This window comes from Acipenser ruthenus, chromosome 29, assembly GCF_902713425.1.
Source record: "Acipenser ruthenus chromosome 29, fAciRut3.2 maternal haplotype, whole genome shotgun sequence".
Classification (NCBI taxonomy): Eukaryota; Metazoa; Chordata; class Actinopteri; order Acipenseriformes; family Acipenseridae; genus Acipenser; species Acipenser ruthenus.
The window spans coordinates 20,452,958-20,574,853 of record NC_081217.1 but is presented as its reverse complement, the minus strand read 5'-3'; the positions used below and the strand labels follow the sequence as shown (position 1 = coordinate 20,574,853).

Sequence of the window (121,896 nt, the reverse complement as noted above, 5' to 3'; positions counted from 1 at the left end):
CTAAGAGCCAGCTGCACTTTATGTATATAAATGGAGGTACTTCAGCTAGACTGAAGACGAGAGAGTGTGTTTCGCGGCCTCATGAATAAGTGTTGAGAAACGTATTCCCCTGGTAATGACCAACGACGTGTGAATTAAAATCCTAAAGCAATCAGGATTATGTTAAATGATCTACGGCTGAGATAAGGACACCAAGGGAAACAGCAGCATAGCGTAAAGGGATGAGTTTCACGCAATCAGGGGGTTCTGTAAGCTTGACAAGGTGCAACTCAAACAAAGCAAGGGGGTTTTTGGGGCGATATTAAATTTATATAAGAAAAAGGAAAAAAAAGGAATCTGACCATTTTGCTTTTGTTCATTTATTATTAGTTTCACAATTATGAAAAATAACATTAAAAAAAAACACACGATACAGGTATTCCAGGAATATTTACAACCTTTTTTTCTTTTGTAGTGAGGTCAGTCTAAGTTTTCTTTTTTGTTCTCGATTGATTTTCTTGCACAAAACAGAAACTGGTACCATATGTTGTTTTTTTTTAGTCCAGACAATGTAACAATAAAGATTAACATTACATACATACACATTTCTATATAGAAAACCGGAATCATTCAAGTATCAAAATACAGAAACTAAGGATCAATTACAATCCATTATCATTATTATTAGCATCATCGTAGTAAATAACATCATTATAGATTAGTCCCAATCGCTACCCATCTCAATCAGCAAATGTGCAAATGGCAAACTGGACAAGGCTGATAGAATCAATAGGACTAATGGAAGAACGCAATATAAAGAGAAAACTGCCTCAAGTATCCTCAAGCTGTTGCACAAATTGTGTATAGAATAAACCATTTTTATAATCGTTTCTCAGATTTCAAATGAGCTTAAATGTTTCTCCTAACGGATTTTGATGTGAGGGATGCATACCCCCTTTTCCTTAAAGAGACAGCGTACCTTGTCTTGAAATTGCATTGTAGTGTTCCTGCACACCGGGGCTACGTGCCCCTTTAAAAAAGGTGACATTGTTAAAAGTTCACATCAGCCTGGCCCAGTTTTAACACAACTTGAAATAGCACAAAAAGATAACGTACAATAAATTATCGCTATACATTTTGTTAAAACCACCACGTAGTGTCTATGTGGCATCCTAGCTCCCAGTTATAACAATGAAACATCCTCACAACCACATCAACACAGAGCAGGCTGCAGCAAGTCATCACAGACTAGGGTAACTAGCTGACTAAAGACTCTTAAAAGGGGAGGACTATTCATTATTGATTGGCTCACTTTTAAAAGGTGTACAGTGTAGACAATGGGCTCTCACAGCCAATGCTTTACAGTACCTTTAGAAATATATACATATATTGCTGTTAAGTATTTTGTTCCCAGTTTCCTCTCTGCCTCCTCTGTTAATAGTACTTACACACTGTGTTAAAGCTTAGTGTCCACGTTCCAGCCATGACAGCTAGATGGAAATGACAGCATTATTGCAGGAGAATGGATAATAACCTTTGATAACCTTTTTTTGGTTCTACTTTTAAAATGGGATTTTCAGCTCCTTGCTCTGAGACCCAGTGCTGCTCAAAGTGCTGTTGAACACCGTGTGTGTTAAAATAGACTGACTTACAGTCCGTCGCATCCTCTAGAGTCTAACTAACCCATCGTTTTAGACATTTGTTAGTAGTGGAACTGAAAAAAAAAACACTGGCCTTTTATTAAATCTCAGAATATACTATATAAAAAAACACACACAGCTGTTTCTCTGCTTCGGAATAGCCCTGCAAACCTAACTATGCAGACAAAATAAATGCCACTCAGTAATACAACTGCCCTTAACTGACCATTACACATTCCAGGTGGAAGGGCTGCCTCAATCCGATTCCAGTAGCAATAGAGGGGGCCTTTTGTTTTTGTTTCATCAAACCTTATAACGCTATTTTTTTTAATGCCAATAGATTCAAGGACTGCTTTAATTTGTTTTATTCATAAAAAATGATTATTAAAAAAAGAATCCTTTAAAGCAGGGGTGTCCAAGCCAATTATTACCAATTATTGTTCCAATTAAGTAATTTAGGGCACAGATGGAACAAAAACCAGGAGTGACACCAGCCCTCCAGGACCAGGATTTGACACCCCTGCTTTAAAGAACTCGGGAGTTCACACTTTGTGAATGCGGCACTGTAATACGCATTGCAACCTAAATTAAAAAACAACAACAGGTCCTGGTTAAAAATCAGGCCCGTTCCTAGCCACCCAAAAAATGAACCCCAAAAAACGAATTCCAAGTTTCAGAATAAATAGCTTGCCAATTGAAAAATGCATACAGCTGTGTCGTTTTTTTTGGGTTTTTTTGGAAAAAAACCCCAAAAAAACACACACACACAAAATATCGCACACCGCTTAAATTCACATTAACATCAAGGAGTTGCTGAGTAGCTGTGTGCAACTGCAGCACTGTGAAGTCCAGCCGTGTCTAGAATGGCTTGTCTAGAAGAGCTACCTACTGAACCAGCAGCTACTGGCTTCTCACACTCAGCCCAACACGGCTGGGCTGTGCACCTGTATGGGGATAACAACTCCGTCTCCAAAAGGACAAAAGCCAGGAGAAGTCACTTTCTCACGCAGAGGGTCTTCCTGGTGTCCAAGGGGGCTGGCAGGGGGTGTGTAGAGGGGAGGGGACAGGGTCCCCCGTCCCGTCCCCCTATCGCTGCTCCGTCCCAGCTCTCTGGTTCAGCTACATGAAGGGAAACACACACAGTATAATGGGTGAACCACGGCACAACACAAGCACTTGTTTTAATATACATTCTCAATACAGTAGGTTAAAGCAACTTTAGCAGCATATGACTAGTAATTAAAACACTGACTGTATTTCATATTGTTTATCTTACTGCACTAGTTCTAGTAGATATGGAAGGTGTATAGAAAAGTCTGTATCTACCAACACAGGCTTTGATGTGGATTTAAAAGCTACCAGCCCACAGTGGGAAAGGTGGTGTACAGTAGTGATTGAATGTACAGGCAGAAAATAAGATTAGGACAGATGAATGATGCTCCCTGTTTCAACAAGCCGCAGCTCATGTGGTCTGATCCCGATCCACTTGTGTTTACACTAACACAGTACAACAGATATCATCCAGCCAGGTGCCTACAGTACTGTACTGAATGCACTGTGCTGTACTGAATGCATTGTGCACTGCGCTGTACTGAATGCATTGTGCACTGCACTGTACTGAATGCATTGTGCACTGCGCTGTACTGAATGCATTGTGCACTGCGCTGTACTGAATGCATTGTGCACTGCACTGTACTGAATGCATTGTGCACTGCACTGTACTGAATGCATTGTGCACTGCACTGTACTGAATGCATTGTGCACTGCACTGTACTGAATGCATTGTGCACTGCACTGTACTGAATGCATTGTGCACTGCACTGTACTGAATGCATTGTGCACTGCACTGTACTGAATGCATTGTGCACTGCGCTGTACTGAACGCATTGTGCACTGTACTGAATGCATTGTGCACTGCACTGTACTGAATGCATTGTGCACTGCACTGTACTGAATGCATTGTGCACTATGCTGTACGCATTGTGCACTGTACTGAATGCATTGTGCACTGCACTGTACTGAGTGCACTGTGCTGTACTGTACACATTGTGCACTGTGCTGTATGCATTGTGCCTTGTACTGTATGCATTGTGCTGTACTGTAATGAGAAATTGCAATGGGTCAAAATGAATGGGGTGCGATGAAGAGAACTGGAGCTTTGACAAGAGGCTATCTAGCTATATAAAACTTACAGGTAAAAGTTTAACAGCATTTTTTAGCTTTATATTTATATTGGTAACCTTGAGATCCAAGGACATACAGGTAGAGTCCATTAAAATAGGTTGTTTTTTTTAAACCCTCCATTAACTCTCTATATATTCGCAAAGAGAAGCAACAATGAATGACGGGTTATTGGTCGGCGTGGTTTTTACTTTGCGAGCCTCACACAGCTTGCTGGCTGTGATGAAATCTCTTCCTGCTGTATGTGTGCTGTGATGAACGGGCAGGATCTAATGTTTTCGGTTGTAATTTGTGAAGAGTCTCTACATATATATTTTGACATGCATTGATTATTGTTGATTATTACCTGCTCAATATTTGATTAGGGGACTGGTTTCTAATTGCACCTCGAATCTGCCATACTGCTTGCAAGCCTGCGTGGCTTTGTAAACTACTTGCCATTTTCACCTGTTTTAATTGTAGAACAACTATCCACTTCTCCGGTTTGAGAAGGAAAGGAAGAGGATGTAGGTCATGATGGTGGCTGCTGTTCAAACTAGGACACCACCTGCCAGACAGTAAACTAGACGAATTGTATTGCTAATAAAAAGGTTCCCGAAGAAGCTGGTTGATCAGACACATTTCTAGATGAGCGCTTTAAAAAGAAAGCCATTCCGATGACATATCACTCTCTCTCTAGGGCACAGACACGTTTATTGGTGTGCAACTGCGGAGATACAAACCGCAATATTGGCCTGCCAAGCTGGCCAGCCTCCATACGCTACGGTGATGTCACAGTGGGCTTGGAATGCAGCTGTCATTCATATTCATGTGAGGATTCTACTGCTCATATGTATTCAAAACACACACACATCAAATCATGACAATTACTTCATTTCACACTACGTGTGCGTGTTGTGAGATCCCTATAGAAACCAAAGCCCAGGAGCTCTGAGGCAGCTTTTAACGCCTTCAGGACCAATGACAAGACGTCTTTGCCTTGTGATGTCTCTGGGGACTGCTGCTGGATCACCTGTGGCTTGTTTTGGGGTGTCGTGGTGTGAATTAATTGAACTAATCATTTGCTTAATTAGACCTTTTTAATTGTTCTCAGCTCCTAAAAAGTTGCAAAGTTATAAAGTGTTATAGCTCACTTGAAATCTGCAACTGTTTAAGAGCGGAAAACAAGAAAAAAGGTAACACAGTCATGATTTAGAAGGTTTTTTATTCGTATTAATATTGTTCATGTACTATATATAAATTGTTCATACCATTGTCAGTAAGCTCCTAAGTTTGATCATCAGGACATCCATCCATGTGCAGTATTTCTAATTGGACAATATGGACAATTAAATGACACCATGTCAACACGGCAATCTTATTTTGAAATTGAAATAAAGTAAATGAAAAGCAGCATTAGAGCTACATTCTGCAAGTAAATGACAGCGTCAGAGACGGATCCTGTTTGGGGCTTTTTCGACCTGCGAAACATGCACAGAAAAGGGTGAAAACAGAAGAGAAGAAAACTGAAGAGAAAAGAAAAAAAAAATACCTAAAATCCAAGACTGTTTATAATAATAAAAACAATAATAAGCAGTTGAAATAAAAGTCTCTTTTTGTTGTGAATCAGACGCTCAGCGCAGACAGCATGAGGGTAAAGGGATCCGTTAGAGCGCCTCACAGTGGTCAGGGCCAGGTTAGACAGCAAAAAGCACCAGACAGAAACAAACTGCTTCGCCGCAGAAGAAAGATCAAAATAGAAAAAGCTATTTTTGGAACGGTGCACAGGGAGCCTGCCTTGGGCTAACAAAGGGTTCAAACATTCATTAGAAAGCTCACAGGTGTGCGCTCTAACAAAGGGATTCACCGTTTGAGTGTGTCTTTCTCGATATACATTTGCAATGCTTAGGAAGTGTGCCCAAAATCTGAATAAAACTAAAACTACAGGACTAAAAAGTTTCTTAAGATTTATTCAGATTGTTTAAAAAGAATAAGATGATGTACTCTGCTTCCACAGCTAGAAAAATAATAATAATAATAATAATAATAATAATAATAATAATAATAATAATAATAATAATAGATTCAAAATCGTCCAGTTGCATTTCCACATATCTGAACCTGTGCGATTCAAAAACGGATTATTTCAAACCCATATACTGTGTTCCAGATCCGTATCTTGGTCTGTTTGGGTCCTGTGGCGTTCGGGTAGGTGGGAACTTTGGACAGCTCTGGCCTGAGATGAAGCAAAGGTTAAACAGCAGACGTAAAAGAGAAGCCGTTAGGAAAGTTCTGGAAGCCTGTTGAAGCAGCAGCAGAAATGTACCCTCGAGGCCAGGCTGGTCAGCAGGGGGAGTAGAGTTGTTTTTTGGAGCAGTTCTGCATTGTTTAGGAAGCACGCTAGCCCAGGGTCTGTACAGTTAAAAGGGTCAAGGTTAATGACTTGTTCTGGCAGAGTAGTGGGTGGTGCAGGAGGAGGGAGGAGGGTTGGTTAGTTTCGTGGGTAGGGTTTGTGGCACACACAGGTCAGTACGTAGACACAGAAGGGTGGGGGGCTACCCTGGTGGTCCCCAGTGTGGCACACAGTCACAGTAAGAAGGCACGGAGAGGCAGGCTGCTCAGAATATGGTGGTCTCGTACTTGGTGCTGATGATCCGCTTGGGGTCCGCTTTCTGGTCCACGATCCACGAGGCGCTGCCATGGGACTGAGAGTCCGGCTCCAGCTCCAACGGCTCCATCTGGAGGAGGGAGGGTGAACAGACACGAGTCAAAACGCTGGTTTGGGAAGGTGCGAGGATATCTCTGGTTTACTGACACCTGAGGACTTCAATTATCCAGAAAGGTTCCTTTACAGCATTCTCCGACAAATCACGGTTTTACAACTTTCTACCCACTTCCATCACTCCTCCCATCCCCTTCATGTTTCAATTAATTTTTTAAACTGGAAAATAGTTAGGGATGGATAAATTGGTTCAAGGGGTTACAAGGAGTCTCAAACAACCAGCCATTGACGTACTGAATAAATGAAATATAAATTAGATTTTTTTTTTTTTCCCCAGTCGCAGTCATTTACAAGGACAGAAAAAACATGCTGTACATTCGTAATATCTTTAACAGACATTAAGGGGGGAAAAAAGAAATCCAGACATTTAAAAAACTAAAACGGGGGATGAATAAGACAGTTTTCATGGAGGAGTATGTTGGAAACGGGATAAGGAAAGGGGAGCTTTACAGTACAACCAATAAGGTAAGAGAGAGAAGCTGCAGCTCTTGTGAAAACCATCAGCCTTGTCTTCCACACCAGCAGAGGGATTTAGGAAAGGGATCGAGATTAGAACTCCCCAGGTGTTTTAAAAAAAACATTTCCCTTCTATTGAATAGGTTTAGTACTGCTTTCACACGTCCCCCAATCATCGTGGAGCTGGCCTTTAAGGTCGGTTTACCATTCTTTTTTTTAATAGTTCTACTAAATATATTATAATTGAGCATTTGGAATACACTGCAGCTCCACAAGAATTGGCAGAAACAGCGAGAGAAGCTGAACGAAACGCAGGGAAATGGCTTTTTAAAGCTGCTGGGAGGAGATCTGAAGAGTGCAGGAGGAGAGAGCAGGCAGGACCTGGACTCGAGGGCTGACAGAGTGCAGCGGGAGGTAGGAAGGCCGGTGAGTGGTACACGTTTGACAGTAACAGCAGCAACTTTCAGGAAGAGGAGCACCCTGGGAAGCAGGAGGACCGAGAAGACAAACACAGAGAGATGTTAAAACGACAGGAGACACACACAAAACCGGACAGTTAAATTAATCCAAATCGCCAGCCTGCTTGATTGTCGTTCTGCCAAACGTATTGGACATCCCCTTTAAAAAAAAAAACCTTTTATTTACAAAAATTAAAACAGGAGTTTCTACTTTAATAGCGTAATTATAAGCTTTGACCAGTTGGCCCTATGCTCCTTAAAGGGGAGGCACTTTATTTGCATTGGCACAAGCGATCAATCAAACAGGGCAAGGGTGAGTGATTAACGAAGCGCTAATCAATGGATCACTTTGCAAGACAAGCGATCACAAGAATGACAACATTTAATACATACAGGATTTCTCAGTTTATTAAGAAAGTTGAAGCTTCTGCTGGACAGCTGAGTGGCTTGCGTGATAACAGCCTGGTCTGTCTCCCCCCGATTAACTAGTCTGATTAACGGCGTTTGGAATTAGGCAATTAACTGGTGCGATCATCAACTTTCTTGTAGTGAAATCAACAGCTTGATAATCTATACGGACAGCCACCCCAACTGAAAACTATAAACACTATTGATCATGTAACCTCCTCGTCAATAACTGAAGGAGGCAATGGGGCTTGGCGGTCAGGGGACCTATTTTTCAATTGCAGGATTACAAACTAATTTAGAGACCTGTATCTTCAATGCGTGCTAGATTTATGGTGGGTTATACAAGAAAAACATCAAGGTAACAGCTCCCTATGGGAGAGGGGGGGGGAACTGTTTTCAGCTTATCCTAAGCTTTGCATGCACGATTTCCTGGCTGCTGGTATCTATAGATCATGTGACCCATAAAGGATGCACAGTGATGGATGGAGGAAGCTTGTCTTACCCAAGATAATGCAAACTGGTAAACAATTTTGTGATGAAGCACAATGCACAGAAGGCTAATCTCTGAAAGGACGCTGTAAACGCAGAGAGCCAGGGATCACATATTACTGTAAAACTGCAGTTTTAAGCATGTATGGGTTTGTCGGTGCCGGGCCTTGGTTCCGGTCTGGGACTCACCGTTGATTTCCTCATGCTACTCTCGCGGGGCTTCGGAACCGGCCGTGCTGATTTCATCTCAGTGACCTCTGACCCTGCGGCATGGGGCTTGGGCCTCTGGGCCTGCAGTGCCAGCTGATAGGCTACCTCGAACGCCTGTCCCAAGGTCATGATGATCTCATAGGTCAGATTCTGTGGGGAGGGGGATAGAGAGAGAATCGAATGATTGGAAACACACTGTGCTTTCATTGTAAGCAAAGAACAGGATAAATGAAACTGACCTAATCCTTGGGAGGCTGAGGGAGTGAAGATATTAGACGTTGCTATACATAGACAGAGCGAGCATTATTTTGGATTTGACAATCACATCAGAGTGGCGTTGATTAAATCAAAATTCGTGTTGATCCAGAACGGCTACTTCTTGAATTACAAGGCGCGATTAACCAAGGCTTTCAAATCACTTTCTATTCGTATTAGAAATATTATCTTTGTATATCAGCTTGCTTTTTAAAAAAAGAACAAAAATAAAATGCCAAAAAATGATATGATACAAGGTGTAGGCTTTCTTTGCTACAGTGTGGTGCTGTAATCTCCAATTAGAGCAAAAGCACCAAAGATTCTGAGCCCAACAATATCAGAAACACACAGCACACACATATACAGAACGCAGCGGGCTGACAAAGTGTGATTGACACAGCACCTTCTTTCTAATCAAAACGTATTGATCCCATACAGACTATAAAGATCACAGATAACAAGAGGACGCGAAAGCGCGCACACACACACACACACACATATACACACGTGATGGATGAGCTGGAGAAAGTGGGTAGGGGCGAGGGCTCCTGGTTTAATGACCACAAGCCTCAGCTGCAGTTTTTATTAATCCAATCTATCTGGGCCAAAGGAGCTGGACTGCAGGAAAATATTGACCTTTTCATAACATTCATAATAGTGACCGATAACAGTCCGAGGATGCTCAGTTTGAGAGTCAGATAACATTGTCCACGCAGCTTCTCGAAGGGCAGACTGTAGCGAACAAACAAAGGTCATTCTCAAAACCAAATTCTTATCTCGCTTCTCAAAACGACGTGTTGCCAGATACCGCAGTTCATCACGTTGGGATTCAATGTCTTTATATAAAAACACGGCATAAACTAAAACATTTTAAAAGGCCCAAGGGTTTCTTACAGCATGTAACCTGAACCCCAAAATCAGATCTAAATATGACAGCAAATCGTCTGGATCGAATTAATCCTAATGAGAAGTAACTGAATAACACACTTGCTTGTGTGATTTGTTTTCGGTTTGCAATTGCTGTGTGTTCGGTCTGCAAGCCTGCTCACAGAAACATTGCCATGGGCACGCTGCTCTGTGTTCAGGGTACGGAAGGAAGGGCTCACCACATCGACGGTGCTGAAGACATGGCAGTAGTGGTGGGAGGTGAGCAGGTCCTTGGTGATGTAGGCGAAGGTACACAGGTCCTCGGGGTCCTGAGCTGCGCAGGAGATGTTCCGGATCTCGTGCTCTGCAATGACGTTCTGGAGGAGACAGAGATCAAGTGCCAGCGGTGGGTGATCATTATCTCCACGCAAAGGGATTCTTTTCAATACAGGCGACATCCCTTCACAGCACCTTAACCTTCATCTGAACCCCACCCCCCCCACTGCAATTCAACCCTCTCTGAAACAGGATGTGTTTTCTCCGTTGGCTTTTTTTTATTTTTTATTTTTTTTTAACTAAAGCTGCATCACTGTCTCAAAACAACAGAGTAGGATCTAAAACGTCGGGGGCATTTTAAAAAAGACTGGATTCGGTGCTTTTAAAATGAGTTCCCACTACAGGGGAAATCCCTGGCTCTCTGTGCTGAGAGTGAAGTCCAATGCTTCATATAACCCCAGCGCCAACCCACTGAGCCCAGAGGACCCGATCTGTCTCTGGATTCAATTGCCAATCACTCCCTGAGCCTGCTACTCAAGCGAGTGCTAGGAGCTAGCTGTGATTTAAGCTGCATTAAATGATTCCACGATAAAAAGGCAACTTCAGGGAGACGCTGGATTTTAGTTCTGAGCCGCCAATCCTTGAGACATTAAAAAGGACAGATGTTTTATCTAGAATTTTCTTATGAACAGTCTATATAACGATTTTGTGAACCCTGGCAGGTTCATTTATAAAGACTATTAATTCTCTCCTTCCAGAAGGCTCTCCCTTGATGTATTTAAAAAATGTGAAAAATATGGAGGGCAGTGAATTCAACAATGGTCCTTATACAGTGAAATGATTTTCATGTGAACAAACTAAATGAATGTATTATCACATTGTTAAGTAAGGAGGAAACTCTGTGTTTAAAAAAACAACTTCATATTCAAGTCCATCTAGCTAAAGAAAAAACAACTTCACATTGTGAGCATCATTCGGGGGTTCATTAGTTTGAAACAGCAGCTTTGTCTGTTTCTTTATTGTAGTTCAGATCAATCAAACCTTTCTTGAGGTGCTTCTCACAATGGAAAGAGAATAGGAAAGACATCTTACACAGTCTTCAATTCGGGAAAGATGGCTGGCCACGATTGGAAAGCATGGAACAAAAGCCTGCCTCTTATCAGCACAGCGCAAGCCCTACCTTGGTGGAAGCATCAATGAACTTCACCCCTTTGTAGGTGATGGAGAGGACGATAGTGGGGATCTTTCTCATCTGCTCCGTCGACCGCTGGGGGAAAGACAAACAGAGGATTGGACTGAGGCGATTTTCAGAGAAGCAGCAGGCTGAATTTGAACGAGATTGTGACGCGCACAGAGGGAGGCTTGCTCCTAAACGATCTTCAAATGGCACTGCAGTGGCATGCTTGTTGGGGAATCTTTCAGGATAATACGCAGGCATTACAATGCTATGAGATTTGCCTTTCTGTGAGGGAGCGCACTCACAAAACACAGCTTTCACATACGTATCATTTGAGAAGGCAAGCGATCATTTACCAAAATGAGTTATGTCAAAATTCAGTCTTTTTGAAAGGGATTCTCTTGTAAATACACACCCTCATTTTCGCACAGGCGTCCTGTGTAGAGTCAGTCCCTCGGAGGTCCTTAATGAGCATTGATCCCATGTACTGGAAAAAACAAACAAAAAAAAACAAGAAACTGAACCGTGTCATCACTGCAGCTTGGAATCAGAATAACTGCCTTGCAGTCAGGACAGCTGGCCCTTACGTTTGCCTCGTAGCCACAGGACTCAAAGATGAGCTTCTCCGGCTGATGATGCCAGTTCTGGACTGGTGCATAGGGCGCTGCGAGGCTCGGCGGTCGAAGGGTTAACTTGGGCTCTCGACGTTCCTCGTGTCTGTCCTGAAGGAGACACAAACAGCAAGCGCTAGAGCGAGGGACGGACGGACAGACGTGACCTCCAGAGACACGTAGCTATAGCACAGTCAATTTCTACAACCCTAAAAACAGAGTACTGCAGCGCCAATGTGCTTTTTTACGTTAATAATAAAAAGTGTAACGCGCCAACGGCTGGTAATGCTAATTAGCACATCAACTTCTGTTAGAATTTTAAATACACTGAATTTGTCTCACAGCCTGGCTAGTTGTTGGATAGTGGAGAGTTCTGGCTACTTTATAATTCCACACTTTTTTTTTTTTTTTTTAATGGAGATACTGAGTTCTCTGCAAGGCTTTTTGGAATTCCTCAATCTACACACAAAGCAAATGAGCGACCCCCTCCCCCCTCCCCCCACCCCCCACCCCCCACCTGTGTGTGGTGCCGCTCCGACCGAGAGCGGCGTGGGGCCTCTTGCTCGTGCTCGGCTCGCCTCCTCCCAGAATCCCCCTGGGGCAGCAGCATGTCCATGGAGCGGCCGGTGTGCGAGTCGTGACTGAGTGGAGAGGAGGTCTGGGAGACGAGGTCCTGGCACTGCGACACACACGAGAGAAAACCAGCCTAGTCAAGTTTAATCCAACTAAGAGCGACAAAAAGCGGGTAGCGGGTAGCTGCTGCGTGCTAATTAAATACGTGCCGCGATTTAAAACAGCCTCACGTTACAGGGATGCTAATGCTTCCACCTGCCGTTTGAAATCCTGTTTCCATTAACAGCAAACCGGTTTGAATTGGGACACAGGCAGAGGAAAAAGTAAATGGGTTTTAATGTTAACATTAAGAACTGGAGTACTGCAGCTCTGTGAAAGAACCCCTCAGTTAGAAATGGTACACAATGACTCACTCTGATCTGGGAGAGCCGCGGGGGTTTCACGGGCGCTTCCTCGTAGGGCCGCTCAGCGAGGGAGGCGATGATGCGTTTCCTGTGACCGAGCAGGTTAATCTTCAACACCTGAGCGAAAGGAACCTGAGATAGTAAACAGGTCGCACTAGGACCCCCCAGCCTGGTGGTGGCGCTCTGCTGTACTCACGTTGACGATCTCCAGCTCCCACAGGTTCTTGACGCAGTCAATGGTGCGGTAGCCGCTGGCAAGGAAGTTCTGGAGGTAATCCTGCAGTCCCAGCAAATCCAACCAGGTGGCGAGAGAGGAGCTGCCATCACAGCCTAGAGCCTTGACCTGGGACCGGAGAGACACAATCAGCAAGCAGGCCCTTGATTACTAACCAGGTAACCCATTGCTGGATCTCGTCATCGCCTTTACAGAGGGCAACTGAGCAACAGGGTGCTCCAAAGAGAGCTCTGCTTTTGCTGTTGTTGCACAGTGGGTATATGATTCATACTCCCAGTCTGTTGCACCCAGTACCTTCTACACTGAGGATGTAGTGGCTTCAGTGATCTCCTGCCCTGCCCAGCTGCATCAGTAAGAGAGCACAAGGCTGCTCAATGGGAACGGATCAGTACAGTACCTTGGGCAGGGAGCGGGCAGCCTGTAGGATCTTCTTCCGGTGCTGAGGGTCCGAGATCCCGATCTCTCGCAGGTCTAGGTCTTCCATTACATTGCTTCCCTGAAACCAGCAGAAAAAAAGGGCTTAATGATGGATTGGGGGTGTGGTTACGGGCAGTGCGCTCTAGTGGTTAGAGCTTGAGGACTTGGAAGAGGACAAACATGCACGCACACCAAAAAAAAAAAAAAAAAAAAAAAAAAGATTTGTTAGATCAGATGCACATTATATGAAGATGAATTAAAAATCAAACTGGATTGTTCTGAATTTAAAAAAAAAAACACTTTGATTATCACTCCAAATGAAAAACTATTACAAAAATACAAATGTACACTAGCAAGCTCACAGCACAAAGCAGTGAATTGGTTCGTATTGAAATTGGTTTGGAGGAAGGGAAGGCAGATTGCCACTTCAATTAAATTAGCCTTCAGAGCATCCCCAATTACAACAAAAAAGTTCAATATAAACTGGACAGGCTGATCACACAGCAGAGAGTTACATTCGGGGGTTCACTGCTGGGGTTTGAGTTGTGCGCAAAACTCCCTTAACCAAAAACAGTGGAACCCCCTCCCCACTACGACCACTGTGACAAGGGAGCTGGTCCTAAATAAAGCAGATCTTTAAACTGTCTCTTGAAGCAGGGAGAATGGGTTAATGAAAATGCCCTTTCAGCTCGTAATTCCTATTAAAGCATCACAGGGGGCAGTCACCAGCAGTTCCTTTGTCTGGTGCAGCATCTGTATTCCTGGGTCGTCCGTTGCCTTTTTAACACACAGAACAGGTGGTTTAATTTTTAGCTGACGTTTCTGAAAGAAATCTCCATTCTTAATAAAGGTGCAGAGTGTATCGTTCGTGGTGCTGACAGAAAATCTTTTAAAAGGACACAGATACACAGAATGCCCTATTACTCTGCCCCCGGCTGACAAAGCTCTCTTGAAGGTCACCTTTCTCTTCTGGGAAACGTCCTCTGTCATTTTAGACATCTCCAAAAGACCAGACACCAGGGCAGCCCCTGAACTGAAGTCTTTGTAAAATCTTGAAAGGTCGGTGCTGGTGTACTGAATTAAAACTGGTTCCTTCATCCCAGGTACTTGGATGGATCCTGACTATTACATTGCGTTCTGAGGTCTAGCCTTTCTTTACATGGGCACCAAAATAACATTAAAAAAAATCCTAAGAACAGCTGCGGAATAACAATGCCTAACCGTGAGCTTACAACTATAAATTAACATTACTTTAGAAATTAAGGAATCTTGTTCTGTTGAAATATACAGCACTATAGTCTGCCAACACGGGTTAAATGAAAAACCATACCTTTAATGCCACCCGACCCATATAAAATCCTCCAGCTGTTTTTAACATTAATACATTTCTCACGGACGTGTTACTGTACGTGATTATTACGACTTTGAAAGAACACGATTTCGACCTTTCAAATGTGCAACGCAAACAGTTTGTGCAGAAATAAATGCATTCCGCTTGTGCCAACACAACAGACCTGCCATCTATCCCTGCGGGAGGAGCATATAAAGGGGCACTGCGTGTCACAGGAGCGGTCGAATGACAGCCTCCCTGGCACGGGCTCGTCTACCGGAGTTGGCAGGCTCTCACTGGCTCCGGCGGTCGGGAATAACCTGATGACAGTGACAACGGCAGCAACACTAATTGGAGCCCTGTGTGCAGCTCCCATCAAAGCGATAATCGCTGGTTTATGAAGGGTATGACCACACTTTATGAAGAAGCTGGGACAGACACTAACAAGCTGGGCAGATCCGAGGATATCCACAGCTTCCCTGGCAGTGCTCACTAACACAGTGTCATTAATACAGTTAATAATGTTACCCTGCAGTGACCTGCAGAATATTAACAACAGAGACCTGCCAGAGCACGCGCACACACACACACACACGTACAGACACACACAAAACACACATACAGACACAAACAAAACACACTTACTGTAGTCTAAGTCAGCTCTACACTGGGGTTTCCAAGTTCAAAGAACTTGAATTGATGGATGAAGGCAAAGCATGGTACAAGCTGAACAGCTCCTCCTAGGAAGACGTTTTCCTGGATTTCTCAGAACATTTCCGGTTACTATAAACTCTCATGAAATGTGGCGTTTCATAAACAGAAAGACGAGCACGCTTGTAGCCAATCCGCTTTCAAGACTTCCTGAACTTCTTCACCTTTCAACTTAACCAGACTGAACTTGGAAAAACAGCAGACGTCCTTATATCTCAGGGACGTTAAACAGCAAAACCGAACTTTACCTCAGTGCTTTTAAAAAGAGAAACGCCTTTAGTTTTAGTATCTGATATGGAGCAGTAAAGTGAGTGTTAAGTAATTCCTCGGTACTATGAGGTTAGTGTCCAGGGACTCCTGGTAATGCATTCCTAGAAGCCCATGTGGGCGGCACGCTCCCAATGCACTGTGCTGGGATTCTATTGCAAGGATGTTTTCCAGCAGATCAAATATTTACATTTGCACAGGGAGAAGACTAGGAAAGTAATAGCGTTAACAAGTTTTCTGGATGCATGTAAAAATGACACTCAATGAATGGAGTGGACATGCAATGGTATGTTAATAATGACAAACTTCAGTTTTTTACATTATCTTACATAGGCGTTTTACTTTGTGGGTTGTACATATGCAGGTTTTAATGTCAATTTGCGCGTGGCTTGTGTGGTCTGCATACTGTACAGGACATACAGCAAGAACAAACAGACTCCTCCATTATTGCCTCCCCCCTTGCTGTGGATATGCAATATATGAGATAAAAGGCATGTCCTTTGCGATTGCATTTTTTCCCTTCTGGTATAGAACAAGAAGTTCAAAACGAATCGTTCTGCCAGCAAAAGTACTAGACTCCCCCAGCACACTCGCTACACCCATCACTCATCAGAATGCAGAGAGCTTGACACATCTCACAAGCTTCTTCGACTGAAACAAAGCAGGCTCCTTTGCCTTAAACCCATTGGAAAGGTGCCAGGCTGCCTGTCCGCTCGAGGGCCCTTAAAGAGAAACCCTCTGCAGATTTTTAAACTTCTGGCTTGAACTCCAAGGTCCTCGCAAAACAGTGAAGACAAATCGGCACGCCAGTCAAACAACTTGAGTTTAATAAGAACGAACGCTGCATTTCATAGGGCTGACAGGAGACACATTTACTGAAAAAAGAAAAACGAACTCACAGCTCCAGTACAGACGTCTCTTCATTAGGTGTGAAATTGAATCATGTTCAAATCCATCTCCATTTGACAAGGCTTCAGGCTCAAAGGTGGGTTTTTTTTTTCTTTCAATGTCGTCGTTTAGTATAATTGAAACGTTAACTCTCTTAATTTGTTCGCTGCGAGGAAATGCCGGTCAAGCCCTGAGCACTACTGCAGATCTCAACCAAGCAAATGCCACACACAATCAATCACTTTAACATGTCAATGACGTGCATTACTTAGGTATGTGAATAGGGTACTTTTTTTACAATCTTGGCACACAGACGGTTGGTTTCACAAAATGGATTCGATCCAATTCTGGGCTTCTTAATGTTACCTACCTAAGATAGTCCACAGATAATCAGGCTCTGTGGTACCAGACGAGAGGGCCCTAGTTTTATTTACCTGAACCAGTAGTTGACATTTCTGGCTCTTTTAATCCACTCCAGGTTATAACCTTGCTCACCCCAGGTATTTGATTATAGAACTGAACAGTTTCAATCAGGTTTTTAACCATTTAATGGAACCTACAGCTGTGGCCAAATGTTTTGCATCACCTAGAATTGCAGGATTGAGAGACAATTTAAAAAACAACAACTACATGCACATCATTTTGATCTTTTATTTAACATCATGCAATCAAAGAAACTACAAAATGACACCGCAAAGATCTACCGGAAGCCAGAATAGTAGCACAGTATTTCACGTCACATTTTTCAATTTGTGTCAGTTTTCCGTTAAGTATATGGGAAAAACTACAAAGCAGTATGCAATTCAATATGTTAACGTAACATTAATTCAGCAGGTTTCAGTCGACTTTATGAAGCAACGTTTGTTCATTCAGTAGGGTGATGCAAAGCTTTTGGTCAGAGCTGTATAGGTGTTCAATTGAGTAATTAAAAGAGCTGGCTGGAGCACGAACGGTTTGATTAAACCGCCATCCAGGTCCAGATCCCAAAGCAGTTAATTATTTTACTTACTACACATGCCCGACCCTCATCTGAAACAGTGCTGAAAGTGTTCTTCTGCACCAATCGCATGGAATCAAATGTTATTCACTGTGTATAGCTGAAAATTCATTTGAGCCGAAAGGCTGCAATTAGAGAAGGATATGTACCATTTCACACTTAGTACAGATAGGGGAATACTTGTAAAGCTATAGCATTTGACTCAGTGATCTAAAAACGGATTGAAAGAGGACCCCACTGGGGACCAAGATGTTGCTGCTCAGTTGCGACATCTCCGGGAAATTGAATGCAGACTCCTTGAATTTTAAAATGACTATAATACAATCTGTGCAAGACTCTGAGGCAGGAAGATAAAGCAATGTTCTGGATGTTTCTTTTTGTTTTAGGTGCAACGTACTGGATAAATCTCTGCTCAGTGCTTTCCACTCCAAACCTCATGTCATGCCTTCTGTCCACCTCAATTTTAAGCCATAGGTACAAGATCTTTCATGGCTTACTGAAATACACCAGCTAAACCCAGCTCTTGTTTCCTTCATTCCTCAGGTATGGACTTTGTATTAACATTGCACAGTAGTCATGCATTAAAATCATTACTAATACAAGTTACAGACTTTTGAATTCCCCCCCGGTCTGAGATGTTTTTAAGTCTTTGCATTCCACACACACACAACGTTCTGCTGAGCTGTTCAGATCCTTGCAGTGCCAGGAGTCAATACTGTGCATCTAATTTATTTTAACAAGAGTCTTGCTTCTTCCAACACCAGTGCATGTTCTGTACGCATGAAGCCTGTTGAAACGTTATTGATTCAGAACAGCATGGAGGCTGAGCTGCACAGATCAGGCCCACACAAGGAGAACTAGACTATTACTACATTTCAACTGCTTCCCCTCCCTAACTTGGATTTTTAGAAAGCCTTCTTTATCAATGCTAGTCCGTATCTAATAGAGTCCCCTGTCCTTTCTTTGCTGGATAGTTTCCTGCTAGAAGACGGGCCCCGCTTCTTCAATCGTTGATAGATATGTAAACGACACCTTGTTTTCTGAATTTTTAAGCCGCTTGGATCTTAAAAGAAAGGCATCTTACACAAATCAATATTGAAAAAGAGAACATCGGTAATTGAAGCCGTTTCTAACTCCTGTACGCAGGATACAATGGGAAGAATCTTTACCAAGAGACATGGATCAGTGCTGGCTGCTCAGATGCCTTTAATGACTGATCCCTGTTTCCCCAGCGACTATGAGATCTGCAGCACGCACACACATCTGCTTTATTTGGTTATGCTACAGAATCACACCGCATGCAGCTTCGTCTCCACTTGATGGATTATCAATCAGTTCAGAGTCCTCAGGGAAAGCTTTTTATTTGGGCAGTTAAGACAGAGGACACTGCTGTCAGCCTGTTAGATATTAATCTTATCTTGCACTCTCACACATACAGCTACTCGGACGCTGTGTGCTCACGTATTATATACAGAGCATACACAACAGGGCAGCAGGGATAACAATAATCATAACACAAAAATCCCCAGATTTAAACCCGGTGCACTGTTTAATATTCTTTCGGTAACGTCTGAATACCAGGGAACCGCACTTACTAGCGCTATTTTTTTTTAACCTTCGACCTTTCTACATTTTAAATATGTGCTATTTTCCAGTTCACAAAGACCACTCGCAGGCATTCTCCGAGACTGCTGTGCTAATTACAATACAGGAGCATCATCAGTCCAGTACTCACTGCATGCATGTGATGGTTTTTCTATATATTTTAGACTAAGAATCAAAACAAAATAGATGCACATATCATTATGAGGTTTACTGTTTCTTAAGCCAGCTGCAAAAAAAAAAAAAAAACACCAGCCAGGCACGCTGTGCTATCAATCCTCATTACTCCGAGTGCACAGAAGCACAGTGCTGGTGATTTAGCAGAAAACACCACCCTAAGGGGGCTGGGATCTGCACAGCAGATATAAAATGAGATCAGGCTTACTGCTGACCAAAGCAGCAGAGAGCGTGTGGCACAAACACCCCCTTTGCTATGTGATCTTCAAATGCATTGTTTACAGCCAAGGGGAGGGCAGAGAGGCAACAGGCTGGTTTGTAATGCATTCATATAATCCGAGCAATACACAGCATCAATGATACTTGTTTCTTTGACACACTACTGGAAGGCAATCCCCATCTCCAAGTCAGTTTATACCAAGCCCTGCTGGCTGTCTTTAAAACTGCTGACCTGACGGATTTATACAATGATGGAGTCCCTCCCTCTCTTAGCTCCGTCGGACTGCAACACAATCCTCATCGCAGGGGATCGGCTGTTCCACGAGAGATCGCAGCTAAAGCAGTTTGAAGATTTACTGGTACCTCCACGGAGGTGATAATCTGCCTCTAACATGCCTGCTACCGCTGTACAGATTGTTACATTTCTGCTTGCTTTTTTAATAAGTGCACGGGCACGTTTTCATTAGACAAAAGGTTACACGGATTTCTGGGTAGCAAGCAGAGAAGCGAGAGTAGAGCAAGGTTACAGAGCCTGTAAATATCCTTGAGAAAAGCAACGAGGGGTATCAGCTATGATTCATGCAATACTTCCGGCTTGTTTTCAGAGACATAATAGCAGGTGTCTTTCCAGTCTCAAATATCTATTACTGCACATTTTACATTATAAACGGGATCAAACCTGCTTAAAATAACCAGTCTAGGGACTGTCTGAAAGTTACGACTACTAAAAAGGAATGAAAAAAGGCTTACTGGAATAGATAGATGGTTCTTAAAGAGTGAACATTTTCAGATGGCAAAACAAGACAGCAAGTTATAAAACAATGCACACATACACACACACACAGAGGAGCTGGGCTGGTAGTGTTGCAACATCACATTTTAATCACATTGTCACATGATTTCAATGGAATGCGGACGTCTGTTCAGTGCCTGGCGTTCAGGGCTCTCCAGACAAGTTCAAAACCTGGTAAAAAGCACGTTTAGAGAAGAAAAACCACGACTGATGGAGCAACAGAACCCAGACCCACTCTGAATGACTTCTAACACCATAACAGGGCAAAAAAAAAAAAGAGTTACAACTCAAAGCTACATACTCCTAGGTTTCACATTTCATCGTAGGTGTCAGGCGGCGAGAGAGAGAGAGAGAGCGAGAGAGCGCTCAGGTACTCACCATGAAGTGCAGGTCATCGAAGCCGTTCAGAAGGAGCTTGCTCTCGTACTGGGGCAGGCCGACGTGCTCCAGCCAGTCTCCGACAGGCTGCTCCAGGGCGCGGGAGCTCCCCCCTCCTCCTCCTCCGCTGCCTGCCGAGAGAGGGAAGCGCTTGAGCAGAGAGAAGCCTTTGAGGCGGTAGCAGCGGCACTCGGAGGACGACATGTGGCATTGCCACATCATTCTCGGCCAGCTGAGCCGCGCACAGAAACACCAGGCCGGCAGTGGAGACAGTGTACAGGCCGCTGGGCTCCCGCAGACAGGGGAGCAGAGCACTGGACTGGACTGGACTGGACTGGGGGTGGTGGGGCGGTATCTACAAACCCTCAGAGGTGGAGAGTGTGAGCGCCCCAGGGCTGCAGAGCAAGGGAATTGCAGTCATACAGATGTGGGTTTGGAGAAACGCGGCCGGACAGAAAGTTACACTCATGTTTACCGGAGAGGAATTAATAACGAAACAGCAGGTGTTCATTTCCATTTGAATTCAAGAGGTAACCTTAGGGGTTTTTACATGATCTTCTTATAAAAACACAAATCAATGAATCACTCTAAAAGATAAACCGATATTCCTAAAGGGTCTTACGCCAGATATTCCAGGATGCTGCAGTTCAGATACCAATATTGATCTATATATTTTTTCAACTGCTCTTCAGGCTTGCTTTTATTTTTACATCCAGAGGTTTCCTCGAAGTATAAGTTCTTTAAGACACAAGTTCTGTTTTTCGCATCAGGGTTTGGAGGGCTGCCTCTGGAAAGGACGAGGTCTCTTTTAACCTTTTGTTTGAGGAGTTATCTTATTGAAGACTGTGGCTGGCTTTCAGCCGTTGCACATCTCGGCATGAGAGCGAGCTAGTTAAGATAACGATGTCTGAACAGTCGAGCCCTCTTTCTCTCCCCCTCTGAGTTCTGACGTGTCTCTCAAGCAGAACGCAGCGACAGTTTGTGTAGATTTCCTATTTAGAGTTTCTGATCGGCAAGTTGAATAAGCATGAACCAGAAAAAACTCACAGCTCACAGTCTATCACTGGAGGCTTAAAATCTGTGACAGACCCAATGCACGCTTTCTTTTACAATGTTGTCTGAAGCATCATCTCCATAGAAGCTCCACAGAATAGCTATCACTGTTTAAGGAGATTGATTGTTTTCAGGGAGTACAAGGTACTCCTGTATGTACTGAACGTGAGCACTGGGTCTCAATTCAAAACATTTTAACTCTTTGTGTTCCTAGTTTTGTTTCTCTGCTCGGTTGAACCCCTACTGTGGTAAGCCCACGCCAAATGACTTCCCTAATCCTAAAAACAATAAAAGATTTCTTAGCCATGCCAAGAATAAGTCATTCGATTCTAGAGGTTCGTGTTTTTTTTTTTCTCAAAATTGCCAAAAAAGGGATCCTCTATGAAGAATCAATTTTCAGTGTCTGAGGCATTAGTTCTTTGTTCCTTTCTTTCAAAATTACCAGCCAAGTAGATTTCTATAGAAAACTCTCATGAAAGGAACTCTGCAAAAAAAAAAAAAAAAATCTGACTGTGGTAAATTTTCCATGAATCCTTTCTGTTTAAAAAGCAATCAAGCCAACTCCAGGATGTCAATTCAATATTTTCAACACAGGTCTTTTAAATCCTTTTGGTACCAGAAAGTCACAGGTTTTGACCTGTTAACCGATTCTTAAATAATGTTGTTCTTCAAGGTACACATTTACTAGCCCATAACAAGCAACCCACCTCTTCTATTCCTTCAAGTCAATTAAAAAAAAGGTTTAAAAGCTGCTCTCTTCAGACAAGTGTTTTGTGCGATCCCAGCTCTGGTGGTACCTTTGAAATAATCAGCGTCCAATCCTCATTTCATCGCACCCAGAAAAGTAAATATCCTACCCTGAAACGCATCCATGCTTGTGGTCCCCTCAATGGTCAGTTCTGTCCCTTCTCACTCTCTCACACCCAGACACTGCAGAGCTGCTACTGCTTGTCTGAAGGAGCTTGCCGAATCTCCACGCTCTGTGTGCTTGGTGTGCAGACCTCTCTGTCCCTCCTCCCCCCCCACACCCCTCCTCTCTCTCTTTCCTCAGCACTGACTTGAATAACAGAGCAGGCTGGAGGCAGGGCCACCACAGAAAGATCTTTCACTTAGGATGGCACAATAGATCAATGGAGGGGGGGGGGGCATGAATACACCTTGGGGGTAGAAGGATCCCTCAATATTTAACAGCACACAAGGGGATCCCTGCCTTACCTTATCTGTCAAGCTGCAATATCACTACCCCAAGACCTGCTAGCATTATCAATATGCACTGGACCTAAAACTCAAACTCAATCCAGAATTAAGCTGAGCAGAAAAAGGTTTTTTTTTATATAAAATGCACTGATTTTAGGTAAATGCACAAGTGTGTGGTTCAAGCATTAAGCATAAAGCAGTGGTGCAATGTGCAATGTTAAATGTACTGGCCTGTGCATACGAAGTTCTCCTGGCTTTTGTGGTCATGAAGGACACATCTACGCACACAAACAGCAGGATTTAATTGGGATTTAAACATGACATTATTCAGCCATCAATGGTCGCAATGCTCTTTATTAAAACCCTATTAGAAAGACCCCCATCCCCCCGTCATGATCTCACGTCTTTCTAACGCTGCCTCAGCTCAATAGCTTCCCCATGTGACCGTCCCATCCCAGTGCAATTCTGTACAAATCAATCTCCTTCCCAATCGTGCTGTTTTTTTCTTGTTTTTTTCCACCTCTGCTTTGACAGGGACTCTAATTCACACGAAGCACGTAGCGATCAGATTTTCAGGACGACAGACCTATGATTTGCTCTGAAGGCAGTCTGGCCGACAGGCCAGTGAAATTACTATGGAAGAACTGCTACAGTTGACCAGCTGGAGACTGTGGATCAAAACATCAAAGCAACTTGGTCTAAAAAAATAAAATAAAAGACATCTGCAACAATTGATAGAACACAAAGAGGCAGGTGCACCCCTAAGAAGATGAGCGGAGAACGTGAAGGCGCTGGATTTCTGTGAACTGCATGCGAGCGAGACCGTGCAAACGCACTGGAGATGATGCGTTGCTATCCTAACCCCTCTGCCAGCGACTCCCCCTTCCCTTTCATTCGCTCGCCTTCTCTCAGGGGGAAGGGGTCAGTGCCAGATAAACAAGGCAAATGAACTGGAACCCGGGACAGAAGCCAAGGTTCCTGGTATGTTTGGTGTGAATGTATTTCAATGGGTTTGTAATTATTATCTCCCACAAGGTCAGTCTATTTCAAATCCCTGGGTCCTTATTGATTTTTTTTTTTCACTATTGACTATTACTGAAAAAAACTTGACACATTACTGGGGTACTTTGCCCTCTTTGGAACAAAGAAACAGCAGACAGCATCTCTTTACGCATGCTTTCATTCTAGAATCCATTTTTCTCCACAGCATCACTTGGCCGAGTGACTTCATAACCCCCCTGTACTTTCTACACTGACCCATTTAAAAAAAATATACCAACCCAGTCAATTATAGCAATGCAAGTGGGACGGCTTGATCACAAAGGAAATCAGCTCTTAATAATTGAGTTACACTGGAAGTAGATCACTGAAAGATGGGTCACATTCAGAGCCTCTGAAAGTGGGTCAAGGAGCCTGGTCCTAAAATCTCAAAAGAATTTCCAAATTACAGGAGCTGCTTATTCAAGACTTGAGCTGCAAGGAGATATAGGACAGACCACTGGGTTTTTATTTAAAGGTGACAAGTGCTACTTTTGCACGTAGGCTGTGCTTTGATTTCAATCATACTGCAATATTTTGCTGGGCAAATTACTTATTAGTTTTAACACAGACAGTAAATCTCGCCACAGATTTACTGTCGTCTCCCCAATTCATTTTCATGTGAGAAGTAAATGATTTTTGCTTTTCATGCGGTTTCATTTTCAGTGCGTTAAAGATTTATTAACGCTGTAAAAGTTTAAAAACAGCAAAACGGAAAGCCCTGAATGCCAAGTCATGCAATAAACGGTTGTTCTGTTCAATAGCCGAGAGAGAACTTGTAGATATCTGAAATCCCTGCACTGCACTCAGCTGACTTAAGAGGTAACGAGATCTTCTGAAGTGAGGAGAGAGAGAGAGAGAGAGAGAGAGAGAGAGAGAGAGAGAGAGAGAGAGAGAGAGAGAGAGAGAGAGAGAGAGAGAGAGAGAGAAGCCACGTCACTCACAGACATCTGAAAACAGCAGGATTAGGGGAGGCTGTAGGCGATTACCTGATGCGCAGGGGAGAGAGAGATGGGGTTGTAAGAGTTACAATTCAGCCGTGGGCTCCGTCCTCCTCAGCTAAAATCTAAAATCTAAAATCTAGAGGCCATTTGGGGTTTTTTTTAAAGACACTGTTTGGCAGAAATTGCTTTTTTTGAAAAGAGAAACCATTTACTGGACGAACCTATCTGATGCGGGGTACAAAAAATAAATGAAACTGTTTAAAGACAACAGTTCACTGTATTACTATCATCATCATCATCATCATCATCATCATCATCATCATGAATTACGATTATGCTTTATCATTACAATCATCAGCAATAGTACCATCATCATTATCTTCATTACACTCACAATTATCATTTGCACTACTGTTATTATCATTATTCTAGCTATACAGTAGTAATTTGAATGTATCCTTATTATAGTCCTACAGTAGTTATCATAGCGTATCATTATTATTATTACACTGAAGTACATTGTGTCTGGATTGTGTTAATGTGGGGCAGTCATCCCCCCTGAGATTCTGTGCACACCAAGGTTGACAGCCAAGGATGAAATTAGATCAATGTTCGGCTGCGGGCTGTTTTAGGAAAAAGAAATCCACTGAAAAACAACGCAATAAAGCAAAAGATGACTTGCAGCATGTTCTACCAGGAATTTGTTGTGTCCAGCACACCCGCTGCCTAGTTAATTAAATCTATTTTTTTTTTTAAATCAGAAAAGGTGGAACACACTAGAATTTGCCTCCCTAACCGGCAGGAGCTCCAAGGCCATTTCTTCCTATGCACCTGTACAACCATTCCTTATGCGTTAGGAACGGCAGGATATTGAAATGACAGAACGGTTTTTAAATCACGCTGAAGTCGTTGCTGTACAGAACTAGTGTTATAGCGACTGCACGTTGAGTGTCGCACTACGGAGAAATGTACAAGGGTGACGAAAGTCACGCTGCACCCCAGTCCTTTTCAGTGTCACTTTTAGTTAAAAAGCCTTTGTTTCACCAGTGAAACAGACCGTGTCTCTATCAATACGATGGATGAATATCATAACAGTGCTGCTCTTTCTTGACCTCCCAGCACATTTCACAGCATCTGTGTTTCTCAGAAAACGGCCCATGCGACACAAGGAGGTTATTAACCCTTCCTGGCCGGCAGAATCCTACCTGAGGCTGCGCTCGTCTGGTCTCCGGAGAAGTCGATCCCAGCGCCGATCAACTTCATAATCTTATCAATCTGAAATAAAGACAATGGGGTGAGAATGTTATCATTAATACTGAACTGTGATAATCCCTCTCTCTCTGGGGTCCAGGAATTACCGGGTGGATTAGAAATAGCTATTCCCAAGTATTCAGAGCAATCCGGATTTATAGAATTGGTTCGAGTGGGCCCTAAATTAGTGAACAATCAAGTCCTAAATTAGTGAACTGGTCAGGGGTCATTTAATGAATGTGATTGGAACAGAGTCGTGTACTGGGATGAACCTTGAGATCCAGAGCAGGGCTAGTCTTGATGTTGCGTCTGTTTTCAATGTTGCTTGTTCCAACACCCACCCCCTCTGTCTAAAAGCAAAGAAATGTAAAATCTTACCTTGAAATTCAGTGCTTTTGGCCACTTATTTATTTTATTTTGAGACACAGTTTAAGACCGAGCAGAAACCTAAAATCGACTGTGTCAAGCAGACAAACTTTTCGGTCCTGGAGACGCTTCCCAAAACAGTTTGTATCCTTGTCTAACAGTTTCATCGTGTTCTCGATGAGCTTGAAAAGCTCCAGAGAGAGTTCTCAGACTTTTGAATGCTCAAAATCTTATATTAAAATGCAAATCACAGTTAACTCATGCAATCCCAAGCTCTGAAAAAAAAAAAACAAAGCACAACAACGCAATGCATTCTACACCAAACCCAGACCACTGCGCCCTGGCCAGCCCCCTTTCAGCATGCACACAGGGCGACTCTTCACAAAGAAACCGCAGGAAGCAGCAGCAGCAGCAGCAGAAGAACAGACCTACAAACCGTCACCAACTCACTGGATTCCAGTCATGGGGCTGTGGTGAGGTGAACAGGGATGGGATTTACACACAGTCCTCTTTGCCTTTGAATCAGACTGCATGGCTTTGTGAGACGGTATTCAAAAGGACAAGGACTTGCCAGTCAGGTCATCTAAAAGGGCACTGTCTAAACGTTTTCTAATCCCTTTGTCTATACATTAGCTTACGTGACTTTGTCACTTCCACCCCCTTTTACCATTGTACAGTACTTCAGAGCATTGAGCTCCCCCTGCAGATCTGCATACAGGTCCAGGAAAGACAACGCTTGAGATACAAGAAAGAAAACTCTTGCAAAACAGCAGCCCTAACCCGAAGGGTCTGTAAAGTTTCTCAGTGCTGAAAGAGTTTATCATTTTTGGTTTACGGACAGCAAGTATTGGGGAGTAATGGGAACAGCACAGCTAGCAGAACCACTTCAGCATGGTTGCTGAACAGATCTTTAGCGTAGCATTACTTCTCAAGAGCATACAAGCAAGGCGCTTCAACACAGCCCGTTCAACAAAACACAGAATCCAGTGACTGGCGACAGCTGGCTGCACCAATAAAGATCCGGGCTCGTCTGACCCCCTAAAAGAAGAAACACGTTAGCAGCAGCCCCTCTCCCTTCACCCCCAAAACCACCCCCACATCCAAAGCCCCAGGACACCAAAACAATTTGGGAAATGGTCTTACTCTGTGAACTGACTTAGCTCTGCGGGGCACTGGGGCCGGGGGCCGGCGCGTCTGCTGGGAGAAATTCAATAACAATCATTCTCATTCCCTGCTGGGTTACACTGCAGGTCCAATAGTGGACGCCGGTATTAAGACGCAAAGGCAACCCTACTGCACTGTAGAAAACAGATTGCGTTTTTATTTTACTTGAAAAATAAGTTTTAAAACACATCATTATTAAATTAGAAGAAAAATACTTAATGAATTAATTTGTAGCGTACATTTTAAATACAAAATGGGCCCAATTCCTGAAGTCCACCTTCCATGAGTCCATAGACCTTTTAATATAATTATCCGCTTTGGTCATAGAATGGTACAAACTGTGACATTGGGAAACAATGATTAGGTACGTACAATAGAGCTGATGACAACGCAGTAAGTGTAACAAACGAGGGAAACAAACAAAAAACATGCAGTGAACGGCAAAGTTGAAGTAAACAGGCAACGCTGCAATGTCAGGTGTGTTTCTGGAAGTGTTGCTGAATGGGAAGACAGACAGGGGCTGAAGCATTGCATGGGTCTTCACTGAAGGCTTCAGCTTGGGAGCATGCTCATCACATTGTTGAGTTTAATTGTTAGTGTTAATGAGATGCTTTTACAAGCCTGAGGCCGCATGTGTGTGCGTGCGTGCGTGTGTGTGTGGCAGCGGGGTCTTTGAAAAAGAACGCTGTAAAAAACGCACATAACCTGCTGAACACTGAAAGCTGTCCACAGAGGGCATTAAAACGTGGTGTTTTAGTGGGCAGGGCGTCTCAATAAAGAGGAGGTCATTAAAAGGACGGGTTTTAATTAAATCTCCAAGCAAACCTAAGGGACTTCATCATTGCTGGGGAGGTGCCAGTTTCATCTGGTATTGAGCCATTTAATTTTAATGTAAATCGATTTTTTTTTTTTTTTTTCGGGGCTTTCGCTTTTTATATACTGTATGAAATTATTGTTTTCGGTTACTTTCCAAAATTCTTGGACGTTTTTTTTTTCTGACACAATATGTATAGTAACTCAACAGTACTTAAGTTGCACCTTCTTGAACTTATCTGAAGCAGCAGAGAGGAGCAGCAACTGGCTGTGGTTGAGACGGAAAGATTCTGGCTGGGGACAGGTAAGTAAGCTGGGCTGAGTTGAGTGGGGGACGGAGGGGGGTGATGCTGGGACGCCAGAATCACCGTCGAGCCCTCTTGAGGTGTCGTGGGCTAGTCGACGAAACACTGAGGATGGAAGGTGCCCACTTGAAAACCCCAGAGATGTACCCTACTTAGCTCAATCCAGACGGTTGTCATGCTGATGCGCTGGGGAGGCCGCACTTTGGTTGATCCCCGGAGCCAGCATCGCAGCCGTTGTGTGTGCTGATGCGCCAGGGAGGCAAAATAAGCTGATCCCTGGAGCCAGCATTACACTTCAGCCATTAACACCAGACAGAAGGATATCTACATCATCATATGGAAGGAAACGTAAATGGATGGAGACGCATATGGATCACATTAGTTTACTGTAAAGCTACGTCTTAGTTGGTGCTTATCTTGGCGAGAGCCGAGTTCAAATCAGCATGAAGTTTTAACATCTACTCTCGTGTAATGGAAATCTTTGCTGTCTTCTCAACGACATCCTTATTATGGTCCCGCACATAACATGCTGTAGCACTGTGACCTTCACAACCAGGCTGCGTTTTAACAGCCAGGTCCGTCACACACAAGGAATCTTTCACTTACCCTCCTCTGTTTCCATATGAGAAGCCACACTGTGGAAAGCCTTAAGAAAACCTCGGGACCATGAAGTTGCAATGTAAGTCAGAGATACCCCATCCGTTTATTATTGTAAAGCCCGTTATCCGTATGACATCTTTTTATTTCCTTTAAGTTTACTGGCATGTAACAACAAACATGAAAAAAATAAAACAAAAATATAACTGGCTGATTGACTGAACAGAGCCTCCCTACAAGTTCCATATAACGTGTGATTAAACACTGCTGCCTGGCGAAGTCTGATAATGGCCTAATGATTTGCAAAAAGGCTTTTTTTTAGGAGGGCAGTGTCATGAACACGCTACCCTAATGCAGCTCCATGCCACAAGTGCATCATTAAACACTGGCCTTTAGCTGCAAGCCCACAGGGGAGAGGTTTCAGGGATTACATTCCCTGTGAACCCCCTGGCGCTGCTTTGTAAGAGAGGCTCACACCTCACACAGGATCACAAACCATTAGCGCTCAGTCCTCCAGAGGTCTGCAGGAGGGCGGGCAGGCGTGCTAAATAATGTTCATAATGCTGCTAGTGCTAGTAAGCAGTACAAATGATAATTCATTAAACACCACAGTGGATATCATTCCTTTAAGGGCTGATTGCTTAGACTGATGCAAGGCTCTGTGGTGCACGTCTTGTGATTTTGCAAAAGTTTTCCCATCTAGAAAATGTGCTGTGCTGACACGGCCGATCCCTAGCCAGGTAATTACTTGTTTTTGTAATTGGGAGAAGACTGCATTGGATTTACTAAGAATAGCTGTTTAAAAGCCTTGACGTCAGAGCAGTTCTGAATCAGAAGCAGAGGCGTTCAGTTGTCACGTACTCCCTTCTCGGAGACGGATGTTTTAGGAATATTCTCTACAGTGAAACACTCATCTTTTCCACACACACAGGCTCTCAAATTGTTTGAGTAACCAAAGCCATGTCGCCACCACTGGGGTTAAACGCGACCGCCATTTTGTGCCTGCGTACACGCCACACCGTTGATATTGTTCTGTTAAAAGACCATTATCCATTACTGTTATGTTTTAAGTGCGAGTGTGTCTCTGTGTTAGCATAATTAAGGTATGTGTTAGAATTCAGAGCAGATTTAAATCTTAAACTCAGTGTTCAAATTCTCTAGCTGGCCAGTTTTTCTACACTTAAGCCACTGTCTGAGAGAGCAGGAAAATCTAAAGAATGCAGCAGGCAATCGTGGAATTGTATTGAAACAAACAGAATTGCAGGACATTATAATTTGTGTTTAAAATGCAAAAAAAAATAAATGCTGGAAGAAGAACAATGACACTCCCCCCCCTCCCCTCTCTCTTGAATTAATCTGAGGCTGCAACAAAACTCAGTGGAGCATGTCCCATCTGGTCAAGGCTGAAGTACTGAAAGGCAGCATTAGCAAGTCATGAGCAGTCATTGTAAGTCACTGCTCATCAGTAAGGAAGAGCGAGGCTCATGCAATTCTAATCCTGTCGCCTCGGACTCAGTCACACAGGAAAAGCAGGCTGTGGCTCACAGAGACCCAGACTGGAACCAGAGGGGCCCCCAGGCCAGCACGAGCCTGGGATCCATCAACTCACAGACTGACTGACAATCACGGGGCAGGCAGGCATGGAGGCCAAGGGCTTCCATACAGTACAGCAGTCCTTGACAATGCTGGGCTGCACTGTGACCTGGGCAATGCAGTTTTTATAATTCTACACGTCAGGGTACAGTATTAGCACCTCACATGTGGTCCCCTGAGCAGCTACACTCCGTCTCACTGTGTTTGTAAGTGTAACAGAAGGCTTACACTGCAGTTCTAAGTGCTCCCTTCCCTGAATTATTACACAGGACACAAGACAAACTCAGCAAATTTAAACTCATGCAACGTTAATCACAGTCAAATCTGTGTGCAATTCCTCTGCCCACTGGTAGAGGGCTTCCTCCTGGAAACTCATGAATATTTACTGACCTCTGTATGAAACCCCAACAGCAACAGCTGAGGCTGCAGCTCCAGTGACTCTAAAAGGTTTAGATCAAGACCAGATGCTAATATTTATAATGAAATTGCAAATAATTTACAGCAAAAAAAAAAACACATTCCCTACAGGAAGGCACAGCTGCATCATCTCTAATAGGAGTAAAACTCGATTTTGCTCTCGACAGCCTGACGCTTCCTTCAGTGGAATGGGTATATCTGGCTGAAGCAAAACGTTGAACTCGCAATGTGGGAATTACAGTAAGAAAAACGATTTATTTGTATTTTTATAAAACTGTTTTAATGCATTCCAAACTTTTATAAAATCAGACTCATTTTCTCAAACAGAACAAGCATATCTTTCAATTGGAATCTAGAGAGAGGGCTGCTGAATTGCACAGGCAGCGACAACGAAAACACCAACGGAACAAGAACTCTCTCTACTGAGCGGGGCAGCAAACTAGTCATTGCATTTGAGGAGCCCACTGGGGTCGAGAAGCTCATTGTAAAATGCCTTCCAAGGACACAAGGACAAGGCCTCACAGCCAGCAGTTCTTGTGATACGCACAGCTTTGACAAGAACCTCTAAATAATGTACAGATGCTGGTAATTGTGAAAATGTTCTAATTTTAAATAGAAGTAGGCAGTGGGTGTTTACTTTATAAAGAAGCCCAGCAGTGTTAATCAATTCTGATTCAATAAGCTTTACTTGGGCGTCTGAATGTGAATCAGACTGGCTTGGAGGTGTTCTTCCAATGGTCTCACACACAATACTGTCAGAACAGGATGTCTATGCAAACAGCTTCATATTTGTTTCAGTAAATTCTATTATAAAATAAAATGCTTGATTTCTCAGGACGGCTATTCCAATACGCCTTCCTTTAAAGTTTCAAAAGCTTTACAATACCATTTGAATTGTTTCATTTCCCTTCTCTATGGAGGGAATCATTCGGAATGGCTCCGTTGCAATTTTTTAGGATTTCTTTTTGGTATACAATGTAGAAACCATGTCTGATACTTCTGGTGAACACAAACACTTTTCATACCTTCATTTGAAGGAATGCTTGTTGACAATGACGAATGAAACTTGAATACAGGGTACCAGGTTGTGTTTTACCAAGGTTAACAAGCTATTGAAGACAGCTGAACTGACAGGGGGTATTGTATTCAGATTATTTAAAATCGTACCTTTTTGTTGGCTGTAAGAGACAAATCCCACTGCTCCCAACCAAAGCAAAGGTTGTCAGGAAATGCAATGGAACGACAGTGAAAGAAGACTGTTAATATTACCTTCCTGAAGAGCCTTATCAAAGAGATGCATCTCAAACCTAACATGCACTATTTTCATCTCCTGATACAGCAACCAGCCTCGGATTCCGACAGATTTCCCATGCATTTCCTTGTATCTCAAACCGTTTTGCTTGAGAGCTCTTCACAATTTACATTTTAATGTCCTAGTGCCTTGGTACAATTATTTTTTTTTTGCAATACAATGGTTTCTTATTTATCTTGAGCTTGATTCTTCCCCTCCACCCATTTATTTTAATCTGGCCAATCATTTCAAACCCAGCTGCCAGCTGCTTGCCCGAATGGTAAACACGTCCCTTTTTTGTGTTGCCTTAATTGCAAGCATCAATCCTATGCTGCAGTGTTAAGATAAACCAGCACAGCGCTCTCGTATTAAACTGCGGCCACGTACAAGAACGCCTGTTTGTTTTCATGTACAGGTTGAGGTCAGCAGGATTGCTGCTGTCCGTCTCTATACTAAAACCATATATTTCGGAAAACCACTTATTCAACTGTGATAAAACACCATTCTTGAGAGTATTAACAACAGTGGCACACGGGGGCGTCTGTCTGTGAGTATAGTTTTAAATTTGCAGCCGTGGCGAGGGATGTACGTTGAGTGCTATGCTTATAGAAAACGTGCTCACTAGCAGAACAATGTAAAAAGCCAGGACACAAACCGATCACCTCTACACAACCCAGTAGAGAGACCACAGCAGCATCTGGCTAATGCAGATTTAAAACCGCTGACAAGAAGACATTATCTACGGCAGGAGGATTAATTGACTATGCCGTTGTTGATATTTGTATTGTTGAGAATCGTATTAGCATGAAAAGGGGTGATCTGTTACAGTTAAGCAGTGCTGAACAGTGTTGTAATAAGAGATGATGGGACGCAGGACATTGCAATGGCTTCTTCAGGTTCATAAAGCAAGGTCTTTGTTTATAGTTAACTATGCCTTTATGATTGGTTGTGGTGGTTCTGGTCTGAAATCCAGCACCTAAGGGTTTCAGTGTCATTCTCAGGCTTTACTTAAAATATGTATTTTAGTTTGAGGTCTCCTATAAATTTTACATATCTATAATTTTTACGGTCCCCCTTGCTGCAATGGCTCAAACTGCCAGAAATAAAAAGCAAAATGATATTTTGTATTTATTTTAGGTGTCTCGTCCATCTGCTTACCCTAAGCAGCAAAGGACGTGACTATCATGCAGTTGTCTTTCTTGTAAATTGGTCCAATCAAAATGCATCACATCCGAAACGTGACAGCGATACATTGAACTTAATAAAAAGAGCAGCTGTGTATTCTGTTGTGAGCACAGCTTCATATTAAAAATCCACTCACTTGGTCGTCTCTCATGGGGGGGGGGTAAAGAGAGATGCTGAATAACTGCAGCGGGACGATGCGAGTTATTAAAGATGAAAGCATCGCCGCAAGTTAAAGCACAGCCACCCAGCAATCAAATTACCCACTCCGCTAAAGAGACCATTCGTTATTGATGAGCTAATTAAATATTTTATCAGCGAACAAAACTTACAGAAGCCACCTGTCAGGGAATGAGCAAGCACTGAAATAATCCTACCTAGCATTTGCATAAAGCCGGAGTTTATGCAGGTTATTTATAAGCAGCGCAGACACGCACCAGTCCCCAAACAGCTGAACACAATGGAAACGGATGGCAGACGATTTCCTCCTCAATACAGACACCTGCCCTAAAACACTAAGGTGGAGAATGTTTGCGTATGAGGACGTTCCCTGTCCCATAACCATATATAACCATCCATAAATTAACTTCATTTACTGGAAAGACTATTACACTGTCTATTGTTTTACTGTTAATATACAAGCCACAAACCCGACTTTTTTTTCTGTTCATAAGCAGCCTTTAGCCCATTGAAAAGGGATAGGAGAATACCGCTAAGTGGCTACGAGGCTGTCTGTGTCATCGTATGGAAGGGAAGTCAACAGCAAAGCACTGCAGAAACTCAGAATGGCAGGGTGATGTCATGAAAAGGGTTTCTCTGTGGGGGATGGTACACCGCACATGAAAGTGGCGCTCTGCTTGGCTGAAGCTCAACAGCCTTCGAAACACTTCTCCTGTGTAGAAAAGCAAAACGTTTGCCGTAACGGTAGCTATCATGATGTTAACGAGCTGGTGTCGTTGGCCATTTTAAAAATTATTATTATTATTTGTTTATTTAGCAGACGCCTTTATCCAAGGCGACTTACAGAGACTAGGGTGTGTGAACTATGCATCAGCTGCAGAGTCACTTACAACTACGTCTCACCCGAAAGACGGAGCACAAGGAGGTTAAGTGACTTGCTCAGGGTCACACAATGAGTCAGTGGCTGAGGTGGGATTTGAACCGGGGACCTTCTGGTTACAAGCCCTTTTCTTTAACCACTGGACCACACAGAAAGAACGCCGGCTGTGTTCTATAAACTTTGCAGGGTTCCATCTCTGTGTGTCCGGGTGTCTCTCTCATCAATCACCTCCCAGTGGCAGCAATTTGTTAAGCATTAACGCAGAGGCGGTTTCCTTCAATTACAAACCGCGTCTGGTTTATTAGGTGTGTTAGGGAGCTGGTAATCAAGGCTTTAGCATAGCTCGTCAATTCAGTTTAGTGTGAATTATCCTTCGAAATGGCTGAACCCTGCTCTTAGTACAATGTCATCTCCAATTAGCAGATCTGTTCCATTGCATGCCTTAATTACAGAGAGACAATGTGATGTTGCTGCAAGCAGGACGCATACCCTGAGGGTTTCATTAGGAGCAGCAATATGTTCAATAGATACATTCAGAGTATTTTATTCTTTCTGTGTCATCACGGGTCACCTGTCTGCTTTTCCTCCTGCTTTTTTTTTTTTTTTTTTTACAGTAAATTTGACCCATTTAGAAACTCGTGGTTGAGCTCCTTTTCAAAAGGGTTAGTGATCGCGGTTCAACCTACCTTATGAGTGACCAAAACAACAACAAAAAAAAGAGTCTGTTACAAAAAAAAAGAGTTCTGAAGTAATCCATTTTTTACTCAGCCCTGTTAATTCATGTGATTTCATGACCCGTGTTTATTCCATGTTCGTTTGTAACACGTGATGCTGATCACATGTATAACGGGTGCCGACCGAGAATTATTAATTATCTTTACTAACATTATTACTGCTTCCCCTTTTCTTCCTTTGAAAACGTTCAGTTTCTTTGCTTGTTTTTTTTTTAAACTATAATTTCACAGATAAAATGTAGCTTGCTTGCTGGAAGCTAAACAGGACCATATGACCTACAGAAAAGATACCAGGATGCAGCCATTTATCTGTAGGGCTGTATTTTAAATATTGGCATGTTAATAATATGAAGGACCAGTTATAATGCTGATAAAGCGCCTATAACAGGTACACTCATTAAAGCACTGATTAGCACCCCTGCTGTATAGTCATGCAGCATCTTGGGGAGACCGACCAGTACTGACCAGGCTACAGGAAAAGGAGTTCTTACCTCGTCCCACTCCGAGGCGAAGGATGGCGATTTCTCCAGCCGCTTCTTCCCTCCGCTGCAATTGGAGATCGATTCACTGCGGCTGCCCAAGCCGTCCTCCTCGCTAGGGGGCGACACCAGCAGGTCCGAGTCCGATTTCGAGAGGCTGCGCGCCAGCTTGAGGTCACCGGGGGGTCGGATCCGTCCACAGGGGAGAGGCCCCGCCCCCCTTCCACAGGCCCCGCCCCCCGTCGCCTGCTGGTTGATGCTGGTGTGCAGGATGGTCTTGTAGACCACTCTGGGTTTGGGGTCCAAGGGACAGCTCTGCATGGCTGCCCCAGTTACTGCTGCTTCTAAACCGCCTTTGACCTCCACGGCAGACGCTCCAGTCCTGGGTCCAGCGGTTTTGCTGCCACTCTCCCCCCCACCAGTGAAAGGGTCCTCCCGGTTCTCAAAGACTGGGGAAGCTCCGTGCAAAAGTCCCGAAAACTGCTGAGGAATCACGCTCCCTTCTAGGCACTCTGTATTCGGGTGTGTGCTCCCGGAGTTATCTACAAAAGAAAGGCAGTTGCACAGTAAAAATGTATTAGGAGGGAGTTTACTGGCCGTTCAGTAGCCCACACAGCTAGAACAGATCCGCGATTGTTCCTTGTTGCTTGTGTCCTACGATGCTTATGAAATTCCAGAGTTTGCAGTTCAAGCTGGCCCTCCCTCCCTTCCTTCACTATGCTTTGCTGCTCACCGCTCCCTCACTAAGCAGTCTGCTAACAGCTTGCTTTATAAGGTCAGGCTGCAAGGAAGCTATGCAGACCCTGCAGAACAGAGTTTACTTCAGAGTCATGATAGTTTAGAAAGAAACAAAACAAAAAACACCACACACACGCATTCTTCCTCTACGATTCCCATACTGAACAGCCAAGATAACTGCGCTAACTGGTACACACAGCAAGACACTCTGTTCTTCCCAGAGATCATTTGAGAAGTCAGCCCTCATCCTTGGGCTCTCTGATATCAAAGGGCTACTGTGTGTAAGCAAGACTCCTCTTTGTTCCAAGGCTAGCTGGGATACAAGGCTTTTACCCACATCAGCCAAATTCCAAGACTGGTTCCAGCTATCCTAATCCACTTTAACTTCATTGTAAGGCAGTAGCTTAGTGGTTAGAGTAGAGACTGGGAGCAGGAGGGGGTAGGTGGGTTTTAAGTACAGATTTTAGGAATGAGTTCACTGTGCGACCACTGTCTTGCACATACTGCGCAAAATCCAAAATATGCCTTCTCTATAAATTAATACACTAAAATGTACTGAAATGAGCTGCAAGTCTCATTTTTGAATGCAATCTTAATTTTATTAATGTCGGCTTGCATTCAGATTTTGAAATGCATTTTTGGCATCCTTGCTGAAAACAGACAGCCTTGTTTGAAACTTGGGAAATGTCAATAATGTGCTCAGGGTTAAACAGGGAGCAGCTGTTCCCTCTGAGATTACAGTCGTGCTGTGACCCACTTAACTGTTTCACTGCCATGACAATGCCTTTAAAAACACCTTGACGTGACAATGAAACAGTTCAGAGGTCATACAGCTGGCCTCATCATCATAACATTCTGGCTTACTCCTGGAGCATGTGATTTTATAAAAAGAGCCTTGAATCTTCAATTTAAAGAAAAGAATGTAATGTAATTGAACAAAGACAGATTAGACACTCACTAGGGTACTCAGACTGACAGGCAGAGTAAATACCTACATACACCTCCCCTTCACAAAGACTTTCCACTTCTCTGTCCCTGTACTGCTGCTGCAGTGTTCTGAATTCTGAATCAAATCCAAATCACACAGAGCCACTGACAGCAGCCCAAGCCACTGCAGGCTTTATCACTGGCAGACTGCAGCCATTCACAGCTCCCTATGCCAAGAACAGCAGGGGACTCAAAGACCCAGCTGAGCGAGCTACATTCACCCCTCTCTGTGCCAGGCTGCATTGCCAACGCCTGTGGCCTGTGCCCTGTGCCAGGGTGGAGGCACGAGGCTGAATCCTCTTAACAGAAGGGCCTGTATCGGAAAAGGGAGAGGATTAGGAAAACCTGCCAACCACCCCACTGGATAAGAAAAGCGTTGAATATTAATGTGCCGTTGTGGCAATGCGCCCCGCCCCTGTGTGCATTTGTGTGTTTTGTGTGTATGTTGCGTGTGTAAATGTTGGTGTATAGTCATTGGTACACGGGATATAAACGGGTCTGTGTTTCACGTGTATTTAAATAGTGTATATTTGTATTTAGGCACGGGATTGCACATCACGCACGTGCATTTAAAATATAATATGTGAACACGGGGTTTCACGTAATGAATTCACGTGCTGGGATTCAAGTGAGTAATTAATTAGTAATTGAATCCCAGCACAACAGTATATATAGATGCACGTTTCTTGCACTAGGGGTTGGTGTTCGGTGAGTGGAGAAGGAGAGTTAAAATAAGAACGGAAGAACGTAAATATAAAGTAAATAGTGTTTTCACTCACCGTGTTTGTTCGTCCCTGTTTGTTAGTGTCTGTCCGTTTTGTCTACCTGTTTATTTTAGCGTGAAGTGCCGTGTCCCGTGTTTTGTGCTGTTTTCAACCCTTTTATTTGTTAATAAACGCTGAGTGCAGCCATTGCACTCAGCTCATCATCAACCACTGTCTTTGTTTTGAATTCCTGTCTGGTCTGACGCCACCCACTCTGGCCGTCTTTGTGACAGCCGTGCATTAGCACATACCACAAGGAAAATCAATCTTCTTATCAAAATGTAGCCAAAAGAATTCCACTGACCCCAACCCTGATTCAAACGATTCCGCAGACAGAACAAGAGCAGGGAGTTGAAGGAATACAGAACACGCTGTGCTCTGGAATCCAAGAGTCAAGGGGTTCTGCAGCATGCCAGGAACCCACTCCACCGGCCTCTTACCTGCGCTGGCTTTGGCAGAGTGCTGCCCGGGGCTCGGAGCTCGTCCTGAGGGGGGCAGAGACTCGGCGCCCTGGACTGAGTGCTGGAGATTTGAGGAGGGAGCTGGCTTTGGCTGCTGGGTCTGTAAGAGAAAAAAAAACGTGACACTTACACCCAGAACCCAGGTGGCACGGAGACCGGCCTTCACAAGGGTAGCTGTGCAGAATGCATCCAATTAAATCAATAGAACAGGTTTTGTAATCAGTCATCCACAGTTATGTGTCTGTATTACAAAAAGTCACAAGTAACTTTTACATTTACATGAACTGTTTCAGCAAACACAAACTGAAACTGCAGCCTTCCCTACACAACATTAGGCTTCCCTAAAACTCTAAACTCTCAGGGGAGTTTACTAAAGTTTTTTTCTTTTTAAAGTGCCAGATAGTCTTCCTTGAAGTTTAAGTGTAGCTCGGGTAGATGAGTTTCAAAGAGGCAATGAGATAGGAGCACAATCAATTAGGAGATAACCACCAGGGAAGGATAGTGATAGATCAGGAGGAAGGATATTGAGGTGGAGATAGAAGGAGAGTGAGAGGAGGGCAGTGATGAATGGGCAGTAAGAGAGAGATAAAATAACTAAGAGAGGGACACTGTGTAGGAAGAGAAAGAGCCAGAGCAGAAGCACTAGGGACTGACTGATCAAAACTGTTGGGACAGCTAGAAACAGAATTGAAACACCTGCAATATGTAGTACATACTTTTGATTACGTGGTTTTTTTCCTTTCCTAAACATAACCAATATAAAGACATACATGTATAGAATATTGCATGTACAGTATGTACATGTATGCGATACATGCATGTATTTTGATATCGACAGATCATTTTCTGCAATGTAAGACTATTAACCTTCTACTGAAGTCTAATGTAGTGACTTTGCAGAAACAAACAGTGGGATAATGTGTGCACTAGCCACCACAAACTGGCAGTTTTATTTATCCAGCAATCACAAATAATAAGAGTTACTGGTATGCCATAAGCAAGTGTAGTTCTGCTCCATATGGTGTAAAACATTGCAGTAATGATGGTCTACAGAAAGTCTGGGCGAGATCTGAAACGGAGGTCCATTCTGTACATTAGACGCCAGCAGGAACAGAGTTACTATACCTGAGGTAGAAGGCTGTTTGCAGGCAGAGAGGCGCGGCCTTCATCTGGAAAACCAAACAAGGAATCACTTACAACTCTGTGCCACTTGGAGGCTTGTGTTCAATGCAAAAATGTGCCATAACCTTTTACACACTGTGCTCCCTCGCTATTTCACAATTCAGCAATTCATGGATTCGGTTTATTCGCAGTTAGGCAATGCGGACCGTTAACTGTCATGTACAAGACTTCACTAATACACGGTTTTCAGTGTTTCACTAGATTCTGTTGTTAGTCAGCGAAATCAAGAGAGCTCTGTACTTAATTGTAAGGTACAGACATACAAAAAAAATCTATTGAAATTATTTTAACAAAGTTTAAAGTTTTGGTTTTAGCACATCTCCATGTAAAGATCAGCAAGTCTCAAATTGGAGAAAATAAATTCTTAAACGGTCTACACACCCTTGCAGTTGTTCAGTCTGACAGGGATTTCTCTAGTATTTATATACTTCTTTCACTTTTCAATGTCAACATGGTACAAAATCAATGTGAAACAACACTACAGAAGTATATTCCAGGGATGGCAGTAAGACTCCTATTGCAGAGCAGTGTCACCCATTCCAGGTTTTACTACGAGCTTGATTAGCCACAGTGTATCGGTATCAAGCTCAGGTGTGTCTTATTAAACTTAGTAAAACCAGGAATGGATCAAATTGCTGTGCAATGGGAGTCTTATTTCCATCACTGCATCCCCAGGCAGACATTACCCCTGCTTTGCTTGGAGGTCAGCAAGGCTTTTGGGAAGCTTACAATCTCTGAAGTTGAAACAGGATTGCAATTGAGACCTGCACCTCCCAGTACATGCATTTGACAACTTATCCCATGCTAACCCAGTCCTCAAGGCAGTGCAGGGGAACGCTTCGATTTGACCTGGATAATCCCTGCTGCTTTAAGAAACTGCCAACTCAACAGAGGCTACTTCAAGCACAGGGAAATTAATATTGATCCAGCCCCAGACTGGAATGAACAACATTACTTGATGGCTTTGTGCCAGGCCTGCCGAGACTGAGGGCCTGTTGACAGCTCCTTCTTCCAGCACTTAAACAAATCTACTTTCAAACCAAAAGCATCACAAAATAAAACAATGGGATTTACGAGATCTTACTTGGCAAGCCGCTGTCCCATCACTGCTTGTCAGTGAGATGGGAGGCTGTAGGCAAGTATACATGAGCTGAAGATTTACCCTATAACAACGTCCTCTAGTGCATTAACAAAACTGCTGCATTAAAACAGGCAGTGTCTTGTGTCTAGTATGCCTTCACTTTTGATATCTCTCTGCGTTGGCAGGTCCTCCTTGTTTCAATCGCACCTCGTTGATTTGGTCGCGCAGTCGTTGGTGCTTTGACATGCTCAGCAGCTATGCCTGTATGATGTATTACACTCGGTCCCTTCGCCTCCCAGCAGACACGAATTCCCTCTTATTACCAGAACCTGCTTCCCTAGAATGAACCATTTACTCAAAATCAGATTATTGGTTTGCAGCAAGAATGAGTGACTTGACTGAAGTGCTGAATGAAGGAGAAGACCAGCCTCCCTCGTTCAGACAGCAGCACTCAAAGGCCATGTCGTTGTCAGGCCAGCACACACTTGAACCAGACAAAAGGTTTCTGTAGTTGGAGGCAGCAGGGTGGAGTTGGCTACCTTTGCTCTGCAGACAGTCCTGGCCGGCAGGGTGCTTGGTCTCTGCAGTCTCCAGCAGCTCGTAGGGGTTCTCCTCCTCCTCCTCCTTCTCCTTCTCCTCAATCCTGCTGTTCACATACAGGGCCTGCAACATGGCAGCAGCAATCAGAAACCACGACCCCTGCTGGGTGCTTTTAAAACTCCACTTCTGCAATGCAATGCACTCTGCAGCTTGGCATTCACACAGACTTGTGGAGCTAAACCAGGGAGACTGCATGGATTGAAGGAAGACTCCCATTGCACAGCATGGGGATCCATTCCAGGTGTTACTACGAGCTTATTTAACCACTGTGTATAGAGACTTGTATAGTCTCATTAAGCTCCCAGTAAAACCTTGATTGGGTGGGGCTTTTATATGTAACCCTTGCTTCTGCTCCGAGACCTCACACACACCTAACCTGCTTGCAAAGAACATAACATTATAACATGACAGCAGGACACTTCTGAAGCACTCTGGGGTTTCAAGTCCACTCCATCTCTCTCTCTCTCTCTCTCTCTGAAACGGTTTGGATCTGTAATTGATTTTCAATACCGTATTTGCAGACATTGGGGTGTAAAGTGACGTCTATTTTGTGCCTGCACACGCCAGACTAGAGCGAGATTATTTCTTCATTATTCTAGTGGGTGGGATTGATATTTTTTGGTAACGACACTGTGTGTCTTCATTGTGTCTCATGCTACATCGAGCTATGCTTTAAGAATTGTCAAACAGAGACTACGTTCTGTCCAGAGAACCACAACTCAAGATCTCCTTTACAGCCGGATCCTTAGTCTGCTTTGCTGCTGTAGAAAGAACTGTGTTCCTATCTCTTATCTCATGCTGGTCCAGACACACACACACACACACACACACACACACAGGGACTGGACGGCTGGGGGTACCTCATGGGTGCAGGGGTGCTCGTCCTCTTCCTCTGGGGGAGGCTGGGATGGAGGAGGGGGACGTTCCTTCTGAAACAAAACCAGCACACAGACCCGGCTCACACTTTTGCAGCAGATGGAAACAAAGCAAAGGAAGTCAATTCCATAGCATGGCTTATTTAAACTAGGCTTTCAAACTGTAAAAAAAAAAAAGAACCATAAAACATATACTTTGAACAGCTTATATTTACACACATAGCCCAAAGTAACTTGATTTATGATTTATTGCAGGGATGGAAATAAGACTGCTGCATAGCAGTTTCACTCACTCCAGGCTTTAATACAAGCTTGATGAGCCACAAGTGCATGTGTGTCTTATTAAGCGCATAGTAAAACCAGGAATGGAGCAGACTGCTATCCAATTATATAACTGAGGCAGGACAGCAAGTCCAAAGAGGAAGGATCTGGGAGAAGTGTGAGCCTGCATTGTCTTACCAGCTCAATGCTTCCCTCTAGAGGATTGTCAAGGCTATGACAATGGTTGGTGTTGTGGTTTCCAGAAGGCAACTGCAGCCTGTATACCATTAAGCCTTCACAAGCAGTTAATCAAAATAACTTGAGCAAGTTGTCCTCATTGCAATGACTATTATAAAGCACTAAAATGGAGCACCTCTTTCTGTAGCTTTGTACTTGACACTTAGCTAACACTGCTTCAGTGCCAGCTTTTCCTGTTCCAGACACTTCAAAACACCTGTGATATTCACCGAGGGCATCTTCAAATCTGGGACAAAACCTTTTTTTAATGACAGTTAACAGATTGGGCTTTACTTCTGCTCTGCCTGGTCAAGCTAAACCAGTACACAGTGGATCTGTTCAACAGCCTAGCAGAGAGTGACATTAGAAGCTCCTCTATTAACAGTCACCAAAGCTTATTCTCATGGGTGCTCTTCAGCACTGCAGTAGCCTAGTTTCTTAGAAACAAAACACACCTGAGGTTGTTACCTATACACTGGGGCTAATCAAGCTCGTAGTAAAACCTGGAATGGGTGAAACTGCTATGCAATAGGAGTCTTATTTCCATCCCCAAGGCAAAAGACAACTCAAAGACACACATCATAACTTGCTCTACACAGCATGGAGAGTCCAAACCCAGGTCGAGGGTCTAAACGTGGCCACCCAGACCTTTGAATCTGACCCTGGTCTCAGCTCGGTCAAAAACCTCTGGCTTGTTGCGAGACGTTACTGATATCAAATGTGTAGGATGCACATGTAACACTGACACAATACCAAAAAGGTTCAGCACCTTGCCTCCCGGGGGCTCGCTCTCAGGCCGGCCCGAGTCTCGGTCGGAGGACTTGCCACTGGCCAGGCTGTCCAGGGAGTGGCAGGACGTGGCCTCGAACAGCGCCTCGTAGGGACACTCCTCCTCCTCCGGCCGCGGCTCCATCCGCGTGACGAGATCCGACACCTCCCGCTCCATCTCCCCTGCGCACACACACAGACAAGCAGGGCTCAACATCAAAACCAAGGGCTTTGGGATACACTAAACCACGAGCCTCTCCACTGACAGACTTCACACTACGCTTACCCTTTGACCTGGGGCTGATAGTCTCTGGATTGGGCAGGACTGGCTGTGGAGGCGGGGCCTTCTCCGGTTCACCAGGACTTCCTGTCACATGACCTGAAAGGAAACGTGATAAAATGCCTGGTATAGCTGTGTCAGCATTCAAGAATGGTCCAATCTATATATTCTACATTATACCCTTTACTGAGGTTACATTAGTGTTATTCAATGAGCTTAGTTTACAGTGTTAAAAGGTGAATCGCTGGACAGATACAGCTAAGCCTTGTATGACCGTCTGCCTCAGTCTCTCACCTTCAATAAGTGCTGCTATCTGTCTGCTCTTCTGCGAGGGCATCTCTCTGACAGTATCCAGCGCTGTCAAGCCCTTGTTGTCCTTGATATTCACATCGATACCTGCAAGACACACACAGTTCACAGCCTCACACCAAACTAGAGAGCTAAGCGATGGAAATAAGGCTCCTGTTGCATAGCAGTTTCACCCATTCCATGTTTTACTACGAGCTTGATTAGCCACAGTGTGAAGGTAACAAGCTCAGGTGTGTTCTATTAGACATAGTAAAACCAGGAATGGATCAGACTGCTTTGCAATGGGAGTCTTATTTCCATCCCTGGCTCAGCCAATAGCTACACCCCCCCCCCCCCCCCGTTTTACAATTAAGAGTTTTCCCCAGCAGCAAGGTGCAGACCAGCGTTTAACTGGGACCCATGTGATCAAAGAGAGGAACTCCCGGGGGAACACTCACCCGCAGCCAGCAGGATCTGCACCACGTCTGTCTTTCCAAACAGGGCAGCTTCGTGAAGGGCACTGCCTTTTTCAGTCTGGGATACAAAGACAGGGGAAGAGAGTCAGGGTGCGGAGAGATCTTATCAATAATCAAAAAGCACAGGGTTGCTTGGGCTGGGGGGGGGGGGGGGGCCACAAATGAACAAAGTCAACTAGAGCTCCTAAGAAACACACATATAAGTTTAAGCTGTGTTAGTCCCAAAGCGAGACAGGGTCTCACCTGGTAGTTGATGTCCATGCCCGCGTCCAGCAGCACCTGTACCACGGCGCTGTGCCCATTGCGTGCTGCCAGGTGCAGAGGGGTGTACTTCTTGGTGTGGCAGCTCAGCAGGTTAGGGTGGGCATTCAGCAGCAGCTTCACCACCTCCAGCCGGCCGTACAGAGCAGCCAGGTCCAAGGGGGTCTCAAACTTGTTATTGCGCATGGTGGGGTCCGTGAGCTCTTCCAGCAAGAGCTGCACCACCTGGGAGTGGCCATACTGAGCAGCGCAGTGCAGAGGCGTCTCATTGTCGTTGTTCTGTGTGCGGGCAAGAGGGGACGGGAGAGGGGGAAAATCAACTCCACAATACAGGAGCTTAAATACGGGATTTACTTTCAGTTCTAGAATCACCTTGCTAATTTACTGCTCTTGTGTTTTAGGAAGATCACTAGAAGGGACTGCATATAATAAGAGGGGTCTAGAAATATATATTTATGGTTCCGATTTGAGATCCATGCTGTAGTTATAACATTGTCCACCACGTGGTGGCACTGTGCTCTATACAAAAGTTGCATTAAAGGCAAAGTCATTTTAGCCATAAATGGAGCCTTTTTCACAACCCTCTTAGAAACAAGATAGGGTTTCAGGCCCTTCCCTGACAAATTTTACATTAATTTGCATACACTATTTAATAATTTAATTAGAACATACTGAAAACGAGTGGTTTTTGTTTAACCTTACACAATTCTATTTGACATCAGCTCTTTATAATAAATTCAATAGTCCTCTTGATTCAAAGGTGCGTCATTTTGAAGGCCTTAATCTTATATTTAAAACTAAAACACAGCGCAATCAGGCAATGTTTGTCATTACATTGTTGCATTGGGTTATCTTGAATTGAGCCCTCCTCATGCTAGATATCCATCATGGGGTGAGGATGGTAGGAGTGCAGGTGAAATGAGTGAAACTCAAAGGGTTAACAGCAGCACTCTTCTGGTGGTATTAATGACCAGCCAATGGAAATGCAGCTTTTAAGAGGCTCATGCATCCAAGGAATCCAAGACATTCCTCAGGCTCTTTCGTATTATTTTTTTTTTCTGTGATAAAACAGGCAGCAAACATTTGCATACATTTAAAAAAAAAATTTAAAAAAATCACAAAGACAAATAACACTGTTAATAAAACAGGTTAACAAGACCGAAACAGACTCGATCTGATGGGCAGTGACGTTAACGCAACACAAACTGAAATTCATGCAGCAGACATGCAAATGAAGCAAGCTTACACTGAGAAAGAGAGGATACGCATTGGAGAGAGACACACACACAAAGTGAAAAACATGCATAAAAACTGGGATGGCTTATACAGTTACCCCATTAAGGGACAGTGTTCACTTGACAGTGCTATCGCGTAATGTGCTCATATGACTGTAGGTCCGTTTCTGAGTTAAGCGAGCAAGGTTGTCAATACATTCCTACTGCATTAGTCTTTGTAAGGCGCTGCTGTAGTTGCTGATGCCCACCAGGTGGCCGTGTTTACATACTTTACCTTCCAGGTTTGCAAAGAGAAAGAATTGTTCTGTTTAAACGATACATTCCACACATGCTCTAGTAGTTCTATCTAAGTCCTGGTACCAGTAAGCAGAATCCCTTGGATTCTTTAAGACCCAACTTGACAAAGTTCTGAGCTCAATCTGTTACGAGGAAGCGGGCGAGCTTAGATGGGCTGAGTGGCATTCGTAACATTCTCTTATGTTCTTAAAGCCTTTCCTTTTTTCTCTTGGAGAAAGTGGAGTGCATTTAGCACTGGAGCAAAACGTTACTAAGATCTGTAGCGACGTCTTGTTCAGCCTGTTGTTTCATTCGGCTTTGAGGGCGGTTGTGGTTTTTAGATTTTGGGGGTGGCGGTTATTCTTAGCCCTGTACCACCCGATAGCTCTGTATGAAACATCAAAACTGGACAAGCGGCACGGTTTCCAAGCTGTGGATGTGCTGATTGGTGTGAGGAATGCAAAGTAATAACACTAAAATACTCCAAACAGCATGGAGTGGTACAGCTGCTAACTGATTAGAGAGTGACTCAGGTTCATCATGAAGCTACTAGCTAGCTCTGCATTCTCATCAATGAAAATCAGGACAGGCAGCGGACGTGTGGGGGGCACACGGACCCCCACTCCACACTCCACTGCCTTAGAGTCCACACAACGAGGAGCAGGCGAGTAGGAAGGGAATCCTGCTGCTGTGAAGCATGACTGTGGTTTAAAGCAGCCCTTAGGGTATGCAGCAGTTCTGAATGCTGTTAAGCTGTGTTTCAATGCTTCAGGACAGTGGCAGGTAAGGACAGGTGCTCTCTGCGCACAGTCTGGATCACGGCGTTATAACTGAGAGTGCAGGTTAGAGGTGGCCTCGTTACAGGTTTCCCTTTAAGAATCAGGATATTAATTAATGATTGATCTGCCCGAGTACCTGACTTGTGATTAAAGACCCTTATTTGGTTGGTTTCACAGGTTGGTTAGCACTTGAACAACCCAACATCTCTTACAACATGAGTGCTAATCAAGGTCAGGGAAACCAACCAGATAAGGTATCAAATATTATATATATATATATATATATTAAAAAAAATAAGAATTATTACATACTGGTACTAAATGTGGGATTATCAGGAAAAAATAAACTCAAAATGGGTACTCCAGCTTTTATTAGGCCAGTCTGGAGGGCTGGTTTACTACATGCCTATAATAAAATTCAATTATTTGGTTCTCGTTCTCTTTTTCGGTCACCAGCTGCTCCCCCAACCCAGACTGCCTTTTCCAACGCCAGCAGTGCTGCAGGAGGGGAGTTTTGATTCCCGACACCTCCTGATCAGACTATTTTGTTGCTTTGCTATCCACACCCTGCAGAACCTCACAAGCGCCCCGGAGAGGAGAGGAAGCAACGGAGCGGGACAGCGAGGTACACGCTACACGCAACACAGCCGCTGGGCATGCTCACAATCAGGGACCAGGCACACTAGGGAAAGTGCAGACGTGCATCTATCTTACACTGCACCCAACACCTACAGGTAGCAGACTATGCTGTAGGCAGCAGAACGTGTGTAACTGTCAGGAACTGCATGCTAGCTTGTTGATTTCACAGGGTTTGAACACAAGGTATGTCAGTAAAGTGCATATTCCCTATCAAATCAAACCAAGCTGTTTTTTTGTTTTTTTTCCTTAAAACTGAGCGACAAAAAATGACGGTATTTAAACTACTCAATCACAATTAATTAGGTCGACTGCTAATGGAATCTGTCCCATTATTTAATCCAAATGTGCTCAAGCATCCTGGTGCCTGACATTGAGCATGCTCAGATCTGAGGCTTCTTTCAAAGACCGGATATTTCTTAAAGGTACAGAACCCTCTTTGCAGAAGACTTGGTTAAGTTTTAACAGCAGCCTCCCACCCATCCAAGATAATGCATGATCTTAAATTAGGCAAGCTAACTTATTTTACTAATTTTGCTACCATATAACTGGAATACACAAGAACTAATGAATGTGGTTTATTATTTAAAACCCAATAACTGCCATTATCACAGTCATCCTAGGATCTTCTTGAAAAGACAGGGTTTTAAATTTTACTGAGAGATGTTTTTAATAAATAAATCAAAAACGCAAGAGGCATTATTCACTAGTCTTGTCAACACAGCCTTCTTTTCAGCTTTTTATTTATTTATAATATACCATTAATGACTAATACCTTTATCACTGATATATTTAGTAGCAGGCCCAAACTGAACTATACCTATATTTTTGTCTCAGTTATTTTCTGTTACATATACAGCGTGCAACTGATAGACACAGATGAAGGTGCCTCCATTATCTTAGTTCTGTTTCCAGTTTTAAATAGCCAGGATTTCATTTATGTAACTGTTTCTATACAGCACGATCACCTATTTCCCAAAATCAAAACTGACCCCAGGCCGGAGAGCTAGAGAGAGCGAGACAGACAGACAGACAGACAGAGAGAGAGAGAGAGGGTGTGTTGGGATTGAGCTTCACCTAGTGTCTGGAGTGGCGAGAGAGAGAGAGAGACAGAGCGAGAGAGGGGGAGCAGGTGAGAGGGTTCAGGTACACACCTTGGCATTAATATATGGGTCAAATGGGCCACACCTTTTGAATTCTTTGTTGTCTACCGAGCTCTAGGAGGAAGAGGAAGAAGATGAGGCAATGTTCAAACACGCATGATTCACAGCAGCGGTGAAAAATCAATCAAATCAAACTCAATAACACAACAAAAAGGCAATGAATGGTTAACAGAAATCAGCAGCAGCAGCAGCACTTGTCTTGAAACTCTGGAAACCTGGCCTTACACTGTCTGTCTGTCTGTCTGTCCGTCCGTCTGTCTGGCATGGAGGAAACATGGGCCTGGGTTATTCTGGAGGCTCGATATGTGATGCTAGGCCTTACCAAGACATTTTGGCTGATAAAAGTATTGTTGAAATGCAAATGCATTGCATAAAACGCTGTTGGAAAACACAGGGTTAAAGTCTGCCCTCATCAGGACAAGAGCCCTGAGATGCCACGTCTCGTTTGGAAGGGGGTCCCCAAGGCACGGCAGGACTCGAACGAGTCAAACAAACCCATTGTCTCAGCCAGCATCTGAACAAACTCTAGAACCAGACGAGACAAGAGTTATGCTGCAACGTCGCAGGAATGTCAAGTTAGATAAACTGGCCTGAACAGGAAAGCTGGCAATTGGATACGGATAGGGGTACCATAGGACTAGGACAGTTCAGGCCTTTCAACTCACATTGCAATGCATTCTGGTACGTTTTACCTGTCTCGGATAACTTTCACAGCAGGACTACAATTACCAGAATGCATTGGGATCCCAAACTGTCCTAGTGTACATGGAGTAATATGCTAATCCCAGACATGGGGCTATGAAGGTGTCATTCTAGTCAGGTAGTCTGCAGTTCAGGAGACTCTCCATACAGACGTCAATGTGTACAGCCACTTCAGATTCACATTGTGAAGAGGCTGCCGCAAGCCAAGGTTACAGTCTCATTACTCCAGCCAAGAACAGTCTATCTTAAAGTGATGTCATGTATGTTACCTGCTGTGTACTTCTGTTCATTACACAGGTCTCAAATGTGCAGTTTCGAGAGACACACATGTTACAGCAAACATGTATTATTATTTCAAAACTTGATGTATCTGGTACTTACAGACAGCGTTGCACTTTCAAGATTTACAGAATGACTTGGTTTTGTACCGCACATTTACTCGTGACCCTTTTAAAAGGTACAAGTGTCATATGTGCCCCACAAATATAAATGACACTAGCTTTATTACTGCAGTGAGGTGCATGAAGCAGGGTTTGAAACATACTGACAGGTTGGATCTGGTCATCCAAAGGGTCAGTTCCCTTGCGATACCGGAGTCGCTCTAAAGAGAAACCATTTCAACAGCTGCTCGGTTCTTTGTGTACCATAAAGGGTTAAGGAACAGAGTACTCTTCTCATAATTTGATGGTTTTTCAAAATGAAAGCGGCTCTAACGTCGTACTGGAACTGAAACCCTAGCGGGACAAAAGGAAAATGATTTGATTTCAACTTGTTCTCTGAATCAGGCCGCCTCTGCTTTCTGAACTTCTGCAACACCAAGAACGACTCGGAACAAATCGGATCTCTCGGACAAGAAACCGACGGCTCTCAGACAGAAACGTTTTATAGCTGCGTGAGGGTTTAATGCAACTACAGCGAGAAACACAAAGGCAGGCAATAGGCTTTTCAGACAGAACAAGAGTTACAAGAGCTTTCTTAGAATCCAGGGCTTCCTATTACTGGAGTGACAGTTTCTATTTGACTTATTTTATTTATTTGTTTTATTTAAAATACATTTAAAAAAATAAATAATCTCCTAAAATCGAGTTGGTAACCTTTATTTATTTTTTAATTGACTGATCTATAAAAAAAAGCATCATATGAACCACATTAACCCTTTCAGTCCTGAATTAATTTGGTCAAGCTGAAGAAGGAAACATCTACCGAGTATACATGAGAAAAAGACAACATTTTTTTTTTTTTTATAAACATATATTTCTACACGACCTCAGACTGGGACCTAGGAGTCCTGTGAAGTTCCAACTAACCACTGCGCATCCGCTTCAACCCACCTCAGAGAAACCTTGACTAACTGGATGGCAAAAATGGTAGCCAGTTCAGATAACTGAATTCTGATGGTAAAATAAGCAACCACATTCCTAATGCACAAACCTCCGAAAATAATTACAACCCAAACCCGTACCCCTTCAAATATATCAGGTGCAGTACAGCATGACTATGAATGATGCAGGGCCGAAGTTACTCAATAGACCCCTACATAGGGACTGGGGCTGAATTCCTGTATCATGAAATGTTTGCAAGCGTCTTACAGTAGTTTCGTTGTGTGTCTGTATGCATGGCTGTCTGTCTGTATGTGTGTGTGTGTGTGTGTGTGTGTGTGTGTGTGTCTCAGACCTGCTCATTAAGCTTGGGGTGCGAGGGTCCCTGGTGAATCAGCAGCTTCACGATCTGCTGGTCCCCCTTCCAGGCAGCCAGGTGCAGCGGGTAACAGCCCTTGTTGTCTGCGATGTTTGTCAGGGCTTCATTTCTCAACAGCACCTCCACCACCTTACTGTGCAGGGCGTGGGGGGGAGAGAGAGAGAGAGGGAGAGACACAGATTTAGCACATACAAGGATGGAACCTCCCACTGCATACAGTTTGATCCATTCCTGTTTTTATTACATTGAGTTTAATAAGACATCTATACACTGTGACTATTAAAACCTGGAGTGGATGAAACTGCTATGCAATAGGAGTCTTATTTAGTAAGCAAGGAGACTGGGGTTAGCCCTCTTGGAGTCCTTGGGTAATATCCGACAGAGACTCACACATGTGCTTCTGTCTGCACCAAATACCAATCTGGATTTTTGCATTCTCAGGGCATTCATTTTCTCACACTCACACAGAGGGGTGCAATGCTCACCTGTGTCCGTTGAGAGCAGAGTGATGCAATGGGGTGTATCCAGTGCTGTCCACACAGTTTACATTGGGACCCCTCCAGATACTGGGGAGGTAGGGAGAGGGAGAGGGAGAGAGAGAGAGAGAGAGAGAGAGAGAGAGAGAGAAGTTACTTCTCGGAGTAGATTTTAAATACTCCCTTTTTTTTCTTCTTTCTATTTCTGTTGCACCTTGTATTAACAGTCTATCCTCGCCTGTTAGGGTTTGCTGTGGAAGTCATTTTTGCTCAGATTATTTAGAGCAATGCAAGACGGATCCAATGTCTTCTTTACAGGTCTGCCCCGAGGTTAAGCAATTAGAGACTTCCAAAAATAAAATGACCGAGCAGTGGAACTGCATTCTGAGAAAGTCTAGACTTCTCTTTTCAATGTCATTTTGCCACTGTCTTAATAAAAAGTCCCCTCTAATTACCTGAACTAACCCTACCGAACCCCCTCTTTTAATGGAATGACATTTTTCTGCTTCTTCAACATCCAAACGGAATTAAAAAAACAAGCAAAATAACCAAAAATATCTTTAAAAGGAAGAAAAAGGGGGAACGTTACCAATGTTAAGGCTAAAAAGGACAAGCAAAGGTTAAATCCATGCAGACAATCCCCAAGCCTAACGAACGACAGTGCTGTATCTTTAAAAGTTTCCAGAGAAGCGGGTGACTCACACAGCGGAGGCTGAGCCACTTCAATGGAATGAGGAAGCCGACACGAAACGCGTCGCACAAGAATAAGGCTCAGGCAGCAACTTAATGAAACGTTTCCGAGAGACGAGCTGCTTCCCAGAAGCAACACAGACTGACTTCTCAGCAGATACACAAGCACGGTAACCAAATGCTCATGCCTGTCTCCGATTCTCTGACTTCCTGTGTTACAGGTCAGAGGGCACAACCCGAGCCTGATCCATGCTGTGTGGGGTCAGGTGGGGGTCCTGTTTTCTGGAACAAACGGAAATGAATGTTGTTGACAGTCCAGTTTGTTTCTGTTCTCATTAGGCACAGTACATAAGCTGCATTTTCAAAAGGAGGTCCCAATTAGCAACACAAAACATGAAACTCCACACAAAACTGAACATGAAAAACTGCTGCATTTCAGCTTGAGTAAATAAAGCAGCCTTGTAAAACTAAAATGACTAACTTAATAAACACCATTTCCAAGTGACTCACAGCCTTCGACAGTCTGAGTAGAGAGCAATATAAATGTGTTTCATTTGTTTCCGCCACAAACAATGCACAATTGTATGAACAATTACAGAGAGAAACGCTGCTTCTGTCTAGGACCAATGGCAGCCGTCAGAAGATACAAGGGGTGACTAAATAAAGAGACAGTAGAGAGAAGGGGACAGATCAACAAAGAAGCTACTCAGGACAGTAACTCCACTGCTTCCTGATCTGAGGAATGAAATGCCATGCGATCCTTATAGCAGCTTTAAAAAAAATAAATAAAAAATACTAGAATCACGTGCAACTACTTAATAAGACTGCATAAAATGCTTTTTTTTAAAAAAAAAAAAAAAAGAAAAAACACATCTTTCCAGCAGCTGCTGTTTGTTCCATTTTTTCTCAGGTTATAAAAGTTGCAATTGCTTCTGGGTAATTTTTTTTTGCACTTGCTTTAAAAATAGACCTAGGCTGATTCCCCCTTGACTGGGCAGACATAATAAATCAGAACTGTGCTCATCAGCATCTGTCATTATTTTACATGATGAACTGCCCCTTAGACCTCTAATCCAGTTATCTAATGCTTGTAGAACTGCCCCTTACACATCAAATGCAGCTGAAAGGGAAACTGTGTGTACAGCCCTTGCCTGACGGACACTTGCAGGCATAATTCTGGTTTCCATTCATCACATAACATTCTCTAAATACCTCCTGTACAGTGCTCTGCTTTAGAGTGGGATGGGAAGTACGGACTGCAGGTATTGTTTGAGGAGAGTGCTTTGCAAGCCTGTGTCTAACCTCCTGAAGCTCTTGCATCTTTTGTGCGTGGCTGCAGAGTGCGGCTGTCAGTAACAGCAGATGAATACGCGGCAGACAAACCCACAAGCTCCCCTGGGCTTTCTCCTGTTCATTACTGGGAAACGTGACTTCACTCCGATTATAATGTTGTCGGCTGCTGTACTGAACAGCTCTTGTCAATGCCCGCCATGACATCACCTGAGCAGCTCTCTTGAGAGACGGGAGCACGGGGGCCGCCAGCGTGTCTGGTTTCGCAAAGGGTCAGAGGAAACATTTGTATCTGACATGGGACTGGAACAGATTGCACGTCAGAGACACTGTCTGCACAGCGAACGGTCCACCACCACGGATGTGCATGTTACATACTTGTCCAGCCCCTCCTATGTGACTTGAACAGGGTCATGCCAGCTCACTGTGTACTCACTCTCAGGGATTTGTGGTTGATGCTGCATAACCACATGTGTTGTCAAAATTGTCGAAACAGCCTTGACAGAAAACACAAATGAGAGCAGATGCATCCATTTTAAATGAAGGAGCAGTACAGTACACTGCTTGTGCTAGAACGTCTAGACCAAAGTTATTTCAGCCGGTTTTTTAAAATATTTTCCTACCTTAAATAAAATCGCTTCTTCTATTTTGTCCAGGTTCGCCTTCAAACAGCATTCATGCAGCAGAACTGGTCTGTACAGTACAGACGATTTCATTTAGCTCTAAATTTACATCAGCTGTAAAAACCACACAGCGCCAATCCTGAATTCAGGCCACAGACACAGAAAACACTTTTAAAAGGCAGTCTATGTTTAGAAAAACACCTTCACATAAATATTTGAATGTGTATGCCATTTTTCATGCATAGCACGTTGCTGTACCAAGTGACTGACCTGCTGCTAAGTTAATAAGAGAGAAATAAGAATTTGAGAGTGCAGGCTGCCAGTTATAATTGCATTTTTCAATTTCCATTTAATTTATTTATATGGCACCTTTTATACCACAGTATCTCAAAAAAGAAAAGTCGGCCGTTACATTGTAACAATGAATAATAATATCAATAAATAACAATAAAACAAACCTCAATAAGACGATTTAAGAAAACAGGAAATGAGTAAGAATGATGGATGAAACACAAGCAAATTAAATGGAAAAAAACAAGGTACAAATCTGGTTAAAAAGGCAGATGAGTCTGGTAGTTCTGGGACTGGTCTGCCTCGCTCCTGTAATGCAGCAGCATCTTTGTTTTTGAAAAATGTGCACAAACACCTGCCATACCACCGTCAGCAAGGCGTGGGGCCACCCTGTGCCTCACCTTACCCTGCGCGTCACAAAGAACATGACAGAGGGCCGATACAGTAGGTGACACACAATTAGAATGGATTAGTGAATTACCAACTTCACTGCGGGCAACAGATCTTCTCTCCAGAAGAATTCAAACAACCTGCAGGCTCTTCCAGTGAAACATGCGCTGGCCCGACTGCATCCTACCGACAGCGCGGCCGAGACTGTTTCTAATGCCTCTGTGAGGGACCCTCTTACTCTCAGCCAAGGAACTGGAGTGGAGGAACCCGAGGTGAAAGTTAAGGAATGAGAATATCTGCTTTGACAGCTCCTAACATGCTTTGTGGTCCCGCTACCCATGGCTCAGCTTCAAACAGTGAATCCCTGCTGGAGCCTGTGCTGCAAGGGCTAGCCTGTACCTGACTGTTCCCAGCCTGTAACTTTACCCCAGCAGCCACTGTAAACAACAGCGAGCCTCAGAGTCACAGAGAAGACCTACAATAGAACCAACAGCAAGGTAATATCCAGCTGACACTGTGCAGAGGACGGCTATGAAGCAGGCCTAGACCAATCAGAATTACAATGACAGCAGAATCGATTGCTCACATTGCAATTACAAAGTGGTTTTGTTCAATTACAATTATGCTGCAGTAATTACAATTACATTAAAAAGTAACAAACAACTCCACACATGAACATGTTCAAGCTATTAATTATTCTTAATAACCCAGCAATAATCACAGGTACAAATACAGAAACACACTATACAAGCCAAGCCTATTATAGGCATGGTACTGCCCTCTAAGAAAAAATGCATTACAGCAGACCAGTGTACAGGGTACTGAGATTAAGGGAAACATTATCCGTGAAGGCACTTGTGTTTTTTGAAGTTACTCACATACCCGAACGAGAGCTCCATACAGCAGTGCATCTCCTAAAATGTGAACGTTTAGGTTTTTAAAACATCCACGACCTGGATTTGAACACAGGCCTCAGAGGTGAATGGAAAGCGAGGCCAGTGCCCCTCTCCGGGTTATCAGCTTCTGAAAGCAAGCAACAGTAACCACACAGACAGCGTAGTGCAGATATAGAGCTTCCTCTCCACACCTAACGCTGATAACCACAGACAAACCACATCACACACAAGCAGCCTGCCACAGCCCTACACCGCTGCCACTACTGTGAATACACATCAGAGTCCGACACGGCAGAGAACAGCAGGGCTGAGGCGTTCCTGTGAATGATCACACACACACACACACACACACACACACACACACACACACACACACACACACACACACACACACACACACACACACACACACACACACACACACACACACACACACACACACACACACACACACACACACACACACACACACACACACACACACACACACACACACACACACCACCTCACAGACCAGGGGCTGGACCATTATGAGATCGTGGAGCCGTACAGTAAAACAGAACATTACTTTAAGTTTATAAACAGTGTATGTATAGTTTACATGCGCAAATATTTGATGCTTTAAATATGTGACGAGACATGCACAAAAATGTTATAGTATTTCTGATTTAAAGGTCTGGAGTCTGTTCCTTTAAAGCCCTGGTCTGTTTCAGAACTACGTAACCAGCAGTACAGTGTTTACAATGAACTGGGAGGGACTTTCAGTGGGGAAGTGGTTTCACATTATCTCTCCGGAACAGCACTTCAGTTTTATAGCGAGTAAAATGTTGTCAATTTATTGCGTTCTCACTAAAATACTACAGGTTTTTTTTTTTAAGCTGCCATTTAAAAATAATTTTATTTCCCCCTTTAACACAGAAACAACCAATGTGGTTTCATTTGAAACTCTGGATGCCCCAGATACTGTGCGAGCCCTGGAAGCAGACTGAACTCACAGCTACTGCCGGGAAAGTACAAGGGATTCGGTAGCGGCTGTTGGATATTAAAGTTTTGATCTAGATATTTATTCATTCATCTGTCTATCTAGGAAACATACTTTGCAACATCCCATGCAGAAGCATACCGGAGAACATTTACTATGCAAGTTGAGTCAGCTTTAATGGAACTACCACAGGAAGAGATTTGTAGAAATCCAAGTTCATTTCTGCAAATATAGTTCAAACAATTCCCCTAGTTTCAGTTTTTGCTGTCACTTGGACAAACAGTCTTGGATCAAATTGCTTCGCAGTGTTTCCTGCATCCGTGCTCCGTGACACATTAAATAGCAGGGCAGGTGCGGAGTGCGTGCGAAAGGACGGCTGGACAATTCATGTCCCACCTGAAACTGAATGTGGTCGAATGCGGCTACAGTGTACATCTGCGACAAACCCTTCACGAGCGAGTCAAGTTACACTTAAACCCAGCGAGATTAAAGAAACATACAAAACTAATCAGGGCAGCAGTGTGGAGTAGTGGTTAGGGCTCTGGACTCTTGACCGGAGGGTGGTGGGTTCAATCCCAGGTGGGGGGACGCTGCTGCTGTACCCTTGAGCAAGTTACTTTACCTAGATTGCTCCAGTAAAAACCCAACTGTATAAATGGGTAATTGTATGTAAAAATAATGTAATTGTAAGGAAAAATAATGTGATATCTTGTAACAATTGTAAGTCGCCCTGGATAAGGGCGTCTGCTAGAAATAAATAATAATAATAAATAATAATCTTCAACCACAGCCCTTTTTAACTCTGCATATCAGAGCTGAGAAGCCTCCCGAGTCTCCCAGCATGAGGGTCGCTGCCACAGTGAGGTACGGGCTAGCAAGTTTGTCGTGCCTCGCCCACAGGCCCACAGCGTACAGAGGATCCCTCCAGTAAAGACAGCTCTCTACCTTACACAGCTCCGCGTTAATGGAATTCTTCACCTCCACTGCTATCAGGTCTTTTGCGGAGCTTGGGGATTTTAAAAATAGCCTTGCTAGTTACACGTCAGGCCCGCAGATGCAATTGCAGAAATGCAAGGCTCATTTTGTAGCAGACCCCCCCCCCCCCCTGTCATGTGTGTGCTTTTTAAACACCTGAGTCCCTGAATTAGGAAGAGACAGGAAGTTAACAAGTAGGTAAATTTAAACCTGAAGTGTCCCCAGTGCATGCAAGGGTTAAACTGCACTGTGCAGGATGAACCGTCATGCTCTCTCTCTCTGCAGAATTTCAAACATCACTCCATGTTCATGATCATTCAGCCTCAACAGGTAAATCTGCATGCCATGGGATCCCAGTGGCAACACGCACCTTGAATATCTAGAACTACATACCTGAATTCAATGCAGTACCAGGAAGAAAACGACCAGCCTTTTGTGTATTACTTTGGGACTCTGAGCAAGCATGAGCAAGGTGGTATTTTTATATAAATCACAAGGTCAGTATAACAGTGAGGTCAGGGGTAAATTACACTGATAATCCCTTCTCCCCTGAATGACTGAGTTCAATCTGTTAAAGATGTACGATGGAAAAATCGAACTAACTCGCTTTTTCCAAAGGGGAATTACAGGTCCATCCCCTTGTGGTGATTTTTAAACCGGCTCGCTTCCTGCGCAGAAGGATGAACGACTGTATGGCACGGATAGGCAAGGTAACAGTGAATTATATTTGAGAATTCCTGCCCTGACCACAGCGCACCAGGGCTGTAGCGTCAGCTTGCTCTCCAGCACCACTACACTCGAGAAGCCAAGAACACAGGAGCTGTTCCGACGTTCTGCACGCAGAATCCGTGCCAAAACAGCATTTCCTGAAGAGCGAAACTGCAGCCAAAAGCCTGTTAAACACTTTTAAAGATCCTTAATTTGATGATTTTAGGTTACTGTAGTTATTTATCAACATACTGCTTGGCAAAGTGACCTAGTACATAGTTATACATTAAATACTGAAAATCATACAGTACAATACCCGTGGTCCATCTCCTTCAGTATTTATCATAGCCAGTGTACTCAGACTGTAAATAACACTACAGTTTTTTTGTTTGACAATAGTCTTTCTCGATGTCAGTTTTAAGGCCACTGCACACTGCTCTGTTACTGTCATTCACGTCAGAGATGGAAATAAGACTCCTATTGCGTAGCAGTTTCACCCATTCCAGGTTTTACTAGGAGCTTGACCAGCCACAGTGTGTCGGTAACAAGCTGAGATGTGTCTTATTAAAAACTCATAGTAAAACCAGGAATGGCTCACTCTGCTATGCAATGGGAGTCTACAGCAATCCCTGGACACTGGACAGATTAAAAAACACTCACTCCAAAATCAAAGGCAGGTTCGTTAAATTAGTATTTGCTGTATTTGATGAAACAGATCCAGGTGCGCAATTGCCTTTACAAAGAATTCCCCGCATTGCAAGGTCTGCTCCAAGGAAAACCACAATGCTAATTGTTCAATGTAGGATTTAACTTGTGATGTTTCACTTCTCCATCATCTAGTTAACCAACACCCTGTTCTCTGCCCAGTCAAGTAGAGGGTATAGATAAGACACACAGCACAGCCCATTCCCCTCTGCAACACATGCTGTGCCTGACCTTGCTTCAGCACATTCTCTGTGTCCACGATCACGCAGACTCCCGAGAATAAACGCAACCAGAGTTCAGGGTAGTTCCCTTGAGCTGCAAGGTCTCTGAAACATGCACAGGGCTGGACTTAAAAAAAACAGGCACCTGCCATGTGCAGCACATACTTTGCATAACTGGGTTGTAATTCACTGATTGATAATTACCTAAACAAGGGGTGTTGGTTAACATGCCGTTTCCTTTACATAAACGTTTTGAAAAACCACACATACTGGGAATCTTTGTAACAGATCAGAAAAGCCGTCAGATGATATGACTGCAGCACATATCGCTGCATCACAACGCAGCTGTATAACGTGCCACTGTATATGGTGGGTACACTATACCACCTGTATCTGGCATGACGAGGCAAAATTTAAACCATTTAAACACAGAGAGAATATTCCCATGTGCTACAGCAAGTCTGACGTGATGTCACTGTTTAGATACAGGACCGCTTCACATACTGTGGGCTGTTCCACAAGCACAAGCTTGAAGAGAAAGTGTCCATTCTGAGCCCTCCTCCTGGACACCATCCATCACTGTAGGCAGGCCTGGCCAAGCAATACAAGCACACTTTAGTATTACTCCTGCGCTGGTCTGTTAAAGGCAAGCTGAGTGCATGACAGATCGTTATCGGATTCCTTATTAAGAGGGTTTTAATGTAATTAGATCAAGTAATGTATCTCTCTGTCAAGGATGCATTTAGAATCTTTTACAGTGTAGCCCAAAGCTATTGGCATATCAGTGTGGCCCCATTACTCAATCTATTTAATAGGGCTGACAGCAGTGGGTCTGTTGAAGTACTTGTGCGATAGTGATAGTGGACAGGGCTTGGACAAAACAATTACTAAATACACTGAATAAACGTGATACGTGCTGTTATTACACATACCGAAACTCACAAAAAGAGATATTGTATTGACTACTATCAAATCTTAAAATTTGATACTGTCTGTGATAGCTGAACTAGATAACTGGGATGCAAAACAGAAAGTTCACGGAAAACCGTGACTCCTACACAGAGCATCCCGGCCCGATCACTCTGGGGTACAGCCAGCTTACTGGGGTACTCAGGGCGTTGTGTGCGTGTCCTCAAAACTACAAAATTAATAAACAACATTAAACCGTTTTTAAACGGCAAAGTGAATGCAAATGAAAATGCAAAATAAATACTAAAGCAAAACCGTCCGTAGTTCTGATAATGAGTCGGTCTCGATCCTCGGGTTTAATAGAAGGCGGCAGTTGTAAAAGCACCGTTTTCATGAGCAGACAGAAAAGACGCATTCGCACAAACTGACACTGCGAGACCTGCCAAACCCCCCTTTCGTTGGTTGTGGACTTCCTTTTTTGTTGTTCAAAATATCCGATCTATTTATACGTAGCCAAAAATAAAGCCTTACATTTACTTCCAAGCGGCAATCAACGCCTATTATGCGCGCTACTGTTTCACCACCACACTAGTCAAAATAAAAACAAAAAGACGCTTTCTTATTCGGAGAGGGTGATTTTAATCGTAAACACCACTGCTTACTAACACAGCGAATGTAAATATTTTGTAACACGATCTTCCTTTTCTTTGTGTGTGATTATATAAACAAATGCAGTAACACAGTGTTTTGTAACAATAAAAAATAGCAGTATCTACGTGTTGTTTTACAATGTAACCAATTGCAATGGAACATGGCGAATGTAAAGGGAGCGTTTTCCATAATTGTGCAAGACAGATATTTATGGAATGTGTTCCCCGTTGTGATTCGATAAAGAAGGTGTCCCACTACGATAGTGCGCAGCACAGCACCAAGAAAAACAGGTAATGCCATACTGAAAAGTACAGGTTTATGAATTAGCAGCGTGATTCTAAAATGCATTTTTAATGTGCACCGCTTCAAAATACATATATTTGAATTTTCTGAGTCAGGCGATTGCATTTTCTTTGTTTCCCTCCCAATTACAAAATGCAGTTACTTAGCCCCGGTGCGCGCTCCCATGCAAAGAAAAAAAACCCGGATCGCACCGCTCAAGGAGCTGTCTTACCTGAGTAAGCTGGAGAGCGGGTGTGAGGATGAACTGCTGCTCCCGCTCCCTCCGGATCCAGACGATCCACCGCCGTGCCCTGCTGTCTGCCGCTTCCCGGAGAGCAGCTTCTCCACGGCGGCGAGGTTCCCGGTCCGGGCCGCCTCCAGGAGTTCTTGCTCTTTCCCCATCTTGGGGAGCAGAGCGAGAGGGGAGAAAGGGGCTTGGCGCAGCGCGACTGGATTGACTCTATTTCCCGGTTAAGCCCGACACTCTAGATCGGGGTGATAATAACAGCAATACACACAATATCCCGCCCACTGTGGACGACGCTTCTTCGGATACCCTTCCACTGCTGCCCTTTCCTCCTCCGAAGCTGCGACCAGAAAACAAACTTTCCTCCAGCAACACCGTTGCAAGCAAACTTCCTTCGCCTGCAACAGACACGTCACTTCCTCGTGACAGCCCCTTAGACATGACATCTTCAGATCATAACACCCCCCCACAAACGTCATTTTTCAACTCCACTATGTCATTTTCTTCAAAGGGTCATCAAGTGATATTAATTTTATAGAACCAAAATCACAAGAACACACGTTTATCCAACACGCGGGTTCCTCGAGTGATATTATTTAGAGAACCAAAAACCAAACTTATTGGTATTTACAATATATATATTTAATAAACTCTTTTATAAATATTTATTAAACTCCTGGAGTTGTCCACTATAAGCCTCGGCTCCTGCTAACGTCTGTGTTACAATACAATAAACAACATTATAACAGAGCTTCTGTTTGTAATAACCTATAAATACACCTAATCTGATAGTACAGTATTCACATCATCAGAAACAAGTGAAACGCATTACTGTAAATATTTAATATCACTATATACAGGGTGAATAGATTTCAATAGAATTTTGTTTACTGATTCATTTGTATTGTATTTTATTTTTCTAGAACCCAAATATCATTCTGGTCTGTGCTATCGGTTTTCTCAGTAATAGGTTATAGCCAAGTGTCTCTCTATTTTTCCTTCTTTCGTTTTATTAATAATTCTATGACTCAGAGTGCTAAGCTGACCAGGCAGTTCTGTGCATCGCAACCCACTGAAAAGCACCCCAGACCACAGCTCCACCTGCAGTGTATGGGGAGTACTACAGCCCTGGAGTGATCCTGTATCATTAAATACGTCTGATTTGCACCACCAATTTGTATTGAATATCTTTTAGGTTTCTGTATGCTTTAATTCAAATTCAGATACTTCAAAATCTTCCTGTCAATTTGGCACAGGAAGTGAAGAGGTACCAGGAAGCAACTATCTTTATTTTATTTTATTTTTATATATATATATATATATATATATATATATATATATATATATATATATATATATATATATATATATATATATAGTCAGATCTGGACTTGCTAAATTGCAGCTACTACTGTTGGTACATTTCTGGCTGGGTTCACTAACTGAACTGCCCAATGTTATTTTATTTAGTTAGTCCAAGGTTACTGATACAGCAAACCAACCATCAGTGTAAAAATTAGACCCATCTCTCCCACAGACAATTCCTATCCAGCGCTGCGAACAGTTTCCATCGAGCTGTGTACAGCAAACTGGACTTTTGCCTGCCTTTGAATGTGTAAATAAAGTTTGTTGAAACAGGAACAGGAAGTACTTAGAAACAACGAGAGCGGTGCAAGTGGACGGATTTACACAGACAGGTGTGGTTAGAAATGAAATAAATATCTTTTTATTTTTTTTAACAGCACTTGCATAAATTTCAGTTTCATACTGTTATGAAATCATTAAGATAGCAGTGCTTGACAGAACGCATTCATTGCTAAACAATATTGATTGCGGATGAAAACAGAAGCAGGGCGACTACGTGTACACAATTACTTACGGAGATGTGTTTACAAATGCAGTGTTTGCTGCAAGAGAGTAAGGTCTGGTATTAGAAACTTGAAAAGCAGAAGGGGCATTATATCAGGTTTATATAAAGATGAGACTTCAGTGAAATGAAACCAGCCAGCAGTACTACTCAACGTCATGGTTGAAAAAGAGAAATGTTTATTTAAGTCTAAAGAAAGTGAAGTGGGTATTTACATTACTGTAATACCTTAAACACGTTGTATATATTCTTTATATGAATTAGTTATGATGGATGCGTTTGCAGTATCGTGTTTGTCGTCAGTGCTCAGCCGCGTAGATTTATCACGGTTAGAATTTTTCTTTTCTGGTGTTTGAGTAGCATTGCGCTCTGCCGCCGCCGCCGAGGTCGTAATGGCAGATCCGATGGTGAAGATAGAAGCAGACACGATGGCGGTGGACCGCGATGCTGAACACCAGCAGGCATCGAGAGAGCATCAGCTGCGCCACGACCCGACTGAGCCATCATCCGACACCTGGGACCCCAAAGAAATCAAAGTGGAGGACGAGGACAAGCAGGTTAGGGGGGCTGACATCTCCAAATAAACGTCACCTGTATTGAACACCCCAAGTCTGAACTTCTTATTAAATCTAGACTTTGTTGTATCCCCGTGAATGCAGGACTCGTTCAAAGAGGCTGCTCCTGGGGAGCAGGGGGAACACGGAGAGCACTCTTCTGACGGCCCCCAGGCCAAGAAACTGAAAGCAGAACCGGAGAAGAGGAGGGAGAAGCGACAAAAAGTGGATGAGGATGAGATCCAGAAAATGCAGTGAGTTTCACACGTACAGCCCCCTAACAGCAGGGTCACGCATTTAAAGGAAATAATAAGATCATACTGAGGAGTTTATAAAAATAAACCTTGCCTTGAATACAGTGTTACGTGCTCCGGTTGTGTCTCAAACTGTTAGGAAAGGTTCACATTCATAACGGAGCAGCAGTCAAATAGATACTTCTATACAGATGTGGTTCACATGTACTGTAAGTGAAGTCTGAACCGTAAGTAAATCCAAGTTATCCCCAGTCGTGTGGTGTTTATGTGCAGATGGCTCAACGCTGTTGTTTTTGTCTGTAGGATTTTAGTGTCCTCCTTCTCGGAGGAGCAGCTCAATCGATACGAGATGTACCGCAGATCAGCCTTCCCTAAAGCAGCTATCAAAAGGGTAAGCTGGTCCTCTTCCTGCTACTCGGTAGTGAAAAAGATCTGAAAGTTCAGCCTGGATTATTTAATAAGCACCAGAACTAAATCTTAAAGCATTAAGTAATGGGGGCTTGTTTCTCTTTGTCTGTTCAGCTGATCCAGTCAATCACAGGCTCCTCTGTGTCTCAGAATGTGGTCATCGCCATGTCTGGCATTTCAAAGGTCTTTGCTGGGGAGGTGGTGGAGGAAGGCAAGTTATACGGCACGCGATTACTCATGAACGACTTGATGGATTGAAATGTCTCTTGAATGTGGGTAGAGGATTAGGGGGCTCCATCCATCCATCCATCCATCCATCCATATAGAGCTGCATCGTAAGTTTCAGTCTATAGCAGCAGGCGTCGTACAGATCTGTGTTTTTTTTTTTCTTCTGTTTCAGCCCTGGATGTGTGTGAGAAGTGGGGGGAGACGCCTCCGCTGCAGCCCAAGCACATGAGAGAGGCGGTGCGGAGGCTGAAGAACAGAGACCAGATCCCCAACACCAAGCACAAACGCGTCCTGCTGCAGTGAGGCAGTGACACAGGGGCCAGGCCAGAGACATGAGCAGAGTTCACACTGCCAAGAAAACCCTCGAGCTGGTCCTGTCTGCCTGCCACTCTGCAAGCTAGTTCATTCAGATCAATGAGAGCGGTAAGACAACTGACTGAAAATACAAGGCACAGAAGAGGAAAAGACATCAGCGGAGGTCAATGCATGCAATCTGTAACTCCTGCATGCCTTATGCAGTTTCACTAAATTTAAACGCGGGTTTCTCAACATTGGCTTTGATGCATCCGAGCTCTGTTATATTCAGCGAGCAGCAGAAACACAATTTCCGATCAGAGACTGGAATTACGTTAAGAAGACTTTGCTGTGTAACCTCGGGAGCCTCGCCTCGTAGGCAGTCACTTAACATCTCGAGTGAATGCACAGTTGAACGTGTGAATATCTGAATCACGCTCAGTGATTTTTTTCAAGTGGACACCCACACATCCACAATGCTGTTTTTCTAACTGAAGGAATTAGCTGGAAGTTGGCGTTGATCTAAATATTACCTCTGTAATGTGGAGTACATCTCTTGAAGGCAGTATTTCGAATCTGCTATATATATATTTATTTTACAGTGCGGTGATCACACAGTCTCTGGTTAAAAATAATAAACAGTGGGTGCTGCTGTATGTCAGTGTGAAAAGGCACAAAGCCAGAAAGTCTGGTATGAAAATAAACATGAGCATACGGTCCTTTTAAATACCCGTGGAGAGATACAAGCGGACATTGGCAGAGTCACTAGTGCCCGCGGTGCACAGTACCACTGATTCGAACTTCAGTGCATCTCCGAATTTCCTGCACGTTATTTTTAAAAACCTGTTTTGTTGTCATTTGCTTTATGCTACATTTAGGCTACTTGATTTAGCCCCTTCATTTAATCCCTATTAAGATTAAGCTCATTTATAACGTTCAGTGAGTGTTTTACTACCTAGTTAAATAGAAGAAGGAAAAGCTGATATTTCTTTTGTTTTATGCAATGTAGAAATTGGGCAATTGTATCTCCAGTTAGAACGTCAAGTGATGCTTTGTACTTTTTTCCCTGTGTGTATATTATTGGAATAAAACCAGTATGTTGTGTTAAATTAAAATCATTTGAGTTCAATTTAAAAAAAAAAAAAAGTGGAGCCCTTATTGCATTGATGATACTGCCATTCAAAAGTTTTACATAGAAGCCCTTATTCAATAATGACGGAACTGGGAGATATGGAGGCGGTCTGTATATGAAAAACACAAGCAATAAGGACAGCAGATCACCATGAAGTTTAGATGTAATAAACTTTTAATTTAGAAATGTCATCACACATACGGCACTGGTTCACAGAACCTATCTTAATATAGTGGAGTGTTAACAATAAAAATACAGCCTACAAATTAAATAAAAAATACTGTCAAAAACAGCAAACAGTCCCGTGCAATGTACAAACACCTCAAAGGGTATTAAACAAATCCAGCTTTCACTCAAATAAAGTGTCATTGTTATAATACTGGAGGGTTACATTGGACTGCAAGCCTGGCACAGCACTACAAAACTTACAATCTGCCACGTCACAAACATTCTCCACCGAGTGCTGTCAACTTAAATACACAGGGTAGAATTAGCTCACAGAAATGTGATTAGTTAGTTCTACTGCAAAATATTTCCGACCCTAACGCAGCGCTCCTAAACTTGTGAGGTTTAGTGGCACGTTCCCTTCGTCAATGCAATCCCGCTCCTGAAAAAATTTCATTCTCATGCCAGCTGCCTTCCACGCCAGCCCAACTTCAAGTCACTTCAAATCCAGGACCTTCGTTCAGGGGGTCTAACAACTACCATGGCATTTGCTCTTGAACAATACATTCTTGAACTGGTTTCATCAAAAGGCGCAGTTTTCTGTTTTCTTTCATTATCTTAATACATACTATATTGTTAATAAGGCTTAAATTGAAGCGATACCACGTTTGCCGACAAAGGCAAATAAAATATTAGGGAACAGAGTCCAACATCATTCATCTTGGCTCTGCTCTATAGTTCTGGACAGAGCTTTTTCACCAGAGCCACAGTGGAGCTGTGTCTGACTGCAGTAGTAAATGAGCTAGCGCACAGAGTCGGGTTAATACTGAGGGACTCCTGCGCGACTCAAACCTCATTAAAATTCCTTTTCCTAACTACTGTGGCACCACTCTTTACATTTCTTTTAAATCAAGTGGGGAAAAGGAGGTAGGAAGAGCACATGTAACCCCATTGTTAAAATGAAAGGGCACAGTCAGCATTGGCAAGACACTACTACTGTATTCCTCACTACAGTACACATGATCATATTCGCAGACTCCTAAGGGATGGCTGAGGGGGTAGAAGCGAGAGAGTGCCGAGTTGCAGTGTCCAGTTTCAGATCTGAACAGGCAACAGTGACAGAATCAGTTATTACCAAAAGCCAGCAAACATGTCAGTATGTTTCTGACCCAAATGGAATCACATGGGCCGGGCCAGAATACATGATATTGCAGTGGACCGGTATGTGCCATCGTTAGGTGGCAGCCCCTGACTACGATTATATACAATACACGTGCAGTGAAGTGCGTTAACAATTAAAAAAAAAAAAAAAAACATCCATCAGTAACAATCTTAGCACCCCCACCCCCACTTTTCCTTATCATTGTGAAACTTTGTGTTGCAAGCTCCTTTCCCGTCTATGGTCAGTTCTTTGAAAAAAGAAAATGATCTGCGATTGCAGCTGTGTCCACCAGGCGTCACTGTTATTCCCTGGTGGATAGCTGCAGTGATCCTGTCTGCCACCAGGGGTCACTGTTTCGCGTTTAAAAAGCTACAGGGGTCTATCTAGTCTGTAATGCACTATTTGTATAGAACAATTCTGTTGCCTGGAAAAAAAAAAAAAGTTATACACAAACACGATTGAGGGGCACTGCATAGAAAGCCTCTTGCAATCCACATTCTAAAGATCTGTGGGGTAGAATGCAACCCAACAGGTTTAGATTGCTTGCATGTTCCTGTATAGTTCTACAGGGACAAAGTTACACAAAACGATCAACAGGCATGCAGATAAATATAACAGTCCGCATTGAAAACCTGTATCCTGTGTTCATTGAAAATAATAATATACTCTGAAATGCTGATCAAGCTTATTGTTCCTTCTGCCCGTTGCATTTTGCACGAGCTAAAACGATTAAAGAAAATGACACAAGCTTTCCAGTCTCAAACTGGGATGCTGTGTAATGTGCAGAAGACCCCAGGGTATATATTTATTACACACTATACATTAGTATATGCATCACACATTTCAGTTTTGGGGCTGCGTTTCAAGTTAACTGACAGGGTCAATATACACCATCCAAACAGCCACATTGAATTGATGTGTTTTTTTCTTTATTCCCAGCTGTTTCACTCTACAGAACAGCTGTATTCACTGTTCCCTTCCTTATCAGGGAAGCACAAACACGAAGAACATCCCATAATTCTACAGTTTCATACAACGCTAGCAGTCCCAACGCTAGCGGTCTCTCTCAGCTTCATATTGGAAGAGTTCCTCTCAGTCTAGGGTTTCAAAAGGTCTCTCTCAGCTTCATATTGGAAGAGTTCCTCTCAGTCTAGGGTTTCAAAAGGTCTCTCTCAGCTTCATTTCGGAAGAGTTTCTCTCAGGAGTGATCGTTTGGTCAAGTAAAGGCAGGCATGAGAAGGAGTCATCATTCGATAGGCATTCAGCAGCAGGATGTTCAAACTGTGTTGCAAAACTGCCAAAACATTTTTTTTTTCAGTCAGAGCATATTTAAATATAAAAAAAAACACACTATATTAATAATAATAATAATAATAATAAACAACATATATTGGCATCTTTTTTGTCAGTTTCAAAATACTGTACTTCATCCTCACGTTAGAATATTTATGTAAACGACTTTCTAATGAGATGAACTCATCAATGAAGTGCAGATCAAGTAAGCAGGAGGCCTGATGCATCAGGACCCCTGAACAAGAACATTTCCGCTAGCGCCGCCTTCCGTCAATTTCAAAACAAGCTTCCTCCCCCTGACGGCTCCAACTGCTTCACAAAGAAATCAGCGTAATACACAGCCACAGCTTACAGGCAGCGTCACTCCCAGGAGCACAGGGAGTAGTGCCGCTTATAACAAGGGCTTTAAATCCATTACAGGTTAACCCACACGGTTACTTAATGCGTTAAACGGTCCTTCAAAGTTTTGTGAAAAGATTCCAAAGCTTTTTAACCCTTCCCTGACCGCGTACGGCTCCTTTTACCGTTTTCTCTTACTCTATTTTGCCAGCTTAACAAATATCACAGTGCCATACAAACTCAATGTTACTTCCAACGGTGAACACAGTTTTTTTTTTCCTGCTCAATTGCACCTACAGGTTAATAACCCTCACGGCTACATTTCTCACGCTCTACGTTTGAAAAGCCATAAACCACCCCTGACGGCACCTCCAAAGAGTTTCAACTCTCTGAGTGGTGGGGCCAGGCCCTCAAAATTCCAGGCTGCTGCTCAAGGTCTCCCCCTCCTGGTGGTAGTTTGCAGTGACAGCTGTCTTAGAGGGAAAGACTGCTGGGTTCTAGTGGTGCATGGCTCCCTCTTCTGGTGGTGTTGAGCATGACAGCTGTCTGTTCGGGGAAGAGAAGTGGTTTTGGAGGTCAGAGGTTAAATCCAGGGTTGTATTTTCTAATCTCCTGGAGCAGTCTCTCCCGGTCTGTGTTGGCTTTTTCAAGAGCTGCCTGTGCATCATCCAAGGCTCTCTGGAGCTGAGAGAAAATTAATAGTTTTAACAACAACACATGTGTATTTTTGTAGAAGCCAGAACTCATGCAGTAGTTGGACAATGTTGCAATACAGAAATCTCTTGTTGGTTTGAGACAACAGTGGATAGTACACAGCTTCTCAAGTTATTACAAGGCAAGTAGCATGGTGAAGTGACTGCAGAGGGCAAGGGCAATACACAGCCACCACACAACCCGACACAGTAATGGCAGGTGGTTGCACCTCTGGATGTCACTGCAGTCTGCAGGTACAGTACCTGGTCTGGGATAGAGATGTCAGGATTCAGTGAGGCAGCTGTGTTGCTGGCCTGCTCTTGTGAGTCTGTCCCCGCAGCTGTTGGAGGAGAGCAAATACACAGTTATACCTGAAACACTCTCGTCCATTAGGTCCAGAATAGGTAGCAATACTAAAAGAAACTAGAAGCCTCAACACTACGAGAAAGACTTCCAGTTAAAACGCTTGGCAAAGAATTTGAAAGTCTTAAGATCAAACAAGTTGCCTTAATTTCGGAACATTTTTTTTACTTTTAATTAAAATGCCAGCACACTATCGGGATGGAAATAAGACTCCCATTGCATAGCAGTTTCATCCATTCCTGGTTTTATTATGAGTTTAATAAGACACACCTGAGCTTGTAACACTGTGGCGAATCAAACTGGTAGTAAAACCTGGAATGGGTGAAACTGCTATGCAATTGGAGTCTTACTTCCATCCCTGCACTCTATTACTTTTGGTTTCTATAAAACATTTTTTGTCACAATGAATGGCCCATGAACCCTTAACTGGGTCGGGGATTATTAATTCCATGCTGTGGCTCCCGGTCCGTGTGTCTGCACATCTCTCACCTCGCAGGTAGAAGATGCCATCGTCTCCACGCTCCAGAGCCAGCCCCTCCACAGAGAAGATGACTGGGACAGGCCTCGGGGAGGTGGGGTACAGCAGAGGTCCGTCATCCTGCAAACACAACACAGACGTTCCACTCTCCTTGAACACCGTTTGAACTGCAGAGACCCCAGGGGGGCTGACCTGCACTGGGTAGAGTGATCCTGATGTGCATCAACGCCAGGCTCTCCTACCAGGGCCTCATCAGCTGAAGGTCTTTCCCCAGATCATTTTAAATGTCTTTTTGGGATAGGAAGGGCCAAGAACATCTCACATGGAGCTTTTTCAAATCTTCAAATAGTCAAACAAATCTAGCTATACAATCACAAAAAATCAACCAATCAAAGTATTTGCCACAATTCCAGTACCTCTTATCCTGTGCAGAGATGTCATCCCGTGCATAGAACACCACAACTAATTCCATTGTTCAAAAATCAAACGATGCGCAACCCAAGTTAAGACAATAAAACTGCGCGTGCCACCTGTAGTTAATTAAAACTCAACGTTGACAAATCATTTACCCAAAACCCTCAAAGGAATTCCATCCTTACAGCGTAATGTATGCTTTAATCACCTCTGTTTCTGGTAACATGAAAGACGGGAGGTTTGAAGCTTGAGCCTCTCCTACCTTGAGAGTGACCGTGGTGCTGTCCAGTTCCACCCTCATGGGCAGCAGGTCGGCACTGAGCTCGTCCTCCAGGAACGGCCCGAGGCTGGCCAGCGAGGAGGTCAGCAGCTCCGTAGTGCAGCCTCTCACCCGCAGGTGCAGGAAGCCGTTGGTTTCAGCCAGGGGGCAGTGCTGTGCTGCAGCTGCGGGGCCAATCAGGAACTGCAGCTGCACCACAGGGGCCCCCAGCACAGGCCCCTGCTGCTCTGAGGAAGGGGGCCTGCGGGGCGACGGTACTCCTGGAGGGGGGGGGCCACAGACACACGATCACATCAGAGCATTATCATAAAAGGGATGGAAATAAGACTCACATTGCATAGCAGTGTGATCCATCCCAGATTTTACTATGAGTTTAATAAGACACGCCTGAGCTTGTTACCTATACACTGGGGCTAATCAAGCTTATATTACAAACTGCAATGGGGGAAACGGCTATGCAACAGGAGGCTTATTTCCATCCCTGTTACATGCTATAAACAGTCATGGAGTGGCTCACCCAAGGCGCGTCCGCTCAGGAGCTGCTGCATGGTCATGTTGCCCAGTTGTTCAGGAACCACAGCCCGAGCCTCTAGCGCCACCAGCAGGTCATCCCCTTTCATATCGAACGCGCAGCCCACATCGCTGATCCGGAGAAGCAGCACCGACACCTGAACGACATCCACAGCGCCACGAACCACAAACACTGAATACACAGCCTTCAATAGCCTAGCCGAACCAAACCAACCCCTTAAAGTACTGGGACTTGCCCTACCCAAGTCCCCCTGCTACTGGAAGCCAACAACCTGAAAGGTTAACTTAAGGACCCAAAATCAAGATGATTCTTATGCATCTTGTAATGGTAATTATCTGGTTCATAAATAAAGGGTTTAAATCTTTATAAACCTGGCCCATAGTGTGAAACACACATGGAAATAGGCAACTGCTTCAAAACAGAAAGACAGGCGCTCAAAGAGCCCTCTAGCAGGGTTCTTTGGGGCTGGTGTCTTTTCTATCAATGTGATTTAACAGGGGACCCATCCGCACACAGGGATTGGGAGGTTTGTCTGCCTCACCTTGTCCTGGTTGAGCTCCTCCGTGCTCTGGGACAGGGAGCTGCTGAGATCAGGGGACGAGTCTCTCTCCGTCCCCAGCGCTGGACTGTCACGGCTCCCGGGGTCCGCCCGCAGAGAGGGGGCGCTGTCCGGGCGCAAGGACTCCAAACCGGACTCTGAGGGGAGAAACACACGCGTATGAAAGAGCTGCTTATAACAGCGGCCACGTGCAATGCCATGGGGAGGAGCCTGTGTAGGGGTCCCAAGGAGAAGAGACTGAACAAGTGTAATTCAAATGCAGGGCCAGGTCATCGCAGGGTTATACTGGAATACTGGGAGGCATAAAGAAGAGGTTGAGAGAGTCAGTAATTTACCACCACCATTTCATTTTACAAAACCAAAGAACTCTGCAGTTTAATTCAAGGGAACAGATTTACTAAGTACACTCTGGAACAAAGTTTGCTCCACTTTTTTTTTCCTTTAGTGAAAAAACAAACAAAAATAAAACCCTGCCAACTTGAAAAAAGAACTCTGGTGTGTCTTGGAACCAGTAAACCAACACTGAGTAACATTTATCGTTTTGAGAAGAGGGGCCTAGCTGCAAAGCGAAGCCATGGGCTGTATTATTACTGTTTACCGGAGTCCATGAGGATGACAAAGTTGTCGCTGCTGTCGCTGTCTACGGAGAAGCGGTCGTCAGGAAGGCTGCCGTCCAGCGAGGCGCTCTCCAAGGAGTGCTGGGATTGAGAGAGGGTCATGTTGAGGAAACGCAGCCTCCCAGGGGCTGAGGGGGCCTCCTCGAGACGAGAGGGCTGCTCTCTGAGAGGGGCGGGACAACAGATATCAAACGAATGCCATGAAAGTGATGAGAAGTGAATACACACAATTGTATGACACAGCTTTAAACAAGGTAGACGAGGAAATACATAATACAGTACGGAATAAACAGACTTGGATGTTTGATTGTTCCAATGAGCGGATGTTTAGATATCTGTTTCTATAAAAGCCGGTGAGGCTTGAAGCTTCGAAACAAGCTGATCATCCAAAACCATCCAAAAGCCCACCCACTGACAGTGAATAGATCTACAAGCATGATCCTCCGATATGCTAGGCGAACACCCAGCTGGTTGGAAGTCAGAGAGGACTCTATTAACTCTGTCGATTGACCCGGTAGTGTAACTGACCTGGCTGGGGGCAGGAACAGCATCTTGTGCATGGTAGAGGTCATCTTCTCCCGGCTCAAGATGCTGAAGGCGTCCTTGGTGATAGACACGGCCTCTTTGGTCAGGTCCATGGTCACGGTCATCGCCTCTTTGGTGACGTCCTTGGTGGCGGTGAGTGCGCTCGACAGCTCCCCCTCCAGGCTGAAGGAGGAGTTGCCTCGGGAGTGAAGGGGAGGGTTTAGAGATGGGGAAGGGGAGGAGGGGCCTGCATCTTCCAGGGCCTCCACAGCCTCGCAGGCCTCCTCGACAGGAGGGGGCGCTGTGGTGCCGTCGCCGTCTTCCTTCTCCGAGGATCCTGCGTTCCCAATGCCGCTGTCCTCCAGTCCGGCAGTGACCAAGGGCCCCTTCGCTGGGGACAGTTCTGAATCAGTCAGGCTGGGGCTGTCCGTGCTTCCAGGGGACTGAGTCTCTTCAAGCGTTGCAGGAGGCAGCAGCAACGCTACTTCAGCACTCTCCAGCAGTAACCCCACACTAACAGTAGGGGGCTCCACCTGCTCGCCCCTCAGCCCCAGCGTGTCCTGAGCTAACTCGGCCCCCAGCCTGGAAAAGGTGTCCTTCACTCTCAAGAGAGCCACGTACTGATAGTGGTTCAGCCGCAGCCTGATAGGGGATAAGGCTTGTGCCAAAACGTGGATTGAAGCCATCTCCATTTGCTCCGCGTCCTCCTCCTGCCCTTCCCCGTTCTGTGCTGGCCAGTCATTCTCGTTAGAATCCCTGGGTGACCCCAGATCCAACAGATCCTGCACTGTTCTGGATTTGAGGTGGCTTCCAGGCCTCTCAGTCACTAACCTGGGGTCGATATAGTTACTGCAGCTTGCAGACGCCCTCAATCTAGAGCCACAGCCTGGAGTAAAGGGAGGTACGTGGGGCTTGATCTGGAAGGCCCCCGGGCGGCACATCCACAGGGAGATGGCCAAGGGCTCCAGGAAGGGCAGAGTCTTTCCTTTGGGGCTCCGGCGCGCCCCTTCGAAGTCTAAAGCCAGCCCAGAGAGGTGCAGGGACCACATGTCCTGGGAGCGGGGGGGTTTCTTCCTGCTCAACAGCTCCGGGGCTCGATCCCCCTCCAGGGCGTGCTGCAGGAAGGCGGAGGGGAGCGGGTGGAAGCTGCTGCAGGTTCTGGGGAAGCTTGGGGCGCCCCCCGCGGGCTGGAAGAAGGGGCAGTGGCTGAAGGAGTGGCAGGTGCCCTGCAGGTCAGCTGTCGTGGCGTGGGCGCAGTGCCGCGTGTTGGTGAACACGGAGTGCGAGGCATGGACACAGAGGCTCTGTGGCCGGTCAGGGTGGTCCAGGATTCTGGACTCCAGCGGGATCACCAGCTAGAAACGGAACAGCTTCAAATTATTTAATTTAGAGCCAACACAGCTGAAGTCCGTCCTGGAGTCACTTACAACTGTAATTGTGCAATTCTTAATTAATTACAATTGTAATTGAAACCTTGGCACATCTGCATTATTGGAATTAGATCACATAACTGATCGATTACAGTCCAGTTCTGCATTTGTCATATACTTTTTCCAAACTGGTCTTTGCCTCCTGTACATTGAACCTAGATGTTTAAGGAATGAAAGACCTGGCTGGAACATGGTTCTGGTTTAGAATGGTCTGAAAGAGCTACATGCGAGAACCGCTTACTATAAACACACACAGTTACAGTCACACTCCTCTCTCTCCCACCTTGAGCTGATAGATGTCCAGGCGCACGTCGACATGCTCCTCCCCCTTCCCAGAATCCTCCAGCTTGTAGAAGGCCTTGACCTGCTCCAGGCTGCGCAGGAGCCCCAGTGAGAAGAGATTGATCCAGAGCAGACTGAGCGGCTCGGGGGTCAGCTGGAGCCCGTTCAGCTGGCCATACAGGTTGGAGCAGGGCACTGGGAGGGGGAGGGGGGAGGGAGACAGCACTGTCAGACACACGGTGCTCCAAGCAGAGCCAGCACACCTCGCTTTCAATCGCCATCTTATCTTAGAACTCGGGGCCACCATATAAGGGTCAAGCCAACGCTAAAGGGCTCGTCAATGTTTTTTTTGGAACAAAAAATAAATAAGGTTTATATATAAATTCAAAACACAGCACACTCTCCTTTCACTAGCTCCATATAAAAAGACCTTTAAGACCTCCGTGTGTCTCTCTCACTGCAGGTGTCCGTCCGAGCTCATTGGGTGCCTGGTCGGTAGGGCCCGCTGTAGAGCGATGAGGAGAAACAGTCCCTGTCGGTTTTGCCTCCCTAACCCGCAGGAGTTACCTTGAAGGTTTCGTCAGACAGTGTATTTGTATGCCTGTTAAGTCTAACACACGGTTTTGTAATTAAGCCAACATGAGAGGCAGCGTTGGCTGCGTTAGCCTGTACGTACCGGGGAGATGGGGGTGGTCAGGGAAGTAGTACTCTGTGAACTGGATGTGAATGGCTGACACGTTGTCAGGGAGCTGCAGGGACTTCCTGTTGCAGGACACCAGGGTCTGCGGCTTCTTACTGTGGCGACCCCTGCTGGACACCTGCGGGTAAGACACACAAGACCTCACTCTTACACACTGCCTGGATTGCAATAAGGGGTTAAGCTGTAGTGAAAGCACCATCTACATAACCAACATTTACACCATATAGAAATGCGGCAAGTCTTTGTTTGTTGCTTTCTACAGTTTGTTTTGTCCACAGTATGGTACAGCTGGAATCCAAGCTCTGTAGCAGCATAGAGAATGTGTCACCCATGACTTCAATCAAAACAGATGGTAAAATTTAAAAGACAGATGTTTTGTCTTCATCCGTGTAGTGAGTAGCAGGTACCTGGTATATATCCAGGTCATCCACCCTGACCAGCACACAGCTGGACCGCAGCCTCTTCCAGGGCAGTCCCTGGGGCGGCAGGGCTGCAGAGGTTCGGCGAGGGGTCTGGACCCGGTCCGGGGGGCTGGACTTCGGAGTGGAACCTCCGTCTGTGCCAAGAAACAAGGAGGGGGTGACTGTAGGAAACAGCAGGAGGCGTGGCGTTCCTCCTCCCAGCACGTGCAACCTTTATTCACTACACTCGTGATGAAGCGGGGGAAATCGGAGGTGCACGGAAACTGTACGCTATCCACCGTTTGCATCATCGCCACAGGGAGGACTGATCTCCAGGTCCTGGGGTAAAATCCAGCGTGCTGTTTGAAACAAATTAGTAAATACATAAATACATCCACATGCCTGCTTGTTATACCCAATGGCTGAACCAGCCTACAGTCTGTGCTTTATGCCCTGCTGTGTACTGACCCTGTGTGCGGGTGGGGGACCCCTTGCCCGGCACGGGGGAGCCCGTCTGCCTGTCCTGCCCCTCGGCTCGGCGCTGGAACTCCTGCAGCAGCTTGCTCACCCACTGCGCCCGCGTCTCCATGGCACCACAGTACCGCTCCCAGTGCCGGCAGCCGTCGCCTGCAGGAGAGGGGAGGAGGGGTCAGACGACTCCAGAGCGGTTGAACTTTTTAGCTGGGTCAGTATTGCATATGGGCATCCATTTACATGTATGGATCTTGTGTACCAACCAAGTCATGTTTAATATTATAGCATCATGGAAATAATGCTTTTGCTCAATAAGAACAAAGGAAACAAAAATGGCTTATGTAGTTAGGTAAGGCACTCAGGACCCCATGCACACGCACAGCTAGACAGACTGACACACACACACCCCGCCCCCTCTATTGAGCTCACTGGGCCAGTGGAAGGGGTAGTAGTCGAAGCCCAGCTTGTGGAAGGTCAGCTGCATGGCTCCTCCGGCGACTCGAGGCTGCGGCCCACCTGGTCAGAAACACCAATAAAAAGAAACGAATGAATTTGCTTTGCAGACAACAAAGTTCAAAACTTCCCAGTCACTGTCACCCGAACGTAACTGCAACCACGACCAACCCAAGTAACTGCACAGGGACGAGTGGGTGTTCTGACCTGCCTCGCTGTCTGAGCTGTCGTCACAGATGTGCAGGTCCAGCCTGGAAATGAGAGTGTGGTAAGAGGACTCCTTGACATCATGCTGCTCAAAGTACTGGCTGAGGCTGTTGGGGGCCCCGCTCGGGGGGGCAGCGTGGGGGGCCGGCTCGTTCCAAGAAGGCTGGGCCCCAGGGGAGGTGGGCGCCCTCTGCACACAAACACTCAGAGTTAGAGGGGACCCCAAAACAAACACCCAACACGACTGAAACAAAATGGTTTGCATTAATCAGACCTCACAGACTAACACAGGAAAGAAGAGTATAAAAATGGTGTCAAAAGCAAATCATAGTGAAAGCACAGTATGCCTGAATCTGAATCAGGCATCTTAAACAACTTCTAAAAAGTCTCATGCATTTTACCATTTATGGCTCTCTGTTCCTTCTCTCTCACTGCATGTGTGGTCTATTAAAGTCATCAATTCAATTAGACAATCACCAATTTGCCTTTTGACAATTTTCCAAGATTTTCAGTTAGTGGTTTGAGTTCATACCTGCAACATATTTATGAGTGTTGTAATAAATGTGCACACTGCTGTATATCAAGGAAACAGCAATCAGTCCACCCCTGGACCCTACAGCACCCCGAAACTTAGCGTACCTGCAGGGGGTCGGGGGCCAGGCTCTTCCTCTGCTGGGCTGACCTCTCGATGGCCTCGCTCAGGGACTTGGCGTAGCGGATCATGGCTTTGAGCTGCGAGTCGGTCAGCACCCACAGCAGGTCATCCAGGATGAAGAGGAGCTTCGAGGCAACCACGTTGCAGTCCTTCATCTGCACAGAGAGGGGAGGGAGTGAGAAGGGCTCCTTGCTGGGCTAAGACAAGACCAAACCGACACAGCCAGCACATGACTTAAGAGTCTTAACCACGGTGCAAAAGTTTGTCTGCATTTGCGGTTACAGAGCTTTTAATCTGATGTAAGTTGACATGTGCTACCATCCGGGATCTATAAGCTGCTTGATGCCTGTACACACACACACACACAGAGGGGTGCAGCCCAGGCTGTGCCCCTCACTGGCACACAGACAGACTCAGGGTCATACCCGGCGCTTCAGGGCGATTCGGATGCGACCCTGGTTAGTGATCAGTCTCAGGGGGGTGCTGCCCAGATCCTGCTCCCCGCTCTCCATGGCGTCAGCCTCGATCCGTAGGGTCTGCCAGTTAATCTCCTTGAACGTCAGCACCTGAAACACACAGACACCGTGCAGCTACATCGGGAGGGAGTCTCAACGAGACACAGAGACACGCAGGAGGGGAGTCTGAGCAGATCCAGCACTTGCTGTTTTTCAATCTACTAAGATGCCAGAAGTGTCACCCTGAACTATAAAACACTCCATTGTATCATACGTAGTAATACTTGTAAAGGAAAACATAGAAGTCTAGCAGTCAAACATTTTAGCAAAAGCATTTTTCAGTGATGCATGAGGCTAGCTGCAGTGGTTAAAGTAAAGGAACTGTGTCTGGAGGTCTCTGACATTGCCCTTCAGATTTGTGTAAGCCTTCCTCAATATCCTGGCAGTTACACCGAAGACTATGAAGCAACAGGGCTCTTTACACACTGAATGTTTGCGTGTGCCATACTTTTAGCAGTAGCTTATTCTCAGTACTGCAATCACGGTTTTAGGTCCAGGCTAAAAACTAAAAGATGTGGAAGCTATTTAAATGATACCTACTATAATGCACAACTAGAATGAGCGACAGACTTATTAGTTTGGGATGGGGTTACATCACTCGATACTGTAAACCAACTTAGTATAGAATTTATGTACATAGTACGTTTTCTGCATTTATACTTGTGATGATCGCTGGGTTATTTAGAATAAATACAGCATGTTATAAAGGGTGTAGTTAAATGGCATTGGAATTGCAATTGCAATTTCAGCAGACCATTCTGCTGTCATTGTAACAGTAATTCTAAATGACCCTCAGGTCTGTCTAGAGCCCACTTACACCTCGAGGTCCAGACTCGTGCACCCCTGCAGCGCTTGCACGAAGCCCGGACCCCAGGGCTGGAGGATGGCCTCAGGGGGTCTACAGGAATGAAGCAGGACGCGCTGGTTTTACCTCTCCGCGCTGGGGGTCCGTGATGCGGGTGAAGCGGAGGTCGCTCCGTTGCCACTTGGGGTTCAGGCTGTTCCCCTGGAGCTGCCACAGCTCGAAGGAGGCGTGGAAGGCCTGGGCCTGGACCTTGATGGTGATGGAGTTTATGATCACGGACATGCCTTCCACCACCTTCTCTGCAAACCCATACTCGCTGCAACAGAGCAGGGCAAGGCAGGTGAGCTGGGCTCAATCTCAACTGCAATTCCTTTTTAAAGTCAAACCCCCAAACTCACATTCGCTTTGAATTCACTCCAGCACGTCACCGATCAAAACTGCAGTTAGCAGTATTCTGTTCAAATGAGCTTCTCACAGCGGTAACTAATTACAACCATTCCCATTACTGCAGCGCTTTTCAACACAAGGATCCCAAAGCGCTTCACACACACACACAATGAACAAGGAAACCATTACATTAAAATACACAGTCTAATACAGAATTTGATAAAACAGAAATGTAATTGAAGTCACTGTTAGTAAATTTTCAAATGAAAGCAGCTGGGTATGAACAGGCGGTAGCTGGTGTTTTTTTGTGTTTAAAATGGCACTGTGACACTTCCTAACCTTTGCCCAGCGGTGATGGCGATGGGGGAGGGGCCATTGGGGGGGCGGGGCTCCTCGCACGTCCTCATTTCCACCTCCACCTTGTCCAGGAACTGCAGGAGAGAGCAGAGAGGACAGCCGTTACTACCGGGAGACAGACCCCCAGTGTCCGCTGTGGGGTGAGCTCACAGCCCTGGATTCAATATAAATCATAGCGCCGCCATCGCCACGGAAACCAGATCATCCCTGCACAGGCTTTCAAGAAATACCAAGCAACAAAAACATGCAATGAAGAGAACCTTCACCCCAGCATCTGTGATTGAGCGCTGGGTATAGAAAGGACTGTACGTTTAGTTGCATTACATAACACTGCCACGGCAACAGACAGAATTGTTTTCATTTAGTTCACAGAGCAGAGATTCAGCACTGCAAACACACACCCTCCTGCTAAGAGGATCCTGAACATCTTCTAAAAGGAGTGATCAATTAAGGCTTCAAAAGCCATTAGCATTCTCATTGCTTTTCCTCTGTGTTTTTAGAAGCAGACACTGTTATTGATTCCTGGCACACCACAGTAGTATACATGATCCGAGTGCTGTTGGATTCCTGGAGCAGAAGTTTATCACAACTAATGATTGCCTACCAGACAGATAGGGCTGGTCTTCAGCTTTGTCCATTGTATCTGAAGAGGAAAAACAAATAGGACATTGACATACTGGAAACATTCCTTCTGCATTCCATCTTCCAACCCTGAAAACACCCCTCCCCCTCCCCTCCCCTCCCCTTACTGCAAAGGAGAGGGGGAGCAAACATTTCTTGAACATGCAAGCTGGTGTTTATTGTTACTGTCCTCTATTCCGTCCTTATCCCAGCAATATCTTACAACATGTCGTGGGTTCAAGTAACAGATGCCTCTGTCTGGTAATAAAACCAGGAGCTTGGTTGTGAAGCGTGGGGACAGTCTTGGTGTGATTTGTTAGGTGTTAATAAGTTGTAGTTGTAATGGTTTTCACTGCCCTGCTCTGCAGCAGGGCTGTCCGGACGCGGTTCCGATCCACTCACCCGGATGGCAGCTTTGTTGCAGTAGACCCGGGTCACGGCCAGCCAGGTGGGCAGGTCCAGCATGTTCTGCAGAACCTCCTCGTCCAGCTCCAGGTTGGATAGTTGCCCCTCCCCCTTTAGGGTGCTCAGGTTGATCTTGTCGGGGGACAGGTTCTTTGCGAACCTGGCAGGGAGGAGTGGGGATGGGATTACTGAGGCAGAGCAGCACACACAGCCTGCAAAGGGGACGGCTCACACTCACAGGAACTCAAGTCACAGAGCGTGTTTCTGTATTTGTACCTGCGATTGCTGCTGGGTTATTTAAACATGTTAATGTGTGCAGTTTGTATCTTACTTTTTAGTGTAATTGCAATTACTGCTGCATAAAATTGTAACTAATTCAACAAAACAGCATCGTAATTGTCACTGTAATTTCAGCAAACAATTCTGCTGTCATTGTAAAGGTAATTCTAACTGAGCCCAGGTAAGTCGGGAGCCCACCTATACCTCAATGACTTGTGCACCCCTACAGTAGTTGGCATGAAGCCTGGACTTACAAATATCTTTTTTGACCAGTATAACAACGCAGGGATGGAAATAAGACTCCTATCGCATAGCCGTTTCCCCCGTTCCAGGTTTTAAGAGGAGCTTGATTAGCCTCAGCGCTTATGGAACGAGCTCAGGTGTGTCTTATTAAACCCACAGTGAAAGCAGGAATCAAACTGCTGTGCAATGGGAGTCTTATTTCCATCCCTGTTAACAAGACGTTGTTTCAGGCAATGAGATAGAGCAAAGTACACGGATTGAAGCTTGGATCCTAAACACAATTTAAATTGCACATACCGCAATGTCTATGTGGCATGCAAACCTACCCTAGAAGTTTACCACTGTAAATGCACACGGTACTTCCCCATGCTTATACTGTACTGTTATACAGTTGAGTTTGCCCTGCTACCCCCTCAACCACTCCTTTCCACAATCAAAGCCACTGTCCTGAGATTAGCACCCTACCTCACCACTGCTTCCTAACAGTGCTTCATCCTCCCTCTGTTCATTCAGCACACAGCTCTCTGCCTTTCTTTCAGGGACTATAGGGAGTGCAGGGGCTCTGGTAATCAATGTGTAAGAGGCTTAGAATATTCACTGTACTAATCTCTTTCATTTTGCAATAAACGCGTTGTTTTAATGATGCGGAACCAGGCGCTGCACACACACACACACACACACACTGCCGCTTTCTATCTGAGAGCACGATGACATAAAAGCTGTACCAACGCCTGGCTCACAGCACTGCAGAACACCAATTAATTTCTGCACTGCAATATTATATAATATCTTTGATTCATCCTGCAGTTCAAACCAAAGCAAGTTAAGAAATGCCAGTGGAGCTTGTAGTTTGATTGCTCTGAAGGGTCCATTTGATCAGCCTATATCCAGATAAGACAGATGGATTTTTAGAGCATTTTACAGCCCTGTGGAAATCACCTATCCATAGTTATCCCAAGATCACCTCTACAGCAAAAGGAGTGCTGTAAAAAGCTGCAGGTTATGCAGAGTAGAGTGGTTCTACTTTTAACTGATAAGCTCTTCAGCATCTGCCAGAAAAGCCTGCCTGAAAAGATGTGAGCCAGGCAGGAAGGATTGCTAACTGCCTCACACTAGTATTTCGATTCAGCCCTGCGCTTTGCCTCCTGGACTTGGTGTTTGCTGTTCAGGTTGCCTCACACCGTCTGAGCAAACAGAAATCCACCTCAGCAATACCCACAACATACTCTTCACACCTGCATCTGCTGCATCACTTCATTTCCCTGCTTCGGTTTCTTATACTGTCTAGCATTCGGGAAGTCTTCTGGACTTGTTGAAAGAAGAACGTACAAAAACAGCATTGAAATCGCTGACATTATGTTCACACGTTTTTTTTTTTTATTGGCCAGATCAAAGTGCCTTCTCCAGTGTTTAATTAATTCTGGGTTCAGCTGCTCAAATCCGCCTTTACCTGGCTTTGAGCTTGCCTGGAGGGACTGAACAGCCATCCTCATTGAAATCACGGGACAATGCATCCTTTCAGCTTCTGTCAGCCCAATCTATTCTGTCTGTCTACATGGGTCTAGCGGAGCTGAATATTCACATTCGTACATGACTTGAATGGAATGATGAAGGCTGTTCAGTCCTGGCATTTAGGATTGTCCAGGCAAGTTCAAAGCTAGGTAAAGAATGAAACAGAGAAAATAAATCAGAAGTCAGCATTGGAGCCTTGGGACCAGCGCCAGTCTCAATGATTGCAAACATTATAAAACAAATAAATAAGGGTAATTAAGAGCATGAGTCATTGCCTCCCAGGAACCCAGCACAGAAACACTGCACCAGCCTGGACTGCAGAAAAGCAGGTTAGGAGGAATTTCTTACTGATAACATGCAGGCTCCATTTTGCACGCACAACTCTACTTGTTTTTAAGTGTGGGACGAAAATCTAAGAATCCTAAAAATCTACTGAAGTGGAGTCTGTTAGCTTCAGTTAGCTTCTTTAGTGCATCACAGTATCAGCAGTAATCCAGGGATTTAACCAAGCTTAAAAAAAAAACAAACACCAGGCTGTTAATTAGTAGGCATGTGCTAATACTCGTGATTGCCTTTGACAGTATTAAATAAACCCATTCATTAATGTGCTGACTTCAAAACAAGAAAAGCTGTCCTCCCCTCGCCTTTACAACCGAGTACCAATCACCAATCAATGGCACCCCCCCCCCTCTTAGTGGGGATGCATTTAGTACAGCATTGTGCAAGATTCTCAGCTAACTGCCTAGCTGTGCAATACACTGCTAGTTTCTAAAATCTTTCGCTAGTCCTCTAAAGCTGCTCACAAAAACAACAGAAAGCTGCTGAATATTGAGCTTCTTCACTGGTTTGAAAACGCTGGCTTACTGTCCTCAAAAACACTAAAAGAGAAAGTGTCTGAATTAAACCGAATATGTTAGGCCAATACACATACATGGAGTAGATAGGTTTCATTTTCACAATTACTGGTCCTACGGCAGATAACAGCAGTGTCTCAATTCGATAATTGTAAGCTAAACTTCTGGCCAGAGCTGTCGATTACATCAGTCTGCATGTGACTGGTGTGCAGTTTCTACAGCCCTGAATTGATAACTGCTAGCCGAGCCCAACAACTTAGTCGTTGTTTACAGGTTTGGAGTCTAAATGACAGGTTATGTGTCAGGTTTAATTATCCGACAGCCCTGCCACAGGACAAATAAAGCAAGCTAAACAAATGGAGCATGTCATCCATTGAGCTGTATGTTGTACAGTACAGTGTATCTTAATGGAAAGACGCATAGACATTGTACTTTACCGTGCAGACTAAAAGACCTACAGTACAGGAAACACTACAGGTATTTAACACGTGAACACACAACCGTATAGTACCGTCCAAAAACACTAGAGCTTCATTCACAATACCGCAGCTCATCTTGGGGTATGATACAGGTTACTATAGCGAGTCACTTTCAGTGTAGCGGCACCTCGTCCTCATGTTTTAAAAACAAACCTTACTGTGGCACACTCGAGTGTATTTTCTGAATGTGGCTCCTTCTGTAAAATGCACTAAGTTAAGTGTGTATGGCGGCTAAGTGGCAAGTAAGGTTCACTAAATTAATTTCAGACTTTAATACAATCACTTACCTTCGTGTCCTGGGGCTAAACCGCGAGAACTCCTAGCAGCTATGGTGAAGGATTACAACAACAAACTCGACCCTTTGCGTTAATACAAAGCTGAGTTTTCGATTCTTTGGTGGTACAGTACCGGACAGACTCTTTCACAAAATATTGAAAAATAAAAGTGTACAGTTAAGAGGATGAAATGTAATGCCGTCGGTGACTGTTCTGACGCTGACAATGTTACGTATTTTTGTGACATTATATATTCGGGCTCACTATCTACAGAAGAGAATCAACCCACGAATAATTAACGTAAATGAACTGCATGACAACAGCATCCGACTGTAAATCTGAAGTGTATACTCCTCGTATCGTGTATTTAATCCCAGTAAAATCTCAATTTTGTATTTAAAAAAAACATCCGATCAAGAATTCGGAAATTATTTCACGGGAGTCGTCTATTTCTTCGTATCAATTTAAATAATAAACAGGACAGTAAAGCAGCGGCTTACCTAGAAAGGTGCTTGAGGATCTGTTTTTTGATAATCCCTGCCATGGTGTTTTCTCGTTCCCCGTTGCGGGGCGGGTGGTGGTATTTAAATTCGGGGATTACAAATATTTCATTCCCCTTCCACGCAGGGACTCCCTCTCTCCCCGAGGGTCCGCCACACGCACACCGCCACTACCCCACAATGCTCCGCGGGCGGCAAGGAGACAGATTGAAGATGACGTCAGGAGATGAAACTGGCTCCGCTTGCTCGGCTGTGTTATAGTAGCTGGTTTCACGTCAGAGCCGCAATGGTATCTGGTTTATGGAATCCTATGCCCTAAATTTGTGCAAGCTGCAGTACTAATATATATATATATATATATATATATATACACACATACATACATACATACATACACACATACACACATACACATACACAAATAAAAATGGATGCAGAAGGGTTTTAACTGGTGCACTCATTGCCCATTCTAGCCCACTTAATATTATACATTTTCATGGAATAAGGAACAACGTGGGTCATTTGTGTATTTGATTACTACCGCTACCCAAAAGAATAAAAAAATATCTGAAACGGTAACTTTTCAGACGGCGCCCCTAAGAATAGTTTTATATATCGGAAGCTCACCCTTGGTTTTCAGAATCCCTGTATATAACTGAAGCGTAACATACTGGAGTATCTGGTTATTCTTAGCCACACTTTATACTTTAGCAAAAGATTTTTGCAGGGTAAGCCTTTGGCAAGTAAAATAGCAAAATAAATTAGACAAAACCATTTAAGTTAACATTTTGTAGCATTTCACTGGACTACAGCATATATATTTGTAAATAACAAAGATGATGCAGGTGCATTTAAAACAATTACAGAAACCGAGCCCTGGAACTCTGTTTTATTCAAAAATCCACAACATCAACTTACAGTACAAAGCATACATTTAAAAAATGTTCTATTAAAATGAACAAACCCCAGATTTAAACAAGCATGAGCTGATGGTTTTTACAAACTGTAAGAACAACTAAACCAAAAAACCCACCATACACTACAACACAGCACATAAGAAACTGCCCAGACTTCCACTACTGATCAGTGTGGAGATGTATCTTTAAGGGAGAAAAGACTCAGTAAAATTTGTAAAATGATGCTCAAAAATACAAGTACATTTTTTTTTTGTTTGTTTCACACGACTACAGATGTTGAGTTTGGCTTTACTACAGCATACAAAACGTATACACAAGAGTTTTGTATTGCATGCAAACCAAGGTTAAACATGGTGCTCCAATATGCACTCAGGATACTGCAGACAGCAAGAGTGCTTTTGGCTTATTCGTTGGTGAATACCATCAGTCACATGTTTGGCATCTGAAAATAGCTTGCAGACAATAAGCTCCATTATGTGCATCAGAAGTCACTTGTGATTCAGAAAGTACATGGTGGGCTTTTAAATTAAAATAATAATAGTTGGAGACACAAAAAATGATCACTAGATATTAGCAGCTCTTAGTAGCAGAGCCAAATTTCCAGATTACTTGCAAGTTGTCATGACTCGGCTTGCAATTGAAATGACTTGCATTTGTTATGGAGTAACTGGCTGAACAGTGAGGAGAGTGTTTAAGACACACTGCAGATTCGTTATTCTTTACTGAAGGGGATTAACTGGTTTGCTGTCTGCACCCTTTATGCCAAGATGGATTTAACCCAGTGTAATTGAGTATCTGCTATCATTTTGTGGACCAGCAGCTAGCCAGTGGTACAGTCAGTGTATGAGGGAAGGGCAACTGCAACGTGTTTGAATGTTCCACTCTGGCGTGTTTATCTGTCAGGCCGTGCCATGCCGGGTCTGGAGGGCACCATCATGGGTCGAGAGGGCGGTCGCATCATGGGGGGTCCTTGCATCATTTGCATCGGCCCACCCATCGGAGGCCGCATCCCTGGAGACACAAGAGAAAAGGGGACAAGTCAGAAACTCAAAAACTAGGCAGCTACGAACCACAGGTTTTAAGAAGCGACCCCAAAAAAAAAAAATTAAAAAATGACGTGTCGGAGTTCATGGCACTAGAAATAAAACTACACACACAACAGCCTGGTACATGTTAGTATAATACTTGGGTGTTCAGGTGTAGGTCGCTCGCACACACACACACACACACACACACACACACACACTAAAATGCTTTAATGGTGCTATTCTTGTACCCATGTGGGGCAGCATGACCTAGTGCATCAATCTGGGAGACTAGATTTAAGACTTTACATATAAAAGTTAGTACACAGGACCAGAGGCAGCAAAGTCTTGTGCTACAAGCTGAGAAATCAGCACCCCAAGAGAACATTCAAACTCTTTGAATAGTGTCGAGTTCCATCACAACCTGTACATCTAGTTTCATCTTTCAATGCCAAGCGCAGTTTTAGAGAGAGGTTTAAAAATAAAATAAGTCCGGGGGGTGTTTGTGGGTCGGTTAACATGCACCTGTGTGCAAAAGGAAAATGAAGGATATACATTAAAAAAAAAAAAAAGTGACCATTTAAAAGCATCGGCTGAGAACGTTCAAGAGGGACTTGCCTGACTCCATATGGAAGCGCGGGAAGATTCGACAGTCTGGTCCAATTCGGATCAGCTGTTCTTTTCTAGAGTCTTAAAGACAGCAAGAGGACATCCCGCCAGTCAACAAAACACCTACAGTCAGGACCTCCTCACCCCCCCCTCCCCTCCCCTCCCCTCCAATCCTTCATACAGCATCCCGTCGCTGCTCAAGTTTCGTACATCCAAGCTTAAACAATCCGGGGAGGAGTCACAGGCATGCAACAGTCCTACTCTGTTCACAAGAATCCCTCGTCGGCCCATCCATGGGTTAGGACTCTGATTTGACCCAAACATGGTTTACTGAGGCGTGTGGATAATAGAAACTTAAGGGAAGTTTACAATTGAATCACTACATTATTTGCCACTTGGACAGGAATAGCTCACCTGGACCAACAGACATCATGCCAGGTGGAGGGGGTCCCATCATCGGCATCATTGGAGGACCACCCATAGGGGGCGCCTGCATCATCCCAGGGCGAGGAGGGCCGTCTGGAAAGAGAAGAGCATTGTAAAAAAAAAAAAACGCACTGTAGAGGTGCACAGAATCTTTGAATTTTCCTCCCCACCCCGTATGAAATGCTAATATTGCTTCCGCATTGCAACCCACTTGCTGATACTGGGGACTGATGATCAGTGAACCTCAGTTCCTGCTCTTAAAGCCATGCGCCTCATTTCAGCTGCTGAAGCGCAGTAAGGTGAGCTGAGCCAGGGCCATATTATTCTGGTACGCCAAACACACTTCAGTCTGTGGCCTTCAGATCGCATTTCAACCCGTCTTGCTTGTCCAGACTGGCACCTTCACACAGAGGTGACCACGGACAACGTCTCAGGATTCAATCATTCATTCACTTCAGGATACCCTGTATGCGGTTCCCCACACTATTCCGTAACTGCACTGGTAAAATCAGCCTGGGCGCACTGTAAATACTCACTCATGTTTGGAGGTGGTGGGATCATAGCGCCACCAGGGGGTGGAGCTCCGGGGAAGGGAGACGGCGGGATCTTGCCCTGCTGGAAGGCAGCAGCTGGAGAAAAAAACAAGAGTCAGATAAACCCTTAAAAAGTAAACCTCACCTCAGTTGGGACGATCAGCTTTTGTGGCGCACACATTAAGGACGTCAGGAAGGCTTGATTTCGTGCCACGCAGTCAGATGCTGCACTTACTTGTTTTGTCAATGAGGCTCTGCGCTTGCTCCTCCATCCATTTCTGGTAGTAGTCCTTCACATTCTCCTTGTGTTTGCGACCGCTGCAGTGAGTCTTTCTGACAGACGGCTAAAAAACAAATTCAATAGAACTTGTATCAACGACGCCACCTTGTGTAACACATCCGTCTACCAACATGCTAAAACGTGAACACCAAAACTAGAGGTAAACAAAGGGCTTGTAAAACACAGCGCCCATTAGGGGAGCACTTTCATCTCTGTGGTTTAGTCTGGAAAGATGACCGGTTATCTAACAGACACAAAGTAATTACTGTCCATTATTTCAAAGGTTATTTAAGGTCATTTGAATCGAGGATTTATGCTTTAAGATTTCCATGCTCTTAAGCCTGATATCTGTTATGTCTGCCTCTTCTGATCTTCCACTGTATCTTATGGTTCTACATGACATACGCATCCACAATGTTCTAGAATTCACATCCTGGTATTCTTGTATTTACTGTATTATCTGACATTGTTTTTCACTGTATAATGGACTTTTTTGTACTGTATCTTGTAAAGCACTTTGTGATGGTGGTCCACTATGATGGGCGCTATATAAAAATTAAGACTGATTTGTGTTTTTGACCAGCGCTATTAAAATATCAATGTTACAAGTTTGAAAAAAAAAATTATATCTCATTTTTACATCCAAGACATGAAATAAAACAAGTGTGTCCACAACAGTGCTTTATAAAACTGTGTTTGGACTTGGGTTTGTCAAACAATTAAAATCCTTTGCAATATTTGGAACACTATTAGCCAGAACAAAAGGATGCATTATTAGAGAGAAGGAGCAGATCATTTTGCAGTTATGTAGTGGCGCTCAGGCACCGGCCGAGTCGAGGGGTGCACGGATCTGCTTAGAAGAAGCGTTGCAAAAACGCATTGAAACAAGAGGTTTGGTTTTTGGAATAGCAGACAACAACATCGCCAAGATACAGTACGAAACACCACATTAGGACAGACGTAATGTTTGATAATAACATATTTATCTTTTTTTAATTAATATTATAGAATTGTTAGATCGCAAAGTTTCATTTTAAACTTTTCTTTAAAAAAAAAAAAATCAGCCAGACACTTACCGAGTCATGCGTTAGATACGTATCACAGTAATCACAGTAAAACCTGCACAACAAAAAGACAAATATCTTTAAAAACAGATACCTTTTGTAATACACAAGCAATAGTAATAATATAAAAGGCGATTCGCGTACCATAGCCTTTCTTTTACTTACCTGGCATAGGTAAGCAATTAATGTTTTATAATAACATAATTAATGTTTGATAATAACATATTTATCTAATAACGTGCACACACACACTATTTCGTTTCGGTACACGACTCGCACCACATTCATTGTACTGTTCATAGTAAGCACATGATATTAATCTTTAGTCCTTAATTAAAAAAACAACGTTTTCCATGATCACTTAAAATAATACAACCTTACCACGCTATACCCCACAAGTCTCTTGCGTCAATTAATAAATGAACAATCATTTAAATTTAGAAAAATTCTCACTTACTTCGGCATTTCCAAACATCCGCTTCCACCAGCAAAGGCAGCTTTCCTGTCGGCCCGGAACTGCTTAGTTTAAAGTGAGAGAGTCCGGGTTTATCAGTCCGGGTTTATCTGCGCTTAACTGTTACAGCGCCGCGGCGAGGTCGCGCTTCCAACACGCTCCCAGACAGACCGGCGTGTCGTAACTGGTGCATTTACATGGGTGTGGGGTGTGGGGTGTGGCAGGCATGCAGGAGGACGTGTGAATTACCCGGGAACTGATTGTGCAATCCGCGGGATTGAACACTTTCCATTGGTAGATTTTCAAACCTAGAGTAGGGATTAGTATCAATTGTGGTATTAGTAGAAGGGGCATAAGGACCATACCATTTCATAACAAAGTTTTTTTTTTTAGACCGTATAAAATGAGTACCACCGATCCTGCTTAGTTAATTATTATTATTTATTTCTTAGCAGACGCCTTTATCCAGGGCAATTTACAATTGTTACAGGATATCACATTATTTTTACATACAAATTGGCATCTCCAATTTTGTTTGAAAATACAGCCCTACCCCCCCCCCCCCCCCCCCCCAACCAACCCAACCTAAAGCAATATATCAATGTGTTTTAAAAGTATATGCCATCACAGTATATGTATTATTATACAGGGACATAAAGGTGATCACGCATGTAGAAACAGGTCTGGCAAGACGCCGCATCACGCACCATGACGCACTTAAACCCTCTTTAAAGCGACGTCCGTTGCAGTGTGACGTCAAGGCGTCGTCCCGGGCCCGCCCCTGCCATGCGCATTGGGCTTGTTGTTGGACTGATTGTTATGACTGGCCAAGGCCTCGGACTAAATTAGGAGAGAACCCCCGTCGTCGCCCCTGGATACCCGCCATGGAGGGCATGGATATGGACCTGGACCCGGAGCTTATGCAGAAATTCAGCTGCATGGGGACCACCGACAAGGACGTCCTCATCTCCGAGTTCCAGAGGCTGCTGGGTTTTCAGCTGAACCCGGCCGGTTGCGCCTTCTTCCTGGACATGACCAACTGGTGAGCCCGGGGATCTGGGGCCTGTGACGAAGGCAAGACTGGGAACTGGGATAGCTAAGCTGTAAATCTGTTATTTGAATCCTTTAATGGTTTGCGATAGTCGTTGCGTTTTATAGCAAACAATGAATGAAGTTTTGCCCCGGTGTGTTGTCTTGCGAGATGGAGACACGGCATTTTCATGTTTTGTTTGGAGGACATACTTTGTATTTACATACTATGCCTCGGGTAGTTTTAGTTAAATGAACAGAAACAATTGAAATATGAACGCTGATTTGTATTGTAGTTATTGTCTGTTGATTACCGCATGGAAGCAGTGTGTGTAGTTGTGTAGTCTTACAATTACTGAATGGTGGAATTTGCACTTGGACAACTGGGTTCATTATGGGCATATAATTGGAGACAGAACGAGCAAGCAAAACACGATGCCAATTAACTAAACAGGATCGGTGATCAAAAACAGCGAATTTGATACCAAGCTTCTGAATCCGAAGGTGTCAGATACTATCAGAAATTTCTCCAGTGTTTTTGATGTTTGACAGTGTGACCGTTCACGTCCCCTCACCATATTCATAAATAAATACCTGTCTCATTTCTCAACTACGATATGGCGAATTGTAGGTATAGCTCACATACTACCAAGTCTCCATCGTATGCCTTGAGACTCCATCTTATTTGATGGAAATATTTGATATGCTTATTTTAGTACCTCCTGGGCAATCGCATATTAGTGGGACTCCAAATGAAATGCACTAAGGTCGTCCTATGTATACTATGTTATTCTAAATGGATATAAATGAAGCTGTGTGTGTGATGTCAAAGTAGTGTCTAATAAGGATGACGTCTGAGACTGTGTATTGCTATGGGTTGATACCAACTATCAATTTTGTCATGTATTTATTTATTCATTTTTTAAATTATACGCATATAACTCGCAGTATATGTGTTGGAATTCCCCCTCCGTTATGTCACCAGTCATCGCTGTTGTATTGCGAGTCGCCAAACCTTTTGAATGCTGTACAGAACAGTATGACTCGTTTATAACTCTTTCATAGTGCCCTTGTAAGCTTACATATTAATCACAAAACTACCCAACTATTCACACCACAAGTGAACCGGTCTGTGCCGGTCTGTATTTTTGGTGGGTGGTGACCTTTTCAAATGTATGCAGATTGCATCTACTAGTCCATCCTCACTTTCTATAAACTACAAAAATTCAAACATTTGTACCCCACTGTCCTCTATTAATAGTGCTTCAAAGATCCAACACATTCCTTTTCAAAATGCTTACAGACACCAACATTTACAGTCCCGTTAAGATAAGGGAGTCGCTTGTGAATGACCTCCCTTTGTGATATTCGGCTTTTCTAATGCCACATTTCCACTTACCTGGCCCCTAAAGCATTCAGATTTTATATGAACCAGATCCACATAAGATGATCTGGAACTAAATAAATGGGTGTCAAATAATCCAGTTAAACTGAACAAGCCCGGTTTGGTAAACAGGACTTAATAATAATAATAATAATAATAATAATAATAATAATAATTATTATTATTGGAAGCACATGGTACTGTGGTAGACAATCTGGGTCGCACAACATGCCAGCATCTTGTATTCTGTTGCCCCCTGTAGGAAGCTGTGTTGTCCCTGGCCTCCTTTCTGTGCTCGTGTGTTTTTCTGTTTAGCTAAGCAGGTGGTATTACAAGTCAAGACAGCTGTGCGACTGTGACCCCACAACCAGCACACTGTGTCATTTAGGGTGATGTGGCCAGGATGGGGGAAGGTAGCGCAGTGTTAACAGAGCTATTGCATGCACTTTGAGCTATGTTCATTAAACTTACTGTGGGATCTAGTTTACATGTGATCTCTAAAGCAACTTTCAACTACCGAAACTGAGCGTGCAGAGTGGCAAGCTGTATACGTTTTTGTAGACATGTGGATTATCAGTTTGCAGGCAGTCCTGTTTGTTTATCAGGAACCTCCCTCCGCTTGTTTTCCAAGAACTGTGTTTTTTATTGCCCTCCCCACCCTGAAAGAAGTGGGTTTGTGTGCGTATTGTTGAAAACATGTAAGAAAGCTTTCTCAATGCAGGTGGAGTGAACACACAGTGCTCAACATTGGAAAAGGCTGGAGGGGGAATCTTAAGGTCTTGAAGGCCTGTTAATGATGCACGTGATTTCTTTTGAGCAGCGAGATTCTAATTAAACACGTGTAACGCACGTTACTGAAATGATTATGGGCTTCCTGTGTAGATTAAGACACTGCATCCCTTTGGTCAAGTCATTCCACTGTAGAATACCCCACTCCTTTCCCAAAATGAGTTAGATCTGCAGTTTTTTTTTCTTCCATAAAAGGTCTGTAGTAAATGTGGCCAAATATGACAGAAGTGCAAAACTGCAGCAATCCAGACCAATTCTAAATGGATTTGTAATGTAGACTTTTACTGTTGCTGTTCTGTATACTTATCAAAGCATCTATTGAATTGTATTAAGAAATCTATTTCTTGAGGACTCTCCTAACAGCTAGTTTTGTTTTGTTTGGCTGCATTACAGACAGACTCTGGTCTGCCCCTGACCCTGAATGCATGTTTGTGAGGTCATTGATATTTGACTCTGCTTCAGTTACGATTTGGCTGTACTCTTGCAATTATTCAGAGGGCAAAGTTGATCAGTCCTTGTCCTAACGGGTTAATATATTTTCCCACCAACTAGAAACGAATAATTAAATGTGGTGCAATAAGCGTTTACCGTTCTGCTTGTATAATGTTAGTGGGGAAGTACTTTGCACTTTGCTTTGGAACATTCTGGCCATCCTAACACATTGGAACGAATCCTAAATGGGGTTTTCTGTACTGCTGGATGCAGGTGTAAGATGCAGTGTGTGGTTTTGTTCTTGTTTCGACTGTCCTACTTAACACAGTTACATTTTAATGTACAAAGTAGATTTGAGGGGTCATCTGATCAGCTCTCTGAATATCTTATCTAGATATGGTTCATGTGTATCAGCCATGGTTTCATATATTTTTATAATGTGGTTTCCTTACAGACTGCTGCTGCTTTCACCTGTTCCAGCATGTCACATCACCACAGCTATTGGCAAAGGGACTTCTGATCTAAAATGACACCTGCAGTAGCTGTGTGTAAGACTGTGTTGCTGTATGCGTATCATGATGTGTTGGTGTGTGCACAGTATTTGTAAGTTTATCTGTGTGTGTTTGTGTACAAAGAAAGCAGTTCGTGCCCTTGCAGTACGATGTGCAACCCCAGGAATTCAGTTTGGACATTTTCACTGAAAAAAGACAAACAAATGTGCACTAAGAGGGACCCCAGTGAACTCTATTCAAAATCCTCTCTCCATCTCTCTTCTCAGGAACCTACAAGCTGCCATAGGAGCGTACTACGACTTTGAGAGCCCGAACATCAATGCCCCGTCAATGTCATTTGTGGAGGACGTGACGATCGGAGAGGGGGAGTCTGTGCCCCCCGACACGCAATTCACAAAAACGTGGAGAATACAGAACACAGGTAAGACGCTTCAGTGTTTTGTGTGTGTGGTCGTGTGTTGTGAGGACAAGGGTCACTTGACCGCATTTAAGCTCCATCAGGTGTGTGTCCCGTCTGCTCTTTGGGATAGGAGAGGTTGTAGAGCTGTTCTGTTTCTGGAGGTGACGCACATTTCCTTACACAGAACCCTGACCACTGCTTCTGGTGCTGTTATTCTCTCAAGAGTCTACAGATGCAGATGAACCCGCTTTAAATCATAATTGCCGTGCAGGCAGAATTCGTGATGTGACGCGGGTCATGATATAAACCGGGTTTCACGTTTGCCTGTGACAGCACATGATGAGTGCGAGGGGAAAAAAAGAAAGAAAACTTGCAGTGAATTAAAGAGCAGTGTTTTAATACTGTACATTTAGTCGTTCTTTACATTTAAACAAATGGATATAGTTTACTACTACCGGACATACGTTTTGTGTCATTAACTGGAACGAAACAGTTTGTGTCATTATCTAAAAAAGGCATGAATTGTCGACTGATGACAGGTCTTAATTAGGTGTTGCGCTTGGTGTTTTTTTTTGTGTGCATTTGTATAAGACTGATTGTTAAAGAAGAAAAATGTGGTGACGTTGGTGTTTTGTAACTGGACTGTATCCCATTAAGACCGCCCACACATTATTTGACAGGCTGCACAAAATATCAGTTTATCAGCCGAGATGATTTATTGGTTGTCAGTTGCAATTAAATTAATTATATCCTGTGGTTACTTAAATAACCTGTGGTGCATGGCGAGTGGTTTTTGAAAAATCGTGATAATAAATCTGGTATGACATTAAGCATCTGGTATGACATAAATAAAATGGGTTAATATGTATTTTAAACCATAGCAAATATATTTAGTGTTTTCACAAGCAGTTGTGACCTAACCCAAGATCTACCTGATTTTATTTTATTTTTTTCTTTAGTGACTACTGTGTTTATCTAGTAATGTGCACAAAACCAGCACACGCTCGCTTCTCAACGTACTGTACATCCGCTTAAAAGTTTTAATTGCATGCTGGAATAATGCTTTTTTGATAAATAGGGGTCCTAAAGTTAATCTCCCCTTTGCCATGTGTTTCAGGAGCAGAGTCCTGGCCCCCGGGGGTGTGTCTGAAGTATGTGGGCGGAGACCAGTTCGGCCATGTGAACATGGTAATGGTTCGTTCGCTGGATCCGCAGGAAGTGTCTGAAGTCAGCGTGCAGATGCACAGCCCCACCGCGCCCGGCATGTACCAGGGCCAGTGGCGCATGTGCACAGCTACCGGATTCTTCTTTGGGGGTAAGGTCGACTCGCCCCTCTCCTCACCCCTCCCTTCCATATTCTCTCACTCCCTTTTTTTAAATTCCAAAATCCTAGTTCTGTTGCTGGGTAATGTAGATATCTCTTTTCTGTGGAAATATTCAAGTATGCATTGAACCACTGTCCTAGTTAAGATGTAGCATCTTTAGGTTACACCACCAGGTGGCACCAGGTTTCTTAGTTTTATGCCTAAAGTCCGAGAAGTTCCTTTTGATTCAAGGACCGTTTGCAAGGTGGGGAAACAAAAAAAAAAAAAACATGGTGTGATGTGGTGTACCTTTTTCACTCCAGTGGGATTGCTAATTTTATTATTTAAAAATATTTACATTTAAAATACATTTTTCACTAGGTATCTAATGTCTTTTAGCTTTGGCTTTTAATTGTGTGTTTTATTGATAATTTGTTTATCCTTGATTTAAAAAAAAAATAAAATAAAAAAATAAATAAATAAATAAATAAATCGTACTGAAAAATGATCCTCAATAATCACATCGACGATAATCGCGTTTCTGAAGGCTGTGTAAGTCTAAAGGATCATAAGATAACTGATAGCTGATTAATGGAACGCTGTGTTATGGTGCGGCTCTAGCCGTGACAGTTTGCTCTTGTAACTGTGTCTCTTGCCTGTGTCGCTAGACGTGATCTGGGTGATCCTGAGCGTGGAAGTAGGAGGCCTCCTGGGTGTGACGCAGCAGCTGTCCTCCTTCGAGACGGAATTCAACACCCAGCCACACCGAAAGGTTGAGGGCAACTTCAACCCTTTCGCCTCGCCGCAGAAAAACAAGAACGGAGGGGAGGACGACAACAGCCTCAAGGACCCTGGGGGCCCCTGGGAGCCTGCCCCAGACCAAATCCAGGAAGATCAAAACGGACTGTCACACAACTCTGTAAATATAGCACCAAACAGTCTCCAAAACAACTTATCACTAGTGACTTACAGTCAGGTATGTACAGACCAGCGACAGCTGGGGGAGGTGGATCTGGTGCCTACCTCGGGTCTGGCCTCACTGTAACAGCAGACGCTTTCTTTGTGTGTTGTTTTTTTTTTTTTTTACCTGTTTGTAGTCGATCATAGTTGACCTGTGTCATGTCCTATTCAAATTGCTATGAAATAGATTGCACAAAACAAACATCACAGAAGTACAGTGATATGCAGAGCATGCAAATGTAATCGTCATTTTGATTTAGTCCAGACCCAGTTCATAAAGATCATTAAAAACTAAGCTGAAAAGGTTAAAGATGCTGGTTATCCACAGTTCAGAAGGTAGGTTTTAATGGCATAGTTTATCTTGATTGTGATGAAATACTTAAAGGCTGTCCTTCAAGAGATTGTCAGTAACTATAAAGCAGTCCTGTTCGAATATGTGGTAACACTAAAAGAAACTTTTTGGTCAGAAATTTTAATGGTAGTCTTTCTCCGTGTCTTTTTGTATTATTTTTTTTTAATACATCTTCAAAATATACCAAAGACTGAACTTTGTTTTTCATGTGTAATGTTGTTTTTCTATGGCTGTGTTATGCAGAGATTCATGTTCTGAAATAAACTGTTCAGAGAATATAACTGTATTTATTTATGTTTGTTGAAAACTACAACAAGCTAGCGGTTTTAAGGCTCCAGACGGTCTAATGAAACTATTGAGACTGAATCCTAGTCCCTTGGCTGTGTCCACAAAACTCTAACTGTGTTGCCTTCCCTCGACTCTTACCATTAGGGTCGCGCAGTTTCCCTGCAGCTCCTTCATCTCGAACCACTTGGCAGTACTTCCTCCCACCTTTCCGCTCTAACCACACCTTACCTGCTTTCCCTTTTTGCTCAATTTTTAAAAAGCGTTTAACGTGGGCGATTAAAAAGATAAGACTGGAAGCTACCCAAAATATGGGTTTGGTATAACCCAAAACAAACAGTATCAAACTTCATGGCGTGGGGAGGTCTTATCTGTGACGTAGAACCGTTTTCTTCAGACAGGTCTGTAGAGCAGAGCGGATGTCTTGTAATTGAAAGCGCATTGGGATGGATGCCAGTTTGTTCATTTAGCATGATGGTTATCTCTCCTATTTGCCACTTATCAGACCCATTATTGAAGCTCAACACTGGAGCACTGTTTGTTGCTGCTCAATGGAATGGGAACAAGCACTTTTTTGCATGTATTTGGAAAGCGTTGCTGTCTTTCAACTTTTTACAAAGCCAAATGTGGTGAAGCTTTGACGAAACCTTGTTTATACAATGAATTTGCGGTTATTCTTAAGACTTAAGATACAAGTAAAGGCTCATCTAACTAGTTACATGTTTGTTCCCAGAGCCAAAGTTTTTAAAAAATAAATTAGCAATTCATTATCATCGTGAGTCATAAAAAGAATGATGCAGGTTTGTTCGGAGCTAATATGTAGCAATGTAACATTGCCAACTCTTTTATTGTAGAATAAAATTACTCCTATTTATTTAGGAAAGGGAATGTAAAGTATTGCTTCATTAGTTTAAGCAAGATTAATGAAATGTTTCCATATGTGCAGATTGCTTCACAACCCAGATTGCTGTGGTTTCGATTTTAGAAACAACTTAACTGCAACTTCTAATGGCTCACTATGCTGGGTAGATATTAACTCTAAAAATCTGAGTAGATTTCCAGTTTCGGGACAATTTCCAGTATTGGGAGTATTGCTCCCTCAGCCCTGCAGGGAGACAGGGTATTTAATGTAATCAAGCATACACGATAAGTGTCCTACCCTATATAAATATCCTCAGTTTCCACCGCAAGCATGCAGACTGGGGTGCAATTGGAAGGACCATACAAGAGGTCGCCTTTGTATGAAGAATCTTTCAATGTGTAGATAAAATGGGTCAGGTTTTATCAGGGTAATTCTGGGAGTGTGGTCCAAGGCCTCAAGTTAAACCCTGGAGCAACAGGTCTGGCATTGCATTGGATCAAAGAAACAGCAACTGGCATGTGTGCAAGAAAGTATCTAACTTACTCTCTTTGTCAATGGATTAAAAAAAATCTATTGCTTTACTCTAACTGGCTGGTTCCATAAAGTGTGTGGTATGACCTGCTGTCGTTTTGGTGTTAGTACTCTTTGTTTTCATTGCTGTGTGCTGGGGTATCCTTGTGTGTGTATAATATATACAATTGTATCCATGGTAGACCCTGGATCTGTAAGATATGACCAGCCAGTATCTTGTTTTGTAATCCCTCAATGTGGCACATGAAGAAATCTTATTGTAACGTAGACCAAACAGAAAAACGGATCAGCCTGCCATGTCGGTTCCAATGCATTCACTTGGCCGGGGGTATGACTGTTTGTTTGTTTTGTGGGAGTTTGGCAGCTCTGTGTATTCTTTACTACCTCTGTAAAAACTCACACTTTGTTTCTGTTTCTTTTCAGGGTATCCACGGTCCCTATCCTTTTGGACAGTCTTAAAACACGGGTAACGCCAAGAATAGACCCCATCGCCGGACAGCAGCACAGGATTAGCCGAGGGGGACCTTGGAGGTTTGTTACTGACGTTTTAGCGGGCCCCTCGTACTGAAAACAAGACGACAAAAAAAAAAGAAAATTGGCTTTTTATTTTATTTATCCTGGTCAATACGACAACTCCAACAGCAACAAACCAACCCAACGTATGCATGTGTGAATGCTAAATTAAAAGGAGCGCTGTATATCGTTTTAAAAGAGGAAATAAATAATACACACACCGACAAAATGTTTAAAAAAAAATTAAAAGAAGTTATTGTCACATATAATTAAGTATAATTTGAGAGAGAGATTGAGAGAGAGAAAAAGCCATTTAAAAATGATTTTGCCTATGGAGCGATTGTAGTTTTCAGCAGATGTTTTACTTGTATTGTATGTTGTTTCATTATACTTTGCATTCAGTGATCGTGTATACTTTATGGGCAAGCTGTTGCGTGAATCTTTTTTTTTTTCTTTGTTTAAACGCAACAGCTGAATTTCGATGAGTGGTCTAAAATCTGGATTCCCTGTTCCCTAGCTGCACTGCCTGCCTTTCACATGCATTATTTAATAGGACCATGGGAAATCATACATTTCACCAACATATACTGTTGGTATTTTAAAAACGTGGGTGATTTTTTTTTTTTTAATGAATTGGTAACATGAAACACAAACCCTCTATCTCCACTCTCCCATTAAATCATGCTTCTAAAAACCCAAAGGGTACCTGTACTGCCAACTGACAGAAATGCAAAGCCTAAATGGTTTAGGTGTTGGACATGAAGAGCTGCTTTTTTTTTCCAGTAGGGGGCGCCATTGCATAAATTCATTGCCACTATTGGTTAGTTAGTAGTCCTTTTTTTTTGTCTTTACCTACAGCAATCATTACATACCAGTAGCATACTATATTAATCTAAAAACACACCAGTCATTTTTAAAGGGGCGATCTGTATGAACTGATTTACTTCCCTCCATTTAACCCAGTTGAATACACTACTTTTTAGATTCAGAGCCTTATGGGAGTTCTGCATTATAACAGTTGAGGTGTGTGAGTGCTATACAGAAGAAGCAGGTTTTGTGTAGCAGCAAACCAGACATTGTGTGCAGTGCAGAATTACTTTGGGGACGCGTACTGAGGCTGCTAATGTAAGATTAGCTTTTTTAAAAAGAGTGGTCCTTCTAACAACACTATTGAGAGCACTACTGGCTTCACTGCTTCGGGTGTTGTTTGTTTATCACATGTTCCATGATGGCTTGTGTGGACCCTGCTCTGATTCAAGCCGTCCTCTTTCACGCTGTGCTGTGCCACCAAGATCCATAGAAATACTGCAGCAAAGATTACTAGTAAACGGTAGCCCTTTTTTTTCTGTTTTTTTTAAATCCAACATTTTATGAAAGGTGCAGCAATGGGACCTGTGTTTTTCGTTTTTTTTTTTTTTTTTTTTTTGCACGTATAGCTTTTGTTAAGCACTTGGATTTGAAGTTGCACGGTTTTATAAAGGGCGTCCGCACTATGAATTTCTAGGTGCACTCTTAAGGTTCAAGTGGAGATGTGTTCATAGGCTCCATGTTTTAAAGGGAAAGTGTTGAAGAGAAAATAAGCCCGCGTTTTAAGTGACCATAAAGCCACATTCAGCAGCTATGATCGGGTTTTTATTAAACATTTATATTGTTTTTCTTGAGCATGATACTAGAAGAGGCCGCGGTGAAGGTGTGTAATGGAAGCCGAGTTGCAGTTTGCAGAGACGATGGTGGGTTCAGTCATCAGTGCCTCTCAGTTAACGCCTCTACCGCCATGTAAACCGTCTGCATTGGAAGAATTGACAGGAGCTGGCAGTTTTTTCTTTTTATTTGTTATGCAAATGTTGTCTTCTGTGTGCAGCTTCTGGTGACTTTCTGTTTCAAACTTGGCTCTACATAAAAAGACTGACAGTTGTGTTAGTGGTTTGCTTTTAATTAAAATCTTTGGTTTGGCTGATACTGCCAAACTCATTTCATTTGGGAACTGAGATGAGCTGCAGCCCTAGACTGACTGGTTTGTTTCACACAGGCCCCAATTGGGTAAGATTAGTTGAAATCGTTGTTGACTATAAAGATTTAGTTTTTTATTTGTGTTATTCTTAAGTGACTGAAACTTTTGACACCATACAACACGAGCTCAACACACAGTCCATGCAAGGATCCGATACATTTACAAATCCGTAGAATCAGTACATAAGTTCTGAACAGTAGCATTTTGCTCTGTGCACTGTTTTACAGAGTTTGCATCTACCTGTTCATTTGAGAATTCTGTTTCATGGTGGCTCAGTAATTGCTGCCTTTAGCTGGCAAGTAAAATGCGTTTGAAGATCTTAAATGCAATGGGGTTTGCAGAAGACACCCTGCACTGACAAATCGTACAGACTGACCTTTTCTGTGACGTCTGGTTGGCTCCATGGAGTGGCGTAGTTTGAGCCTAGCACTGCAGTCAACTTTGTTTTCCCCTTTTTCGCTGGATCAGTGTTCGAAGCCAGATTTTAAACGGAACCACAGGTGCTACAAAACTCCAATAAAGAAAATCTCTCAACCTGGATGTGTTTTATATTTATTGAAGTGAAGAAAGGCATTTTTTACTGTAAGATGTCCTGATACTGCTTTTAAATCATTATTTGCATATTTAAAATGCATGTCAGTTTAACGTTTTTTTTTTTTTGGTTTGTTTTTTATAACTAGAGGTATAAACTGTCTATTGCCAACAGTCTCACAGTAATCTTTTTATCGAGACTGCCTGAACCGCATCCAGTTATTCCTGTGTATTTGTCATACTTTTTCAGGTGGTGAATCAGCTTGTTGACACCTGGTTTACATTGTTTAAAGTTGATCATGCTCATCAGTCAGTTTTGCATTCTATTTATTTTTCGTAACTTTAAGCTTTACCACAAACTTACTCATCCCCTAAAGTATACACTGTCCTGCCTTTTGTTTTATTTTACTGTGTTCCTTGACCTTGGTTTGTATTCTTCTTTGGGTGCGAGTGTGAGTTTTTCTGTATTGGGCTGAGTGTATGTTGAGCAGGGTGGCATGATGGGTGAGTCCTGAAGTCTGAGTAGAGTCCTATGATAGCACATTTAAAAAAAACAAATGTAAAAAAACAAATGAAAGCTTTTTTTTTTTCCTTTATGTATAAATGAACATTTGTATGATTAAATTAACACTGAAAAAATATAAAACCTGGGAGTTTCGAGTTTTTTATTTCTTTATTCACATCACTATGCTTTTTATTACAATGTACATTATACTGAGCTTTACTGGTTTAAGCTGCTCTGAATACCTTTTTTTTTACTGTAGTAGTTAATTGTCATTACTTGTCTCTTAACTAGCTTTCTGTAGAATGCACTGCTGGGTGTGGTCTGCAGTCTAAATGGCCAGTCTTTGATTTCCACATTCTGGTAGGTCTAGGTTAGTGTAGAGCTTTTAAGATGACTAAGAAGGTGTTGTAGTCCGAGTTTCAAAACCATATTGCTTTCTGATAAAGCCATCTGTTATCTTGGAACTATTTTATTTTGATTAATATTGCCCACTTATGACGTGAATTGTCCAAGTCACTCCCAGCCAGTCCCCTTTGTGCTGCCAAATGCATAGCTGGTGGCATGATTAATGTCCAAGATTAAAGAATTAACGGGGTAACACCCTGCTTATGTTGGAACGAGATTCCAGCACTAGATCAAAACACCCTGTTGCTTTATACAAATGTTTTGCTTATTCGCCCGTGCCTGTAGGAACAGCATATCGCTTCTGTCTGTCAACAGCATTGCAAGTGTTGAGCTTTTTTTCAGGCAGTCTATTTGATTTAGTAAAATATCTAATGCAAGTGTTTTCAATCCGATGACCTCGTTATACAGTGTAATTATACAAGGATGGATTTAGTTTGTGGTTATCTGATCAGTTGGTTTTCTGCTGTTGACGTGCATCGGGTATTCTTGTAGTTTGAAGCTTTGGTAAAAGTTTATTTTGATTCTGACACTTTTAAATGGCTTATCCATCTCCTGATGGCTTTCTGTTACTTTTAAAACTCCTTGTTTTCTCTCTTCAGAAAGCAGCCCTGTAAGAGGTGTTCACCTGCCTGCTGTTTTCTTATGAGGCCCCTCATGGATATAGAAAGGTCCTCAATCCCAACTGTGTTTCTTTGTTAATCACCTCGATTTTTCTGTAATCTGTTCAATGGATCGCATTCTCTATATTTGACCTTTCTATAACCTCTTTGGAAACGGGGGCCAGACTTACGTAGCTTTTGATCCAGTGAAACTTTATTCTGCTTTCTGGAACAAATATTTATTTTCACTTTGCACTGGAGAGGGGTGGTTGTATTTCAGCTTGGGAGCTTAACACTTTTTCATGAGCCCAGATAAACAGCTGAGTCGTGGATTTAATAACTTGGGAAGATTAGTCAGGTAAGCATTTTGAAATGCTGGCTATTAATCCGGACACCAGGGTTAACTGTATCTTTTGGAAGATTCCCTGAGATCCCTAATATCCAGTAGACAGGACCTTGATGTTTGTGATTTTAATGTGTCTCGTCAGAAGTACCAGAGCTAATCTTACTCAGCTTCTGAAAGCTGAGAAGATCAAACACCAAAGTGCTGTGGCTGCAGGCTTAGAGTCTTGAGTAATTTTTAAATTGACTTCCAAGGGGTAAGTAACATAATTGCATGTTCACAGAATGGGATTTGAGAGCAATTGTTTCTAAGTGAACTGTTTTGATTTTTGTATTCGGAGTAAGATCCACTCCTGACAAAGTCCTCTTCGTTATTTCTATGCACCTTAAGCAGCAGCAGCTGATGCAAGACAGGGTACAGTGACGGGGAGCATTGGCAAACAAAACTAGGGTATTTAGGTTTTAGCAGTACAGCTGTTTGTCTGCTAGACATGAGTTTCTTATAAGTTTAGGATTCTGATGGAGCGTTTTGAAGTTACGGAAGAATGGCATGAAACGGACTGGACTGGTAGAAATTGGAGAAGGTAAGTGTCATTAGAAAATCCATTAGTTTTCCCATGTATGGAAATGTAAGTGATAGTGTGGTGTGTCTTGATCCACTCAAACACCCCAGCATATCTAAGTGTCTAGCAGCACTTAAAGCAGAAGTATCTCGGTGAAAATGGGTGCCTGTGAGAGTGGCTAGTCCCTCTGTGCAGCTCCTGGGCGTTCCTAGAATTGAAAGGTTTGCAGGAAGCACAAGCAGGTTGTGCTGCAGCAACACCGTTGCAATATGCAACGAAGTTTGACAAGCAACTGATATGCTACACCAGCCCCAATCACTTGTAAAAGTATGCTTTGTGTGTCGTTGCAGGATTTTTTTTTTTTTTTTTTTTTGGAAGCCAGTGTTTAACTTGCGTATTAAACTTTTGATGCAAAGTCTTGCAGAACCTGACCTGATTGTATCTTTTAAACAAATATTTTGATTGATAAGAGCAGCTTTTTCTTATGCAAATAACTATAAGCACACATAAGACCACTACTTTGCATACTATATGTGATCAACCCAAGACAACACAATTCTTTACCATTGCACCAATTTAAACACCTTGCCAAATCAGTGCCATCCTCGCTTCCCATAGTGCCACTTTTGTAAGGCGTTTCAGGAGCAGGAATAAGGGCTCTGTTGGGTGCCTGTATTCCTTGGAACGACCACCATACATACACGGTTTACAAAATATATATATATTGCATGTACGCGAGAAGACAAAAAATAGCATGTCAAGCATAAAAGGGAAATGCATACCTAGACAAGCAAGCAACACCAGCATAACTTAAATTACTGTATAAATACCTGTGAACTGAAGCATTTAGTATAGGGCCATTTAGATGGGTCAGCCTTTCTCCCATTGTTCCAGCTTTCATCATTGTGAGATCATACCACTGTCAGCCTTCTATCAAGGTCTGCCTGATAGCAACATAATTTACATTGTGTGTATGTGTGTGTGTTGCACCACACACTTTACAACTTCTGATAAATGGACACAGGAGAATTTATTGAAACCAGACCATGTATTTGTTTGATGTAAATAGCAGTGATACACTGGTGCAAATGTTTCCAGCATACAATTTCTCAGAAGGAGCTACTGCTTATAGTCTGACGCTAATGAAGTAAACAAACACTGCATTCACTCAGAAATATTAATGGATTTCATTTGAGGTGATCTGAATTAATAGTGGAACTAAGACTTTCAAACTTTTATTGTGGTGTACAGTAACTGTAGAAGTAATGACATCAAACCCATTCAGGCACTATATCTTTTCAGCTGTCATCACTTCACAGCTAATGTACACAAGTCTTAATCCCGTGAGTCACTACAGCACACAGTTTCAGGGCACCCTTAAACCGCATGCAAAAAAGAAAAGAAACCGCTTTCCAGCTGACCGATCTCGGAAAGAAATTAAAGCTTTTGTTAGACGATTTGCATGATTCTATATTCCATTTCTGCACCAAACTTATCATACACTAGACATCAACGTGGAAAATAGGTGATTTTTACCTGATCATAGGCACAGTACTATGATTTGAACATTACTCTAGGATTACTGCCTTGAGCACAGCTGGGATGAGAAATCTGCAGGGAAGTCTGTGCTGCAGACTTTTGAGGCTGTCATTTTTTTTTTTTTTTTGAAGGAAGCACCTGCCCACCGAACATCTCTAATTATAATTGAGCCCAGGTCTGTCTGGTATTATACTAGGTTAAAGAACGTTCTCAACGTCCTGTCTTTCAGAAAGGTATCTGAACTGCAAAACATTTCAGTCAATAGGTGAAGCCTGGTCACTACAACATGTGGTTCTTGCAAAACTGCACATTTGAGACTTTTATATACTATACCATACTTTTATATACTGGTACATGTCACTGCTGTGCATTTTACATACTGGCTGAAAGCATGTCCGCCAATAGCAGCTGGTTTCTTAATGACAGGAAAGGCAGCGTTGAATTTCACCATCCAGTCTTAATGATCAAGGAAGTGCAACTCTCTCTGAAAGCAAGGCGTGCTATCAGAATTCTTCAACCTATCGCAGTTGCTATCAGTTTTTAAAATGAAAATGCACATTTACAATAACACATGCTTTCACAACTGAACATCTAAGACCAAAATCGCAAAGGGAAACACCCCAAAGGTACGAGTTCTGAAATATTTGTTAGATACAACCTGTGTGTCTATTTAAATATCCTGTATTGGAAAGGGATTTATTGATAGGCGATACCGAATCCAGATGGAATTCTGCAGCTCTGTTTGGAATCGGGCCTGGTGGTGGGAATCGGTCCGGGTTGCCGCAGCAACTGCCGGTTTATTTGCGAAAGTGTTTTCAGTTTAAACAGAGGCCTCGGGGCGAGGCTGAAATACAGTGAGGCAAGCGGCCAAAACCTACAGCCCTAGGGCCAGGTGAGCAGCTCTGTGAACACTGGGAACTGAGCCCTTCACCTCTGGCTGTTTACCTTTCCAGCAGGAACACAGCTGACAGCAGCCTGTGTGTGAACTTGACCTTTACTGCATAGGTTCTGTTTGCTAATAGCATGTTCTTCCGTTAAAACAGAATCTAGAATTACTGTGTGTGTGTGTGTGTATGTATATATTGCATACAGAGAGAGAAAAATAGATGTTTTGGGTGTTGGTGGGCCCCAGTGTGGAAAGACAAATATTTACTCATGTGAAATCTGTGTGTGTTATATTTAATATACTATAGGGCGACCCTGATGGTGATGGAATACAGCCTTGTGGAATGTCTTTGTATCAGATGGAAATGACGTCAGATGAACATTCGCTGTACTGTTGAATTATTCTCCTTTAACTGTATAGTGTTCCCTCTGTATTTAACGTTCACATCTAAAGAATAGTGAATTATTAAAACCAATGAATTAGTGAAGGGCCCATACACATTAAAATGTAGTTAACTGAATGCTGTAGGACTTATATACAACAGTTCCAGCAGTGTGGCCTAGTGGTAAGATCAGAGGGATGATTTTACCCAAGTACTGTACCCTGTCTCTCCCCCTGAGGAATGCACTTTCACTGCACTGTTTGAAAACATCTGATTTGGCAAAATAAGTGTTTTTGAAAAATCAAAACAAACTAATTGTCCCTCTCTCCCCATGATGCCTTTGGTAATAACAAAACTAATCTGCAGAAGTGTAGACACTTAGAAACAGACCTGATAGCTTACCCCCAAAATCTCCTTAGACTATTGTGCAAAACATTCAGAAGTAAGATAAAAAAAGAATGGGAGAAGAGGGAGCATAAACTGGCAAACAAAAACACAAAAATACATATCATTTAAAGATCCATTTACTATAAGCTGTTTTCAGAGAAAGCAACGAGGCCTTGCTTGATACCACTGCACCGAGAAAGAAAGACAACTTTCAATCTTTTTTTCTCGCATGCGCAAATCAGTCTGTCTTTATGGTGCAGTTACACTGCGCTTCCTCCAGTTTCACCTGACGAAAATGCAGCAACAACAAAGCAGACAAGACCAGCTACTGTAATGTAAAACAGTTAATCATTAAACAGTGTTAGATAGTGTGATTGTATTTTTCTTTAATCTGTGATCTTTAGTTGCTTTTGTGCATATTCATTTGCAAGTGAACTGTGAGAATTTTGAATACTGACTTTGGATACTGTTTTAATTCTTGAAACCAGTTTTTTTTTTTTTTTTTTTTTTTTTTTTAATCTTTTGCTAAATTGCATTGCCTTTTACGTTTTCCGCAGTTCTGTGCATGGGTCACATTATGATTTAATTTTACTGTTGGGTCGTTAACGGGGAATTTTACAGACTGCTACACTATGTACCGGATTTAAAAGTATTTACTGTATTAGTCCACAGTCGTCTCTTTTGGCAAGTGATATTTTCAGAATTATATCGTTCTGAATTAAAATACTTCTGTTGAAAATACTGTACTGTACTGACAAAACCAACTACAGTACATCTAAATGGAAGCCTACTTATTTTAAAACTCACAGTCCTTTCAGCTATGTGTTTTTGACATTGTATCTTTTTTGTGTTCCCTGAAAAACGGACAAGGGTTGGAGCAGGCAGAAATGAAATAATCAGATATGCATCGCCCACGTTTAACCATCACTGAAGTCAACATTGTATAGGGTCGGATATGTGAGTGCTGACTGCATATATTTCATAAAACACAATTACTGGGTGCTACCTCTGGGATTTCCCAACGTTGATCACAACTGATGAAAATAGAGGCGCAACACCATAACAACAGATCGTAGATCAAAGTTCTTTTATTCTTGAAAAAGAACAAAAACAGAGCAACGTTTCAGCCAGACAGCCTTCATCAGGCTGTAGTGAATAGACACAGCACTCACCATTTTATCTACATTGACACTCAAATACATTATTAATATTTATAAAGAAAGAAAGAATATCACGCCCCCTGTGCCGCATGGAGTGTGGGGTGAATCGTGCAAGCCGGAGCTTGCAGGTTCGAATCCCGGTTGCGCAGAGTTGCTGATCTTTGCTGGGGGCCCACAGGGAAAGCTGCGTTGCGATCCTCTACCCATACTGGCTGCGCTCCAGCTACTGTGGATATAACTGCACTGCCATTGTAACCGGGGGAGAAGTGAAAGCACAGCACTCCTGTAAAACAATTCTAGAACACCGCGGTTCAGCAGCCCCAGACTGTACAGCAGTTTAGGTGCGTGGATCCAGCTCTTCGCACCATTGTGATTTTCCGCTGGAGTGCCGTGACACTGTCAAGAACACAGCGTTCCCGGGTCACTCCAACATCCCCTCCGCAGCACAGGAGGAGGAGTGGTATTGCTGTACTTTAAGGGGGGCACTGTGTAACCCCTTGAAGGCTGCAGCCCTGAAGGCCCTCATCTGCTTAGTTTTTTTTTGCATGAATTTATATGTAGTACCCATGATCTGAAGCCAGCTTGTGATGATTGCATTTGAAGCGCTGAGGTAGGTAGCATGAGCAACTGAAACATCGGTTTTGCACCGACGCACATAAACCTCATTTATCTGTCGGTTTGCAATCAAATAATGAGCAAGTCTTGTATGTGATGCGCTATCTGAAAACTGTGCATGATCCTTTTCAAGAGCAAAAAACAAAACTGCTAATGGACTGAAATTCTGTGTTTGCTCTATTATTATTTGTATTTAATTTGGCAGACACCTTTTATCCAAGGCGAGTTAGAGGTGCTACAGGGCAAAATCAATATTTTAAATACAGTATAATTCTGCTACTAAAATACAATCTGAAATAAGATGCAACAAGGATTACAACCATTTTATATCTACAATGACATGATCACAGTGAAACAGTGCATCGGCTGAGGATCCAGTAACGTGGTGCTGAGGTCAGGAGAATACAGCACGTGGTAGGAGGTTTAGATGCGTCTATGCACTTGCTGCCTGTCTTCATGATTAGTTATACGGTGGTATTAGTTATATAGTAAATAACTACTGTAGGAACTGTAATAAGTGCTGTGATACTATACTGAAGAACAACAGTTCTGGTCATATCAAATACCTCTAGTAGGTGCACTGGTACTCTCACCAAAGCTTCTAAAACGTCTTAGGAAAGAAAATGACTATTTATTTATGCTGCTGCTGTAGAACCAGATTCTCCTCAATGGTCTACAGTAAGAATCATGCAACCAGGGGCTCCCGAGTGGCGCATCCAGTAAAGGCGCTCTTCAGGATGTGCCCTATAGCCTGGAGATCGCAAGTTTGAATCCAGGCTATGTCACAGCTGACCGTGACCGGGAGTTCCTAGGGGGCGGCGCACAATTGGCTGAGCGCTGCCCGGGTAGGGAGGGCTTAGGTCGGCAGGGGAATCCACGGCTCACCGTGCATCAGCGACCCCGGTGGCCGATAGGGCGCCTGTGGCTCTGCAGCGGAGCCGCCAGATCTGTGTTGTCCTCTGGCACTATAGGTCTGGTGGCTTTGCTGTGGATCTGCAGTGCGAAAAATGACGGCTTGGCATGAGCACGTTTCGGAGGACGCGTGTTCCAGCCGCCGTTTCCCCGAGTCAGCGGGGGGGTTTGCGAGCGGTGAGCCGAGGATACAGATAATAATTGGGCATACTAAATTGGGGTAAAAAATTGGCAACGACTAAATTTATTTAAAAAAAAAAAAGAATCATGCAACCAGCTGGCTAATTACCATGACGGGGTCTATCAGACTCTGCCCTACTGATAACACAAGGGCTGATTCCCTCAATCACACTGCTGTACGTAGTAACTGATAACCTAATCCATAGACTAAACAGAGGTTTCAGCATTGCTCTACAGCCTCTCCTTGGTCACAGTAACATTTCAAGCGAACACATTCGTTTTATATACAGCTGCATCTCTCTTTTTATTCTAGTAAATTCATCTTTAAACAAAAATATCGGCGCTGTATACCTACGTGGGTCTTTGTGTAACCAGTTCTTGCTGGGAATCCAGGTCTGTGGTCTGTTTCAGGGTTTCTTTAAATATCATTATCCATTAGTGTTTGTTCTGCGTGTTATCTTCATTCTCACAGAAGAAAGGCAAACAGTAGAAATAACAAGCCATGCCCTGTAGTTTTACTACCTGAGGCAGGTAAAGATATTTGTGAGTTTCCTTATTCGAGGATAGCAATCAAGATACTCAATAACTCAGACACAGAGTAGCGATTAGGACCACTTTAAGAGGGGCTACGGGTATGAGGTACTAGCGGGCTCTCATGGACGGCCGGTGGGGGACGCCAGACCAGGAGGTATAGACAGAGGCCCAGCACTGCAGGTCAAACGCTGGCCGTGTATTTATTAAATAACAGAAACAAAGACACGAAACAAAAAGCACGCTGGCCAAAGCAAATAGATATGTACAGACAAAACAAGTACAGTGCTGGTTTTGATCCAGCACGCGTAGTAATTGTTTACTGTCGTGATAGCTTGCTCTCCGGCTCTCCGGCTCCTCTCGCCCCTTCTGAGCGGCTGATGTGATTTTATATACGTGGCCATCTCCAAATTAGTAATCACTTCATCAATTTGGAGATGGTCACAAGTTTAGAGGGATGGCGATTTAACCCCATCCACGCTGCCAAACAATAATAAAACACAGTCCAATACATTTAAACACAGGGGCGTGCGCACCCCGTCATGCAGGCACATCACACTCGTTTTTCAGAGCATTATTAGAGCATTTAACAGTAACATGGATTACACCTGGATTGCATTCGCCATTCGTTTGATGGTGGAATTCCGGGATAACCAAGGAAAGGTCCAGGGTGATTTCCCCAGTGCTCGGAAATTGTAAAATGCTCTAAAATAAAATCCAGCCGTGGCTTAAAACAAAGAGCAGTTAGATGTTGTTTTTTGTATTGTGATTAGTGGCAAACGTCTCTTAAAGAATCAGAAAGGGGTACTGTGGTAGATGAATACATTTTACAATATAAAATGATTCTTCAACTTGCTGAAAATGAATGCAATGTACGTTGAATCCAAAACTTCTTCAGCTATTAAATGAAAGCTTTTTGCAAAAAGAATCCAGTATAGTCTGTAGCGATGGCTAATCTTATTGTTGTGTCTTGTCTGCTTTTGCAAGTCTTCCTTTGCAGAACATTGCCAGGGCTCTCTGTTTCTGTAAGGGGAATGCTAATCCTAGTGTGTCTCCATTGCTTTTACAGTATTGACAGTATATTACTGTACAGCATTGTAGCATTGACCCTGGCTTGTTCATATAAATGACCACTAGTCCTTCCTTAAAAAGAATCCTTTGGTTTTCCTGGGGTCATTGTGTACATTTCATTTAAGATAAAAACAAGCGTTTCCAAGGAAACAGATTGAAGTCTTTCTCTTTTTTCTCTTCTTATTTGAACAAGAGTAAAAGCCCTTTGAGGGGAAAAAAAGCTATTGTTTAGGGATTTACCGAGAGGGGTAGGGAGGTTGGGAACAAAGGCCCAGATTCCCCACGATGGGGTTTGGATTTTAGATGGAAAAGTAATGCATTGTGGCACCCGGACCAGAGCGAGCAGAATAGTGATGCTCACTGCCTTGCTGTCCTGCCATGGAGAAAGCATTACTGTGTGTTAAAAAACACGCCAGGACCAGAGGTGACTTTTCCCATGTCCCTTGCTGTTCTAAACTTAATGCGCCCTTACCCAAGAACAACAACAAATAACCCTTCCAGTCTTTACAGAATAATGATTCTATTACGGTTAGGGCTGCTGTTTCCCGTTCATTTCAACTCGTTTGAGGCTACCTGTCGGAGTGACAGACCGGGAGGCTGAAGTTCTGGATTTCTTGATGTTGTTGATGCTGAACTGGATCCGCATTTACACAAAGACTCTCCCAAATCAAATAAGACAGCTTTTGGCTCAATTGTTAAATGCTTTGTTGTTTTTGTGCTGTTGCTGCTAAAGAGGATGTGCTTTGAGACACTGACGCCCAGTTCTGTTGCCGTGACGCTGTTCAAATAATAACTGTCAATCCTGAACTTGCTGCGGTGACATTTCATTTCAGGATGGAACTACTTTGTTTTTAAGACAGACAATGTTTACTTTAGATAACTATTACATAAACATGTAAGCTTCAATTATTTACTGTTCCCAAGAACTGGTCTTCCTTTCCATTGTTATTAATGCAATATAATCTTACCAAATCTAAACACAGTGGCAAATATAGAGGTTTTCCCCAGAAGTTGCATTCAATGAGGTTTTTGATACATATCCATAATCTGTTTATGGATGACGCATGGGAGAAACACCTCAAGAGGTCTGTTTTAGTGTCTGGCTCTTGGACGATTTTTGGGGGTATTGAGGTACCGTAGAAATATATGGGAAAAAAAGTGGTCCTGTTCTCATGTACACACAATAAAGGACTTTTTGAATTACATAACTTAATTTTGACAAAAAATAATTCAGGAACGAAAGGGTTAATTAACGCCTGTTTTTAATTTCTTTGCATCGATGTCGTTTGTCGTTTGGTTTTTATTGTATGTTTTAATGTTAATAAGTGGCTCTAGAAAAGATCCCAGTGGATTAATACAGAGTTAATGAGTGGCAGTATTTACACCCGCTATACCTTAGATCATTAAAATAGACCCCAGTAGGTTTTCTTGCTAAAGTACCTTGGCATCAGATCTGGGCTCAATTACAATTGTAATTTGGAATTAATTTCAATTACAATATAGCTGTAACTGGAGCTGAACCTTGACACTCTGGCGTAATCGCAGTTGTAATTATGCCTTCTATAATTGATCAATTACACAAGCAGAATCATTTGCAGTTCAGTGTTGTGTTTTACACTGAGAGAGCATCGTTCTCAATGCTTTTAGGAACCACTTTTGTTTGAAAAAAATTAAAGTAATACACAATGTTTATTTGTAGCTGTGATTATTGCTGGGTTATTTAGAATGAATGGAGTGAACATGTTTGTTTTTTAGTATAACTGTAATGATAATTAATTGTAGCTGTAATTAATCAAAACATCCTTGCAGCTGTAATAGCAGCGAACACTGCTGTTGCAATTGTAATTGACTCCCAGGTCTGTTTCTATTTCAACAACAGAGGAATAACATTGAGGGTACAGATTCAGTGTACCATCCAAACAACTCTATCTTCAAACAAGTACTCGCGAATTCTGCTAGACAGCGATGAAGCCAAAACATTTGTCTGCTTGACTTAGTTTCAATAAAAGCATTAGTGCTACATAAGCTTATGTCATTTACTCGAATGCTAAAGTTTAGCTTAGGGCTTTATAGCTGTAAAGAATTCTGTATTAAACAAATAACTACATGTAATTTCTAACGTACATTGTATTTATTTTTCACGGTGTTGCACAAGGATCCTGGATCCCTGAGTTGCATGCATGTCAATCACTGTAAGCAGCGGAATGCAAGGGCTTCTGAGAACGGAATTGGGGAGTATAGCTGCTGATCAAAATGAACAATGGGATCTGTTCTGGGAATCTGACACTGACGTATGATTCAGATTCATGGGCAAAATACAGCAGGCAGGGAGAAAGTGTCAGAACTGATGGAAGGCCTGGGAGAAACTCCTGTTCTCTTAATCCCATAGAACCCCACAGAGCCTAAAGGCAGGGTCTCAGGCTGTTAGCATGGCAGTATTTGAACAGTACTGAGGGTGTGGTAGGTAGAAATATACACATGCATGACTTTCTTTTTTTGAATGTAAAAATTTGAATAAAAAAAATGTAGAGACATCTTTTAATTGTACTTTCACAGATTTTTAAATAGTATCTTAATATATACTTGCGTATATACCCACATATATGTACACAAACACTGCTTTCGTGACCATGGGATTTCTCCACTGATATGTTTTAAGAACGGGTCCCATTTCTTAAAATACAGTGGCATACTTCTGTTACAAATGACTTTTTTGTGTGCTTTTATCCATTCATATTCACAGGGTGGAGTCTGACTGATTAAAGGATTGTGTTGCTTCTTGCTCACTCTTCATGGCTGTGTTATTTACCTTCTGGAAATAAATTGTGCTAAAGAAGCTTTGAGAATTCAGCCTGATCGTGAAAAATAACCACGGTACGTTTATTAGACAGGCGATACAGATCAGCCATGGTGCGCAGCGCTGCCATCTTCTGAGAGCCATGGGAATAGCATCCAACACCTTTTAGGTTTAAAAATCTTGCTAGATGGTAGGGTTAGTTGATAGAAAATTAAATTTGTTTATTTACAGAAAGGCTTCTGATTGCACACTTGATTAAAAAGCTTAGACAAATAAAGACAAGGTATTACGGCTTTGAATGCTCACAACTTGTAGATAAAGATGGTGGTGAAGATAATGAAGCTGCTGTATCCATGTTGATCCTATTTTATTTATTTTTTTTACCAAGAGAAGAATCTGGGGTCAGTGTCTTCGGTAGTTTACCATTCTGCAAACTCTCAACAGAAATTAGACTTTGTTAACAATCAACTGCAACTCCATTTCCAATTCCTTTTTAAAATCAATTCCCAACTTAAATCCCCTTTTCATTAATTCCAACACATCTCTGATCAAAATTGCAATCAACAGTATTCTGTTAAAATGAGCTCCTCACGTGGCAACAAATCACTTCAACTGAAGTCACTGTTTGTTTGTCAATTAAAATCGGTTTCAAATGAAAGCAGTTGAACAATCGCAACAATGTCTCTAAAATATGAATTCCGTCGAAGGAATTGGAATTGAAAATCAGACATTGACCCCGGCCCTGTTTCACTGTCCAGTTTGTGTACATCTCCTAAAGGCAATTTCTACTGCAGACACAACCTCCCTCACCCTAAACACACATGCTGCCTCTACCGCCTGTAGCTGGCTATAAACTAAAACAACTGGCGCTCTACCCTGGAGAAAACTAAAAAGAATCAGTCCACTTTTCTTCATTTTAACCACTTTTCTTCATTTTAACAGTTTAAGGAGATTTTAAGCCTTTTAAAAAGGCTAACAAGATGCTTGGATATATTGTGAGAAGTGTTGAATTTAAATCAAGGGAAGTAATGTTAAAACTCTACAATGCATTAGTAAGACCTCACCTAGAATATTGTGTTCAGTTCTGGTCACCTCGTTACAAAAAGGATATTGCTGCTCTAGAAAGAGTGCAAAGAAGAGCAACCAGAATTATCCCAGGTTTAAAAGGCATGTCGTATGCAGACAGGCTAAAAGAATTGAATCTATTCAGTCTTGAACAAAGAAGACTACGCGGCGATCTGATTCAAACATTCAAAATCCTAAAAGGTATAGACAATGTCAACCCGGGGGACTTCTTTGACTTGAAAAAAGGACCAGGGGTCATAAATGGAGATTAGATAAAGGGGCATTCAGAACAGAAAATAGGAGGCACTTTTTTACACAGAGAATTGTGAGGGTCTGGAACCAACTCCCCAGTAATGTTGTTGAAGCTGACACCCTGGGATCCTTCAAGAAGCTGCTTGATGAGATTCTGGGATCAATAAGCTACTAACAACCAAATGAGCAAGATGGGCTGAATGGCCTCCTCTCGTTTGTAAACTTTCTTATGTTCTTATGTTCTTATGTTCCTAACCTACTGAACATACTGAAACTAATAACATTCTTTAAAAAAATGTTTAACAGTCTGTACCAATGAAGACATTGATAAAGAATTTTGTAAAAGAATATATTGTTAAATTAGATTCAAACAAGGTATGCATGTCTAAATATATGTATTTTTTTAACCTTTTCTTTCATCTCTCTCTCTCTCTCTCTCTCTCTCTCTCTCTCTCTCTCTCTCTATATATATATATATATATAAAATTCAACAATGAAATTATGGAATTCACCAAAGTAATTCAGTAAAGGACAATTCAGTGGCTTAATTGACACATCTATGTAAATATATATCCAGTCCTCCCATGTTACAAGGTTGTATGGTCAAGGTTCCTATTTTCCCTGTAATTCCAGAACTTAGCACCCTGTACCTATGACTTCCACATATTTATACCATATAAGAACTGGCACTGTTGAATAGATTCACAATAGCCTTCCAAAGCCTAGCTTTCAAATACGATTTCTGTCAAGAAGATTCCTCAGACACTAAAGGTTTGACACTAGGTAACAAAAAAAAAAAAAAAAAAACAATAAAAAACTCGAGTGGAGGTCTTATCAGGTGACAAACACTCTGAGCTTACAAGCCTCTCCCAATTCTGCACAGCAGGGAGATAGCCCAGCAGCAAACACACTTGAATTTAACTCTGATAGGCCATATGGCAGACAGAAGCCAAATGAAACAAGAGAGACGATTATTACAAGTTTCAGAACAATCATGACATCAAACCCAGGGTGTGTGCCGCTGCAGTCATGCATCACCCATTAAACTCGTTGTTTGTTGAGGAAAATTAAATACTAATCCCAGAGCTGTTTTTAAAAGCGCTCTTTTCGTTATGCACAATCATTTGCCTGCACAAACAATAAAAACTTTAGTAAAGCTTCCGTCTAATCTTAAAAAAGGTTGGGTTGTTTAATGTGTAAAAATTTTTGCACGATATATGCAAGTACACAATTGTATCAGAAAAGGGTTAGTGTGCAAAAAGATGTACCCATGAAGTGCATTGTAACTATGTGCAAGCACACATGTATTTACTAAGTAACTACTATGTAAATACACAGTAACTAGAGACACTGCATGGGAAGTGTTATCCCTAAGTTCCCTCATAGAAATGTATTGCACGGCACTTTCAGGGAATGGTGTCAGGATTGCAAGCTGCAGTCGACTCTTCCCTGTGGGGAGGGGGTGCAATGGCATCTGTTGGTGTTGCAACAAGGGAATGCAAGTGTGACGAAAGCCCACAGTCTGCAGCTGTTGCTGATATTGAGGAAATGGTCCGTGAGCACACACCCCTGATAAGCTGGCCCCGACTGCAGATTGACTAAGGGATAAAGTATTTTGTTGTGATGCACATTTTAATACTTCCTTGTACAATAAAATGGTACCAATTTTTTTTTTTCCCTTTCCACAGAATGCAATGCATGATAAATTGCGGCAACTATGAGGAAAAGCAGATTTGGAAATAACCGCAACATGTTTTTCAATAGCTGGGCAAATATTTAAAATATTTAAATCCTTTTTTTTTTTTGTAATCATTTTAAGACGGTCGTTAGCAACAATTTGCAAAATTCGGAACGATGATTAAACGTTAAAAGCCATCACTTTTTACTTCAACCACGAAAATTGCGATACAGATTTGTTTTCTTTCATTTTTTCGTCATTTCAGAGTAAAAAATACATATTATTTTGACAGAATTCTATAGATGTGTTATGGAATTATATAGAAACTTTGTTTAAGGGTTACCACTGGTGGAGAAACACGACCAGGATCAACTTAGGAAGGTGGGTAAGATTCATTATCTTTAAAAGCCGCAGTAAAGCATTGTGACAGCATGGGAAACGATAGTTTCACAAATTGCACCTTCAAATACTGCTAATAAGATGCATTTCAATCACTGTGTACACATACTGAGCGATACAGAAACAATCTACTGCTAATATGACATTGATATACTACAGTAGCAGCTCTGAGATATCAAGTAGTCTTACTGTTTCCCTTGTTTTTATCATGAATACATATTTCATTCATCTGAAAAGCCTCCTCCCCACTCACGTCACAGTGGTACAGTATGAACCAATCTGTTGCTGTTGCTGGTAATGGTGGGGTCTGCCGATGGGTTGCCTAGTTGCCTTAAATAGATTCAACAAACAACATTCAAACAGCCTTCTAAATATTCCTGCAGTTTAAAAGAAAAATTCAAGAATATATTCCATGACGAATGCGAAATGAAAATTAGACAGACCACAGAAGGAAACCCTCCCTCAAATCAAATACAGATCCTGCCGTATTTATTCAAATAAAACCAGACTATGAACAATCCTCAGGCGTGCAGCTTTTACGAGATTCCCGTTCCCCTTGGGGGTAACACGTTTGAACACACAGCGTTTCAAAAAGGTGCACAGCAATTTCCTGTGCATAGCAGGGCTATATACTTTAAAGAGGTCAGCTGGTTCAAAGGTGCAATTTGGCATTTGATCAATTGCTGTTAAAAAAAACGTAATTCTGTTAAGTATCTTAAAATCTAAATCCTGTGTCAAGTAATTAAAACCATCTGAAACATTATAAAGCTCGAATTTCTTGATACCTCATTTAGCTAAAAACACTCTCAAAAGAGAGCCGTTGCTGGGAGAATTCTGTTAACCCGTATTGTTTTTCTTTATACACTATCTTTGATTTGTAGGACTGGGATGCCTTAGCAGTTGATCCTACTTCGTTCTGTGCTTGTTGTCACATTTGCTCCGTTATCATGTATTAGATAAATCTCAAACCCAACAGCCCTGGAATAGGCCATCCTGGACTGAGGCACAGAGGCACGGAGGTACTGAGGCTCCGTACAGGAACAGCCATCCTGGACCGAGGCACAGAGGCACGGAGGTACTGAGGCTCCGTACAGGAACAGCCATCCTGGACCGAGGCACAGAGGCACGGAGGTACTGAGGCTCCGTACAGGAACAGCCATCCTGGACCGAGGCACAGAGGCACGGAGGTACTGAGGCTCCGTACAGGAACAGCCCTGGCACATTTAAAAACATTCTTACCCTACCCGAGAATCTGTAAGGTCTGGGTTTGCTAATGTCTGCTGCAGTCCACACATGCTGGTATAGCAGAGAAGATGCTTTTAATTGAACAAGGAAGTTTAGGATATTAAAAATAAACACACACACACATATACACACACACACACACACACACACACACAATGCTTTTAAGCTTATAAGGGGCTTCCCCTTAATTGCTTTATTCTACTGTTCGGTCTCAAGCCATTTCCTCATGTAAAAAGTTCTGCACGACATTGTTAGAACAGCCCTGAACTGGAATGGACCACCCCTAAACTGTGAGCCAACTGAGAAAACACATGACCAGCTTCATTTTTCGTTCTCAGTTTCCAAGTGATAGAAAAGTCTGGTAAACATAGGGAAAACTGATTTATTTTTTTAAAAATCTGTTCTTTTACGTCCATCCCAATTATATTCATTGATTTCAAAACAAGAAAAAAAAACCTTCAAAGAATCCTTTCAGAAACGCTATAGTAATTTGGTTAGTAAATTAAGCAAAGAGAAAAGGCCACATAATAAAATGCTGTTAATACCATTCAAATCCTAATGGGTAAACCTCAAACTGCTGTAGATTCTGTGCTTTTGTTTGACTGGGTTACTGCTCTAGGATTAGTTTAATGCACCTGGATACTGACCATCTCTGAATCTGGGGTTCCAGCCCTGGACACCAGCAGTGGGATCAGTTTTACAAGAATATAATATCTTGGTGTCAGTTTACTGAATCGATCCATTGTTGTGCGGTATGTTTTATCAAGTTTGCATTCCCCAGAAAATGTGACGCAATTTAAAAACCTGCTGGTCTTGTGAGCCAAGTGAGTCCTGCTCTGCTAACAGCAGTGCTGAATTATCT

The 121,896-nt window shown here is 43.2% G+C and overlaps 5 protein-coding genes across 17 annotated transcripts; 2 read left to right on the top strand and 3 right to left on the bottom strand.

Annotated features, from left to right (window-relative positions):
* Window positions 1–343: 343 nt before the first annotated feature.
* LOC117426882 (ankyrin repeat and SAM domain-containing protein 1A-like) lies at window positions 344–62,783 on the bottom strand. 9 transcript variants are annotated; one of them, XM_059004272.1, is made up of 30 exons: window positions 62,313–62,783; window positions 52,477–52,557; window positions 51,968–52,124; window positions 49,583–49,645; window positions 45,485–45,781; window positions 45,224–45,299; window positions 44,772–44,873; window positions 44,484–44,576; window positions 44,199–44,380; window positions 42,917–42,985; window positions 41,996–42,119; window positions 40,319–40,362; window positions 39,173–39,293; window positions 36,256–36,785; window positions 27,752–27,805; window positions 26,197–26,266; window positions 20,760–20,890; window positions 13,378–13,476; window positions 12,942–13,088; window positions 12,755–12,862; window positions 12,286–12,447; window positions 11,745–11,879; window positions 11,573–11,644; window positions 11,161–11,247; window positions 9,944–10,081; window positions 8,562–8,732; window positions 7,399–7,497; window positions 6,420–6,517; window positions 5,051–5,107; window positions 344–2,738 (listed from the first exon to the last, which is right to left on the bottom strand). In XM_059004272.1, the coding sequence occupies exons 1-29, from the start codon at window positions 62,480–62,482 to the stop codon at window positions 5,080–5,082; spliced, it is 3,708 nt and encodes a 1,235-aa protein (XP_058860255.1). In that variant the 5' UTR covers window positions 62,483–62,783; the 3' UTR covers window positions 344–2,738; window positions 5,051–5,079. The 9 variants fall into 9 exon arrangements, with proteins under 9 accessions (XP_058860255.1, XP_058860256.1, XP_058860257.1 ...); XM_059004273.1 differs by having other exon boundaries at window positions 27,752–27,802; XM_059004274.1 differs by lacking the exon at window positions 5,051–5,107.
* Window positions 62,784–63,944: 1,161 nt separating this feature from the next.
* Window positions 63,945–67,047, top strand: LOC117964505 (transcription initiation factor TFIID subunit 11-like). Its single transcript, XM_034908272.2, has 6 exons — window positions 63,945–64,024; window positions 64,555–64,751; window positions 64,854–65,002; window positions 65,306–65,393; window positions 65,525–65,621; window positions 65,811–67,047. The coding sequence occupies exons 2-6, from the start codon at window positions 64,587–64,589 to the stop codon at window positions 65,939–65,941; spliced, it is 630 nt and encodes a 209-aa protein (XP_034764163.1). The 5' UTR covers window positions 63,945–64,024; window positions 64,555–64,586; the 3' UTR covers window positions 65,942–67,047.
* Window positions 67,048–67,215: 168 nt separating this feature from the next.
* LOC117426864 (bridge-like lipid transfer protein family member 3A) lies at window positions 67,216–86,544 on the bottom strand. Of its 3 annotated transcripts, none has more exons than XM_059004269.1 (21): window positions 86,319–86,544; window positions 82,174–82,336; window positions 81,755–81,793; window positions 81,133–81,224; window positions 80,533–80,722; window positions 79,512–79,652; window positions 79,071–79,241; window positions 78,432–78,621; window positions 78,201–78,287; window positions 77,766–77,924; window positions 77,304–77,452; window positions 76,873–77,014; window positions 76,198–76,391; window positions 74,488–75,839; window positions 73,941–74,122; window positions 73,325–73,479; window positions 72,769–72,919; window positions 72,234–72,511; window positions 71,569–71,677; window positions 70,980–71,056; window positions 67,216–70,707 (listed from the first exon to the last, which is right to left on the bottom strand). In XM_059004269.1, the coding sequence occupies exons 1-21, from the start codon at window positions 86,360–86,362 to the stop codon at window positions 70,600–70,602; spliced, it is 4,173 nt and encodes a 1,390-aa protein (XP_058860252.1). In that variant the 5' UTR covers window positions 86,363–86,544; the 3' UTR covers window positions 67,216–70,599. The 3 variants fall into 3 exon arrangements, with proteins under 3 accessions (XP_058860252.1, XP_058860253.1, XP_058860254.1); XM_059004270.1 differs by lacking the exon at window positions 86,319–86,544 and adding an exon at window positions 85,831–86,300; XM_059004271.1 differs by lacking the exons at window positions 81,133–81,224; window positions 81,755–81,793; window positions 82,174–82,336; window positions 86,319–86,544 and adding an exon at window positions 80,805–81,101.
* A 648-nt stretch (window positions 86,545–87,192) lies between these two features.
* Window positions 87,193–91,784, bottom strand: LOC117426927 (U1 small nuclear ribonucleoprotein C). 2 transcript variants are annotated; one of them, XM_034911402.2, is made up of 7 exons: window positions 91,630–91,784; window positions 91,185–91,227; window positions 90,064–90,172; window positions 89,832–89,924; window positions 89,284–89,388; window positions 88,879–88,950; window positions 87,193–88,246 (listed from the first exon to the last, which is right to left on the bottom strand). In XM_034911402.2, the coding sequence occupies exons 1-7, from the start codon at window positions 91,635–91,637 to the stop codon at window positions 88,128–88,130; spliced, it is 549 nt and encodes a 182-aa protein (XP_034767293.1). In that variant the 5' UTR covers window positions 91,638–91,784; the 3' UTR covers window positions 87,193–88,127. The 2 variants fall into 2 exon arrangements, with proteins under 2 accessions (XP_034767293.1, XP_034767294.1); XM_034911403.2 differs by lacking the exon at window positions 88,879–88,950.
* A 571-nt stretch (window positions 91,785–92,355) lies between these two features.
* Window positions 92,356–104,167, top strand: LOC117426915 (protein ILRUN). Of its 2 annotated transcripts, XM_059004285.1 has the most exons (5): window positions 92,358–92,668; window positions 96,039–96,193; window positions 97,290–97,487; window positions 98,145–98,452; window positions 100,890–104,167. In XM_059004285.1, exons 1-5 carry the CDS (start codon window positions 92,511–92,513, stop codon window positions 100,923–100,925), a joined length of 855 nt encoding a protein of 284 aa, XP_058860268.1. In that variant the 5' UTR covers window positions 92,358–92,510; the 3' UTR covers window positions 100,926–104,167. The 2 variants fall into 2 exon arrangements, with proteins under 2 accessions (XP_058860267.1, XP_058860268.1); XM_059004284.1 differs by lacking the exon at window positions 100,890–104,167 and having other exon boundaries at window positions 92,356–92,668; window positions 98,145–99,069.
* Window positions 104,168–121,896: the final 17,729 nt, after the last annotated feature.

Excerpts from the sequence above, each read along its gene's own strand:
- LOC117426915 (XM_059004284.1), top strand. The coding sequence starts at position 92,511 with ATGGAGGGCATGGATATGGACCTGGACCCGGAGCTTATGCAGAAATTC. Across the intron at positions 96,194-97,289 it reads GTGGAGAATACAGAACACAG|GAGCAGAGTCCTGGCCCCCG; the intron begins GTAAGACGCTTC and ends CATGTGTTTCAG. Across the intron at positions 97,488-98,144 it reads TACCGGATTCTTCTTTGGGG|ACGTGATCTGGGTGATCCTG; the intron begins GTAAGGTCGACT and ends CTGTGTCGCTAG.
- LOC117426927 (XM_034911402.2), bottom strand. Across the intron at positions 89,389-89,831 it reads CCCACCACCTCCAAACATGA|ACGGCCCTCCTCGCCCTGGG; the intron begins GTGAGTATTTAC and ends TTCTCTTTCCAG. Across the intron at positions 88,951-89,283 it reads CATGATGTCTGTTGGTCCAG|ACTCTAGAAAAGAACAGCTG; the intron begins GTGAGCTATTCC and ends GCTGTCTTTAAG.
- LOC117964505 (XM_034908272.2), top strand. The coding sequence starts at position 64,587 with ATGGCAGATCCGATGGTGAAGATAGAAGCAGACACGATGGCGGTGGAC. Across the intron at positions 65,003-65,305 it reads GATGAGATCCAGAAAATGCA|GATTTTAGTGTCCTCCTTCT; the intron begins GTGAGTTTCACA and ends TTTTGTCTGTAG. Across the intron at positions 65,394-65,524 it reads CTAAAGCAGCTATCAAAAGG|CTGATCCAGTCAATCACAGG; the intron begins GTAAGCTGGTCC and ends TTGTCTGTTCAG.
- LOC117426882 (XM_059004272.1), bottom strand. The coding sequence starts at position 62,482 with ATGGGGAAAGAGCAAGAACTCCTGGAGGCGGCCCGGACCGGGAACCTC. Across the intron at positions 42,120-42,916 it reads AGCACCCCTGCACCCATGAG|GCCCTGTATGTGAACAGCAG; the intron begins GTACCCCCAGCC and ends GCCATGTTGCAG. Across the intron at positions 40,363-41,995 it reads GGACTGTCTGCAGAGCAAAG|ATGAAGGCCGCGCCTCTCTG; the intron begins GTAGCCAACTCC and ends TTGGTTTTCCAG.
- LOC117426864 (XM_059004269.1), bottom strand. The coding sequence starts at position 86,362 with ATGGCAGGGATTATCAAAAAACAGATCCTCAAGCACCTTTCTAG. Across the intron at positions 74,123-74,487 it reads CTGTTCCTGCCCCCAGCCAG|AGAGCAGCCCTCTCGTCTCG; the intron begins GTCAGTTACACT and ends CGCCCCTCTCAG. Across the intron at positions 73,480-73,940 it reads TGTCATCCTCATGGACTCCG|AGTCCGGTTTGGAGTCCTTG; the intron begins GTAAACAGTAAT and ends TTCTCCCCTCAG.